This window comes from Fistularia commersonii, chromosome 21 (genome assembly GCF_037954325.1).
Source record: "Fistularia commersonii isolate RoL2024-O1a breed Wild chromosome 21, RoL_Fcom_v1.0, whole genome shotgun sequence".
Classification (NCBI taxonomy): Eukaryota; Metazoa; Chordata; class Actinopteri; order Syngnathiformes; family Fistulariidae; genus Fistularia; species Fistularia commersonii.
The window spans coordinates 6,602,317-6,746,495 of NC_141304.1; the positions used below are offsets into that span (position 1 = coordinate 6,602,317).

At 40.0% G+C, this 144,179-nt stretch overlaps 1 protein-coding gene across 2 annotated transcripts; it reads right to left on the minus strand.

Annotated features, from left to right (window-relative positions):
* Nucleotides 1–5,295: 5,295 nt before the first annotated feature.
* pdzrn3b (PDZ domain containing RING finger 3b) lies at nt 5,296–109,148 on the minus strand. 2 transcript variants are annotated; one of them, XM_086168112.1, is made up of 10 exons: nt 108,373–109,148; nt 100,096–100,182; nt 94,645–94,752; nt 12,958–13,211; nt 10,989–11,076; nt 9,093–9,191; nt 8,779–8,841; nt 8,530–8,631; nt 8,283–8,399; nt 5,296–7,659 (listed from the first exon to the last, which is right to left on the minus strand). In XM_086168112.1, the coding sequence occupies exons 1-10, from the start codon at nt 109,084–109,086 to the stop codon at nt 6,157–6,159; spliced, it is 3,135 nt and encodes a 1,044-aa protein (XP_086024238.1). In that variant the 5' UTR covers nt 109,087–109,148; the 3' UTR covers nt 5,296–6,156. The 2 variants fall into 2 exon arrangements, with proteins under 2 accessions (XP_086024238.1, XP_086024239.1); XM_086168113.1 differs by lacking the exon at nt 100,096–100,182 and having other exon boundaries at nt 108,373–109,147.
* Between the last annotated feature and the right edge of the window lie 35,031 nt (nt 109,149–144,179).

Here is a 144,179-nt window from a genome sequence, read left to right on the forward strand (position 1 = left end):
ATGCACGTTCTGCGATGTTAAAAAAAACCTGTGCGCGCAATCTTGCACACACGTATTTATAAGTAGACACACACACATCCATTCTGTCAGATAAAAAAATGAAAATATTTTTTTTAAGAGTAAACTTTGATGTGTACAATTAGATTTGTGCCGTTTGTACACACCACTGGATTGATGGATCAAAGTAAAAATGAGAAAAAGAAATACCGGGATTATTCCTTATTCCCAGTTATATATATTTCTATATATGTAACTGTGAATATATATAATATATATATTATTTACTAACTTCTTTCCATTGAATTGTTAAGCAACGACTTTATCTTTATCTTTTTAGTCTATTTCTTTCACTATGACTGTGAGAGTCTGGCACTGCAGACACCACTGACCTCCAAATGTGCAGAATGACTGACAAGACAAGATTCAGACAACTTGTCAATCATAAAAATTGCTCCTGAAGTTTTTTTCACGTGGCGCTGACACTGGGACACATCAGTGTTATTGTTGTTTTCACGGTATTTTTTACAGACAGAAGAATGACAAAAACACGTCTGGCTTTTTGTCCATGCTTCATCATCTGATCATCTGCAGGTAAACATGTACCAGTTTTCCAACAGCCATTTATCTTGCGATTAATCAGTACAGCTTTTTTTTTTTTTAAATTCACTCTCATCACAGCACTATATTTAGCTTCTTTTTGATAATGTTTCGCCCGTCTTTACTGGTTGACAAGAATCTCATGGCGAACATGATGATTTGTGGATCAAAAAAAAAAGAGTGACAAAATGGCAGAGAAATTGTCATGTTAAAAAAAAAATGAATGCAATCCCCTGTGGATCAGAGCACGTGTCAGTGTCTTCATGTTGCAGAGCATGAGGAGATGAAGATACATACAAGACAAGAAACATACAAGTCCTTTCCATATCTTTGCAGAGCCGTGTATAAGCACTTGCCCCAATTTTGTCTGTTGCTTACTCTGACATTAGTTTGGTTTATTTCTTTTAAATACACAAGCATGGAAAACTGTAGTGTCCTTTCATATCTATACTGGTGTGGAATTAGCCATTTGTAAACCATGATTAAGTTAAGAAATTGTAATATGCATTAATGATCATCTTCACCTTCAAAATTGCGATTATCCCAATAGAGATATCTTCAGTTTAGGCAGAGACGGACATATTTCCGAATTCTCATGGGAGCGGTATAGACAAACACAAAAACACAAATCGAGGGTTCAAGGTCAAATCAAGGTCACAAACATGAATATCAATTAAATCGAGTCTTTCAATTCATCTTCAACATATGTAAATCACTACTTCAGCTGAGCACCAATGATATATTGCCTTGAGCAAAGAAAGCTATGTTTCTTAAATAGATTCACTTTCATAGTAAACCTCAGGAGAAACATCTTAAATTGGATTTATGTGGTATGTACTTCATTGTTTGCTTAACTTGGCTACAACCGTTGTTTTATAGTAAATATCATACTACAGCGGAGCAAATCTCTTGACCTCTTCAGAAATCAGAGGGTAAAATGCTCCAAGGATGTCGCAGCTTTGTATCTGGAGCTCCTCTTTTAGATTGATGTGCTGACGAATTGGAGAATGTCGATATGAGTTTCAGCATTTCTTTTTGTTTATCCAGCATTTTGATTTCTTATGCAGTCTCCATAACTGCCAACCTGCTAGACTGATGTGGTGCCTCAGTGGTTTACCAACCCAAATGGAAATGAAACCACGGGTGTATTCTAATGTAGGTCAGGCACAGGCGGGTTTCTGTTATTTACCGTACTTTATATGTCAGAAGCAATTGATATAAAAGGAGAGTCTGACCAGATCTGAGCATTAAAATCCTGAAAGGAGGATTTTTTTTGTAGGGCTGTTGTTTTCCGCTGCATTAGTTTTATCTGTTTGAGGGTATATAGAGGATATTGTCCAAGCTTGTTGAGCAGGTACTCGCCTTTCGGTCTCCAGGGTGAAACAACATTGGAGCTCACAGGCAGCAGAGGAGCTGTCGCCTTATCGCTTAATGGATGAGAACACTGGAATGTTGGCCTGTTCTCCTCAATGACATTTAAACTGATGAGCCCTTCTCTCCAGCCCAAACACCGGACTGTCAAAGCAATGGTGAACAAATGCTTTTATCGTCTAGATGATAAAAATACCAGAGAAGACAAAAGACAATGTGCGATCGACCAATCTTCAGGCGTTCTACGGGTTGGGGACGTCCAAGAATTGATCTGGAGATTCTTTTTTTGTTTGCCTCGCATGCCGTATTGTTATCCTCCATTAAAAGAGTGTGTACAGAGGCATGTAGCAAGACATAAATCACAAGGCGTGAGCTCAGTCAGGCTTAAGGAGCAGTGATCAATTCTATCCTGCCTGACATAGAGGAAGAGGCTAAACTCCAAGCTCCTGCACCTTTCATTAACATAATCATCACAGATCTGACCTGAAAAAAGACCTCGAAAGTGAAGGTGGTGAGTGAATTGAAGATGTAAAGCATGGAATAAGCTTTGTAAATAACCTCTCATTGCATTTTAAATTGGCGCGAAAAGGTGGGCTTAATGTCGGGGCTCTATAAGGAGAACACGGGACAGAGAATTTACATTAAAAAATAGGAATGAGTCCAGCATACAGAGTGCTCAAAACATATGAAGTTGGTTTTGTAGCTCCTCATTAATATGAAAGATTAAAAAAAAATCAATCAAAAAAAAAACATTGATTAAATTAAAATTGAGATGATTGAACAAAAAAGATTAAAAATGGAAGAAGTCTGCCTGATAAGACGGGATTTGGGGAGGTAATATATAATGGGCTTGGTTCGATAAAATAATATCAAGGAGAAGTCAGATGTTCTGGCTGAATTTGGAACAAGTGATTTCTACGATCTTCACGTGTCTGGGTTCAGCTTTTATATGTGGATCTTTCATTTTATTCCTCCATAACAAGAAAGGTTTCATAATGTTCCTGTTTGTACATTTTGAGGATCTTTGGGTTTGGTTCTTGGACCTTTGATTATCTCCACCCATTTGTGCCGCTTTTAATTTTAATTTATTATTACATTTTCCCACACAATTATAAATACATTATTTTCTCCATGATAGCAGTATTACAGTGATCTATGTGGTGTTCATGAAAGTTTTGTAAGTTCTGAATCACATTTCTTGAGAAATTTCAAATTGGACTTGGAGATTTAATTATATCTGAGTGCTGAAGTGCCCACTAAAGCCGTCCTTGCAAACCTGCTCAATGCAGTCTGAATTGTGGGGATTTATTATGTGTGTAGGACCTATGAAACATGAGGTGGAATACTGGATCGAACCAGTGTGTAGCAGAGTATGAAGCAACATTTGCTTCTGGTTAACCCATTCAAGTCCAATCTTACAAAAAAAAACAACTTTAGAGACGATATATACTATATATATACAGGACTGTCTCAGAAAATTAGAATATTGTGATAAAGTTCTTTATCTTCTGTAAGGAATTAAAAAAACAAAAAATTCTTACTCATGATACTCTAAATTTTTGAGACAGGATTTTTGAGTTTTCTTAAGATGTAAGCCATAATCAGCAATATTAACATAATAAAAGGCTTGCAATATTTCAGTTGATTTGTGATGAATCCAGAATGTATGACATTTTTGTTTTTGTGATTGCATTACAGAAGATAAAGAACTTTATCACAATATTCAAATTTTCCGAGACAGTCCTGTACACATACACACACACACACACACACACACACACACACACACTTTTCATTGGAAGGCATCAGCAAATACTGAGTTGCGTTTGTCCTTGTAAATGAGGCGCGGAGAATCATAAGGGGCAGAGAGGACAAGGTCCTCCCAACAGATGGCAGGAGTAAGGAGTCAGATAAGTAAACCATTAGTCCAATGGGGAGATATCACCATGTGGAGGAGCTTGATGGCAGTTACTCAGACAATTTGCCTACAACATGAAACAACATAGTCTTTTTATCAGATTTTAGTTAGGAGCTGATGGGCTACTTTGTTTGGCTGAAGAAGAGCAACTAAAGATGATGGAAGGATGCCATCGCTGCAAAAGCCGTGCGAAGAGAAAGACGGAAGATATGAATCTTTGTTGTTGGCCTTCTGCTGTGTTAGATCGAGACGGCAGAAATCCCCGCTGATTGCTTTGTTTTATCCTAATGCCAGCCTGACATACTGTGCTGTGCTCTACTTGGACTCCCATCCTTCTGGGTGCCAACTATCTTAATGAATATCAATTGGCAACTATTGGTAACAAAAACAGCCTGTTTCTATGATTTCATGATGCTCATCTGATTCTTGCACCATCAGTCCTGAGCTATAAACAGATGGCTGATATATTGATAGAAGTCAAGACGTACAAAAGGTTACTGCATGTCCAAATAAGAGCTGGAAATCCAAGCAGTAACAATTAACTGTTTTAGCTCAACTGAAGTCTTTTTTTCTGATGGGTCAGGCGTGTGTGACTTTACTTTTCCATGCATTGCCTGATGAGGAAAAGTATTTCACTTTGTGGCCAAACAATGCTCTATTATGGTCAATGGTCAGGACTTGTTTTCCAATCAAATCCGAAGTCAGGGTTCCAAAAAACAATCGATTTAATGCCAAATGAATGATTGGCGGCTGATGAATTTAGTGGCCCTGACTTATAAGGCAAATATGATGTCTGATTAAATCTTCATTACCACTTTACATGGATCACTCTCAACTCAATTTTTTTTTACAGTCACCTGTCTGGAACCACGGCTACAAAAAACTCACTTGGGGAGAAAATGTCAACCCCTTATCTGAGAGATGTGAAAGTCACCTTTTTAGTTGGCTCACAACTATATTGGATTAAAAAAATGTGGTCTACATTTTGAGCTGCATGTTAATATGGCAGAGCAACATGTTGTTGCTGCCCCAAATCGTCAAAAATAGATTCTTAAAAACCTCCAAACAAACAAACAAACAAAAAAAACAATATAACCCCCCCCCTAGCCAGTCATCTAAACTGTAAAAGCAAAAGAAAAACAGGAAACAAACTGTAACCCATAGTCAGATTTCTTAACGTTCCAGTCTTTTACTACACTATGATCAACCAACATGCTGAAGAGAAATATAAAAGTGAACTTAGATGAAAATATAAGCGGCATCATTCAGGTCACTATTTGCATGCTGAGACTTGGAACCACCTGTGTAAGTTTTATCCTGACTGCCTTTTAACTTACTTAATTTTGATCAAGCTTGGTACGTAGGTTTCCGACAAAATGAACAAAAAAAGATCCAAATAGGAGAATTCATCATATATAAAACAATAATTTATTATTTCTCTCATTTTACAAGACATCAAATTGTGTGGCTAACTAAGGATTTAACAGGTTGTTATTTTGTCCAATACATGAAGCCCTAACAAAGCAAAAGCAACTACAAAGTGTGCATAAACAAACAGACATTTAGATGTCGATAATATGAGAAACGTATTTCTTGAAACATACGTAGGAGTACGAGGATCTCATGTCAGTACGATGTCTACATTATGAAAGAGATGGTATATCGCTGATGGTAATAACTTGCAAAATCAGCACTGTTAGAGAGAAGTTAAAACTAAAAAGTGGATGTGTTAAAAACTGAATTCTTGAATTTACATGTCTCATTGTGAAAAGGATTATGTTCTCTACCTTGCAGGAAAACGGCAGTATTTAATTTCCTCAAAAGCAGAATATGCAAAACAGTAAAATACTGATAAGGGATATATAGTACAAACAAAATAACGCAAATAGTGTAAATGCTGACTGTTTATGTATGGCACATGATCCTTACAAACGTCCACAGTATCTGACAAAAAGTCACATATTGAGTTCCCAAAATTGTTCAATAGAGCAAGCACCAAGATAGAAAAAGTTACTGAAGGATTTTGCTAAAATTTGCCGAAAAATAGTTTGCACAGTCATATCCATGTCAAGAGCCATGTCAAAACATCATTTTAAGGGATCTTGTCTTTACCACTGTGGCGGAACGGAGTTCGGAAAGGCTTTCATATTTCATATATACAAAAATGTTGCCACATTGAACGAGGCAGGAATCTTTACCCAATCTGGTAGTGTCCTATGTACACTCCATTACCCTTGAGTGTCCTTCTCAAACTGGTCTGCCACTTCAACTTAGACTGTGGTCACAGATAAGAGCGAGTTGTAAACTCTTGTGCCGTCTGGTGACTTGGTACCATGGGTCAGCAGTTCTTGGATGGTCATCCAGTTGTCAAATATTTTCTTATTCCTCTTTTTCATCATCTTTTTGTGGCTGAGTTCGATGATGTTGGGTTCTTTTTTGTCCTCAAGGCCAACCTGCTCCCTCAGACAGTCGGCTCTGCTCTGCTTCATGAACTCTCTGCGTTGCCTCTGTTCCTTGGACCGGACGGCGTGCTGCTTCCTCTCTTCCTTGCTCCAGTATCGCCCCATCTTCAGCTCGCTGATGGCGTCATCATCGGTGGTCATACCACTTCGCTCCTCATGGATGCGCAGAGCGCGCTCCCTGAGCAACTTGTCTCGCACTGGCCGCTTGGTGATGTAGCGGGTTCCATCACTGCGGATCTTCACTTTCCACTCCATCTTTGGCTCCAGGTCACTGGGAGTAATGGGGTCCCTGCACATGCTGACCAGACTCATCTGGCTTTGGGCATACTCGACGGCGGACTTCTGCTGGATCAACTGCATGTAGCTCTGGTAGTGCTGCGCGTGAGCAGGGATGTGGGCATGCTTGTAAGGAGAGTGGGGGAAGCTCCTTCCCGTCTTGCCGGACTCTGCCGGTTTCCTTTCCTTGCTCTCCACCTGCAGGCCATCTGAATCCTTGGAGAAGCCCCTGCCCCGTGCCGGGCCACAAGCCTCCTGCACGGGGGACAGGAGAGGTTTAAGAATTCTGCCGTTGGAGCTACTTGCCCCTGTTGGACCCTGATGCTCGGTTCCGCGACGAAGCGAGTTGTCCGGGGACAGCTCCAGGGTGAGAGGTGTGCTGCGGCAGCTCTCCCCAGTGTTGTAGGCACTAGAGCTGTCCTTGTCTGACTTTTCTGGCATTTCCGTGATGTCTGAGAGTTCATGGCGACGCGCATCGATGCTCGTGTTGTAGTTGCGGAAACCGCTGTTGTGCAACATCCAGGATTCACGGCACTGCTCCCGTAACTGCTGCATCTTGTGAGCACGGACGATGTTCAGGCATTCCAGCTCGATGGTGCGAAGCTCCTCATTGAGCATCTCCAGCTCTTTATCTACACCTTCCTGGTCCTGACCTTCTGCTCCGCCACCCTGACAGTACAAACCCTGTATTCCACTGTTCCTCATCTGGCACTTCAGCTCCAGGAGTTCTCTAAAGCGCTCGCACTCATCGGCTGGGATGCCCAGGAACTCTGCATCTGCGTAGTCGGCTGAAATGAACGACTCGCCGCTGAACGGTAGATCAGTACTGCCGAGGGTGTCCTGGCTGTAGGTCAGCTTTCTACAGCTGCTCAGAGTGTTGGACGCTGTGGTATGGTCATCGGCTAGGTTCTCCTGCTCCGAACTCTCGTCGTTTCGTACACTCTCATCAGTGCGGCCGACCCCACTGTCCTTCTCATGGTGGTTGGACAGGAGGGTGGCTGTGTCTGTGGTGCCTCCATCCTCTTCATGCTTCTTCTGTAAAAAGAGAAGACATGTGACTCAGGAATACTGTTGCATCTGAGATGAGATCTCTTTACTGAATTTTATGAGAGTCATTACACTATACTGTCATAATGTACAAATATGTCAAAAATTAAGAACAATGTTTTTTTTTTTTTTGCTACAAATCTAATATCATTTACTTTTCTTGGTTATGGATCTGTGCACATTTTTCTTTTTTCATGTTCTATCTGAAAGATTTAAAATCCTGATGCAATAAAGCATGGAGAGAGTTTTTTTTTAATATTTTGTTTGCTTAAGCATATTTGGAAAACGTTCAACGTCGAAACTCAAGGGAGTTAAGATGATTGTATTTCTAAAAAGAATGTAAAAATATTCTTGTGGAATAAAAAAAAATACGCTTTACTCAACAAACACGCACCTTTCCACATTATGATTTTTTTCTCTAAATGGAAGCCAGTGAGTAACACAACCAAACAGCTGCTCTCACAGTAGAACTGGCTCATGGAAATTAATCTACAGATGAACATATGTGTGAAGCCCTGATTAATTGTGCTATTTTCCTCTTCATACTGTGAGACTGTGTGTGTGTGTGTGTGTGTGTGTGTTTGTGTGTCAGCATGGGAGTGCTTCAGTACCTGCTGCAGCATGCTTGCAGTGAACTGCATGGCCTGATGGTGCTGCTGCTCCAGCATGTCCATGTGGAGGTCATCCAGGAAGTCGTTCCTATCATCATCCATCCAGCCCTCATCCAGCTGAGACGCGGTGAGGAACAGGAGACGTCTCATTAGATACAAATATGTAAACCCTTACTTTATGGGCAACTTTCAAGGTTCCTAAAATACAAATGATGTTTAATCTTTACTGAGTTCACATCCTGATTACCTGAATCTCTGGTCTGGCCACCAGCAAAGAGATATTCTGGTTCCCCTCACTGGTGAGCAACACGACTGCATCCTCACGATTTTGAATTTCAACACCATTGATCTAGGGGATACAAAAAAATAGAATTAAACTATATTTGATCCTATACATCTATGTGTGTGTGTTTTTTTTTTCTCAAAGCCTTCACAGATCAGTGGTAGCAAAGAGATACTTTGATAACTAGAAATTCACAACAAACAGGGACGTTACCTGGATGATTTTGTCTCCTTCTCTGATTCGACCATCTTTAGCAGCGATGCTATTTGGATCAATCTAGAGCAAATAAAAGAGTAAGATAGGAGGGCATTCAATTTTAAAAAATTTTACACTTTGAGTTACTCTTTTTTTTTGGTTCAAACAATTATTTCTGGTAAATAGTCAATATATTTAAATTATACAATTATTTACATTACAAAATTATTACCGATCAGCAAACAAAGTAATGCAGAAAGGAGGTGTTTGAAATTAAGGACAAGTTAAGAGAAAACTAAGAACTAAATGAAATAAAAAACAAAAAAATATACCTCGCTGATGTAGATCCCTGCCTCATCCTCATCATCGGTCCTGTAACAAATAGTCAGACCTAGCTTGTCTTGGATGTTGGCTCGGTACAAGTCCACCTCCTGATAAGACACAAAAAAATAAATAACACAAACAAAGCCTTTTTTTTTTTTTAGCCCCGATAAGCTACATTTTTTTTTTTTTAATTTCTGTTACTGTGTTTCTGGGTGGACTTAATTTATTGACTAAGAAATGGGATCACACAGTGACAGTGATCCATCAGTCATTGTAATGAATGTTTTGGCTGGATGTTGAAAAGCCACTGGCTTTGGGAGAGGACGGTGACAGAATGAGGGATGAAGCAGTGGACTGAAGGTGGACAAAGTCACATTTTTCACTTGTCAACACCTGTAATCTCAAAGACACAGATAGTGATAGGAGCTTCGCTGTTCTTGGAGGCCAGGACATGTTCCTGCGAGGGTTAAATCCCCCTGAACTAGGTCAGGCCTGAAAGATGAAGGCCATTTTCAAGAAAAAAGGTTTGACATTTCAGGAAAGACAATTATGCAGTATACATGCTAACATCACTTTCCTCTTGGGAAAACGAGTCACTTCACTGAAGATTACGGGGGAAAAAAATTGGTGCACGTTGGCTGCTGATGGCAGGGTAAACCATGCAGCGGCTACTAAATTTGAAAGCAGCAGCTTTATCAAATAGAAGCTATGATCTGCACATATTGATCAAAGAATAAGGTTTCTTTACCTTTGCATTTCTGTAACTATTTTGCGAAAGGCCAAAAGAAAATGTAATGCTTGAACTGTTTGCAAATAAGCTATATCATATATCTTAATTGCATTTATATATTGGGGCAGAGTGGCTCAGAAGTAACTGAAAGTCGCTGGTTCGATTCCCGAGTCAGAGAGTTTTGTTGAGCAAGACAGTGAAACCCTAACTGCTACCTGGGCTGGCCACTGCTCATGGTTCATCCATGATGGTTTAAACTACAGAGAATAATTTTCCATGATGGATAAATAAATAAAATAAGGGATGGACCTAAATCATAACATCATCAGCAAATTGTAACAGCAACTGGTCAGGTTACTGGAGAAGTGCGCATTACAGATCATTTTAAGAGAGGGCAAATACAAAAAGCTGTTTCTTGTATATTGTAGTAGTGACAGTGGTAGCAGTTAACTGTCCAAAAACACAGATGTAACCAGTGAAACCAAAACATGAAGGTATTAGTGGCTTTGTGCTAAATCAGAAAAAGAAACGTGCTCACTGACAATAACAAGACTTTGTTACAGGGTGTTAAATGTGACCAATCGTTACACAAACACATCAACTCCTTTGGGTCAGTTTGTCTGTTCACATCTGCCGTTAGATGAACTGAACTTCACCTCTGCGCTCCTGTCCCAATGAATGTTATTAATTTCAAAGTGGGGTTTCACAGCAGAAGGGGTCAGGGTTGTTAGAGGTCACAGAAGAACGACAAAGGCTCGAGGCTCGTGGATCACGCAGCAAAATTACGGCCTCTTCCGCACATTGTTAACATTCATCATCACGCTCATCACTGTGAATCTATTATTTTTGCTATCTAATTATTGACCGGGCCTCCCTCTGCAGCATTGTAGCCGAGGGAGACTTATTAGGCCTTGTCACCGATAACTAATGATGTCACCATTGCGCATCTGCTGGAATAAACCGGCAACTGGATTCCTGTCTGGCCTACATATTGGTGTCTGAATGAGGGAGAGTGCCCCATCAATAACTTTGATATATTGGGAGTTGCGGTTGCTTGTGATATTGCTGGCTGGAGACACAAAGGCGAGCTCTGGTCTGCTGATGGGACAAAAATACATTTGCTGTCCGGATGTAGATCTTCATTGAGAAAAAAAGGTATAGAGATGATATTTACCTCATATTCCAGCTCCTCTCGCTCTATGTCCTGTTGGATTCCTTCCAGGAAGTCATTAGGGTCAAAGTATGCATGTCCAGAAGGATGCCTGAGAGGATGCAAGAAATACTGATAATGGGTGGCATGCTAATTTAACATAAACATTAAAGAGGGGGGAAAAGACACACGTTATGTGATTCCTGTTTTGCCCAAGAGTATGAAAAATCTAATGAGCAAAGAGGAAATAATAAGAAAATGTTGAAATCAGATACACTGTAGTTCCGCCCAGAGGCTAATTACAAATTAACATGCTGTGTTATTAATTTGACTCAAAAATCAATTATACAAAACACAATTATTCATTAAAGGGCAACTGCTGCTGACACAGAGAGCGAAAATAGCCAGACTCTCCGAGCTTCGGGGCTTAAGACACAAAGACACAGCAGACTCAATTTGGGAATATGCAAATACAGACGAACAGAACCATCATTTTAATGTGGCCATTGGCCCCAGAGGAAGCTGTCAGCAGACAGGGACGCGTTCCCTTCAATTTCTACTTAAATCCAGTGTGGTCTGCAGAAGAAGATAATGTCTCGCTCGCTTAATTAACCGCTAGTTGGAAAGGTCTGATTGTATAAAAGTTTAGTGACCTTTAAAAACCCACTGCGTTCTGCTATTAAAGTCTGTGAGGCAGGTACAAAAATAAGCTCGCGATTTGTGACCGCGCCAATCATAAAACAAAATAACGGGTTTTAGAATCAGTTCAACGTCTTTCCCTTAATTACAGTTTTTGTGCCTGGGAGCTAAGCTAAACTTCTCCAGACATTTGGGTTGATAACTCCACTTCAACAACCAAATAGAAAAAAAGCACTTTGAATGCCGTCCGCTCACAAACTCTATATAATACTTCTGCTAGAAATAAAAACAATATATCGAGAAAAGACTCATTACATGCTCGGTGTGGACTGAACGAGGCAATGAGCCAGCTGAGACACCTTTTGAACTCTGGGTTATTGCTCACATACTGCGATGGATGTTGCCTCACCCTACCCTCTTAAGGTTAGTAGTCTCGTCTTCTAACACTGTGATATAAATTATATGTTTGTGTTTAAAATATGGCTAATGATGCACTTTAAATAAACCCTTTAGATTTAACACTTACATTTTTTTTCTGACATATGACCTGCTCAGCCAGCCAAGCGAGTATCTGCGCTCAGAAATAGACCAGAGCTTAAAACCTGTCATCTTCCTTGAAGGTTTGCCAGTTCTGCAGATTTTTTTATCTCAGTTCATAAAAAGCTGCATAAATTGGTAGTAGAGTAGAGCAGTTACAAATATGTCAATCATCAATTTTGAATTTCTTCTTAAAGAGAGATATTATTTTCACAACCTGTTAATAATTAAGCTTGAAGGTTGAGGTGAGGTTTCACTGAACTGAAACTTGTAATATTTTGCCCAGAGCATTTTATTCTAGACAGAGGATTATATTTCACTCGGGTGCCGACCACTCTGCAAACTCAGGAATAAATGTTCGCAAAACTTTCCAAATAAGTTATTTTGTGGAATCAGTCGAATGAAGGATTTGTTATTTTTATTTTGCTACAACTTAAAGGGGTGATGGGAATTTGTTGAAAGCCAAGGGTTAAAAAAGAATTATCTTATGAAAATATTCTGCCATCATTATGATTTAGTTAATGCAGGTTTTCTCAGATGCCAATCAATACAACTCACAAATTTACATGTTCGTCGATTGCCTGCGGTGCGTTTGCGAACCAATTTTATCGACCATGTAAAGCACAGCACGAGGGCAGGTGATCCGCAGTTGCAATCCCTGAAGGGAACAGCCGGAAAGAAATAAAGAAAAAGCGCAGCCAGACGGAAACGCGCATGCGCAGATCGTCATTTTCCGGTCATTTCATGCACATTCTCACGCTCATGCAAAATTTGGCAACTATAAAATAACACGGACGGTGAACAAGTTAGTACTCACTCCTCTGGGAGCAGATACTCCTCTAGTTCTGTCAGGGGGGTTGACGGAGTTGTCAGCTGGGTAAGAGGCATGATGTGTTGGAGGGTGATTTCGGTCTGGGTGCTGGTATCCGAGACCTGCGTGTCAGCGGTGGGGATGAACAGTTTGGGGTGGGGCGCTCTGCGCAGGACTTGAACCATTATTGGTTCTTTGGCAGTCCGGAAGGCTTCCACCGCCTGGTCATGGGTGGCCTTGGAGAGGTCCTTACCATTGACCTGAAATAGAAGATAAATGTTGCTTCTTTTAATTAAGAACAGCTCACACGGGGGGAGAAGATATACAATGTTTTTTTTTTCCCATTTATTATTGCGATTGTAAAAATAATGAAGATTCTGTCCGACTGATGTGATCATTATCTTGGATGATTAAAGCTTCACGTGAGACACTGGGCGCGCACAAACACAGCGACGATATTCGTTTTGAGAAATGGGCCATTACTGTCTAAGCTTGTTTTACAGGGTCAGAGTTGGACCGACTGGAATGAGTCCTTAATTAGGTAGACTCTTTCTTTAATTAATGAAGGTCCTCAACAGAGGCTGCATGGAGGAGCCCTCATTTAGTTAAGTAATTTCTCAGCAGAGGATAAATCTGACCTCCCGCCTGAGACAGTAGAGCGGGAGCCATGTGTTAACCTGCGATGATTAATGTGAGCAAAAGGCTGCGTTGTGTTGCAGAGATGAGGCTAATTAAGTTGAGCTGGGGCCCACTTAGGAACCTTTGCGCGTCGGTGAAAGATGAGTGCGGCACTTGGAAACCCCGGCTCCGAGAACAACATGTCATCGGATCCGATGAGACTTAAGATTAAATAATGAAGACTTATGTCTGCATGCTGAAGTGCGATGGTGAAATGTTGGGCTGAGTGCACCGATGAAATGCTCTTGTTCTGACAGAAATGCCATCAGATGTCGCATTCGTACCGTCCTTTTCTTGTTTCACACCGAGAAGGTGTTTTAGTTCAATCGCTGCGTTATGTATTTATGAGTTCTACAAGTGATAAGAGATTTGACAGGACCTCAACCCTGTCTCATTTAAGACTCAATGAGATTTAACAACACTGGCAAAAAGGGAATCCTGGATCTATCAAGCTGTGCTTGTTAGCCACACAAAGTCAGTGTCACCCCAGAATGTCATTCAAGAGAGCAACCCATAATACTGCAATCAGAGCTGTCGGGGTGCAATGATAAGGACGCTTTAAACCAGGAAGGGTTTCTGATAAAAAGATAAGATCATCATGATTTTTCCAAGGACATCAGCAGGATATTCAGCATAAAACCATTTATATTTAAAGTATTTTCCACAGGCGTTCTTAATGTCACAAGTACATTTTAGTGATTTACAGGCATCATAATAATATATAAATAGGTCAGTGTTACACTTCCACAACTTTACTTTACAGGTTTATGCCTTGAGGCTCCTGCAACTGTATGTGTGAAGTGTCACATTTCATATTAGCCACACAGCTTCATTTGATTTTCCTACCAGCTGTTGTATAAAAATCAAATTAAATGAACCTGCACGGGCACAGAGCACCCTGTGCAGGTTTATTTCAACCATGATACAACAGGTAGTTGTGAAGTGTGACACGGCTCTGGTTTTGTCTGTTTTTTTTCTACAGCTGTTTGCATAAGCTGTGAAAGGGCCTATGCTGTTGTTTAATTAAGGATAAAGGGGCATTTCATAGAGAGTTGTAAAAACGGGTCAACATTTCCCCAATGACCAAACTATGCAAAAGGGGATATATTGTCCAGCTTTTGACACGCCACAGAAAACATGCGTGCTCACGGAATGAGTCTGCTTTGCAGCAATGTTAAGCAGAATTGCTCGTCATTAGGCTTGTTATAATAACTTAAACATCCCCCGGCATTTCACCTTCATGCTTCATAACCACACTGTAAAATAGCATCAATCTAACGTGGAAATGGAACAATGACAATAAAAATAAGGATCTCCCCTTGAGCAAAACTCTGAAAAGGAGAACACATTTTTCCATCAAGAATATAGAAATTAAAGGCCCCAAAGTTGTTTTTTGTGTGTGTGTTTGCTTTAAGAAAAATGACAAAGACAGCTGGAATAGGAAGGAACTTTGTGGGGGAATCAGCTTAGTCTATATACTTGCTCATAAACCAGCATGGTCTAATGCTAAACCTGTAGCATAATTGGATCATCTCAGTGGACTTAAATTTCCACTTCCACGACACCAAACCTTGCCAAAAAAAGCGAAGAGACCTGTGTTTTTTTTAGTGAATAAATAGAAACCAAGGAACCTGAGTTCTCATGTGACCAAAAAGAAACATAAATGTAACCAAATCAAAGATTGCTTGAGATTCAAGAGCAGCCAACCGTTACAGCCATGAGTATGAGCTGAATCACAAAAAGAGGATCTCATAACACAAAGTAAAAATTGAAGTCACTCTTAAATATCTGCTACTGATATCAGTAAAGTTCCTTCCTTAAATCACACTAGACCTCTTCCTCAATCCCATTAGTTTCCCACAGCTGGCCCTGATGTTGCACATCAGCTGAGGAATACAAGCGCCTTTGTGCTTTCTCTTCCCTGCATGCCGACTCCAACAGTCAAACCTGGTTGCCAGGAATCCCGGGGCTGCTTGAAGGCAATGAACCAGAGACAAAGCCTTTAGCCCCGTTCTTCTGTTGAACCCGGAGCATTCTGCCTCAGTGCGCTCAATGGGGGGAATCTCCTCCCAGCTGTGGAGGGGGTCCCGCAGCCTCCATTCACTATTCTCACCTCTGACACGGAGCAGCCCTTTGCGGCGCACTGGGAAAAAACACACATCACTGTCCCGACACACTGCGCACCGCTTCTTCATCTCCGCTGGGCTCAATCGCCATGCTGTTAAACTCCTTGTTGATGTTTGTTGGTTTGAAAATAGCCAAAAATGTTATTTACATCAGGCTACTAACCAGGTTTAAACAGCCAATAAATGTACATTTAACACGTCCATAACACTAAGGAATGACTATGTTGGCAAAAACTTCAGATTCTGTTCAAGTTGGCATAACAAACTATGATTGCCATGCAGGAATGACTCTGCCAACCTCCTAGAGGCCTTTTTTTTTAAAAATGAAATCCATTTTAATGGCAAGAGGCAGCAAAGCCCCACTTAAAGGAATACTAATAAGGTCTAAATCACATGTCTGGCATGCTCGTGTCCACTGAGGAATTCACTGAGCTGTGACATGTACCCCTGTGCAGATTTTGGTCCATACTGAGTCAGGATTCACTAATCCTCAACTTCCCATGAGATACAGCTGCCAGTCTCAGTCTTGAGCAGCCCTCACTTATTTTGATAACATTAGTGTTCAGCAGGTATCCTACTCTGCCATGAACATTGTTCCACCCTCTGGATATGAATTAAGCACTGAGACATGAGACACTGATATGGGAGTGAACGTGTGTGTGTGTGTGTGTGTGTGTGTGTGTGTGTGTCTGTGTGTCTGTGTGTGTGTGTGTATTCACTGACTGTTAACCTGCTGCCAAAGATGATTATTTGCCAGTCAAAGAGCTCAGACTCTTATGTTATGATCCTTAGATTTTGACAGATGGAGTGAGGCTTCCTCGGGCTTTCATTTATCCATTATTTAATCAGATAGTCTCACTGAATTTGAGCTTTGTTATTTATGAAAACCCTGACAATAAACATCTGAAATAAAATACTGCAGGGAATATGAAATGTCATTGTTGTTAAAGTAACCCTAAGTTACAGCGATGCTATTTTTTTTTTTTCTATTTGTTTCATCATTTGCAGTGCTCTGGGTTGTGGGATACTTCTAATCTCATTTGCTTTTATGTATGTCAAACTAACTAACCTTTAATAAATAGGTTTTAAAATGTAATATCAACTAAAATTATTTTTTATCATGCTAATATCCTATATCCTATAAAAGATAAGTCCAAGCTTGCACCGTGGTCTAAGACATACATTTTTATGTACACAGACCCAAACAATGCTGGTGTTTATGTTATTAGAGCGTTTGAATATATTAAGTATATAGTGTATTCATAAAAAAGACAAGAAACCTGTTCAAAAATTACCATCTGCTCTACTAAGCAAGCTGCTCTGTCAGTCGGCCAGAATAATACATTGTTTATAAGCATGTATTATGTTAAAAAATGTCACATTTGTCAAAAAAAAAAAAAAAAAGCAGATACAAAGCTCACCTCAGCCAGTGTTAGTAACGCACCACATGACCCGAATATAATCTATTCAACGACATCATGCCCTACTCATTATCATACAGAAAAAGATTAGTCTGGGTATTAATTCTAAACAATTCAGTGACTGTGTGGTATAACATCATGCTTTAATATAGGCATCGAATTGCGGCATAATCCCTTAATAAAGAGTTTCTGTTTCTGTCCCTCTGGGACATGCAATGAGGTGAGCAGAGTGACAACTCTGCCAGGGAAGTGGGCAGAGAAAAACCCTGGGAACTCCATCCTACAGACAAGCATTTTAAACAACCTTGAAAGTTGTAGTGCTTCCCTTTTCTTTATGGTTCGGTAAACTTCTTAGAGCAATTCTTCAAAGTCTCTACTTCGGAACTAAGAGGAGCGCTGACATGATAGAGAGCATGAAGGCTTTCAGGCTTATCTTAGGGGGGCCTATATACTGTTTGAGTGGCAGCTTCAATGTGGGTCATTCGGTTTGAAAACACAGCTAATCCCTCTTTTATTTCACTTTTAACCATATTTATAAGAAGAAAGGACAAAATTCAAGGGCTACCCAATGATTTTTCCATGCGCGTGTGGATGCACATGGTTTTGAGTGTGCCTCTAAATATGCATGCATTCTTCTTTTAACTGGCTTGAGAGAAAATGTTCATGTTGTGGGTCTTTTTTTTTCCCCCCACACTGAACAAACTTGCTTAGGATTACAGAACAGACAGTTAGAACAGTTAATGTTGCCAAAAAAAGAGACATCACATTTTTGCTATCATTTAATCCGTTTTAGGCGTGAAATATTGCAACCACCACAGATAATTGCGTAAGAAACAAAAAAAGCTCTTGTTCCTGACCCCCAATGACCCCCAAGTTTACAGTCTGAAGAAAACATCACTTTGTCGATCAGTTAAGGAAACCTGTAATATTACTTTGTTGCAAAAAAACCTGCTAATACCTTCAGCTTAATGGTGATAAAAATTGGTATTCATACAAAAAACTCAAAACAACACACAGCCAAAACACGATCTCTGAAACTAGTTACTCATATCCCACCAGAAACGCGTTGCAGTATCTGTTCCTGGAATGTCCCTTTCCCTGCCTAATTCTACAAATACGCATGTGTAAATTTTCAGGACAATTCTCTTTCTGCACTACATGCTTCCTACATCAATTTCCCCTAAATGGGGGTGCGATTCACAAGTCAGGGATAAAGCATTGGGTATAAAACCAAAGAGCAAAATGCCTGTCCACTATTCATGAGTGCAGATCTTCCTCGGTAAGGATTCATTAAGGACAGCAGTTTGTCAGGTCAAGCAAAAGATCCTAGAAAGATTGTGTGATTTAACTGAACAACAAAGAAAACAGAGTCCTAAGAATGTAGTTCCTAAACAAACCTGTTAGTCAACCAGATCGCAAATATAGATACTTTTAGAGTAGGACATGATTATGATGGAAGTAGTGGCAGGAAAAAAAAAACAAATATTGCGAGAACCGAGAGTTGATAAAACTTACTCTAACACTGGAGCGAATCTGGGGTTTGGCTTTTGAGGAGAATATGAGGGTGAAAAAAAAAGACACAGAGAGGGAGTCGGTGCAGTTGAATTGCATTTTTTTTTCATAAAGTAGCATCTAAAAGTAGGATTGGCTCTAGAGATTTAGGGATCGGTAGCATAACTCTCTCAGCTGCGGTGTAGATGTGGAAGGTGGAAGAGAGTAATATCTGCAAGCAGACTGATGTTATGCCTCATTAGCACCGTTATCTCACTGCTCTACTGCCTCAGCTTTCCCTCGCAAACCAGGCGTTAGCAACTACACACACACACACGCGCGCACACACACACACGCACATGAGCACCTTCCCCACCTGATGAGTTACAGCACATTTGACTCTGCAAGGTTTGCATACTATAGGAGAGCAAATGGGGTTACACAGATACACCTAAAGACACAAATATGCAAAATAACAACAACCTCTATACATCTTGTCTTTACAGAGGGAATCATGGTTCTCTCAACCTAGCAAGCATGGTCAATTCACTTTAAACCACAACTTTAATTCAATGCCTACATGAAATGGTTCACCATTTGGCAACAGTTGCATACCAAGACAGTTATTTCAGAGAAAGTCAGAACTGCAAATACACTGGTCGCAGGACATAAAAACTGTGTAACCAGTTGAATTTGTATGTTTGTAAGCGCTACTACTTTTATGGTTCACCCAAACCAATGCAACGCAGCTAAACAGAATGACATCATAAGTGCCCGGGTTACGTTCTAACCTTGGACAGATCTGTCTTAAGCATTCTTTAAGTGTCTTGCCTCACCTCTTAATAGTTATGTTGCTTGTTATATGACATACAGCCTGCTGGGATAGGCTTTTATTCAGTCTGATTAAACATGTTATCAAGAATCATTTATATTTCCAATATGTTTGAGTTACTAAACAACCCACAAGGCAAACACATAATTTTGATTTATCAGGAGGGTGTAATTTTGCACGTAGCACTTACAGTTTGCATGTACACTAATATTGGAATCTACAAAACTGTAATTAAGGATACTGTGTAAATAGACTGCCATGAGATGGATGAATAGTTGTTTGATCTAAACAAGAGTCCTAAATTGGTGAGAAATGAAATATATATTCATCAATAGACTTGTAGATAATATTTATTATTACAGATATGTTGAATAAATGCTTTTCAGTGGGCTGTGTGGGTAAGTATTTCTTTTCTAGGATGTGCCAATTCATACCAATTGGTAAAAATTATTATATCATTAATAATCATTTCTGTGCTGGAAAAGGTCTACTAAATAAAGGAAGGTGGATGTGGTTCAAAATTAATTGAAATGATAAGATGTAGCACGGGCACAATAATGTTAAATGTGAAAACAGGATAAAAAAAGATATTGAAAGTTTGTGACTCAGTAACACATTCCAACACACCTTTGCATTCATTAGCTCGAGTGAAAGTGACCTACATTTCGGAAATTTCTCATGTTGAGCACGTCATCTGCAAATAAGAATATCTTGTGCAGTGACGCCCAATGAATCTAATGTATTTGTTAATTAGTTTTGGTTAAAACCAAGAAAAAATCCTACGTGATACACTTGTAATTTATCAAACATGATGATTACTGACATAACAGTAAGCCTACATAAATCATCCGCGATGACTCATCCTTCCATAGGAATTTTACAGCTCTGTTACTCATTTAAGAGAACTAGTGGTTGCTCAGACTTCGATGTAATTTAATTTAGAACGTAGATATTTGTGACACCATTTAAGAGCGGCGAACCTTTTTCTTTAATTTTTGTCAATGAATTACGATCATCCCCATTATGTTTGATGGGGATGTGAAGATTTATGGACTCACACGGTGCCATTTACCCTCCCAAGACATGCTAGATACATCATATTTTCAGTTACGTTCATTTGTCAGTGCTGGAACTACGATTCTTCCGTCATTTGTTTCAGACCGACAATAAACACACGGGGACCGGCGTGGGCTCCCCCGTGGCAGCCGGCCACCTGCTGCAGTGTTTAACAGATGTGACGGCGCACGGGGGCCGATCTTTGTCGTTATTAAAAACACACAGTGTCAGCTCCAGTAGCTGCTCTCGGGATTGGCGATCCTCTGCTTTATCTCAACGCAACATCTCTGTCGAGCCTCATTACAAGGCTGAACTGAGCCGCATCAAAAGACGAGTATCCTGTTTTCTAGTTACTGGTTTGATAACAGCTGCCTGCGGCAAGCGGGCGGACGACTGACAGCGTGAGGAACTGTCTGGCACAAACGTCTATCTCGCTTTTCTGTGTCCGTCTGGTTCTCAAGACGCCAAACTGAGACCATCTGTTGCAGTTACAACTTGGCTTCTCGAGTCCGACGTGACATCTTTATTAACCCTCAATCGAACGTACGAATAATTAGACGGCGGCACACGTGAAACTTCGAAAAAGGAAACATTCCTGAGCGCTCATTTGGAAATGTCAGTTTGGCAAATCAAAAAATTCTTGCTAAAGAAGACTTGGGATGATAAATAGAGGAAGAAGGGTAGAATGAGACCAAAGAGAGCTAAAGGCTCAGCAGACAAACAATAGTTTGAATCAGCTGCATGTGGATCAGAGCCTCTACAGTCTACTTGTGCTTCAGTTCCAATTAAGCTCTGGTTCTTGGAAGAACCGCAGCATGGGGCCGCAGCCATTACGAAGTGCTTCTGGAGAGATTAAGAGCCCGAGGACTGTCAAACAGAGTTTTCAAGGCCGATACCTGAGAGTCCCTGACTGAAGCAGCTGAATTTACGTCTCCACATGGTGCTTACCTTCAGCTTTGAAGAACGGATCGAGGGGTCGCGGCTGTCAGAGGGGTCAAGTTTAAAAAGGAACACTGCGGTTGATGCAGCTAGAGCTTTTAATTACCATAAAGAAAAAGAAAAAAAAAAAAACACAGCTTTAACACTGTTTTGGCAGTGTTTGATATATATCTTAGCAATGTGTCATCTCAGGGATGTACACACAACATTCCGGGTAAATTCCACTCGAGTGATTATTCGTACAAGATTATTTGCTGCCAGACTGGGAAAATGCCTCTAGGTAAAAATGAAAGAGATACAGTTTGCTTGCTTACAAAAAAAAAAAAAAAACAACAACGAACAAACTGTTAAGCCACATTTTTCATGCTTCTAACATGGGAATTAGCACTAAGGTGTTTAATGAACTGGAAAGATTTCAAGTGTTCATGGATTATTAGGTCCACTGGGAGATGACAGGGAGAGCGCTGTGCTGTGTGCGGTGCCAGGCTCACTGATCAAGCGAATCTGTGAGTATTATCAGCAAGGAAGAATAAAACTTTCGAGAATATCCCCAGAGACACGAGCTTAGCGAGCTTACAAAGCGCATCAGCACAATTAAAACTGAAATGCACAACATAACAATGGTTTCAGATGTGAATTACAAGGTTTTTTTTTTCTTAATCATAGTGACTTGTTTTGTTTGTTTACTAATAATTATTAAATTGTAACAAGTGCTACCATTGTGTTGGTTTTATTGTCTACCTAAAAGCTCATACCATATTCCAAAAAAAGGATAATAACTGGTAGCTTGGCCCTTACAAACCTTGGGGGGGGGGGGCTCTGATTCTTGAATAAAAATGTGTTTCTTGGAAATGTAAATACCTACAAAAAACTTTTTGTCTTATTATTTTTAAACTTTGAAAGTCAAATCTCAAGCGTTCTCACAGCATGGGGTGGAACTCAAGTCTTACAAATTTTGTTCCACTTTTGAAACGGTAACAGGGCAGAATGAGGAGAAATTCTTCAATAGCTTCTGAAACTCGCAACAGAATGGTTAATACTAGCCTTCTGCCATGATGAAATACAGCTCAAATGTCATTGTCCTTTCAGAGAAAACCATAAATGTCTCAAGTGACAACTCCGCTGTCAGCCGGGGCAGCTGACAGGCTTATCTGAAGGCAGCAAAATGACAAACATAAATGATTTTAAACCCGGTGGTTGATGGATTGATTGACAAGCATCACGACGGCGGCGTGATACTGAGCATCTAATGGCGAGCCCATCTGGGATAATTGAGATGGAAGCGGCGGCAGAACAAAGGAAGTGACAGGTCCTTTTCATTCACCCTATTTTTGCTGTTATTAGCGGTAAGTTGGGAGTGGAGGCGTGGCGGGGCTCTTGACCCTTAAATTAGCACAAATAAACCATTTATTAAAGTATTGCCATCTATCCATCCCTACTTGGGGATAAGCCAAAAGCTTTTTTTTTCTTCCTCTGAGCAGACCTGATCAAATCCTTACTATCCACAGTCACAGTGGCTGGGTATTTCCCGGTACGTACGCCTGATGGAAAGGGCGGTTTTTCAGGAAGAATAATGATCTGCAGAGATCATTTATTTAAACCGACCACTAAACACCCAACACCCTGTGTAAAAAATGGTTATGTAATTTGGTGAGATGGAAGGATGATACTTGGTCTGGGTCCATTAAGGATGAAAAGAAAGAGACAAGAAACAGATTTGAGAGAAACCAGTCCCCAAATACATGAAATAGAGTCGGTCAGAGTCGTACAGTCTGTTGTCAAGGCAGGCCAATGTTTTTGCTCATTAAACCAATCTGGCACTTGAAACCAAACACTTTCAGATGACTAAACCAGCACTCGGTGCACGTCGTCTCAATTAAAGTTGACTGAGAGTACACGACAGAACAAAGCAGGACAGCGTGCTATAGGCTGTCAGTAACTGAGCAAACAATGAATCAGTGTTTTAATACTGTAAGAAAAACTAACTGGTTGAACCCTTAATAATGACAAATGTGTAATGTCCCTTTTTACGGCTGGAAATCTATACAGACTTGTGCTGAAAAAAGCTAGTTCCCCTGAGGGTAAATAGGATTTAGATTAAAAAGTGGGAAAGGAGTTTGAGGAAATACATGACTTTAAAATGAGAATTACAAAATATCTAAATAGATCAGTTTTAAGATGAGCATCCGTATACAAAATATTTGACTTATTTCACCAATGAAGCCACTTCTAAACTATGTTAAGATGCAAATTTCCTTTCAAATATCCCAGTTTGAATGTATTGATCACCACAAAAAGTCAAATTCAAAAGGCGAAAATAGTGCAAAGCACTCTTTCCATGCAAAGTTGTTGTGTTTATCCCTCGGTTTGCCTTTTGGAAAAAACTGAGTTATTTAATATAAAATCAGAAAATGATGACAGCAGACCTACCAACTGAGAGGTCAAGATACAAATTCATTTTCTAGAGTAGATCTTCTCGCAACTAAATGACTTCAACATGATAAAGCAACAAAACAATCGATGAAATAAAGATTGTAAAGACAGTTTAAGAGCTCTCACGTTAAAACATTCTCTGTATGTTAATGCTGCATCTGCACACCCGAGGCGGTTTCTTAGGTGGAAAAAAAAAATGTGCAAAACAAGCATTCAAGTGTTAAATATAAACTTTTGCTGAAAGTCAAACAGGGGTTACAGCCAAAAAGCTCAGAGTCAGCATTCAGTTGACAATGGGGAGGTGGGCAGGGATCGGCACACACTAGCAGACACATTGAGAGAGCTGTCACCTCTTCATCACCCCCTCCTTTAAGCAAAGCGCGCCACCTCTCACTGACCCCAGCAACCATAGTTCAAGCTGCTCAGCTGCAGAAGCTCCAGCCAGCAAAAAAACTCCACTTCATTCTACTCCCACTCAGTCGGTAACCCCTTGAAAAAGTTGCGAAACACCAGAAATACCAAAATGGACCCTTGCCAAAACAGTGAAAAGTTAAATGAAACAAGAAGCCGGAAAAGTCTTCCCGAGGCTCGAAGAAGTTTGCTCACGGTACCTGGCAGACTTCATAGAGTAGTTTATATTGCTCCTCGGGCTTCTGCAGGCTACTGAGGCTGCATCCCATGGTGGAGGAGGTCACACCATGCAGCCTCCTCCCCCCCACCAGCCACTCAGGCGGTTGGAGAGACAAAGACAAAGCAGATATTTCCTTTCACTTCCTCTCTCAAAACTGACTCCCCTATCCGCTCCGTGTCTTCCCTCCGCAGCCACACGACCACTGGCTGGCAGGCTTTACTCCCCCCAGCTGTGTCTCACTGCTCAGCCCTGTCTCTCGTGCACCTCTCCCACCTCCTCGCCTCACGTGCTCCCTCACTCTGAGTTGCGCTCCAGCCCTCTGATGAGGTACTGGAGGCCGTTACTGGAGCTTGGCTATATACAGCCCCTCATGTTTATTAATCAACCGCTCATTGAATATTCATGAAGGGGGTATCGCATGAGTGACGTTTACCAGAGTTTAATATCCAACTGTTTAAGATGCCAGCTTCAATAGGAAGAGACAGATAGTTTTCAGTTTGTTTTTTTTTATTTTACCACACACGTGTGTTTCCTGCAAGATGCATCTATATTATTTTTGTTTGCCTTTTATTTAAAATGTAATCCCATTTTTATATGCAGTCATGCAACATCTTTTGCAGCACCAACTTTATTGAAAATATCATTTGTATGCTCAACAGCAATTGGTACGGCATATATACATAAAATTGGCTAGGTTGGAAAGGGGGGCGAATTTGGTTTAACAGACTCTTTTCAAAGCAGACATGTTGATTTGTCACAGCGTACAAGTATGTATAATAATATTAATGGATGTTCCATCGCATTCATTTTCCCACTAAAGCACGTCAAAGAATGAGTCTGTAAAATATCAGAGCGCTGGCAAATGCCTTACCTCAATCCGAATTAATCATCATCAATTTCCATGGGTGTAATATTACACAAAATATAATTTACCTCAGTCAAGGATGAGAAATCTGAAATTGCTGAATTTGCTGTTTAAATTACTTTTAAAGAGCTTATACTATATAAAGGAGTTATTAATTTCAACATGTGTTGAAAGTTTTTGACAACTGAGTTTATGAGAACCCGTTGATAGAAAAGGTCTTAAGGTGTCTGGTAATGCTATAATCACTTGAATTCTTAGCACCAGGGTTTTTAAAATGCAGAGCTGGGTTTAGCACAAAACATGGATTTTTCTTTTTTTTTTTGTTTCCAGTACAAGAAGGGCAAGACTATAATAAAAATTGATATTTAATAGGTCCAGTGATAACACTTTCTAAACTGTCACATCTGTATCATTTTCATTCGTAATTGCATCAGGTTAAAAACAAATACCGGTAAGCTAAAATGGGTCTATACAGCTTAACTTTTGCTCTGTAGCAGCAGCTTGATTACATTTATTCATTTTTTTTTTAAACCTGATGGATTTTTGTCATGTGACATGGCAAGAAAGTTGACTTTCTTCTGACAAAAATTATGTGCATATTCATATTCAAATCCACATGAAGACCTTTTAAAGGTAAATCATTAAAAACGAGGTGAACAGCCTCTGGAATGAGGCCTTTTTTACCTGTTTGTGTGCATAAAATGAAAGACCGCTAATTATTCAACTACAACTGGGAACATCCATCCTACCACATCGCGATGAATTGTTATGGTTCGCAACCATTATTTAAAGTCATGTCAACACAGGCGTGACCATTGTTTTTCTGGGATGTGTTTCCGTGTGCATGAGGTAACGATAATCCATCATGTCAGTGATATGTTTCAAACACATACTGGGCTAAATTTTGATTCTCAGTGTGTAAATCCTTCCCATCCCCCGGCTGGATTTGGACTTTGTGAACTCTGGTAACTAATCCAGCATTAAGAAACACATTCTTTCCTCGTGTACTGCATTTCCTATCAAAGCACACAGGCCCAAAGCCAGGGAAAACAAATAATCCAGATAAATATTGTCGCTAGCCCTCTCCAGTGCAGCGGAGCATCGAATGCATTTGGTGACACACTGTTCTCTTCATGGTGCCCGCTGCCCTGAGTGAGGAACACTGCTATGGTCTCATAAGCTGGCCCTGGCATCCATCCTGCTGGTAGTTCTGCAGCAATGTTACCAAAAATTAACAAATGCAGTCTTTACTTGAGGTTTATTTTACATGGACCCTTTAGATTTCTTCGGTGTCACACTTTTTCTGACGTCCTTGCAGACCGCAGTATTTCACCATATGATGTCTTTGGTCGGTCCTTTATGATGAGATCCATCCAATCACTCGGGAGATAGAGAGGATTGCTTTATTTAGTCCAAAGCCATATACCTGTATGGATTTCATGACGGCGAGGGGTGGGGGAGGGTTTCCGTGAGAGATCCCTGCCTGCCGGTGATAGCGGTATTTCCCTCAGACAGATGTGTCCACTGATCCCTATCTATTAGGAGTTCCACAGCACCAGTGATTCTCAGAGACAACCGCAATATTAGACAGGCTTTAAGCCTTCCTGCCAAATGTCAGGCAGAATTAATGCAAATGTGTTCCTTCAAAGGCTGAGAATAACTGAATCTAAAAAAAAAGAATATTGAGGAAAAACCAGACTGATAGAATGGAGCACAATGGAAGATGTTATTTCCTCAAATATTATATATCAATAACAAAACAAAATCAAGATGCAAGATGTGAGGAGAACTGTCAACATTTCAACTCTGCAGAAACCGATTTGAATAGTTCTGCCGAACTTAGTCGAGTCAGGGAGACTATTGTACATAAAAATACTACGGAAATTCCGTTAATGAGATTTCAAGTTTCCATTTAATCCTTTGTTCGCATTCTTTCCTACAGCAATCAACCGAAAGCTGCCTTCCAATAAATTCTCCTTTTTTTCCCACAGCCAAAAGGCTAATGGAAGATCTGAAAAAGGGTATCTGCAGATCTTCAAATCATACATTAAATGCGGAAGCAAAGCTGACAAAAAGTTGCCTGGGGCAAACCGAAGGTATCTGTGTGAACTTGACAATCATTCTTAATTACTGCAGTCTTAGGTTGTCTGGGTGCTGGACTAAAACTTTCATCCAGCGCGCCATGAAAACCAATTCTACGCTCACATTAGCCATACTGTTGTGCCTGGGGCTTGGATCAGTGGAGAGTTGTAGCTGGCGCTCTTGCCCGGCTAATCTTTCTTTCACAGTGAGATTATCCCATTCACAAAGTCAAAGCGGAGACAGCACTCTGATAGGAACAACTGCGTTGAAGGTTATTGCGGCTGCTGCGAAAAAATATGCGAATTAATGAATATTCAGCAGCAGTAAAATGCACTGAGAGAAAAGTCAACTGAAGACCTATTAAGCTGTTAACTGACGGTGAAATCTCTGCACACTGCCTGTCACCGTGCGCAGAGATTGAATTTCGTCTAGCCTGATCCAATTTCTGGCCCTTTCTAGCGTCAAAATCTCCTTTCCTGTGGTGCGGATTGATCTGCAGGCTCGGGAGAGACATATGCAATTCAGCTTTTATTCATTACTGGTCTAGACACATTATCGGAGGTTCCTATCTCAGCAGGAGTGAGACCAAACAATAATCATGTCATGCCATTTTTTATAACATCAGAATTTGTGGATTTTTTAATGATGACAAGGGTGCTTGAGGTCACCACATCACCCCCCAATTAGCCATGTGTTTTCGGGGGTCCTGTGGATTTGATCTATGCTTGACTGGATCATTCATATTCATCGCTGGTGTGTCAGCATCCCACTGGGCCTGGTTTTACAGTTATAGCTTTAACTGCGGCCATGGGATCAGGTGGCAAGCGCTGTCGAGCGGCCCGTCTCTGTGAGGTTTTATAATTCTTTAAACTGCAGTCTTGCCTAGGTCTCAGCTGCTTTATGTGATGCATATAACTTGACTTGGAAAATTACTTTTGCACTTCCAGCTAGAGCTCCTGAGGCCCGAGATTGAACTCGAGGAACTGAATGTACAAGCGCTTCCACAATAATGTAAGACCGGATGCTTACAGTTTGGCCCTTTTTTTATTCTCACTGTATTTGTAAGGCAACAGCCTGAGCACTTTACACGACAGTTACACTCAGTTCTACCGTGTCAAGTTTGGTAGCATCGCTATATGCTCAGCAGATGCCTGGTTGTCACTTTTATAAGCTGTCAAATATCATTTAGAAACTGTCACTAACTTACATTGATCACATCGGTTACTCTGATTCAGTGTTGACTGACTTCGCTAGACCAGTGGAGGGCAAAGCGGTTGGCACTTCCGTTTCACAGCAAGAATGTTCCTGGATCGATTCCAGGGGGCAAGAGGGGGTCTTTTCTGTACGTCTGGACATGCTACTCATCCCCCCAGGAGTCTTCCTGCTTCCTCTCAAAAAAGAAAACACATTAAGTGGATATTTGGCGATTTTTGGCGACCATTTCTATAGGAGTGAATATGGGAGGGGATACTTGTATGTCTATTGTGGCGCTGTGTTCAACTATCAGTTAGCCTGAGGTTTTCCCTGAATCTCAGCCAATGAGAGCTGGGATCATGAATGAGGATGGACAATGAACGAATGAAAGATGAGTAGCCCGACAATGATACAAAAACTACGGAAAATGTACTTAAGCTTAAAAATATTCAGGTTGGAATTACACTTTGATCATCATGTGATTTTTCACGACTTTCTTTTCTGATGAATCATTGTAGAGTAATAGTATTTGAAGTTAGGAGAAAATTAAATTGCATGTTTTATACACACACACACACACACGCACGCACACACACACATACAAACTTTGCCCTCAGCTTGCATGATGGTATCACTGGACATCTATGGAATTAACATTGCCTGACCTCAATATTTCAGACTGCTCTGTAAAAAAAAAAAAAAAGCCAAGCTACTTATCACACCGTTGAAGTGATCAGAGAGAAAGATAAGGTTTTAATAAAAGTGGACTTAACAGGATGTGGATATGAAGTCTGCAGAAGGTGACAACGTGGCAACGTGAGGAAACTGGACACTGATGGCTGGGAGTGATACAACAAGGAAAGAGAAAGATGGCCTCACGCAACTAATGCACTGACCAGATGGCAGGATGAGGGGGTGAAAGATGAGGAAAGATAAAGTCATGGGAAAACTAAATTGGCTATATATTGAAAATCCATAAGGACAATGCACTTACGTGGCTGGTTTGTTATATTGAGTGCCATTGCCTTCAATATTTGCAGATGCTGTTTCTATATTCCTTTACATCATGTTTCTTGTGGTCGGAGTAAGAATAGTATTTTCTAATCTTCAATCCTGTGAGTGCATATAAGGTAAACTGTCTTCCTGACTTCAATAATTGGCTGTAGATACTCTCCAACATCAACAATGCAGTCTGCACGCATAAATAGAAGTGCAGAACCATTTCTTGGAAGTTTATTGTGACAACATTTTCTTCCAGCAAATAACTTTTAAAAATGACTGTAGGTAGGACTTTTTGCCAAATTCAAAACATGCTAAAACATGTCCACAAAGTAAGAATTTTCTTAAGCAACAGCCTGCACATCTACTTGATGGTTGAAGCGGTGGACCCTCACAGACACGGATTAGAGGGCGACCACAAAGTTGCTTTTGGACAAAGCTTAGTCTCCCTCCATTTGGCTTGAGCTCCCGTATTGGCTCTGTAATCTTTGAAGGATATGAGATGAAAAGAGTCCTACAATGCTTTCTGTGTTAATGAAGATACCAGAATCGGAAAGGGGAAACTGAGAGTGAGAACTAACACTGGAGACATTTAACGAATGAAGTTGTGAAGTGCACACAAACGCACATGTGCACGCACGCACGCATGCACGCACAGGAAACAGGACCCACATCGGAGGGAAGAAAGCAAACACAGAAAACAAAATGTTTGGAGGACTGAAACGAGTTTCCAGTTTCTCTGAACTGTAAGAACGAGCAAGAATGTGTTATGTATGTGTGTGTGTGAGTGTGTGTATGTGTGTGAGTGTGTGTATATCCACCCCTCAAACACTGGGCTGTGCATAATTTATCAGACAGCTGTCAGCTTTGTACTCCTATTTACTCTGTGAGCCACATCCCGTGCCAACAGGGACCCCAGCCAGCAGCAGTGACAGCCACAGAAACAGTTTAATTGGAGACTCAAACAACTAATAATGCCATCACTATCATTTAGTATAATTATTTAAGCATAAGGGGATGTTTAACCAAAACAGATTTGCTACGATCCAGTGGATACTGTCCATTTATAGAAAAAAAAATGATGTAAAAATTATAACGCTGTACACTTATAGGTTACTCTCATTTTGGTAATAAGAGATACAAATGAGGTGCTCTGATTTTTAGCCAAGATTTCTGAAGACTGTGTTCAATATCAACAGCAAATGGTAAAATTCACATTTTTCTTTCTGGGATTGAATAACATTAGAGGACGACGCAGTCTCGAAGGTGGTTTGTGCAAATATTATGCCAAAAAGGCACAAATCAGTTTTTGTGTGTTCACTAGGGTGGGACTTCTGTCATGTTGCCAAATAGTGGCAAGATCCAACAGTTTTCCAAAGAGCAATTTGTCAGGTTCTTTATATCGTAAAATTGTTCGGCAGTGACCGTAGAAGACAGCTGTCTGTTTCTCTAAACAAGCCAGTATCTTGGCAAAGACAGGTTGGATTTATGTGTAAATTAATTGGTTTTCTAGTGGACAGACAATCTTTTCTAGAAAATCTCCTGGGCTTTGTCCCTGGATAGCTGCACTGAAACACTACCAAAAACATTTGCATTTTTCGTGTTAAACACTGTGATTGTACCAGTCCAATAAACGAATAACCCTATAACAATGCCTCTAAATTGATTGCAAGGTATAAAAAAGTAGTATTTGGTTACATCGCAAAATCACACAATTTTCTTGAAAGAGGTTTTAGGCAGTTGTCAACACTGTTAAGTGTATTACCATTATGCGTATGTGTATTATCCACATTTTTTGGCCGCTTCCCTATTATATTATCATAGCCAGTGTTACATTATTCAACTCTATGCTGAAGTATTCTGTTGTGCACTTTCTGCTCTAAATTGTTGTCAACAAATAGTTTTGTTTTCACTTCATGATACACAGACAAAATCAAAGGAAGCCTATTGGCCTGATAACTGCCTTGCAACCTGTCTGGCAGACGTGGCGTGGAGAACAGATCAGTTCCATAGTCATGATCATACAGGAAACCATAGGAATTTAATATTGGCATTGACAGCGACTTCCTCCCCTAACTTGTAATCGTGCCATATCATTGGGTGATCAATGGCACAATAGCAGTGCACCAGAAATAACCTAATGAAATGCAGCCATCGTTAATGATATTGTTTCTAGCTGTTTTTTTTTTTTTTTTTTTTTTTGACAAATCCAAATGTCTTTCATGACACAGAAAGTTAAATCCAAATATGGAATTTAGTTTGTAGCACATTGGATAGATTTAATCAGTTCTTCCGTATCCCAGTGATATTAACGGTCTTGAACCGCTATAAATGTGAAACAAGTTGCTAGTTCGTTACTTTAATTTGTGGAGTGCAGTACCATGGGTATCACACACACACACACACACACACACACACACACACACACACACACACACACACACACACACACACACACACACACACACACACACACACACACACACACACACACACACACACACACACACACACACAAGGTTCATGCACTTCACTTAATATATAACACTGGTTGGGGTCATCAAACTTTTCTGATATTGTAGTATTTCTAGATTTCATTCAGTTAAGCTGGTCTGGCACATCAGTGTTCAATAGCTTGAATACTGGAAATGTAACTTAAATCTAATGGCTTTAAAAATTCAAACACTCCTCGAAGCATTTCAAAATCAATTTTGTGAAAAAAGGACAGACATCAATCAGTTTGAGTCAGGAGCTTTAGGAAGTGAGTTATGGCCATTGGTCTATGTTTAGTTTTCACTCCCATTACGTTACAGTGCTCTAGCAAATGAAAAGCTCTGACAGAGAGCTGAGGTCACTGAGAGGTAAATTACTGACCTGTTAACTGACATCACTTGAATGTCTCAATAGCCACAGAGAGCACGGTCAAAATGCTCAAAGTCAGCTGTGATAAATGATCCTGCTGCTCTGGAAAGAGAAATATTATTTCTACACACACGAGCGCCCATCTGTAGTACCTACTCCAAAGAAATTGGATGAAAGTGCTGGCGATGCTAAAGGATGTCTTGACCAGTCAGTAAATCTCTTCACTATGTGACCCTCGGCCTATTAGTCGGGCTGAGGCAGTGACCTCAGAGGTCTAATGGGCAGCAAAGACTGATTTTCAGCCTCACAGTTGTTTGTGCTGAGCCAGTGAACAATTTCAAAGTGGGATGTCCACTGCTCTGCTGAGAGGTAAGACTCACTTGGATGCCAGTAGACATATATTGAGGATCCACTTGCTTCTTTTTATGTGAGTCAATAAACTTTAAACATTCAAAAAATGTTAGAGCATTCACCAATTCACAGCACGGTGCGTTCCCATGGCAGAAATGGCAGTGAGAATTGACTTCCTATCTCAGAGACGAGGCAGTGAGACGTACCGAACACAGCACACCTAGATCATTCAGCAAAATGCTGCTGTTTTTGGCCAAAAACCCAAAAAAACCCAAGAACCCCCCCGAAAATGACAGGTCATGTGATTCCGGTTTGATGGTTGAAGACCCTTAAGAATAGCTTAACTAAAAAAAACAAATTTCTCTGTCATCTACAGTTTGAAATTTAAAACCTATTTGACCAACCCCTTAATCAATAATCATATTATTTAATCAATTGGCCCTTGTGTTTATCCTGTCCTTGCTGGCACTTTTGTTGGAGATTGAGGGATTATGTGATGAAAGATTGAACTGCGCTAAGTTACAGCTGCAGATTTTGAAAAGGCATTCTTATTAGCTGGATTGCCACACATGAACGGTGCAAATAAAGGGTTTACAGTTTGTAGATATTAGAAAATGCCAAAGCAAAAGCAGCTCTTTTTGTCAGAAATGAGAAAAGCATGTTACCCATTCATGTAATTGATCCAAAGGCACTAGGATCTGAACATCGAGTTTTGCTTGGATTTGCACAACACATTACACAACCGGTCATAAGCACACTCTAATGAATTACATTTGCCAATGGACTCTGCTGAAATGCTTCCCTAGACACATCTGCTCCAGACAATACGAACCAGGTTTACTCAATGAAAATGCAATCAGCATTTCCAAGAACATTTAAGTTCATGAAATGCCTGAAATGAATGGAATATATGTACAGCATACATAACACTTAGTGGTTCTGTGAGAAATGGAAGGATTAGAAAACAGCCAGCGACAATTATGTACAATTTGGAGGTGAATTTATGAAACATTCAAACAACAATAAGAACCTGCCCAGTATACTATTAGAATCTGTACGGAACAACACAGTGAACCATAGTGAAGCATTTTTTGTGGGCACATTCTTAAAAAGAAGATGCATTGTATTCTACAATAGTTGCCCAACAAGAAAATACTATTGCCAATAAAAGGACCTGCCTGAAAACATTTCCTTTCTCTTTTTGCCCATGGGCTCGTTATGCTGTCTATAAAATGGGGGTTAGTCAAACCTAACTCCACCCAAACTGTAGTTTTCTCTTATGACATAGTAAATTATATGACCGAAAGTGTTCGCTCACCCATCCAAATAATCAGAATCAGGTGTTCCAATCACTTCGATCGCCACATGTGTATAAAATCAAGCACCGAGGCGTGCAGACTGTTTTTCCAAACATTTGTGAAAGAATGGGTTGCTCTCAGGAGCTCAGTGTGGAACTGTGATAGGATGCCGCCTGTGCAACAGAACCAGTCGTGAAATTTCCTCACTCCTAAATATTCCACAGTCAGCTGTATTGCAAGACCATGGAAGTGGTCTTGTAATAGCGGGATCAGCGAATGCGTAGTGTTGCATAGCGTGAAGAGGTCGCCAACCTTCTGCAGAGTCAATCGCTACAGACCGCCAAACTTCATCTGGCCTTAAGATTAGCTCAAGAACAGTGCGCAGAGAGCTTCATAGAATGGGTTTCCGTGGCCGAGCAGCTGCATTTAAGCCACACATCACCGGGTGCAATACAAGGCGTAGGATGCAGTGGTGTAAAGCACGCCGCCATTGGACTTTAGAGCAGTGGAGATGCGTTCTCTGAAATGACGAATCGCGCTTCTCCATCCGGCAATCTGATGGTCGAGTCTAGGCTTGGCGGTTGCCAGGAGATCGTTACTTGTCTGACTGCATTGTGCCAAGTGCGAAGTATGGTGGAGGGGGAATTATGGTATGGGGTTGTTTTTCAGGAGCTGGGCTTGGCCCCTTAGTTTCAGTGAAAGGAACTCTGAGAGCTTCAGCATACCAAGACATTTTGGACAATTCCATGCTCCCAACTTTGTGGGAACAGTTTTGTGTTGGCCCTTTCCTTTACCAGTGCACAAAGCAGGGTCCATAAAGACATGGATGACAGAGTCTGGTGTGGATGAACTTGACTTACTTAAACAGTCCTGACCTCAACCCGATAGAACACCTTTGGGATAAAATAGAGCAGAGACTCAGACCAAGACCTCGTGGTTCAACATCAGTGTGTGACCTCACAAAAAGAATGGTCAAAAGTTCCCATAAACACACTCCTGAACCTCGGACAGCGTTCCCAGAAGAGTTGACGCTATTATAGCTGCAAAGGGCGGACAGACGTCCTATTGAACCCTATGGATTAGGAGTGGGATATCACTTAAGTTCATATGCCAGTCAAGGCAGGTGAGCGAATACTTTTGGCCATATAGTGTGTGTATGGCTAGAGCTCAGTTTTCACTTGCACATATTTGGAAGGAGTGTGTTTGAGTAAAAACAAATCCATCCCCATCCAACATCAATTCACCCACTTTCTATTCCCCTCCAAATGTAATCACCAAAATGTAAAAGCAAGCTTTTAAGGGATCCTAGCCTATCATTTTCAACCCGTGCTGACTTCATATGTATTGAAGTATCAATGAAAATAACGCCTCTATGGAGCACAATGCTGTATTTACACTAAGAGGAGCTGGTCCATTAAGCTCCAAAAACATCTTTTCAAAAGCTCTTCAAGTAGAGAGAAAAAAAAAACAAAAAACAAAAGAGGAACAGACAAAGGGGAACGGTAGATGGACAGAGCTGGGGGTTGAGATGTGGAGGAAAGGTGGGAGGGACAGCAGGAGAGAGGAGGTTGTAGTTTAATGAGGAGACAGTGATTTTGGGAGTGAGCAGGGGGATGGTTTGATCTTTGACCTCTCAGATCCCTTGGTGCATGTGACAGGCCAGGGTTTAGACAGGGGATTAAGGTAATCAAGGGTAGTAATGAGAACAGAGCTCACATTCATGAGCCCGACACTCCCTGAAAGCAACAATTATCCACCTCACCCACCTTATATATGTACCTTGACATTACCTCTGCTTGTGGTTCATTTCTGAATGATAGAAGTGGGCCACTGCAGGCTAATGCTGTGAGAAATAGTAAAATGTTAAAAAAACAAACCCTTTTGTATGTTTTTGGTTTGCGGGAGGAAACTGGAGAAGATGGAGGAAACCCACGCCGACACAAGGAGAACCGTCCTGTCAGAATCAAATCACCACGCTGCCCTATTCTCTCATCTTATCAAACATTTTCTTTCTTCTTTTTTTAAGATTACAGTCAGCACATAAGTTAATTCTTCAATATTTGATTTCTGAGGTTCAAACAAATGTAACTTGAAAGTCTTATCACTTCATCCCGCAGACTTTGGTCATTGGGCTCAAAAGTTCACCGAATTGCATTCATAAGGTGTGCTGTTTACGATATGCAGATGGAGAGACACTTAAAAACCATCCTGTTTCCGTCCACAGCTGTTTTAGGGGCATGAACACTGTACGTGTTCAATGTAAAGGTTTTTATAATCCATTTAATCAGTACAGAAGAGACAGGTGTTCTAGCAGTTTCCCTGACAGGCCAAGAGTGAGGCAGAACCCAAAAAAGGCTTTGCTCTGTCTTGTGCCGACTGCCGGAACATGACTTCATTTCAAGGTTGGCATGATCTCTTCAACTGCTCCAAAATCCTGGATCTGGTCTCAACACCTACAAAGGGAACATTTAAGTCCTCATAATGAAGATGCCACATGCTGATATCATCTTTCACTGGCTCCATTTGAACCAATGCTCCTCTGGGATGGAGTCATGCTCAATGGCGCACATCCCTGCCTTTTTTTTTTTTTTTTTCCCAAATCAGACGTTTTCAATTACTCGGGGAGTGCTCAGAACCAACTTATGGCGTAATTCAATAGGACACACAGAAGCAAGTCCAGCGGGTGGGGTAACCCGCCATTGTTCTGAGACAGCTGAGTGACAGGGGTGAGTTAAGAGCGTCAGAGCACATAGGGGTTACTTTGTACTTGTCAGTCAAACTGTGACAGAGACAGCCTGCCGAGGGGGCTGGCAGAACGCCTCAAGAAGCAAGTAAGGTGAGAGGTCCTTGACCACAGGGCAGCTCCACACCAGCAGGGTGTTCCTACCATATGCCTTAAAGACACAATAATACCAATAAGCATTGAGCAGCTGGCTGCTACAACATGACAGCTGAGTGCTTAGAAACAGCCGCGCAACAGCGAACCGCCTGCACAACGGGACTTAAACAAGTGAAAGTCAAGTCTTCCTGCCGAAGAAAATGAATATCAAATCTATTAATCTACAGTATATCATCATTTTCAAGTAATTATGAGGATTTGGCTCCCATCTTTGCTTTTTATAATGAGAAATCTGCATGAACCAATGACAATTTGTCAGGAAAACCTTATTACAGTGTGACATATTAAGTGCTTAGTGTATGCCATACTGAGATTGTGCTCATTACCACACCGAGGGACTATAATTTACAAGGGGAAATGTCTGGATGGCTGGAGATTATTACAAAAAAGCAATCCATTCAAGAGCTTTATGTTTTTGTTTCTGACTGGAGGACCGACGGTGTGACAAATTGACCATGCCATCCCTAACATCCGTCAAAGTACAGATAACAAAATGTTCCAGTTCTTAGTACCAAATCTTATACTGAAGATATTGACGTTCTAGGGTTCCTCCAGTTTTGTGACCATAGATTAGGAACATTTTCCATCAGAAGCGTGGTGTGTGAATTGCATTAACCCCAATTAACAACTTTGTGAGGTAGAACACTGAGAAAAATGTCTCGTACACAATCAATACCCAGCCTTGAGACAATTTCTACTGTTTTTTGAAAATGTAAAAGAAAGAAAATAGAAAAACAAACAAACAAAATGCTTTACAATCGCAGATGTATATGAACAGTGATAAAATATCTAGCTTACCCTTGACGATCCCTTTCACAGAAAGCTCATGATGCAACGGAGAGCAAAGAAAGTTGCAATAAACCTGTTCTGGGGACCGATCTTCCGAGCTGTGACGATACCTCTCCTGTCTGAATGTTTTAAGATTGTCCTTGCTTCACTGCTGTTCTCAAGCCAAGGAGATGATTGTATATTTCAGCCTGTATGTGACTTCTCGCAAATTGAAATAAAAAAAAAAAAGGAAGAAATCTACGAAATACGTTTAGTATAATAAAGAACAATTTAAATTTGTTAACTGTTGGTGAAGCCTGTGGTTTATGTATTATTCAGTTTCTTATTTGCATATACTATAGCATTGAATTGGAGCCTGTTCCCAGACAAAGTCACGCTTCCTCTTCCACAGACGTTCCCACCCCATGGTCTTTTCAGCTCCATCAATCTCTGTCAAACCTTCGCACGACTCTCAGACACACACACACACACACACCGCTCTTTCCTCAGTCCACCTTAAACGACTTCCTTATCTACTGCTCTCAGTTAACGGACAATCATTCAGATTGCTTCTAAGCCAGTGGAAGTCACTGAGCAAAAAAGATCAATTTTGCTGGCGAGCAGAGGTAAGGGGGTATTATATGCCCATCGCTGCGGTCTGTGCTGCCGACTGGAGAGACTGGCCGGAAAAAAAGCAGATCACGGAGGCCGTTGAATAAATCTCAAAACATTGAGGATAGACACCGACTGTATAAGCTAATTGAACGATAGAAAATTGAAATGGATAAACAGCGGCTGATTTAAGGTTGGTTATTGCAACGGCCAAAAAGATTGTGCTTATACAGGCAAAGGAGCCGATCATGATAAATAAAACATCGTCGGTCGATGCATTAAGTCAATATACGACACTTTTATCAGCACGTTACTGTTCTAATTAAGCAGAGCAACTGTCATCTCAATGTAATTTCAAACATGTTTTTATGTTTATTTGCCTCGTAATTTTTACGATCATGATAGGCTGGAATCTTATTTTGCGAAACAGACAAAAAAACATACAAAAAGTATGTGAACATTTAATGAGAAATAGATTATGTAGCATTGGAACAGTGCAGATACTCATTGATTCAGATTCTGTGATTTTTAGCAAATATTAGTTGTTTTCTCATAGTATTTATAAAGTTAAAGCAGTGTGACAGACTGATCAGTGCTCATTGTGAACAGGTAGGCTGTCTATTGAATTAATATTGTTTCCACATCTTTTGTTTTCATGGAAAGAAATGCCCAGACAACCTTCCCAACATCATGGATACTTTGCAGAAAAAAAAAAAAACAATTTTAATCAAATCTGTGTGAGCTTCTTTTGAAAGATGGTAATGTTGATTCAGTGGAAGAAGAAAAGCAAGGATATCACATATTTATCATTTTAAAAAAACATGTAAATAAACATGTTCATAAAGAGAATATATTATATTATATTAGTAGATAAAAATCACAGTATGAAAGGTTTGGTCACATAAACAAGAATAAACCTCGAATGCCTTGCATTTCAGCCGGTGGAGTGAAATGCCTGTCAGGGAGGAGATGTGGATATTCAAGGACAGTAACAAAGGCATTAAGGCACACACCTGGCAGGACCGCAGTCGCCAAGGAAACCCAATTTATTTCTGATCATCACTATGGCAACCCGTATCCCAAAAGTGAGGGCTCAGTCCTCGGCAAGGTGTCCCATTGTTCAAAATATGTCTTCTGTGATAAAAAGGTATCTACTAGAATGCCTTCAACAGAAGATAGGTAGATTAATAAATAATATTTTCCAGACTTCTGGTCTACTATGACATGAAGTCACGCTTTACATTTAACTGCTTAATAATCTCAAATAAACCATTTCAATCACAGAGGAGAGAATTTAGTTGCGAAAATGTAACACAAAAGAACTGCCGGCTTATTCTGATCTGTTTGTCTTCGAAAACTAATTGGCTGCTCGATCTAACCTGGTCTACATGGGTGTGCATGTCCAGAGCTCAAAAGCTCTGGCGGCTGCTGAACCAGATCAGCACCACACAGTCATGTTATGCAACCTGAGCCAGGCAGAGAATAGTATTTACTTCATTCAGCTGATCGTAATGCTGGTTTTGATGTGTAATGAGAACAAGGGTTTCAGGTGAACGGGAGCTTTTGTTCTCGTCTTTTGAGCTTGTTGTGGTCACAAGATTATTGGTTCAGATGGGAGTTAGGGGGGGGGCTATAAAATAGCAGAGTTACAGATATGTATGTGTGTGTGTGTGACTTGCTTGTAGTGGGTGGGTATTACATTCATGCCTGGGTAGACTGCCCTGACGGGCTGATCGGCAAGCAACGGGGCAAAGATTAACTCCCGATTACATCACAAATCTACCCCAAGCTGTTGTCTTTTGCCAGTACATGCAGCAGAGATTTGGATTGTAAAATACATCCGTGATGGCACACGCAGTCAAACAAATACACGCATGCATTCACTGGCATGAACCTCTGGTCAAATTCCAAAACAGAAGGAAAACAACAAAACAGCTCGCCTGTACAAAACAATAAAAGTTCAGCCGTCTTCTGGCAATCCAGACTAAACAATTTAATCTGCTTCATATTCCGTTAATAATTTATCTCAGCTGACGGGACAATTACACTATTTCATTTAATCAGACACTGGAGAAGACTATGGATATTAACAAGTAAAAAAAAAATAAAGAAAGCAACATCAACTGTCATAGTATTTCATTTCAAGGGCGACATCACCTCCAAAGTACACATCTTACTTGCACAATGCAACATTTATGAAACTGCAACAGTGGCTCTGAAAAGCAGGGAAATATTAAGAAGCTCTGCCGCAATTACAAACCTTTTTTTTTTTTTTTAAGGATCATTACTAAACCAGAATTGAGCTTTTAGAACAAAGAACCATTGCTACGTATCGGGTTCATGATCAACTTGAATCGGAAAAAAAAACAAACACAAAGATTATAGAACAAAACTCCTGCAATATTGCCTTACTCTTGTCACATCAGTCTCGAAAAAAACAAAGCCCTCATTTTGAACCTTTACGAAAATACATTGCTTTGGATTTTCAAAACAGTTATGGTTATTTGCTATGCCAGGAGGACCGTGCTATGTGTGAATGAAAAGAAAAACTCAATGTGACAAATTTGACCGCTATCATGCTGAGCTCTTGCAACAAATATAGCAGCCCAACTTTATGACAATTCAAATCTTTTACTTGGTAGTTTTATTTCGTGCAAATTTTCATGCACTTTCACTACTTAGCCTGATATTGAATTCTGGTCACAGCCTTCATCCATCCATATATAATTGTCAGTGTGCTGCGCGACTGGGAATTGAAATTTTCTAGGATATATAGGAACATCGGACTTGAGGTTACTTAGCCAGAAAGAGAAATAATTTGCAGTTTGGTAGATGAGCGATCTTAAAAGATCTGTTTTGGAAATCTGCACTACACTTAACCGTCTTGACTCTTCGAACAGCTCCTCCTTCCAGCTTCAAATCGCTGTCAGTTCAGTGGAACCGAAAACTCCCATAATCCTTATGTGACTGACGATGAGGTGCAGACGACGCTGAAATAAACATTCAGACAACATCTAAATTGTGGATTTCCCTTTACACACAACAGAAAATACATCCATCTCATAAGAGAAAAAAATGTTTTGATGTGAAATCATCTAAAAAGCAGCTTGTCCATGAAGTACTTACTGCTGTTGTTTGTATGGCACACTAAATATATATTCATTTGTGCCTCTGAAAGAAGGCAGCAATAGGCGTTTGTTACTTTGCCGGAGAAAGGAGTGCAGGATCAAATAAGGCCACAAGGAAAGGAGTTCTTTTCTTTTATAAATTAGGTGCATGGAAATGTCTGAAGAGCCATGTCGCCACCTACTGGTGATATTTGAAAGCCGTGGAGGGTCGACCGTAGCAGCTGCAGCAGCAACGTCCTAAAATGTATGCATGTTTTGAATATTTCGATGTTAATAAGCAGAAAGAACAAGCGACAGGGTGTTTGCGCATGGCAGCCTGATCTAAAGAAAAAGACTGAAGATGAAAAAAGGGAAAACGGATATGACGTATCAGTAAGGGGTGGGTTGTGGGGCGGGGGGAGGGGGGTGCAAATGGCTTCATAGCAAACAAAAGTTTGTAGAAACAACTTCAATGAGTGGACGACCCCCATCAGGCTGTCCTGTGGGAACAAAAAAAAAAAACCTCCTCGCTGATGTTTACCTGCTAGATTCTGCAGCAGCACATCAATCTCAATGTGAACCCCACATAACACGTGCCCCATATCTTTGGGCATCTTACCATCCCTTTCTTCACCCCTCTGATTCTCTCAAGTGTTTGCGCTTGGATATTTCAGGAGCCCAGCTGGTTATGTCTACATGTGGGAGGAGAGGAGAGAGAGAAAATAGGGAGAGGAGCTTAGAGAGATGGAGCCGTGGCTCCAGTCTAGCATGACTCAGTCTGGGAGCATCCGTGCCCCTGGGGAAAAACACACAAAACATGATCTTAAAACACACTGTCCCTCCCTCTGCTCGGTCCTCTATAATCAGTCTGTTCAGATGCTCACTTTCCCCTTTTAAACAAGCATTTCAGTGTCTTTTGGCCCATCTGCTCGGAGCTGTAAAAGCAACAATGATAGGAGGTTGACTAAACAAAAAGCAAAAACATTTGCACAATGCATTTGAGTTTCCCTGCAAATAAATGGCGAGCAAGATAAAACTGATATGGGGGGCCTCTTTTTCTTAAGCGATGGCCCCTGTGTGCAGTTGTACCCCAAAGGCTCAGCTGCTATGTATGTTGAAAAATGCAACGCCCAGGAGGGAGCACACATTGGACATCGCAACAGTGGCCAGAACATTTACAGCACAGGAGGAATGCTCCACCTGTTTAAACAGCCAGAGCTATCCGAAGGAAATGAAAACTTCCATCTCTGCCGAGCTGTGCAGATCCTGCTCACCAATCCCTTCACTTCCTCACCGGCTCACACACTATCTTCTGTTTCAACAGCTGGATTGGGGACCAACTTGACCTGCCAATTTTTTTTTTTATTTTTTTTTTTCACATTGAGGCGTTCACAGATTTGAGAGACAGAAAAAAAAAGTTTCTTAAAACTTGACTTTTCGATGTGTTCTGCGGGTTGCCCGACATACATCCATAAAAGTAAGGTTATGAAAAGTTTCTTAAAAATGGGTTAAGTTACCTTTGCATAGCCGTTAATCTGAATCAGGTCATCTTCAGAGAGATGCAATTTGTCATACGCAGCTAAAATGAACTGATTGAACATCTGAGGCCTCAGGAAGGTCAAACCCAACACAGAGTGGCACGAGTAGGAAGCAGTGAGAACGGAGAAGTGAAATGTGACCAACCTTGACTATTGCTGAGGTCGCTGATCACACAGAGACATCAAATAAGTCTAGTGATCAATGAGCGCTCTCACTCTCAAAGTTAATCTCTCTCTGTGTTTGAACTGATGTTACGATAACATTTGTCTTATTCGACTAAAATGATTTAGTGAGTGCCGCTGACCGCTTCGAAATACTCCAAAAAAGAAGTGGGGAGTGATTTACATTTTTAACATATGTGGTTTTATTGAAAAAGATTTCTCTTGCTGGACTTTACCCTGAAGCAAATGCATACCAGACTGATGATATTAACCTTGCGTTGCTTGGCTGTCTTCGGCTACTCTGAGCTTATCAGCAAAGAGTGGTGGCAGGACACTAACCGGGAATAAACACGACATGAGATGTGCCAATTGCCACGGAGAAAGTTACAGGAGTGGCGACCAACACAATGACTGAGAGTCGATGAGCAGATTTGTAAGCAAGTGCCATCTGCGCTTTTGTTTTTATAAGTGATCACTCTATTGTCGTGGTCTTTCTGTTAACTCTCAGACCCTCTCATCTGATAAGTCATGCTAGAAAGAGAAGAAAGAGAGTTCCTGTTAATGTATTCTTTCACCTCTTCACTTCACCACATGGTTGAAGAGCCTCAAACCTTTGGTGACGGTGAGAGACGGAGTGTGAACGATCACAGCTCTGTCTGCTTCCTGCCTTGTTCGTCAGTGAAGAAACCGCTTTTTTTTTTTTTTTTTTTTTTTCCTCACCTTCCACCGGAGCCGGGGAATTACACATTTCAGAGGAGCCATAAATCAGTCCTTGTTGGTTAAATGCTTCTGTGTCAGACATAAAACACACGCACGACAGGTGTATCAAAGTGAGTCAGCCAATGGAAGGGATTGAATGTATCTGTGTACGGTTGTCAAACTGAAAAGCCACAAAAACAGCTAATGATGTCCTCATTTTACCGAGATACATGCCTTTTTAAAAATTATGCTTTAAGTGAAGCGGTACTGGGCTTGTAGTGCGACACCGTGCCCAGCAGGGGCTGCTGCATCCCTCCACTGCTAAGTTGTAAACACCAGGACACGGCCAGCTGGAGAGCAGGCAAGAGTGATCTCAAAACTGATCCTCTCTTTAGACACAGAACCAAGCCTGCAGGAATCATACAGTCCTAGTGACTGACCTGTTTTTATTCTTTTTAATTTTTCATATGACAGTTCTCGTCACGTAGAAAAAAAAGAAACGTGAACCGCACATACACATTTTGTCTTTGCCATTGGTGCCTCAAACGCTGACTACAAGGTGAATCGACTTAGTTTTCTGAATGGAAAACAAGAAATAAATCCACCAAAACAATAGAATGCCAACCTGCTTCTGAATAAAAAAAAAAAAAAATAAGGCATGCTTTTAAGGTCTCACGGGAAGAGGAAAATAAAGGAAAGGGATGAGAAAGGTAAACCCTGTGAAACACTAAATTATTCTGCATGTGATGGTGACAAATGTATCTCTTACAGCAAGGGTCAAAGAGAATATAGGAGAGGGTGGTGAGAATGCGAGAGGGCGCGGAGAATACGAGAGAGAGCGAGAGGGTACTGGAATGTTTGCAGCAACAGCGTAGAGCTCATGGTTGACTTGGCCCATCATGTGTTCACTCCTCCAGCAGGCAGACCGGAAGCACCTGGGTCGAAGGGCCGGCGAATGGCAAGACCCCCCTTGGGCCCCAGCCACCGTAACACATCGGTACAACTAAAAGGATCATGTACAAGATTTGTAGCTCTTCGCAGCCGTCCCCCGGCTACCCCTGTGTAAACAAACATACCTCCTCAGAATGCGGCAGTGACACGGAGGCCCTTTTCTTTCTTGTTCAATCCTCGGGCGCAGAAAACATCGAAGAAGACAGTGTGCGGTAGAACTATTGGCTTCGAGAGCTGCCTCTTTACACTAAAACCTTCAACCAATTAAATGGTTTTCCCACAGCCGGGGCTGGATATCCAAGCTAAAAGGAAAAAGAAAAAACCCGGTCGAGAGCGAAGCGACCGACGACGGTTCGATGAGGTTTCGGGCGGAGCGCGAGCAGCTGGGTGGAAGTCTGCGTGAGCCGGGGCCCGCCGGGCGCCGGGTTGTGTCGGGGTGCATTCGGTGACCGTGTGGCTGCTCCTGCTGGGCTCGGCGGGGGATGAGTGTCTGGCCACAGCAGCCAGATGCAAGCGGCCCAATGTAAACAGCTCATTGTGGCGGTGAAGCCGAGGAGCTGCTGTAATTATGGTGTTGGTGAATAGAGAATTAGAGAAAGTGGAGAAAAGGCAGAAGACGAGGAGGAGGGGGAGAAGGAGGGAAAACAGGGAGGCAATGAAGCAAAGGGTTAGGGTCGGGGGCACGGATCCAACGCTCACATTGATCTTTATCATTCGCAGACTCCCAGGGAAAGAATTACATGGAGAACGGGCCGGAGGCAGGAAGTGAAGTTCACACCGTTGGTGCACTCTGAAGCCAAACACTTCTTGTTATGTTCTCTGTTCCAGAGGCCCTTGGCAAATCAACTCTATTGCTGTTGAGAGCCAGAGCTCTGAAAATGAAGTTACTGAAAATTTATTTTCTTGCTACAATGGACTGCTACACTGGGAAATAAAACACAAAATGTTCTACTTCTCTCATATGCCGGTGACCTGACATGCCTCAAAGAAGGCTCCGTGTGGGTTTACAGTTTATACATCTTCCTATTCCCCAAGCTAAGTGGAGGAAAATATCCCTTGAAGGAAATGGAAATGTAGCCATTTATAGTGATGAATTGTCAGCTGGACCTGAAAACTAAAATGACTTTTGCACTTATACTGTTCAAAGTTTTTTTTGTTTGTCCTTCTTGTTATATCAGAGAGGCCAAAAACAAACCCTAAAGTGCTGGCCAATTAGAGTCTTTTTTTTTTTGCAACATGCAAACCTTGATCTGAAGTGAAAAACAAGTGCGAGCAGTAGGGGGGATGTTATACTTTGACAAGAGCCTAATCAGAGGGAAAAAGGGAAAAAAAAAAAAAACATCGATGGTGGGTTACTCTTTGACTTTTATAAACAAGTTGCAACTCCTGTGTGAATGATACACAAGCCATTTTGTCAAACATTTCTCTGAAATCCTGAGTGTGAGCGACAGGTTAGAAAAGAAAAAAAGACAGAAATACAGCTTTCTCTTCCTGTGAGTCCTCTCCATACAGATGGGGCCGAGCTGACTCAGGTTTTGGCCTATTTTTGCCATGGATTTCATACACCGATGACTTTATATGTTTACCGATGTCATTTAGAGCAGGACAGTGGCAGTGAGCACTCCGACTCATCCTCTGATCCCTGCCAGGCCTTCCTGCAAACCCAGCTCTGATTAACAAATTAACAAGCTTGTGAACTTATCCGGGCTTTAGGTTGGGTTTCAGGCGTACACGACCCAACTGTTAAGGATTAAGTCTCCTTTATAGACAGATTACACAGCATTTAACCCTCGTGGCAGAAAAAAAAAAACAGAAAAAGAGCGCTTTGGGGGGGGGGAGGGGAGCCGAAAAGGAGAGGGGCATCAGATGTGCCCTCACAGATTAGCGAAATCTCCCGATAATGAAAGAAATGTGTTAACCCGTGTTCCCTTTGAAGTCCCACCAGGACAAGAAAATAAAAGGCATTCCCCCCCCAAAAAAAGGAGGCCCCAGAGGGTCAAGATCCACACACAGCTTGCAAAGGTCGGCACTGATAAGGAGGAATGGGATTAGACCCATCCAGCCTTGTTTCTGTCACTTTCCCTCACACCACACACCCCCATGCTACCTGCCTGCCGTTGCACCCGCTACTCAAATTACAAGTCTCATATGAGAGCACAAGGTCCTGCCAAAGGTGAGGAAGGGATGCATTCGTATAACTTTACGGAGGTTACCAGTTCCAGAAGGTCAGATTTTTGGGGAGAAGCTAAAAATTAAGAGGGAGGAAACATGTAATGGAACCCGGTACAAAGTCTGAGTTGGTCTGGAAGTTGTTTTTTTTTTTTTTATCCCAGTAAAGTAAAGCACAGTGGGGAACACTGAGTATAAAGAAAAGGCCAGGAAAACATTCTCCAGCAACACATTTTAACATTTGGAATCAAACCTAGATTTATCTTTGCTTAAACACAGACGACCTGATGTGATTCGTTAAGTTTAACTCAAGGCAGGAAGGAAGACTCTGTAGAAAGCGATTGAATATAATTCCCTGCAAAAAAAAAAAAAAAAAGGAACTAAAGAACTGCCTCATGGGTTGAAACGCTCATCGGGATCTCAGTTTGGGCTCGTCCTCGTGGCTCGGGACGTTTCCAGATGGACGCGTTCGACATTGTTCTTACAAGCTGTGTGACGCATGCCGCGCATTCAATATTATATTTATATCCTTGCGGGACCTCTACGTTAATCAACCTCGCCGGAAAAACCTAACTTCAGCTAATACTTCTATTTCAAATGCACAGCCTCAAATATTAAGTTAGTGATGTCAGTAAAGTGTCACATCCGTTTACTCTTTATTTGTAGAATATTTCATTATTTCAAAAGTTTAAGACCGTTGGGCAATCAAGGAAAGGGCAGTTGCATTTGCCCCAGTTTTCCAGGCAATGTGACACATTCTGACCCAAACACAGTGAGTATATTTACAGTTGTAGCAGACTGGAGCCATAGTTGGGAAAGATTTATGGGAGTGTTTACAATGTCCTCATTTGCGTTTAGAAGAGGAACATCCAAATAAATGTTAACAGAAGCAAATTCCACTTGGGCTGATAATGGTAAGAAAAAGGAAGAAAAGAAAGAAAGAAAGAAAAAAAAAAGCTTTGGACATCTTTGCTCAAGACGTCCTCCTGTCCTCTTGTTGCAAGGACAGCGGAGCTGCACTCAGCTGACCCGCTTCACGTAATGAGCAAAAAGTTTTTCAATCTTGAGTTGTACGCAGTATGAGTACCTATTTCCAAAGAGGGGCTAAAGGGGCATTTGCTTTCAGAGCTTTTATTGTTTGAAATTCTTCATAGTTGTCCAATTTCATTTGTCATCTTGAAACTTGGTTCGGCGTGCCGTTTTGGGTTTGCTCCAGAAATCATGCTTGATTATTTTTATTGAGCGATCACGGCGTTATTTTTCGATCACTATTCGCTGAATGGTTCCTCTGTATCTATCTTTTTCTTGTTTTACTGCATAAAACAAGTTGCTTTTAAAGGCATTTTGTCTTCCTAATTACAAACACACAATTTGAAAAAGGCAGATAAAAAAAATGAATATTTCATAAAGCAAAATATAAATTAATTTTTATGATGATTAAACATTAAATTTTATACTTCTCTGTTAAATCACTGAACCTTAAAATTGTATAATTAATTTCTGTATCAGGCCCCAGTAGCATGTAAACAACTTAGCTTAAATTATTGCTAAATTTCTTCAATTTTAAGCCGCATTTAGACCATTTAAACCTTGTGGTCCTCATGAAGAAAGACAAAAATTAAATAGATAAAACCCTCTCAGAGGAATGCTCACCCGATCACCTGAGGTGAAGTATTCAATGACCGAACTTTGCCCCGAGGCTGTTTATAAATTGTAATAGAAGAGAATATGTATCGAGCACACAAACATCCCTCTAGCTGTGTTGCAATGCAATGAGGTTAAATTAAAGGTGAGGTACACCGTCTGACATGCTTGTTGTGAAAACTCGGGATCTCACAGTTACAACAGTCTGGCTCATCTCCGAGATAAATATCAGTGACCCTACATTCATCTCCAAAACACTTTCACTGGTTATGCATCACTGATTCTTGAAGCTGGCTCTGGCAGTTGCGAGGAGTAAAGTGGCATTTGAGCCAGAACTGTCAGCGCGCTGCCAGCCGGTAACGACTTGCTGTCATTTCATACTGATGCCCCACTGGAGAGAAGGGGGGGGGGGGTTAGGAGAGAGTAATCAATGGCAAATCTCCGAAAGAATACAATGATCAGGAAGACGTGGGGTTAATGAAGAGGATACGCTTATTCACCGAGACGGCACGGAAAGAGACGGAGGGCTCCCAGCCAGTTTATCACTGCTGGAGTAGATGAAACACAATCAGATGGGCAGATGGCACCAAGTGTTTGGAGATGTGTGTGTGTGTGTGTGTGTGGGGGGGGGGGCAGTAGAAGGGGTAAGATAAGGCTCATTATCACCTCTCTTTGCATCACATAGTACATCAATCACACTTTCCATCACTCCGATCCTTGCTTCTCATCTGAGAATAATAAGTTGTAGCCCACCCATCGCCCCCCCGCATGGCATATCTGCATTAGTGAACAACACAGTGAGCAACATTGAACTCTAAACCAATTTCTGTGTTAATTTTACTCCTGCCAACAAGAAATGCAAATTAAATAATACACCTAATTTGCAATCCCGGATTTGGAATGCCAATTTGACATATAAAAAGTGGTTTTGGAAGGCTGGTCCTTTTATTTGTTTTACTGGAAAATATCCTTCCACGGCTCAAACGACTGCTATGTATCCTGTTAACCGATTACACCGGGATCTTGTTAACCACCAGAATAATGCGCACAAAACAGGACAGGGTTTTTCATTCCTGGGAGGAAATAGCCTGTGCATTTTACAAGCTGCCCAAATCATATTTTATCATGGCTGCTGGAGCCATGTGTAACCTCATGCTCAACCTATCCACGGTGCATTTTCATTTGCAGCCCATTCTACACGAAACCACATGGCACGACTTAAGAATATGCAGCGCAAATTCGGTTTAGATGACCGTTTCTGTTGATCTTCTGCAAAGAAAAAAAAAAAGGTCATTGCTTTTAGCCAATGTGAGCACAACTGTTTATAAATACTGAGGGCTACCTCAAGCCCTGCTCAGTTGTAAACCCTAAATTCAATTGAGAGTTCTTAGCAGCCAAGCAAGGCTGAATGTGATCCCTAACTGAGGTCACGACTGCAAAGTTTTGTGTAAAGGAGAATATGATTCTAGCAGCACAACTATCAACATTTAAGGATGTGTGGTCTGGCCAAAACGAACCAAGGTTTGGAAAGGAAACGAGGTCGATGCGAGAGTGCGCAACATGCTCCGTTCCTCAAATCCCAGTCAACGGGTTGGCTTGCCCCCGTGCAGTAGTGAGTTCAAATGTTCTTTTCAAACCGTGGAACCGAAATACACCCTAGACGTGGTCTCTAGGTTACGGAGTGGTTTCTTCTAAGAAAGGCAAACCTAATAGCAGGCTCGGTGATGATGTCAGCCGTTACGGGCAATACAAATATCATATTTGGTCGCGAAGGGCTTTCAAAAGCGGTGACATCAGAGGTCAAAATGCTGAATATCGAGCTCTTGTTCCTCCGCTCAGCACCTTTGTCTAAAAAAAAAAAAAAATGTAGTTGAGACAGACCAGTAATTTTTGCCTCTGCTCTTGAGGTTATGTATACATGGCACCACCGGGCTTTACCTTCCCGACTGTGGTACACCACTATGCCAGAATTTGCATCTTGACCAGCCATGTTACTCTGCAGTCCTGAGTGCACAATGATAGTCTAGTCAAAACTCATATGTTAAATTAAAGAGAGAATATGGCAACCTTGAATTGTGTGGGAGCCCTCATGGCATCCATGTAAAATGGTAATACTGGACTACAACTCACCAGCGTCCGGACAGGGACAACCAGCTCATGCCTTGTTTTAAATGGAACGGAAAACAAAATCATTTCTCCTTCTGTCAAACAGAGCACCAAAAATCTTTTGAGAGAAAAAGACAATCAATTCTTTATATTGACAAACATCGCCCTTATCCCTTGTGAAATGAGAATGAAAGTGAGGGCGTGTTCTTTGTGGTTTTTCTACCACAAAACCAGCTGTTCTCTAAACCATTTTGGATGTCTGTGCTCCCTCTGGAAACACACCAAACCTGCAGTATTTAAATTCCGCTAGGCCTAAATTTTTTATCCCAGGTTCACAACGAGTAGCTCATATAAAATTGGTTCCAGCTTCAGCTTTTGGCACCGGAGAGGATAGAAGGTGAACGAAGCCTTAGTTTTGTTATTTTAAATGTCTCCTGAAGTGAATTTACCTCTAGAGAAATGTCTGAAGCTCTCTTAAAAAAGAGGAGGGGCCTTGCCAAACTTGACAAGTAGCTATAAGAGGGGAAAAAAAAGGGATCTTTTCGACATCTTTATCCACTGCACTTCCTTAATGAAAGTGTTTAGCTCCTTTTTTTTTTTCCAGGATTAGGGTTATTTGAAGATAAATCATCTGGCCTCACTCGTGATCCCACCTTCAGCGGAACTACTCAAGTTAAAACCCTATTTGTAGATATTCAAGCTAAAATAGACGAACAATGCTTCCACTACTTACTTCCTAACTACAGAAACTCTATCTTTGTCTATCCTTTAGACTTTAAGCAAACGTAATAAAAAGTATCAAATGTAATGTTTATTTCTTGGTAAATCTGGCATTTGAAAATGGATTGAGTGTTCAGAACCCATTAAACTTTACTAGCGAACCTTTTGCTTTTGGACATAAAATATCAAGCTTTCATCATTTTATCCCAATGAATATCTCTGTAATATTCTGTCTAAATCAGTCTATGGGTTGGTGCAAACCCAAAAATAACAGTTTTAGGACCGGTGTTCTGCAAAGTTATGCTCCCATTTATAGGGTTATGGTTCTGTGCAAGTTTTAGGCAACTCAGTGACAAGATTACATTACATTTTGGCTTTTATTTCCTGGAGGTAAAAATGGAACTATGACGTTTCACGGGGATGGGCTGAAAAAAAAATGCAAATTTGACCCGCACCCTTGGTGATGGAGGGATCGAAATTAATTTTACCAAGGCCTAAAACAAAATAGTAATGTTCCACTGTTTTTGGAAATAATATCAGTGAACGATTTCTGGTCTGAACAAGTTGTGCAGAAGTGGCTACAGACGCCGTGCCCTTTTCCTTATCCTGTGGATTGTGACAAACCTGACTATTACTCCATGACACCGTCGTACCCCAGATCCCATTTCATCATACACTCCCAAAATCACATACTAATACACACACAGCCAATGAAAACCTCACAACGAATGTTAACCTCTGAAAATAATCTGGGAAACATTTTTAAAGCCTAAAACCGGAGATCAATATGTCATTTTTCAACTAAAGCTGTCACTTAGTGTTCCAGTTTATCGTCTTTTGTAACACCAACTTTAGAAGAGCTTTTCTCAAGGCAGAACGGCCACAGAGAGGATATAGTCCCTCGCATGTGTCCTGCATTTAAGACGAGAGTCACATACGTATATTCCGGGTCTGTCATGACTAGGAATTTATTTGCGAGACAACTAAGAATATCACAGTGGAAGAGAGACCCTTCCAGGGGACACATTAGTACTGTCATGGGACCCAGGGCTCGGAGCATGATTCATTAAAACACCCTTAATTGCTGCAATAAATGTACAGCTATGAAACGCAAGAATTATGGCCCAACCTTCATGTGGTAGAAATAACCACATATATTACCTGTTAAGAAATATGATGGATTTTTAAGAGAAATTTGTCACTTTTTTTTAAAGCACTGTGATGACACGAATTCATCGATTTGTTATCCGGGTCTAAGCAGGACATATTACATGACTCTTTGTTGTGTCGATCATAATATATGTCAAATCATGTTTGTGGTGTTTCATTCTGAATTGTTAGTATATTATCTTGTTTTTTTGTTTGTAGAGCACCTTGATTTTTATTTTCATTATCTTCAAGTGTGGGGTGCGGTGCTGGAAAAAGAGGCAGAAGAGCTCAGAAGGACAGATATCGCAGTTCATGATTCCTCAAAGTGTATTTCTTTTTATTTCCGCTCTGCTCACATCTTTATCTTCCTGCTTTTGCTCACGGCCCATAATTACGGATTAAAGCGAACGTCACTCGCCTGTTTACCTCTGCACTATAAACTTGTGATAATCACACACTCCTGACTGGAAGCGACTCTTTACCACTAGCTTAAGGATTATGCAAAGGAGCCAGTCAAAAGAGGTTAAGTCTCTGTTATAGCATAGCCAATACTTGCCTGCTAGCACAAAATTGCCACCGGTAAATGATTCCTTTTGTGGCTCGTCCACAAAAGAAGACGAAGGTATGGACTTCTGCTTTTAATCAGCAGGCAGGTTTGACTGATGCGTGGCATTATTAGTGTGACACAGATTAAGGAATGAAGAAATAGGAGCTCCCAGGTTACAATTCACACACTATCTTCTAACACTCTGCAATTCAAGAGACTGTCAAAACAACACGTAACCTTGGGATATCACAAAACAACCGCACACGTTAGTTCGCACACACACAAGAGCAAAAAGTTGTTGAGGTGGTAGGGAAGGATAGATAACCATAAATAGTGCTGTATGACTTACATGGCAGATCTCAAAAGGGGTTTTAGCACTCGTAATGTCTCTTACCTGCAAGACAAAAAAAATGGAGAAAGACAAGAAAGCAGGATGTTAAGTTTATTACAAAGACATTTTGAAAAGGGGGAGCACAGGGGGTCATGCCACTTGTCAGCTCTCTGGTCAAGGTTCAGCCTCCTCTCCCTGAGAATCACACGACAGATAGATGTCCATATTTGGCCAAGTGGGCGCTTCTAAAGATGGGCTCTGTTTAAGAAAACAGTGCCTGGTCTCAGCTGGTTGGGCTGAGACAGCTTTAACTCTTCTTTATAACAACACAATTCTGTGTGGCGTGAGTGCGCGCACACACACACACACACACATGCACACAGACACACACACATAAGTATATTACCTCATCATTTTTATTTAGCTGCCAAGTCTGGCCTTGCATTTATAAGGCTTTGCATCAAAAATGGACACACAAACTAAAAAATGTAAAGGAACTCTGTTCAGTTAATTGGTTAGACTTGAATCACAATTAGAATAACAACATGTTAAAAAATGTACGAACTACAAAACCTGCACTGCCAACCAAAAAACTGTCCTATTTATTTGGAGATTCTCTGTTCCCACAAACACAAAATTATCCTAATTCTTTTTGTCTGGTGCCTTTTTCCTCCCTTTAATGTGCAATATACAAAGGCAAATAGTGGCATTAATGGTTACACAAAGTCATCTTGTGGTGAACTAGTTACAGTTGCCAATTTTTTAAAGTGTATACAGTGATCCCTCACTATAACGTGGTTTACTTTTCACGGTTTCGCTACTTCACGGATTTGCATCGTGCATTGTGTTCTGCATTCTGATTGGCTAAAAAGTCACTCCGCTTCTTCTCTCCCTGTGCGTCAATAACATTGCAGTTTAATATGTACGCGTACGTAAAACAGCTTACCAAATTTACATTACGTACGTGCAAATTCTCTTGCAATTTTGAGTTTCTCTAAAACCCATAATGTTGACAAAACGCTCTGGAGCGACAAAAGCACCTTGCAGGGCCCAAAAGGCAGCAGAAGATGCTATCTATCGCAGATAAAGTTAAACTTCTGGACATGCTAAGGGAAGGTAAAAGCTATGCGGCTGTAGGTCGGCATTACGGAATTAATGAATCTTCCGTTCGTTCCATAAAGAAGAAAGAAAAAAACATAAGGACGACAGCAGCAATGTATAATAGAGTATTTAATTGTATAATGATTGTAAAAAGAAAATAAAGGTTTCTATTTCACGGATTTTGCCTATCACGGGTTCTTTTTGGAACGTAACCCCCCGGAAAAACAAGGGTATACTGTATAACATCCTCATGGTTTATGATGGATTTTGATATGTAAGGAATAATAATAATAATTACAAGGAAAATTATGTAAAAGATTTTTTTTTGGTCCGATAGCTCATTCTGCTTCCAATATAATGTACGGCCTAGAAATTATCGCCACTGAGTAAGCAAAAAAAAAAAAAAAAAAAAAAAAAACAAATAGAAACCTAACCAAAGTAAATGCAAATCAAAGCAGTAACTGGCTTCAAATACAGCAGGCGTACAATTGAGAGAGGCAGGGGGAGGAGGGCTGGGGGCAGGCAGGGGGAGTGTAGGCTTCCTCTTAATTCGCTGTCTAATTACTCGTCCCCGGCTCACCCGAGGTCAAAGACCCTGAAGGTCCCACTCTAATCCGTCTTGTCGGCCCACTTCAAACAGCCTTGATTACAGAGAGGGGAAGAATGAATAGAGAGCAAGAGAAGGGAATAGAAAGACAGAGGGATGAAAGGGAGGAAGGATACAATGCAAAAGAGGAGGGAGGTAGTCGGGACCAGAACGGAAACATATCTTGTCCGTCTATGAAGCGATCGGGCTCGTTGGGTCTGTTCGGCTCCGGGGCGGATGTTTCCTAACCGTCTCAATCCTGGAGGGCACGAGCCATGTGTGCGCCAATATGAGGATACAACAGCGCATACGCACAAATCCCCTTTTCCATTCTCACATAAAAGTCAAGCTAATACTCAGTGCAGCAATAAAACCGAGGAGACAAATGCAGCATAATGGTGGTACTGTTTCTTCAAACGCTTGCAGATTTCTTGAACTGTTTCCAGTCCCCCGAAGAGACCGTCCAATCTATTGTACAATTTGAGCAGCTAAAGCTTTCAGAGACCAGCAACACGTTCCAGAACAATAGACAACTATTATAATAATCCCCGACAAATCGATCCAGAACACTCTGCCTATCAATTTACCAAAACAAGATGAAATTAATCTCCTTATTACAAAGAAATCATTCGGATTTTTTTTGCGCTTCTCTTGTCATGGCTGAATCTTGGATTGTCTCTCTTTGTCTTCTTTGTCTTTTCAGGCAGGGTGCCTGTTACTGCTGTTGCTTCATATCTTATTTACTGTGATTCCAAACAAGCCGGTTGAAAGAGTGAGACACATTATTTCCTGTGTGTCTGAGGAGTTTTAATAGAAAACACCCTCCCAGGTGTTTGTAGCACGAAACGAAAACAGCTGTTGTTCAAATTAATTCAACATTGTTTTAGATCCACGGCGGAGAGATTTGACACGTTCGTCGGAAATTGTCGGGAAACATCACTTGAAAACGACAGCTTTCAAAATCCCCCCAAAACTATGCTGACAAGCCCAAAAGGTGAGTCACGACAGTGACCGTGAGACGGATACAAACAGGTTTTCATCCAATTATAGAATACCTGGAGGCTGAAAGCACACATCTTAGACGGTAATGTATAATATTTTTAAAGCGGGAGTTGAAAAGACAAAGGTAAAGAACAAAATATATGAGGTGAGAGAAAGCAGAGGAGTGGGAGGATGGGCTAAAAAGGCCTGGGGCTTTGTCTCTCTCTCTCTTTCTGTGTATGACCACCCCACCCCTGTGCCCGTGTGTTTCATACCGTGGATAATAAGTGGCTGGAATGAGGCGGTCCGCTTGCTAGACTTGTCTGTCCACAGCTTTAAATTTAGGCCGGATCAGATGTGATGCCTTGTCCCTCGCCCTAATAGCCCACCGACAAGTTACTCGTGGAAACCATTGCAGACCATTTAATCATTTTTACTCACCTCTCCGTGAAGAGGCGACCGCCATACAATATTAAACTTGAGTCTATACTGTACAGCGCGGAAAAAAAAAAAAAAAAAAACTCAGGATGGATTCAAGAAGCCCTTTCATTCACGCCACGCTGCAGTAACACAGCTTCTACTGTGGAGCACAGAAACCTGTCTTCTTCCCCACAGCTGATGACTATGTTTCAGAGTGTTTGGGATGTTTAACTTCAGTGTCTCATTTCCAAGTAATTATGGCTTTAAATTGCAAGCATACTTCCCACCTACAAATCTGAAATCTCGACACATTGTATACATTATACACATACATTTTCAGAGCCCCAGCTGAATGTTTTCACTGGCCGCTCACCCTTGCGTTCACTTCGAAAACTTGATCATAAAGTATTGACAGATGACAATGAGCAATTGTCTCAATCTACGGTTTTAAAACATCGGTTCGAGCAAATTATAATCGGGAAATGTCTGATCGGATCGTCTGATGTGGAAAGTCCGACCGGCATTCAGATCAGAAAATAACACATAATTATGGACGGGCTCATTCAGGTCTTTGAGGAACACATTTTTTTTTTTTCCATCAAAGAATACGGGCCAGAGAGTATCTGCTTACAGGCCATTACTCACTTCCATGTCTTGCCGGCTTGTTATCCACATTGTGCTATCTCTTCTGTAATTGTGCCTTATTATGCAGCCCTGATAAGGGAAAGATGAAACAAGGACACCGCCTCCCAAGTAAACAGATGGTTGTTTTTTTGCTATGTCTTCACAGTTCTCTCTTGGTGTCTAATGTGTCTGCATATGTGTGTGTGGGTGTGTGTGTGTTATGTTGAAGGGGGGATATAAACCTCTGAAAAAAAGACCTTCTCACCAAGCGGCGGCACAACAACTGAAGAGAACAGACAGCGTGGAGTCTGCGCAGCTGTTTCTCCGTGGCCGCAGAGAGGAGCTTCTGACTGAATGTGAATGTGAGCAAGGGCTTTAATTTGGCCTCGGATGGAACGACACACCGGGGTTTGGAGCGGGGTGGGGGTGGGGGGGTGGGGGGTTATACTGCCTCATCCAAACGATCGCATCACGACCCTCCCGCCTCTCACCCCTCCACCCCGCTTTGGCCCACACATCACACGCCTCTAATTACCAGCCATGGGAAAGCTGGGAACATAACAACATTTTACAACACACAGGAACAACAACATTGTGATGTGCAAAGATCAAGCTGTAACGTCCGCCGGGGCTGAAATCAAATTAGGGGGTGTAGACAAAAAAAGACATGCGGAGATAAAAAAGAGGAGGGTCAGTGGTTGCATAATGAGTCGTGGGGTGGGATCGGGGGAGGGGGCCGCGGTCAATGTATGTCAGCTACGGTACAAGGCAGGTCTTTGTATTTGAACAGCTGTAATTTGTGCGATAACTCCATCGGGGTGGGAAAGGTGGTGTGTCTCCACTCCTATTTTTACCCCAACAGCCCTATCCTTCCTCTGTGTGTAGCACACTAGCACCTCAGTGGAAAACATTGCATGAGAAATAGGAGGAATCCAAGCGTGGGGCTGTTTTTCGATTCACTAACTCACGTAGCCTTTGCCACCGGCATATGGGTTTCATCTACGCTCTGCTGTAGGTAGAAGGAGGAGGACAGATGGAGTCGGAGTTAATAGTCAGAGATAACTTCGATCAATTACTTTGATTCTGGCTGCAGAGCTCTTGTGGGAAGGTGTTCATTCATACCGTCATGCACTTGTAACAGTTTGCGATTTTGCGTAAAAAAAAAAAAAGGTAGTCTAATGAGCGTGCGTCATTGTGCTGCTCGTGTTTGCACAATCAAACAGAATAGACTTACAAACAGCAAACCGATTCAGTGGCAAATCTATCGGTATCACAAGCAAACAGATGTTTCATCACAAGAGCTCGAATGACTCAGTTACCCTGTTAAGAAACTTGATTTTGTTTGTTTCTTAAAATTTCTTCATCCTTATTTTGAAAACTAAATTCGAGCACATAATACAGTTTACTTTGACTTTGCAGAGAAGGGAATCTTGGGTAAAAAATGTTATCGAATAGTCTAATAATATTTATTCAAACTCAAATACAATTGTGGTATTATTATGTTTCACTGGGAGGGATCCATCCATCCATCTTCTTCGGCTTGTTGCTGCTGGAGCAACACATATAGACAGACAACTATTCACTGGGGGCAATTTTTTCCAATTAACCTGCATGTTTTCGGACAGTGGAAGGAAAGTGGAGAACATGCAAAGTCCACACAGAAAGGTTCCCTGGTCGGAATACAACCGGGGCCCTTCGTGCTGTGAGGCTGAAGCGCTTACCACAGCCGCATCGCTATGGTTACCTTCATTTTTAATGCTGATCTGTCTTTGGAACTAAACAGGAAGAAAAACTTTGGTGTGTATATATACTGTATATATATATATATATATATATAAAAGTGTTGGGATTTCCAAAAGAAACGTTGGATTTGCAGCTTTAAAAAAAAAAAAAAAATCAACATAATGGAAATAATAACACATTTTAAATATGCAATGTCTATTGCAAGGCTCATGGGGGTTCTGGCAGTCATCACGGTCTACCGTCCCAGCTGTCCCAATTCAAAGGGCTTCACGTGTAGTGTAATGACAGGCGCTGTGTTACAAGCAACCGATACCGCTCACTGCAGCAGAGGGAGAAAAAATTAAGTCTCTCTCCAACCCCGTCTCCAAACAGGGTCACAAGACCTACGATAAGGTGGGGAATACAAAAAAATCAGGCAGACACGAAGAGAATCCAAACACATTTTCACAATAGATACACAACCCTCCTTCCCCACTGTTGGAACACAGCATCTTTTTAACAGACACCCATGGGTTTGGTTGAAATGCCCCAGACTATGGCACTGGTACAGGGGCCAAAGGCATGTAAACACCAGATGACAATGAGCAGACTGACCAGATTGTACGTTTTTCTGTCATTCAAGCTGTGTGCGCTACCCCGTTCCCACAAGCTGCAGAGCTTCTCTTGCAAACAATGCACTTATTTTGCATCACTCACGCTGTCGAGTTCGGCTCGCTCGGGCAAAGCTGGGGGGGACAGTAAAGCACCAGGCTGGATGAAGTGGAGGGAAATATTTTGTTCGTGAACTCAGAGGAATGCTGCTCCGTTCAACGCGGGCGAGCCCTTCTGGTCTTTCGGCATTAGAAAAAAAAAAAAAAAATTACTGTAAAAGTTATCTCAAAAACACAACGTGTCAGTCAGCTGCAGACATAAATATTATCTTAAAAGCTTTGTGAGGTATTTGTTTGGCCCAATTTCAAATTACATCTGGAGATGTTTAAATGTCATTAAAATATGTACTGGCTGAACAGGCTGGGCTCAAATTACAGCCCCAAAATGGTTGGAGAAAAATGCAAAGTCTAGCATCTCAGCTCATCACGACCTTTTCTGAATTTTATCTGTCAAATATTACGATGCGGTAGTGTAAAAGCGGTTAAGAGGGAATGTAGATAAAGGTCTTGTTTTTCTTGTCAATTTCTGAACACGAGAGCAGCGGTGTGGTGGGAGAGTGAAGGAAAGGAGAAAGGTGGTGATGGTGGGGAATGGAAATGGTCAGGAGCCTCAGTTCTGAGTGAGCGTCTGTGTGCAGCTCCCGCCAAGAAAAACAAGGCCTCAGTGTCGCTGGGATCTGATTTCAGCATGCAGGCAAAGCAGGAAACTGGTTCCTCTGAGAGGAAGATGGGGGGTTGTTACAATTCAATCCCTCCCTGAGAAAGGAGAGCATAAGACAGAACAACCATCCTTTCCCCTCTCCTAACCCATCCAGCCACAATGGCTAAACACAGGTTTTTTTACTCTCGCCGAACGTCATCGGCCGCACTCGTGCAAGCAACACTTTCCCAGTATAAGCAGACCGGGGCACGAGTCCCCAATGCGGATCGCTGTGCCACAAAGAGGTCACATCAGTTCAGAGCTAGTATCGGCATCTGGATCAAAACACCACTGGTGGAGAGCCAGAGGGATACTAGGCCACTCAGCACATGTGCAAGGAATTAGCGCTGGCTACGTAGCGTATGGAGTCTTACAAAGCCTTTGTTACTTAGCCTCCATATAACATGCCACTCAGCATGTGTACGGCAATCCTGACTGCATTTGTCGTTGCCTTCGATTTACCGCTTATTGGCCACTTCACAATGACAGAAAGTTTTAGTGCGTTCGCATCGTCCGTATAACTTGAAGCTGTACATACGGGGACAAAGGAAATGGGTATTATGGGAAATAGTGCACTGTTACCTCAGAGTGTAGCAGGTTTGTTGATACTTTTGTAGGCTTAAAGCTACGTATGCATATGAGAGGGTAGATAAGAGATGTCTATGTTAGATGTTTATGTTAAAGGTTAGTAATACGAAACATTAAATTACACTTTTCTAACGGAAACATATTACACGTCTTTCCAACAATAAAGAAAAAGATGGTGATATTTTCTCTTTTCTTTTAAAAGATAAAAACACACTGCAACAACCATGAACAAGTAATTTCAGCATAACAGTAGTAAAATTAGATATTGTATTTCATCATAAAACATTGGCTACTGATATAGTTATGCTGAATATACTATACCACTGCCTTTATAAAAACAATACAATACGTTAACAAAATAATGCGCACGAATGAAATAACGATAATAAAGGAGCGACAGGGATGGTCCAGTATTGCAATAGTACACTATCAGGGCATGCTGGCATACATTTGACAGCTTATGTGGTTTCAATTTTAACATCTGATATTAAATTTTATAGTGATTAATCTTTAAGCCACAACTTTATTAAGAAAAAAAGAATATGTGAGCAAAAGCGTACGCTGTCAACTTATATTCCCCCCGTGCAGTGTTACTTAAAATCGAGATCTTTTTCCCCTCCGAGACATATCACTCATCTCAACTGCTCACCACTGACAAACACTATTTTAGTTTGGGTTTTTCTCCCACCTCAACTTGGGCAAGGAAGCACCACGGCGTGCCTGCAGCAAGACAAATTTTAGGAGAAAAAACAAATCAAGTCCTTCTCTGAAAACCTTACTTTAATTTGAGTAATATAAACACTGGAAAAAATTTTGACTTAAATCCGGAACAGTGCGTCTATCAAAGACTAAGCAATGAAGTAGACATGTTTAATCGGAGTCAGCGCTCAGTGCCAGGGAGACCCTTTCATCTCTTCCACTGTAGAAGTTTGATACTCAGCTATTAACATGGAGTATATTTTGGATTGCTATCAAAGCTAAACTATCAAAGACAAATCTTTTCATCGCTTAACAAGATGACCAACTGGCAATTTGTCATACGTCTGGGCATTAGATCCCCCCAAAAAAAGACACTGATAAAAGAATGTGCTGGACTGAAGATATTTTCTGGGCTAGACAGCTTTAGGAGGTGGAGCCCGGCCAGCAAACACAGAGTCACGCTGCTTTCAGCCAAGCTTTAATACCCCGATCTCCACCCACCCCTGCCCACCAATACCTTGCCCCTCCTCCCTCCGGACAACCCCAAGGTGGAAGTAATGACGCCAGATGTGAACGATCACCCTGATGAAGAGCAGGGTCTGTGCTGTTGCCTGACGCACAGCTGTGGCGGCAGCTGTGCACTGCTGTCAGGCCAGAGAAGCAAAGGGCATTAGAGTGGAGGCGAATAAAGGAGCCCCCCCCCTCACATACATACACACACACACACACACACACACACACACACACACACACACACAAAAAATCAGGATAGACGGAGAAAAAAAAAAAGGATCGATGCACTGTCCCAAAATGATCGCCTGGGATCAAAGCGTCAACATTATTCATCCTTTTCACTAATATCACTTTAAACTTACTGAGAACTTTTTCAAACCTTCCCCTCCTTTTTTTTTTCCTCTCCTCCTCCCCTCCATCTACATTCTCTGTCTCTCTGCTCAACACATCGGCCAGATATCCTGTTCTGTCAGAAGCTTTAGCCCAAATCCGGCCATCATGAAGAGTTATGCTGTTGTAGCAAGCTGAAGATTTTGAGGATATAATACAAATCAAACCTAGAGGGACCGAAGGGGAAAACCACTTGTTTAAAATGAGTTTATGGATATCTTGTACCATGAGATGACTGGGTTTGCGTGCATACAAGTGATTTGATGTGAATCAGATTAACAAAACTAAAATACGTTTTTTAATAATGAAATTATGTAAGCATGGTAAGGATTTCTCCTTACATTCAAAAAACCTGAGGACACCATCTAATCATTTCCCCTATTCCAAGTCTAGTGCTGTACATTTAATGGATTTTGCACGTTTCAAATAAGACAGAAAATGGATATCTATAGTCTCATTAGAACAATATCACCTGACTCGGAGAAGTGTTTGAAATAGGTTTTGACTGGCCAAAAATCTGTCTCAAATCTGTGACCCATTTGAGATGAACGTTCTTCTATAAAAGCTGATTTTAACTACCGAAAACCATTTGCAGTTTGCTCCTGCGTTTAGTTGAGCTTTAAAATTGAAAGTAGAACAGGCTTGCTTATTTTGTCTCCTGTGTTTATTTTCCCCATGCCTTTGTCCATCAGTCTTGCCTTCTGTTCTGCCTCAGAGTTCAGCTGTCATGAGAACAATCTGACCCAATTAAAATATAGCAGTCGGATGACAGAGGCACTAGTTGCAAAACATTTGGATTGTTTTTGTTACATTGGATACTCAGAGATTTAAAATACGTGTTCCATTTCCTTTTGGGCTGCACTACTTGTGACCTGGATAGAACCATTTAAAATGACTCTAACCCTTATCCAAAAGAAAAAGGCAGCTTGGCTTGAACTTTGCAGGGTTTAACATTTGTTCTTGACAAATTCCCAAAATTATACATACATTGATATTTGTATGGCAATCACAGCGGAGCACAGTGCAGCTTTTCTCAAACACAATGATCTTTGGAGTCTGTCCTTGGTCAATGAGAGATATCTTCCTGAAAAGCTATTTGCTAGAGAAAACATTGATGCCAACCACACAATATAAATAAATATTAGTCTGTTACAAATCACCAGTGCAGGACAAAATAAGGTAGAAGGCAGAGCGATCGTCTCTGAGACCGAACATTCCTGGTTTGACTCCCGGCTCTTTGTAGTGTTTCGAAGTGTTGTTGAGCAAGAGACTGAACACCTAGCCTAGCTGCTCCCCTGGTGCTGATGGACGGCAGCCAACTGCTTTTGGTTCATCCATGATGGGGAAAATGCAGAGAATGAATTTCCCATGAGGGATTAATAAACTGTAAGTTAATAAAGAAAGTATCTCCCAAAGTTCCTGCCAATTTTCCAACTTTGTCTAATCTAATCTTTCCAGAACGGTACAATTACAGTGCGATTGTTTATATGATATAATCCGCTGCAGCTTTATCAAGAAATAGAGCTGATGATGAGTAAGCAGTTATTTCTTCATATCCATGTTTTGAGGGTTTGCCTTCCCTTTCACAGTGACAAGCATTGACCAATTTAAGTTTTCTTTGTGGAATTTGAAAGGGAACTGAAGCAATACAGCAGTTGTAGAGTTCTGTTCTTTTACTGTATTTTGGCATGTGTTTTTGGCTTACAGTCAGTGATTTTTTTCTCACTTTGTAAAAACGTTCACAAACATTACATTTCCGACTTCCAAAATTTGATTGTAATTGGCTCGGACATTCTTGAACTATATTGAGAGCCATGAGTTGTGATATCACAGTGTTTCTGATCTATTATCCTTAACCAGCTAAATGTGTTTAATGGATGCTTATGTGAAACTTTAAGGATATCCTTTCAGGCATTCCTGGGAATGTGCACCGACAGAAATAGAATGGATAATCTGCAAACACACTGCCTTCTGTTATAGCCTTATGGCCGGTGTAGAAGGCACAAAATATAGTAGTTATTTGACACTTGATACATGCGAGCTATATTTTTTGAGACAGAGGAATTCCAACATGTCTATAAAACTCAAGCATTACATAAATTTACCTTTACATAGCAATCACACTAGAAAAAAAAAAACAAATAACAAAAAACAAACAAACAAAATTAAGTCAAATAACAAAACCCCTATATTTTAGCATTATCATAGTGTATTCTATGAAACTGATTAGGTGCAGCAGCTATAAATAAATAAATAAAATGAATAAATCAGTGTGTAATGGGCCATATCTGCAAGGCAATTATAGTGATTGTCAAGTCAAAGCTTTAATCCTAGTAAGGTCATTATAAGTGCTAAAACAACCTCATTAAAGCAGAGCTCTTCCTACATCTTTTTTAATTCAGGCATGTAAATGATTAGTTTAATGAAGATCGTCATTTTTTTTCTCCACAGAAATGCAACATACATCTTTCTTACAATGGTTTCAAGAAAAAAAAACATGTTTTTGCCCAAATCAACCGAAAGGTGAGCTCAATCTTGACAATCTTGATAAGAGCCTTTAACTCAATTAACCCTGTGATATAGCTGCTTCTTTCTCTTCTATGACCTAATTATATTATATATATATATATTACCGTGGGCATGCATGAGTAGGGAGACAGGTTTTAAACAAAAAAGGCTTCTTGAAGGTGAAAAGAAACCACTTTTCTTGACCAAAACTGGCCTACATTCACACATAGCTCCAACAGCTAAAGGGTGATTCAAAACGAACAGAAGGCTAAGAGAGCGCTAAATGTTGTATCCAGAAATTGGATTCTTGACAGAGACATTTTTCAACATTTCTCCAAAAAAGAGCTGATGCAGCTTTGGGCCACTCATACAACAGGCGCTCTGTTGTGCGCTTGGCGAGCTGCTGGCCACCACTGGGCCCCACTGGATGAATGTGGACCTTCAAGAGCAAACCACACAAACACATACACACTTATATACACACAGGAAGGCATGAAGGTAAGCAGAGAGAGACACACACACACACACACACACACACACACACACACACACACACACACACACACACAGTGGGAAAACAGAGTAGACATACAAAATACAGCTACAGCCTTTATAATTAAAAACTGATGTTACGGGATACATGCCGCTCACAGTTCTCAGATAAACAAACCGAGAAGATAGTAGGAGAGCTGCTTCGGAGAGAGCAATATCATGTTTTCCAATTGTTCACTTAAAGCAGAAAATAGTGGAAAAGCTAAGGTACAGTCCTCTCACACTTAATGCTGTGAAAAGAGGGAGCCCATGTTGAAAGGATACAAATGACGTAATCAAGGATAAACATACAGCTAGGCGGTTGAGAAGAGGGTTTATACATATACTCTACGGAGCAAACAGCATGCCACTGTTTAAGGAGGCAAAGTGCTCAGAATATCTCCTGCTTGCTTACCATGCAAATAGGATGGTCTGCATACATCTAAAGGCACAGGCTATTAATATCAACTGTTTATGAGGCATCACTTGGTTACATGTGTTTTTTCATTGCGTTGGTTAACTCTCTTGTTAGATTCATAAATCCACTTGATAGCACACAAGGATGGAAATTAACTAACAGCTGCATGCTCATCAATGCTATTTGTTTCTGCCAATGTTGATGACTCCAATGCTTTATTCTGGCAATAAAAGATATCGGTTTCACTCGCGAAAAAGATATCGGTTTCACTCGTCACAAATTAAAGGGTGATATGTCGCTCCTCTTGGGAGCCGAGGTATCAATGTGTGCGGGAGAGCAGACCGAGAAACAGCACACTGTTAATACAAGGACCAGGAGGTCACCAAAGTCTGAAGATGACAAATACATACCCAAGCAAAGATCAAGTGTGGTGTCAAAACATGCAAGACTGATGGTGATGTAGCAGCATGCACCGAGAACAGGATGACACCTGTTCATATAGGGGCACCCAATACAGACTTTTTTTTTAACCTCAAAGGCTCAAAGTAAATCCCGAGGTCATAAATATCCTGTTCGGCGAAGCATTTAGGGTCTGCATGTTAAACTCCTAGTCATCATGTGAACGAACCATTACTGGCCATAATGATGTAACCATCAGAAGAAGATGGATTATGAGAATATGAAACAATGGTATCTGCTTTAAGCTTCCTAGTGTATCAATCTTTTTTTTTCTCACAAAAAGACACAATACAAATTAGCGATATTGTCTTACAACAGCGGTTAATAGGAATGTGGTTAATTCCTGATTGTATTCCTTTAGCTAGAAATACTGTAAAATATTTATTGTCAAATTGTATTCCGTAACTGCGTAGCATTGTCCCAAGCCAAAAACTAGGATTTGCTACCATTTTTCTTAAAAGTCAGTAATTATTTAGAGATTCGTTTGTGGAACCCGAGGCCAGAAAAAAGCGGGTTGCCCCTTGTGAACTCCATTAGTTCTGATGTTAATTAATTTTGTTTACTTGTTTGTTTAACTAAGCAAGTGATGCTAAATGCTTTGAGGCTTTAACTGCTTTGTACCTACTTGGAAGTTTGTGATGTAGCATGTGCCTCCTGAAAATGAATATAATATATATTAAATAATATATAATATATATTATATTAAATATATCAAATATGAATTAATTCCAAAAAAAGTCATCTATAATTGATTAGCCAGGGATTTGTATGAATAAATGTTATTGTTGCAATCCTCATTTACTCTCCATATAATACTTTGAATGTTGTACATAATCATTTTTTAGGTAAAGTATGGCATTTGGTATTTCCTAAACAAGATGTGGAGGAGGAAAAGAATGAATCAGATATTATCACATTCTAATTCTTGCAGGATTACATGATTGGTGTTGAGGTTATACAGAATTACATCCCTTTTTGCCTCCACCTTTGAAAAGCCCCCCCAAAAATATGCAGGAATCTCTAAAGTCACATTACCTTCCATGTTAAAACTTTGCCAGGAAAAAAACTCATCCCTTGAATTAAGATGTGTGTGACCAGATTAGTTTTAAAATTGAAGCTTCAATCTTACTTAATTTACCATAAAAGATAAACAAGTTAGACTACTTGTCAAACAAGGATATAGTAACAAAAATTATTTGAAAGGAAATCATGTAAAAAAAAAAAAAAAAAAAAAAAAAGATTGAGGTCAAGACGAGATCCACAAAACATAAGTCTCCACGTTAATGTTCTATTCCAACAATGTGCCCACGCAGGGCAGGGAGATAATCACACATGCACGAATACACATCATCTGCTTCTTCACTCTGGCCTGAGTCAGACCAGGGGGAATGAGCTCAGCTCCAGCTGGATGCTGTGGCGAGCTTGAACTCAGCCACTCTCTTGGGCCGGAGCAGCTAAGCACAGCTCTCCGTTGCCAAGTTTAACATGGCTGCACCGAACGCACCAACTGAATCTGAAACACTAAATCAGCAACACTCCTGAGAAGATGCAGTATTTCATTTACATGTTGTTTCCGGCCAGACGGGTTCAGCGAGGGAAGAGAAGCTGCACGCTGTCTGCTAATGAAATTAGAAAGTCTCATCTGTGTGGAAGTGAACACAGCATACAGTACCACAGACCTCGGCGAGCTGCCCGGGCTCTGACTGGGCTGACTTTAAGCAGATTTATGGTCTCTGGTGGGGAAAGATGGGGATTTTGGGTTCAGACCTAAATCATGACTAAAACTACGAGGAACTAATTAGGGGAGCAGCCAAAGGGCGGTCAGGGGACTGTGTGGTTTTCAGGTCCAGCGCCCCTGAGCATTGTGCTAGATTCAACAAACCTAGCAGCGTGTTAAAATCCGCGTTGAGCTTTGGAAATCAATTGCTGCGTCACCTCTGAGTCAGAAATTCTAGTGCTGGTCGAAGTCCCCCACCATCCAAGAGGAAATATGTTTCTCCGTTTGTTCCCACAGTTGGATATCTGATCTTCGTTGCACCAAATGATGTATGTGCACATTCTGACACTAGATCTTAAATTTTCTCATAGCTCATTTAAAAGCGATTCCAAAGGGGGACATACAAGCATGATTTCTGACATATTTTTTTGGCATATCCTGATCCAGTACTCCATAGGCATAAGCATGATATAGAAACCTGAAGCCTCCATGTCACAACACATTGAGAATGGATTGAAAGTTAAGCAGGAGACATCCTGTATCAAGCACTTCAAATTCAACTGTGAACTATAAGTTAGACAAAGACAAAGCTCCGGCACATCGCAACTTTATGGATCTGTCATATATCCATCCATATAAATAATGCGGGGACCTGTTCCAGATAACATTTCTTTAAGACATACATCATAATTCCATATTTATTTCACATAAAACTGCAGGTCTGGCAAAATTGCATCAACTGATTTTCAAGCAACGTCTCATTGAATGATCCAAAGATATCTGGAGGCATTTTTTACTGATCGGAAAAACAGAGACGCATTTTGTTTGATTTTGGGGGAAACTATCAAATCCCATGATTTACATCTACATCATCATCTTAGAATTTAAATACTTTCTTTTTGGAGCAAAAGTTCTGGGAAATTGTGCTTATATTTCACAGGAGGGTGCCTCGATTTGGATTTCACGCCTCAAAAAAAAAACCTATCATGGTCTTATCCTCAGGATATAATTCGATATATTTTTTGCTATTCATAACTACAGGCATTGTCTTGACTGATACTTGCATATTTTATGGACGGTACCAAAATTGTGGATACACTTTTAAAATAATTGTAAAGAACGAGAGTTGGTGGCATTTAAATGGCAGCTTTAATGTGGTCATTATGAGATTCGCCTGCACAAACCGGGATGGCCTCATGTCTTTATAAGAGTAATATAGTACGCCATAATATGCACCTTAATGTGTTGAGGGTACTTTTAGGTAGCCATCAGGGCAGCCTAAAGGAGACAGAGAACAAACACACAGCTCAGAGTAACCGGTTTTTAGTGGTTTTGTCAAATGCGTAATGTTCCCTGGGACCGATCTCTCTATTATGACTTTAGCACTGCTTTCCTACACGGAGGATTTGAAAAGTTTCCTTTTTCTTCTTATTGCACTGAAGCCGAACCAAAATGAAAATTGTAGCGATGGCAGCCATAATACAAGATCGGGTGGCTGGAAAAGCGGCAAACTTTATTCACGCCAGAAATCAAGAATTAAAGATACTTGATTGCATCTCCAGTGCGACGAAGACTCATCATAAGGTTTCCTTCCAGAACCACACCCACACATAAACTAGACTACGTGTGTTGGTAATTTGCAAGCAGTTGATGTTGATTAGCTGGGTTGTGTGACCTCAGCTGACATACACACATACACACAATTAAGCCCTGTGGCGTTTGGCTATCTGGCTTGACAACACCTTACGAGTAGTTATAGGAAAAAAACAGCGAGGCTTTACTGCAGAGCCAGTTTCTCACACTCACTCACTTTATAGATTGTTGATATTGTTTAATAAACCAGTTTTAATATAGAGTATTTTGCAGCCCCTCTACCGAGACCGCAGATGATGTGGACGACTTGATGTGCAAGAACACTCAGCAGGTTTCCATAACTCTATTAATCTGTTGTTATCTCCATATGAGCAAAATATGAACTCATGACTGTTAAATACTTCTGAGGTAACTTTGTTTTTCGTAGATATACTGTTGCTGCAAGAGCGGAGTAACTCTATCAGTCAGGTGGAGTCATGATGTGAAACAAGAACAATGTGTTTATATGACCTGGTTCTGTTGCTTCACTCCCTTTTGTGCTAATAACTCAAAGACATCTGCTCTTATTTTATTCTTAAACAGTTGTCTGTATTGAATGAATAATGGCAGACAGATCTCTTACAACACACTATAGCAGTTTTACCACCAAGTGTATTCTGTGCCACTATGTGCATTTTCTACATGGCAACTGAAACCAAGAGGATATTTTTAATCATTTTTTATGAGGATCGAAAACTTAATTATCATCAACAGAATGTAATAAAAATGAAAAAAAAAAAAAAAAACAACAGATCATTAAGAGGGTTCATATGGGAAAGATTAATATGAAATGTGACGACTAAGAGTGGACTGCTTACTGCTTACAGCTGTTTAGAGAGGAGAATGTAAAAAACAATAATGAAAACGTGAAGTGAATTGACCTTTAATTGTCCCATGGTGGGGAAATTTCAAGAAAAACGACGAGAACAGGAGAACGGGGAAGAAGCGGGAAAAAAACGACACCCCCAAACTAGGCTCCTGTTGCTAAATTACATGGTTTATATGCCAAATAACTGCTATATTAATTGTATTAATGAAACTACTAAGTTCTGTTCCCTAAACTGTTGCAGCATCACATGCAACCAGAACTGGATATTTGCATTCGACATTATTTTACATAGGTATTAATGTAACGTCTAGAAACTTGAAAACATGTAGACTTTTATGAGCTCCTGTTCTATATGATAGACTTTGTTTTTACTTCAGTTATCTGATCGAGCTGTTTACACTTCTGTTCTTGTAGGCCACAGATAATCCTGGAGGAGTGCATCGATCTGTGTTATCCAGTCAAGCATGCAGCTAAAGCAGTCCATACTGTATTTGATAGCACTAAAAAAACAGATCATATCCAGATCTGATTGGCGAGTCAAGTCCAAACACATTTTCGACAAGCCAGTTTCTCCTTTCTTCCAAATGACTCCATCACTATGACGAGAAATACACGGCTCAGTGCTCACTTGGTTTGTGCGGCAGACGAGGGAAAGTTCAAGTATGGAGGTAAATTAGGAGAAAATATAAAGGAAGCCTTCAGATGAGAAGTCAATATAACGGCGACTGGATTGTTTCTTATCCCGCCCAACATGGGCAACAGTGAGCAGAACCACAGAAACCAGCAAAAGCTGATCTACACCAGTGCAAACGGGAACTGCCTCAACATTCAAGACAGGGTCGGAGTCGTGGTATTACTATGGAAACTAGCATTATGACGATGACCAAATCCTTAAGCCAGTGTCCTGTGTGGGAAGCCTGAGGCAAACAATGGAGACCAATATGAAATTGAGCTCATAGTCCGCATGAGACTTCTAAACCATCATGTGTCAAAAATATTATGAAAAGCCTTGGTGTAAAAGCTTATTGTTTAAATCCCATTAACTGATAATACATGATTAATTGGTTGTCATGTAGTCTTCTCTCGAACCCTCACCCCACTCCCGGTCTGAAATATAACCTTGAAGTAGTAGCAACCAAACATTTCACATCGTAAATTTTCTCAACTTCACAGATCTAAAACTAAATCTGGCTCTTTCCGAGTTGAAAATATTCAAACACATATGGACACAAACCACACATAGAGATTTAATTGCTGGCAGATATGCATACAGATAAAGGCTGTCAGAATAAAATGGAGCCAGTCTTGTGGACACTTTATGAAAACCACTTTGACATTAAATCAACACACCATGAGAGGATGGAGGACTTTTGGTTTGCCAACTCTTTGAGAGACACCTTCAAAAGTGGCTTTTAAAGTAAAGGTTAAATTTAGCTTTGGGTTCAGTAGTTGCAATTGAAAATGTCTACATTGTACTGACGAATAATTCATACTCAGACATTCAACAGATTTTATTTTTACCAAAATGAAGTCATTTTACTGTATGCCCTGATGTCTTCAGAACAAAAGCAACATTTTTCAATAAGGTTATTTATTTTTAAAATAATAAGATGTGTCATTAAATGATATTGTGGCACTCTTAATGTATCAGTGAAAATAATCCAAATTTAGAATCTAGTTTAATTGAAAAGAAAATGAATATGTATATACATATATGTAGAGAGAGAGAGAGAGAGAGAGAGAGAGAGAGAGAGAGATACTTTTAAACACTTCTTCAGCTAAAAGTACCGTAAAGCAGTGGCTTCCATTCTCTGTCCACATCTAAACTAACTAACAACTGAATTTTTAAGGGAAAAAGACAAAAAAAACAACAAAGATAAAAATACAGTGTCACACATAGAAATTGTAGAGATTCACATATTCACCTAAAGGAATACAGATAGATGGGCAATGTAAACATTATTTTCATTATATTATGCAATAATATCTAAAAAACATCAGATTCAGCCCTGTTATCACAGGTAATATGCACAGGGTTTATAACACTGCTATTAGCATATAATTCCCATTTAATCTGTGTCACGGCACTGGAATATAAATCAACATAATGGTAGCAGGCTAGTGCAAACTGCCAATTGGCATGTGAGAGTTAGCTTTCACCCTTCATCGCTACAGACCCCCCCGCCCAATCTCACACACACACACACACACACACGCATACACACGCACACACACACACCCCATCGCCCCCTCGAGATATGCTCTGATGGAGAGATAAGTTGAAGGTCATCCAAAGAGAACAGAGGCAGGAATGCGCGGAATTACACTCTTGTTCTTTGGACAAAAAGCATATCGGGGGCTTGCATGTGTCATATGTGTGAGTGTCATCACTGTGGCAAACATGAGCTGGAGACAAATGATTTGATGTGAGCGAGCACAGAGGGTGACGCACACTCAGCAACTAGTTCATGATCTGAGCTTTCATTAATCTCCTGTATTTACGCTGAAACTTATGAAACTTAACTGTGAGAAAACGGCTAAAATTGCATATTACGATTCACAAATGATTCATATTTAACTACGTAATTTGTGCAGCTGCGGTCAAATAATTTTTAAAACTTCCATAAAAAGCTATGAAAAACAAGCATGAAGCAACACTAGCAAATGATATTTGTATTGAAAAATGGGACGAAGAACTGATAATAGATCTTTTGTAACAGCTTAAACCCTGTTTAAGCTGTGCCAAGAATTTAAATTTCTCACATCATGATATAACCAAGACTGCTGACATGAAATCCGTGAAATATGATCACATTAAAGCTTATCAGATTTGAAAACTGATGTTTAGAACAAAATTGCAATTTTTCTCCAGAATGTCCATTAGACTCCGCTTCATCTGTCTTGCAAGAGTTCCAAATGATACATCAAGTATATAAACATTGTGATAACTGAGAAGACTTAATAATCTTGCTGAAGACTTAATATCAAAATGGCGCCAGGACATTAAAACTGTTGTTCAATATTAAAGCTGATATCCAGAAGTCCCTTTTCCAATAATTCATATTTTTGCTTTGCGCTGGAAAGTTACCTCATAAAATCTGAACTTAGATGAAACTATTATTTTCTATGTCCAATGATGTTTGTGGTTACTCTTGAACAAGCAAGGCTTTGATTGGCAGTTGGCAGTAAGAAAGAATTGTTTATACATCAGTATCATTTATCGCTTTTCATTTACACAAAAAACACTGTTGTTACACTTTGACAGTTTTTTTTTTTTTTTTTTTTACACCTGGCAGCCATCTCATACATTTTTGACAGCCGAGAATAAATTATGTAAAAGCTGCTTACAGAAAAGCCTGTTTAATGCTAATATTGTGAGAATTTCTCGACTGGCCTCCTCTGGTAGGTCTCTGGGTCTCTCTTCACTTTGGTGGTCCTTGTGTGGCCAGCCTTTTGCAACACTTGCAATGGACCACACATTCAGCTCAGAGGGAGTGAAAAGTCAAAGTGAGCATTTGGCCAAAGACCGAAGCAGAATGGATGTGCTTGAAGAAGCAGAATCGGAAGGTCCTGCCCCTCAGCGCAATACGGCAGAGATGTTTGAAATAAGCAGCAGGGAATGTAAGATCCTGTTTAAATCTCTCTGCTACTTTCTGCGGTCTCGTAGTTTTCCTTCCTCCGATATTGTTTTCTGTGTTCCAGATTAAAAACTATATAGGAAACCATAAGGAGGTCAGAAAAAGGGAAAGGCTGCTAAATCATTTTGTCATAAGTTTAGCCTCTGCCCCAAACAATTAGGAAACGAGCTGCAGGTCCCGAAATTATTCACGCAAACATGAGAAATAATCCTGGGCGCAGATTATGAGCTATTGTTTTTGCAAGCCACAACACTTCCGAAGATCTTAACATTGAAATGGCACCAGTCACACAAAATCCTTTCATCTGTTTCCTCGCAGAGCCGCTGACATTTTCGAACTGGATGAACAGACATTTAGTGGGATTTGCAAGCCCAATTAAAAAATAAAGTCAACTTTTGTTCATCTGTGTGACATATGTCTAAACAGGGTGTGCAGATTAACTGGAGAGGCCATTGCAGCCACGTACAAGACAAGAAGTGTCTACTATTTCATACCATAGGAGCAGATTGTATTGCAGCTTCTTTTTTATTGAAAGCATTTTTAAGAAAAGCTTTCTCAAGCCTTCATTGCCTCACATACACCACCTTCTGCTTTGTCCTCTTTCATTTTACAGTACAAAGCTCCTTTCAGTGCTTCAGCACCGTCTTTTCACAAACTTAATAGGCAGGTGATTTCACTTTCTAATCACTTGCTTTAGGGGAACATACCGAAAGAAAATTAAATCAGTTTTTAAAATGGCTAAATAGATTAAAAAAGGCGCTCCTGTTTTACCGCACATTCTGCCAGCATTTGCCGACAACAAAGTGAGTAGTTAGGATATACATTTTTTTTAAGCCTAAAAGTTAAGAAAGAGCTTTCACAGATATTTCAAGAGCACAACATGAGTTTGATTGCAGGACTTCACGATTCTCCAAACTAGTCCTCAACAATTGCCGTGTCCCAGAAAATCAACCAAAATTACGCTCTTGCTCACGCGCAAATTCTTTCGCCAACGGGAATCAGTGCCTGCATTGTACAGGATTTCTCTTCCTACAAGCAGGTTTCAGTCTGCAATTGTTTTTTTTTTTTTTTTGCAAAAAGCAGCACTGGAAGACTTCGGACTGCAGACACAAACAAAGAATCGTTTGCCAACTGTTTTCAGATAACTCTAATTTGGGTTCGTGACTGCAACTTCTGATGGACAGTGAGTTAAAAAGGGAGTAAATGATGCTGATGTTGGTGATAATCTGATAAAATAAAGTCAAAAAGTTAGGAGAATTTTCTGTTTGCCTCCTCTTGACAAAAAATTGTTTGCTGTTTTGCTGTCCTTGTTTGACTTCTTTCACTTACAGACTCCACCGCCAATTCAATGTTTATTCCCCTGGAAAAGTCAAGTGACAGTCAGTCAGAGAGGGACAGTCTGCACACGCGCAGCTCATCAATGCCAAATGGCAGTCCAATAGTTACCTGGCGTGTCAGGCAGGATTTACATGGATTGGGAGAAGCACCAGAGGATCGATGGACAAGAAGAGTAATTTCTACCCTTACAGCACCATCTCTATCACGGTGCCAATCTGCGGCACAAAGGTATGCCGATTAATACTAATGGTCATCTTTGCTCTGTGATCAACTGAAATATCTGATCCAGCAAACCTGAGGGGTCATGACATACAAAATCAAGATAATCACTCTAAGGATGATATCACAAGAGGACACAAAGAAACATTAAATAATATTTAGCTATGAATGTAGCTGAATGGGCATTTTAATACATTATATTTGGGATTTGTCCCTTCTCAAACCTTTTTGAATTGGCAATGCATTCATCTGACGGACTGACCCCCCCTTAGTACTTGGTTTATTTCTAACATCATTCTTTATTTGATGGTCTGAGGCTGGTCGTCTTATTCTCATGATCACAAAATTAGCCAAAAAATGTGAGAGATTTTTTTTTAATCCCATATATATATATATATATATATATATATATGTATTTTATTTTATTTTTTTTAAATATTGGTTAAGCAACATTTCAGCAATCTTTTTAAAGGTGTGAACTAATATTTTCTTGCCTATATCTTGTTTTTTAAAATCCATACTTAATGAAACTTGATACATGAAATCACTATTATTTGGGTTTAAATGTTTGGGAGCCCCCCGCACGAGTGTATTTTAAAATGGAGGCATTACTTTTATTATTTCATTTGGTGTTAAAGTTACACAATACATTGTTTGTGACACAGAAAATGAAATAAACTTGTGTTCTTTTTCATTCAAGGTACCTCTCTACACTACTAATGAGATTTGTAGTTTCTTGATCACTCTCTCATGACAAATCCACTGCCTCATTCCTCATTCCTCAGAGATCTCACTACTTCTGAAAGACACAGTGTTTTGCAATTTCCAGATTAAGAATTGGAATGAACAGCAACAAGGCCAGATATTTTCAAGACGATATAAAAAGCTCGGTTGAGAGAGGAGGCTAATTGACAGAAGTAAATCATTTGTGTGTGAGTGTTCCCTCCGTTTGTTCCAGCTGGATAATTCTTACTCTTGTGATGATGGGAGGGCGGTTAGACACTCTGTCGACTTTGACTCCGTGAGCGGGACAAGCAGCTCAGTCAGCTGTGAAAGGCCATGTGGTGATTTCCTCAGGAGACACAACAATGGAGCAATCAGGGTGACAAGATGAGCGAGGTGATGCAAAGATTATGGCAATAAAAATAAGATGTGGCATAAAAAAAAAAAAAAAAAATCCCTCTAGTACGTGCAATTTTTCCTCTCCACACCAACGAAAAAACAAACAAGACTATAAATGTGAAAGTAAACCAAAAACGTACATCTACTGGTATACAATAACGACATTGATAATCGTGCCCTTTTCACGGCACAGTCAGATCAAAAGCGAAAATCTCCTCTGCTTTAAAGATGACTTTTAATTTCAATATTTAAACACTGCTATTTACTCTCGGGACACAAGTTGATCATAAAAATAATCAAAAAACAAAAGATGCAAAATGAACAGCACGTCCCATCAACCATATCTGAAATACCCCTATTAGATTGATGGAGTTTGCATTGTTAAACCAAACACGCTGTTGCACGCAATTAAAATGTTGCAAGAAGTGATTCCCCATGAGTAGGAGTGTTGACAAAGCTCGGTGGCTAACCGCATCTGCATGACTGCTGCAAACAGCTTACACTGTGCCCCGATTTAACTGCAATAAATAGAATACAAAAAACAATGCAAAGCTAACAATGATGTGGATTTGTACAAAATATGAATCTTGTCTTTGCCGGTTTGTGTTCATGATGAAAGACAAACTTTAAATTGTTTGCCTTCTCAACAGAAGTTAAATTGAAGCAGTGCTAGAAACACCACATTTAATGAGTTTTTACACATTAAATGCAAACTTCATCATGATTTCATCATTTCCAATTATATTTAAATGCAATTAATAGCTTCTTTTAGTTGATGAGTGTCACACTAATAATGATTTTCTTTCGAAATATATTCAGCTTATATTCAGGTTTTTATTTTTTTTTTGCATTACCAATCGCTGTTGAATTTGAGTAGATAGAATTAATGTTTGTCTTTTGACATCATGAGCTGGATAAGACTGGTGACAACTGATATGGATTGACTTCAAGTGCAAAAAGACTTGGTGTGATAATCAGATTATTTTAAGTATTTTTTAGACTGCATACCATGTCTGTTAATATAAGACTCAAATGTCTTAACTTGGTTTCACTGTGTAATTCTGATTCATAGTTAGGCCAAGATTACAATAATCCTATTCTTGTCACACTGCAGAAGGATGAAATTAATTTTTCCCTGAAGTCCAGACTTAATCTTTAGCTCCAAACATTCCATATTTGGACACACAGTAAAGCATCAAAACCACAGAGTTGCATTTTTTCCCCAACAAGTCATACTTGATTAATCAGAGGTTTGGGGAAAGAGAATAAATGTGCGCTCAAGATGAGAAGAAGAACATCTGAGAAAACAGTGAAGGAGACACTAACGGCTGGAAGATAATTAGTGTGACAATTGTCAGGAGCAACGGCTGGTCATTTCAGAATAATGACCAAGACAGAATTCTTGTGAAAAAAAAAAAAAAAAACACAAATAAAAAAATTAAGAAAAAAAAAAACAACAGCCTGCCTGGAGAGTTATTTCTTTACTCTCATCACAGAGAGAATGGAGCCTCCAGTCTGGCCCCCTAGAGTTTCAGCATCATGTAATTTAATTCATGGGCAACAAAAACAAACCCAAACAAGGCTCAAATAGAATGAAGACACAAAACCGCAGCGTTTTTTTTTTGTTTATAAATGAACGACAATTGTGTGTTTTTACCTCCAGACAAATGAGTACAGTTAGGTTTGAGAGAACTCTCCAAAGGTTTCTAATAGCAGTTCAATCAATTTAGCTCCCCCGACCTTTTCATTTTTTAGTATGCTCTGATTTTAACAAAGACATAAATATTATTTTTATGTTTTGTTTTCCACAATACTCAGCCAGTCTTAAATATGTCACGATTATATAAACGGATCGCTACAGTTATAGCGGGACAAAAAAAAAAAAAAAAAAAGAGAACAAAGGTGCATTTTCACCATAAACTCACTCTACTTAACGCTACGTGAGATGAGGCAGTGCGTGATCTGGATGAATAAATTGATTTAGCAACATTTCATGGCCAAACATAGATGCGGTGCTGATTCCTCAACCACCCCCAACCACACTTTCCTGTACCGGCCTTCATTCTTCCTTACACTGAGAGGAATTCCACTACTGTCACTGCTAGGTGTCAGAATGAAGTGAAGTCTCTGGCAGCTGGATAGATAAACCACGGGGGAGATATGCAAAAGCCTTGGCCCTGGTGTATGAGGCGCTGCTGAATTCCCTGCTGAGCACGCAGTCTGACATCCGACCACCCCCGGCCTGGTGCGAGGCTTCTGTGAGTTAAATCAGAGGAAGATCACGGATAAAAGAAGTGTATGTTCCGAACTCTGTCGGCCTGGCCCTAATGCAAAAGCTTACATAAATATTGACTATATTTTTGAGGGCTATGTAAATTGTTCAGGAGTAGAAAAGGCGCGGAGATAGACTCCTTTGAGCTTTGAACATGTTTGGAAGTGTTGACTTTCATTACTTGATGAATCAGCTCAGAAGAAAAGCTATCATGTGGAACAGTGTTTGCCTTTCTGAATGGATGTGTAAAACGCAAGTTGGGACCACGGTCTTTAATGTAATCAGGGGACCGAGATGGTTCGCTTTTTTAGCGTATTCCAATGGACAGTGATCGATGAAAACGGTATTTGTAAAGACAGATGCAGTTTCGAGGAACCTACGAAAGGTTGCCTCAAGTACGGACGTGTTATTTGTCAAAAAAAATGGCCTCATGATTCTGACAAATGATGTTGTAAAAATATGCTTAAATATGGATATAGCCGAGCCTGCGTGCAGTTCATTTTTTAACCTTGAACCCGAGAACTTTGTAGTTTAGGTGGGGAAAAAGTATATTATCGCCCCAATCCACTACTTTGCTCAGTCGAGTTTTCAACAAAGCTTGCAAAGCACAGCACATTTGGTTCAGATCAGCAAGGTCATGACCCCACAGAGGGTTTATTTGGACCTTTGCACCAAAATAATCACAGGGCTCTGACTCCGCTGTGACAGACATTAACAGTCTGGAACCACTTCTCTTTCTAACCATACCTGAAATGTGAACTTTAGGGAATGGACATTGCCTCTCCGGTGTTTGAATTGCAGGAGTTCTGGAAATGGAAATGCCTCCTGCAGAAAGTGAAATTCCTTTCTGAGACATTGTGTTAATATTACATGCTCTACGGCTGCAGTATATATCCAGGAGCAAGTCAGCTTCTTGAAGGTAAGGGGCGGGAAGGAGGTCCACAGGAGGCAGAGCATTCATTTTCTTTACTCTGCACCTCCATGGAAAGCAAACCTATTAGATACGGTTCACAGTAGGTTAAAAACGTGGAAAAAAAACATTGAAAAAAGTTACTACAACCAAAAAAAAAAAAAAAAGGTTTGGGGATGCAGGCAAATCATGGAAAGCGGAGAGAAATCTATGGTCGCAGATCTGGTAGCTGCAACAGATGTAGCGCTGGGCAACTGTCCAAGCTTTGCCGTTGGAGGCTGACCGAGCAACAGCGCTACAGATGATACTCTGCTAAAACTGTGAAAATCAGATAAAGGCCGTATTTTGATTTGGTTGCTGGATATAAATTCAAAAGATTTTAGTCACGAGGCACAGAGCCATCTCTCTAACGTGTTTAAATCTTTGGAAAATCACCAAGAAGACACAGCAGCAAAGTGTAATTAAACTAATAATCAAGAAGAGTGTTTGTTGTTAGAGATGTAATTATTTCTTTAACAGGTAAAAATGGATGTCTGTTTTCTTTAGAACATAAGCACAAAATAAAGGGCCTTGTGTTAGATCCAATGTGTGTGGGAGCCAAGCCCTCGCAGTCAGCATGCCTTTGCTGAGAGACAGCAGCTGTTGGCCTGATATAGCATGGCAAGAGAGTAAAGAGGCCACAGTGTAAAAGCCAGCCTTATTGTTTCTCAGGCTGTCTCTCTTAGCCAGGTGTATACTTTTTTTAAGTATAACAATGTATTAAAACACACTTTTTACCATTCCTCTAGATGTGAAAAGAGGTCATCTTTTGGTAAAATAATGGCGTAATGTCAAAAATCCACAACGGGACTTCGAAGCCGGGTGGTTTCTCCCTTTTTTGCAGCTCAATTCTGCTTTATCTTCATCAGTCCTGCCTCAGGTGGCTGGATTCCTGAGCTCCTGAGCTCTCATATTTTCCATGTTGTTTTATGTTCTCTTATCACCACAAGCGTGTCCAGGCAGAATAGGGCTAGATGATACCGTATGATATGAAAAGAAAAGAGAAAAAGATATCTGGTGTAAATCTAGGTCATGTCTCAAAGATGCTGGTGACCTTGCGCTTTACAAAGCCTGACAAAGGGGGGAATCAAGAATTCAAGATAGGAGGGAAAAAGTCCTCTCCAGAGTAAATTAGCATGCATTTCTCTACAAAAGGAGGCAAATTATATCTCCCATTGTACTAGAAAATGATTTTCACTGGTCTCTGTCCTTCTTAGTCCAAGGATATTAAGCTTAAACACAGACAGGCGTTTAATCTTTGTTTTGCCAGGTACATAATTGCCTTTCAGTTTTATGCTCCCAAAAGAGAAAATGAAAATAGATTCTTTTCAGCTCTTTGGACTCACCAGTGCATATATAAACTGAAGATCCAAGCACTCTGCAAGAGAAAAAGCTGTCTGCTTCACCTCCCAATAATTTTCCGTCTTCCCACTTGGCGCTCGTTCCATTTATTTTCAGGGTATACGGTCTCAGAGGGGTGTGTGGAAACTACAGTGACAAAAGGCTTAATTTCCTTGTATTTAAAAGCATGCCCAAGGCAGCCGGGCTTATAGTGTTATGAGCACTAAAAGCCTATTGTCCGGCTTGGAAAGGCATGACGTTAGAGACATTAGATGTTAAATTACACTTTTTCTTTTCCTGGCCTGCTTCAACTCTGCGCTTTGAGGCTTCTGTTTTCATAAGATGGCAATGAGAGAAATATTCTCTTTCAAGTGAGCTGGGAACTCTTACTCTGGGGGATATCCTTTACCACCTGCACATATCAATCACCCATTTGGCCAGGCACACCACTAAAATATGGAGGGGAAAAAAGAGGAAACATTTGCTTGGATCTCACTCCAAGTTGCAGACAAAATGGCTGCCATAGTGCTTTTTCTGGCACGCTTCTCTGGACGGTTTCAGACGAGAAATAACACCGTGCATCGCGTATGATCCCAACACAGCCTTACAGCTCTGGTACAGGTGCACCGAGGACGCATTGAGATCTAAACACTCAGACGACATTCTGAGGTAGTCCGGGCATGTCGCCACATTCCTTAACAGTGGGAACACAAATGAGTCCTGGTCCAGCTTGGCATGTACCTACTCACATGCAAACATCATCGCTGCTGTAATTAACACGTTTAAATTTGAAAGAAGCCCCTTGGGGTCAGCTGGGGAAGGATGTCTATGACCTGTATTGTAGTCTTACGAATCCATTTTCATGGATGAAGAGCAATATTCTCGGATCATCTGGAGTCAACTGCCAATTTGCCACTCTGAGCAACAGTGCTCAGAGAGATCATGCAGGTCTCAATAAGGCCTCTTATTAAACACAACATATTCTTGCAGTTGTTCCATTCAAAGACCTCCTGCGTTAGAAGCGAGTACATGTACTGTCACCTTGACATTGGTCTTGGCACAAAGTCCCGCACGCTCAGCCGGTGGTCCCTGGCTTCTACTGAATCTGCTTATATTATACTCTATCTAAGCAATATCGTACGTCACAATCTAAAAGAATTTGTGTACAACGGATTTCACCCGTATTCAACAAGGTGTGCTGGAATCAGAGAAACAAGTTATTAAACATGTGCTCTCAATAATAGAGTAGACAGAAGTGCAAGCTCACGCTGAGATTCCAATACCTTACTCAACAGGTATTCACAGATGTCCACTGAGTCATGTGACTCAAACTTCTGGGTGATTTTCTTGAAGCTATGTCTTTGGTGATGGGTGGTTTTGGTGATTACTCAAGAGTTGCAGAACATGCAACAGAAACCTGAGAGGAACTTGATGTGGAATGGTGAGATGGAAATTGTCTTTTTTTGTCTTTTTTTTTTTTTTTCAACAAAAAAGGAAAGAATGGAGCATGAGCAGACTCCTTCCACCAAAAGATTAACTTCCACAATGAGAATGTGTTGAGGTGGCGCCTGTAGACCTCGATCTCTATCTCTCCAGCTATTTCCTCCTCCTTCCCCTTGCTGTCACTGTCTTGCTTTCTCCTTGTCCCTGAAAAGCTTGCTCAATGAGCCAGCTCCAACCGTTCCTCCAGGCTGTTTTTCAAAAGAGAAGAGGAAATCTTGAATGAGACAGAGAGGTAACACTTGAAAAGGAGCATCTCTCTCTCTGGGGAACAAAAAAAAAAAAAAGAAAGCAAGCCCCAGCAGAGCAGTATAACACAATGTTTTCTATTTGCACACATTTGCATGAGAAAAGGTGACGCAGCAGCCACAAGTTCCACAAGTCTGGTGAATGGAAGAGACTACCACACCTCCAGGGAGTCTTAGGAGAATAGAATTGGTGGCTTAATGAAAGTTTACTTCATCAGCAAGATTATTCATTACAAACCAGACTAAAATATATCTATGGGAAAAAAAAGAAAAAACGATTTGATGAATGGCATTACGTGCACCTTTGCATAATGGAAAGAGTCCACCTACTGGCTTGTGATAGCACTTCAACAATTATTAACAGTTTGCATAAGTACCTCTTAGAGAGGAGATGCTCAGCAGATAGAGAGATAGTATATTTATACGGTGATATTCCAGAAAAGGTTTATCACTGTGCTCAAGTTGCTCAAATATTGTTAACATCTGTTATATAGAAGGGGGACAATCGTGAGCAGTGATGTCAGCCCTGTGTGTTTTGCATCAGCGGATTTCTAATGGGGAAATATAAAATGAAACCCAACATATGCTGGCAGCAGTATCAGCAATGGTCACAGCACTGCAACATTCGGCCTGATAAGCTTTACTTCAGGGTGGCATCAGACTTACGTTGAAGTTCAGACTGGTAGGTTTTGGCGTAAAGGTACAGGACATGTCAAATGAGCAAACCTAGAAGACATGGAATTCAGCAAACATCTAAATGATGGATACTGAGTTTTGTTTCATGGGTATATAAAGAACCTGAAACTTCCGGTTTGTTGTTAATGTTTGATGCTCATTTTCCCAAGAACATAAAGTACCAAAATATAGCAACTTGTTTAATATATGAATGTCAGACCATTGAATATTGTTTATTTCTCAGTTTCGATGTTTTGTTTCTTCTTTACCTCTAAGAGTGAAGTATATTTTCTGTTTTGGGAATTTCACAGCTAAACAAGCATAAGCACCATTTTGGGAATTGTGGCTCTTTGGCACCGCAGTGACAAATTTCTTTTAACTCAACAACATGACTTTTCCGTTATCTCTTTTAGTAACCCCTTATCCATTACGATTCGGGTTGTATCTACTTAAATTTGGCATTAAAAGCTTTTATATTTGATATTCTTACACTGACCCAACACTATGTTTAGGTTGTCCAGCTCAGTAAAAAACATAAAAAAAGTGAAAAAAAAAGACAATGTGAATGGCAGATTGGGATTTTTTTTTTTGTCTTGCCCCTGATGCTATTGTTTGGGTAAAAAAGGGATAAAGGTCAGTGACAAACTGGTATTGAAGTGATACAGATCTGCGGGAAAAGGAGATATTCTGCTTAATTATCTCTCCAAGGAACTACTGTAACGATTCTATACAAGAGAAAACACACTGGCAGTTTGACTGATGAGGAAAAAGTACATTGAATGCGCTGAAGGGCCAAGGTTGGATAAATCATTATCAGACAACAGCTAGCTCCTAAGAAACAAATCCAGGGTGTAAAAGTTTCAATAAGCAAGGATCGTCTCTGACACAGCAGCCTTTCAGCTCATGTAGGCCTCGTCTGTGGTGTTTCCAACAGATTGGCAGATGTCAGCTTTTTTTGGACGCTTCCGCACACTAGTCAGCAAGTTGGATTGGCAGTGCAAGTCATTGGCGAAAGAAATCACCATGAATGGTTGAGAAAGTGACACGTGTTTACCTTAAATGTGTAGTCGATGGTCTTGTAGTTTTCATCTTTGATTGATGAATTCGGATAACTGCCATCTGCTGGTTTGAAAAATGATTTCCTTCTCCCATTGGCGCAAAAGTAGAAGTCTTTGGTATGTGTTCAAGAATAACAATTTGGTTGAGACATGACGTGAGATACCGCTTCACTGAAAAGAATTCTAAAAAGACTGAGGTTCTCCCACTTACCATCATGTTGATTTGAAAAGCACTGATTGCAATTTTCTCGAACAATTACAACTCCTGATTGTGACCTGCCGATTTCCATATTGGAAGTCTGAGGTATTTCTGAATGCATAAACAAACATAAGGCTATTTTTTTAATTCATGGACAAGGGTTCCAGTTCCTTTAACTAGTATGGAACATTACAGGTTACAAATTAAAAATGCATGACATTAATATATATCTAAATTTTGCACTTCATAAACTATGCTGGACTCAAAAAGAAACAGGTCCAAACTGATAAAAATGTACCAAATGCCATTCATTAACATCATATTTAGATTACTTAAATTAATGTTAAAAGCTAATTTTATACATTGATTTTCTCTGAAGGTTTTCTTTTTAAAGCAGCCTCACATACCTATTCTCTCTTTTTCTCTCTCTCTCTCACACACACACACACACACACACACACACACACACACACACACACACACACACACACACACACACACACACACACACACACACACACACACACACACACACACACACACACACACACATACAATTCTTTTGCAGCTAATTTTTCACAATAGCCAGTTTGCAATTTGAGCAATTGCAATCTAATTTGGAGAACTTCAACACATAAAGTGAGTATCTTTTGGGCGCACGTCTACTTTCAGTGTCACTGCAGATAAAACCATCATTGTGGTCTCATTCTGTCTCCATTTTTACAACCAGACTGATATCCGCTTTTGTGGAAACATATAAAATAGGCTCTAATTAAAGTGAGGAAATTAGATTTATTTCAAATATAACAATAAATACGCCATTGAATTATGGTGTATTCTCTAGTTAATCTCCTTTACTACTACCTATTCCTTGCAAAATAATGAATCATAGCTACAGCAATGCTCCATTAAAACAGCTCTAATTGAAATAAACCACCTTAATTTCCGATTAATGTTAAAGCCCCTTCTGTCTGTAACCACATTTACGTTGTGAAAAATAACAGAAAGAAAACTGTGTTTAGTCTTTGTGTGCCGCAGAATGAGTGATGAGTCAAGAAAGCCATCATTTGTCTCACGCCATTGCAACAGAAAGCCAGCAAGAAAGATTTAAAACTTTTTAATGCTTAGTTTTAAATTGTGGCTACCGCATATTGGAATAAATAGTGCGAAAACTGCCAGCAACCATTACACTAGGGGAACCTATTTCTGTTTTTTTTCCGTTACAAATCTCATCTTGACATTGTCTGGAATATTAAGAAAGCTGCATTGACATGCTGTTCTATTTTTGGTGCACTTCTATTCAGAAGATGTGTTTATGAAGAGACTGCCACAGGGCTTTAACACTAATTAAAATGTTCAGTGGAACATACTAAATGTTGATGAGAATTGAGTAATCAGAGTTTAAAAATGTCTGCAGTAAGTAGTAACTTGCCATAAAAATGAAGCGAACATTTAAAAATCACCTCACTGGTAAATGTAACTGGTAAATTGCTGGATGTTTTTGGATAATTATCAGTTCAGGTCATTTTCAAGGAAAAGAAGCTTTTAGCACTTGAGTTGTCAATATTTTCCAGTTCTTTACTTTCCCTTGAAAATAATCACACGGAGGCCATTATGTTAGGGCTCGGAAAATTGACAGAAAGTCATTTCGAAAGTAATAAAATAAACTGATGTTAATGGAAATAATAATCACCTGCAGCCAAAATGACAAGTCAATTAAATGCTTGCTATAATTGCTTTGGAAAATTAATTTCATAATTCATTTCATAATACAAAGGAGTGATGCAATGTGATTTGATGCGATGTGATAATCTTTTCTCAGAACGAGCGTGAATTCGTTAATTCCACAGTTTTTGTCAAAACATCCTCCCAGGGAAAACAACTTTCAACTTTTAGGAATCCGAACAGATGGGAGCATGCTTGAATCAAGTCTGCTAAGCTCATCTCAGCCCTGACAGAGGACAGACAGAGCAAGACAGAGTGTGAGAGAGAGAGAGAGAGGTGATCATTTCAGAGAGAGGAGACCTGGAAGGAAACGATGGGCCATTACCGCACAATTAAGGGTCTGTTAATCAGCGTATTAGGGTTTAATTGAGGGTAGTTAATTAGGAGTCGGTGGGCAGTCTGTGTTTGGAGGTCAGGATCAGACATGAGAAGCAGCTTGCAGAGCAACCCGAGCCAATTGTTGCTATTCCATTTGTGCAATGCCGGTGATTGATTGGCAGGAAAATTACCCTTAATTGCACCTACCTATTTCTGCTCCCTTTAAAACTTTTAAGAGTCATAAATTAACCCACAACCTCCCGCAAAAAAAAAAAAAAAAAAAAAAAAAAAAAAAGCAGCAAGCCCAGACTTCGCTGAAGTCGAGCACAACAACAGTACGCCCAGACTGTGTGACTCCACGAAAAAAAAAAAAAAAAAAAAAGAAATCAAGCCCGGCCCGCCTGTGGACGCGAGCTACTGAGTGGAAAATACAATGTTGTGTGTGTGCCGAGGGCCCAGAGACAAAAGCTCTCTTCTGGCTGGAGCACGGCATAAGCTCACCTCACACCATCTCTAGACTGAGACGACTCCACATCTTAAATCCCCCCCCCACCCGCCATACGATGCAGTGGAAAACAAAGATGTGCTTGTCCTCACTCCTTAAAACCAGCTCTGCTTAGGGCAGCAGCTAACACCAGAAGCTGATTACGGACTCTTTAAAGTTAGATTTGATTTAAAGTCCTGCCCCTGCCTCCGCTGGAGCACGGGGTACAGGAATGTGATGTGGATCACTTGGCCTGTTTAGCCTGGGTAGGATTCATCCTGTTTAGGGCCAGACTGGTGCAACAAAGCAGGGCCACATTCAGCCCGGCCATCTAGTGAATAAACACACCGCCTGCGTCGGGGCAAAAATCCAATAAAGGGACTGACAAAGACCCGCTTCTTGCCGGAAAATGCCACACAACATGTGATCCCCCAAGGGGGAATAGCTTCAATATGCCTCCTCATTCTCTAGGTCCGAAATGCCCAGCGAAGGAACCGGCACATGTCCTGCTGTGGATGCAATGTGCTGTGACGTGTGGTTACACAATTATCTTGTACCGATGCTGATATTTTCTTTCCATGAGGACTGGCGGCATGCTGAATACAACTTTTACAAGCACGCTGTCACATTCAATGACTTTCCATGTATTCAGTGGTGTGGCCAAAAAGTTATACATTTCAGCAAAAGTGTTAAAAATTCCTTAAAAAACGTCAACGGTGATATTACCGACTCACTTATTGCATCAATCATAATAGAACTAAATGTCCTCTATGGATTGGAGGAACAACAATTGGAATTTATAAAGGGGAAAAAATGATGCAGTGAATTTGGAGAATTTTGTTTCCAACTTCTTTTCAAACTATCCTGTTATTTCTGCCCTTGGATGTGTCTTGGATGGTGGCCCCGACTATCCCAGGCAATAGAGAAATTAAAGCTCATCAACCAGTATAGCTCAAACCGTTTCAATTCACATTTCTGTCTGTCATTGTTGCTAAGTGCCTGCTGGCTGAATTTTAAGCCCGGTGACTCAATACTTAACTAACTGCGGGGAGGTTTGAAGTGTTTAGTGGCTCACTGTGGGATACCTCGCAACTCATAGAGCAAGAGACATGTAATAAGCTGCAACTTGATAGCTTTAAAGTATTCGACTTCTTTATTTTGAATACAAACATGAGAAAAAAAAAAAAAAAGAGAGAAATTGCTTTTTCTTAAAGGTTTGGTCGTTGGCAACATGTAGTCGTTATTTGTCAAACAATTAATATGCAGAACAGGTGAGTCAAACCATGCTAAAAGCTAAATGTGAGGGTTGTCGGTTGCCAAATCACACTGTCAAAATCACTTAGAAAGCCTTAGTGCATCTAGAAATGCTTAAATTTGATGACTGGCTTTTGTTCACTGAATTCCATATTCATTTCCTAGATCTAATCATGCAAAATACATGAACAGGTTACCCAACAGGTTAAATGAGCTGCCAGCTTATTCAGCTCACATCAACAAAACAACAGCAAAAGTGCCATCATAATCATACCTGTTTACAACAAGGCATTATTATTTATAAAGCACTTTTACACAGAGATGCGGGTTTAAATTGCTGAACAGACAAGTTCAAGTCAAAACAGTACCATTTATAAAGAAAGCTACATAGCTGCTGAATAAAAACAGCAAGTACAAATGCGAAGATGAATTTATTATCAACACAGTCCCACAACCTATTTGGGGCAGGTCATGGTGGAAGCAGACTGAGTAGGTCAACAAAGGGGTCCCTGTCCCCAGTGACACACTTCATCTCTTCCTTGGGGACCCGAAAGGTGTTCACCAGCCAGACGGGATATAATATCCTTTTTGCATGTTCTGGGTCAACCACAGAGCTTCCTAATGGGGTGGGGGAGCTGTTTCTTTGGAACAGCCCCAATGTATGTATGAGCAATAAATAAAGACATGAGCAATAACTAACAGTTACAATTTTAATGATTAAGTAATAGTGAACAACTCCTGCTCGATCTTGAGAGTTTTTATGCAAACATAATACATGGACAGTTAATTTTTATCCAGCAAGCTGAAAGAGTTATAAATGTTGTTTTGTTTAATTGTTTTGGCTCAAAAATCTTTACTCCAATTCATATGAAATTCCAGTTTATATCCATATAAATATTGTCGGAATGGAATGCATTCCCGTTGGCTGTTCCTGCTCCTGTGCTCAAAAAGCGAACCCTCAATCTTGTTCTCCATATTAGAAGTGGCATCTCCGAGTGTCAGTTTATTTTAGAAGTAGTTGTTGCTGCTCACCCTCTAAGACCAAAGAATGTTTGCTAAGGATTTACAAGGCGACATTTACAGCAGCAGCCCAAGCGTCTCCATTCCCTCCCTATTTTCACACTCAGAAGCCAAACAGAAAACATTCATTCCAACCCTGTGAGACCGAGAATGGTCATTCTGAGATTGGGGACATTCTGTATTGTCCCAATCCCCATGTTTTACAGGAAAACACATTTTCAGTTGATATTCTAGGAAAAAAAATTGAAGGACTACATTTATACAACTCCTTACAATATATAACAATTAGTTTAAACATTGCAAACAAATCTTATTCGTTAAACGTAATCACACCCCTTTGTTGCCCAAACCCCTCCTAGAAAAAAAAAAAAAAAAAAAAAAAAAAAAAAAATCAAATTCCGTGAGCAGATCCTGACCAGAGTGCTATGGTTTTTCAGCTTACAGAGGGGTCTAGTGTAAGCAAACACAGCTCAAGGTTTTATGAGAAAAAATGTCTGGCTGAACAAGGAGGCATTCATGTTCTGATTCATACCAGCCTGTAGCTCAGCTAGAGGACAACCATCTGCTATCACACTCCCCCGCTAAGAGCCTGTTATAGAAGGAAGAGCCGCGGATCATCATGTACATGCTACATCCATATAGACTTACTGGAACTAACACCTCTGGGGCAGGAAGAGAAACCAGCTCCGTGGCAGTTGACGGTGCTGTCTTCTCTGCCTCCCGAGCTGAACGCACTATTCACTGCTGAATGTAACGTGATTGTCACTTCACAAACCAGATCCCTTAGCGGATTCACGCTATGCCTGGTAAGAGGTTGTCAGAATTATCAAGTTAATAGTTTTATGATGTTGACTGAATGTTTTGGCCAAACACTTTGATGGCAGATAACAAAGGTAGACAGTAAAGCTTCAGAACGTGTAACCGTTGCAGTTATCATTCTTTTCAGTCAAAAGGTAATATTTGCCAGTGTATAAAGTACATATATACTCTGGCAAATGTCAGAAATCAAAAAATATGACTAGATGGATCATGAAGCCTATTAGTTCTGCTTGACTAATCTTGGGTTGAGCCCAAGGTTTATTGTACTGCACAAAGAAGTGTGAGCGAAAGAGTTTAGTTCACAGACGGGTAAAAAAAACTGATTATATCAGATACATTTCCTCTGAATTGGAAAATAAAAAAAGGAAATTAGCAAGGCCCTTAGTTTGATTTCAAAAAAATTGCATTATAATTTTGAAATGAATTTTGAGTTGCATATGTCAGTATAGTTCTTTTAACTCTATGGACAGTTTTGGGACTGTGAGCCCCTTAGCCGCACCTTGTTGTTCCAGGTGCTGAAGGAGAATTTGATAGTTGACTATCATCGGATCCATCTGTGACATATTCCAGGTCCAATTCCCCTTCTAGAGAGAACTGCGGGTACCTTAGAGAATTATTCTAATTCCTGGATGGAAAATAATTGATAGCCACGCATCAGGTTTTAGTTTACTGATGAGGTCATTGCTTAGAAAAGATGTTCTCTCCAAGCCTTTTGTGTGCTGTTATCCTTTACTTGTCCAAGAAAGGGTCTGGACGCAACACTTTCAAAACATTTATTGTGATGCCACCAGATGTCCAACAATGAGGTAGGAAATATGTTCATCTCCATTAAGCAAGTCAAAAGAGATAGCAGAGATAGCCAAATAAAAGAATAAAAAAAATGTTATTTCCTGTAAGACATGAAGCGAACCAAACAAAATCAGTTCAAGGCAGAACGTGGCACAGCCTTAACAATCTATCGTAATGGTACCTAATAAATGCAGGGCAAAAAAATGTGAAGACATACAAAAGGACCCCAAACAAGATAATTAAAAAAAGATAAAAATGAGTTAAAACCAATAGGCCCTGTCATTTAATTTCAAACTTACAGAATATTGCGGCAATTTAATTTTTCAAAGCAATATTTTCGTCTTTTTTTTTCCAAAAAAAGGACGAATCTCAAACGGAATTGCATAGATCGTTCAACAGATACTGGTAGATGAAATCAAAGATTCAATTGAACCAAAAACCAGGCAAATTTAATACCTATATAATCTGAAATGTTTAAAAAAAGCCATTTCTAGTCATCCTGTCTAGGTCTTACGGAGTTTTTATGCTTGTTATGATTTGATCTAGAAATTGATGAGCTGAATAGATAATCAAAGGATGAATATGACTGAGTTACAGCTTCAGATTACATATAAATCTGCTTTGATTATAACAAGCAGCCCAATCAACCACTCTTAAAAGAAATTGCAGAAGGGTTCTTGGAAAGCCACTCTCATTAATTATCTCCTATATGCATATGATATGAAAACGCGAGAAGCACAACACGTTGTGAAGTAAAGGCAACCTGAAAAGCAGCTTTTTCAATATCAGTATCCATATGGGATGCAAAATAAAATAAAGCAGCAAACAGTAGGTTTCAACCCACAATTTGAAAATGTTCAAAACATGAAACAATCTCAGCTCGGATTCAATTTCTTTGATCCACCACCTTAAACAAGAGTCCAAGAGCCCTTTCACCCCAAGGTAACCATTTGACCCACAAACATATTGTCGTGATGTTGCATTTGTTATTGTGGCCTGAAATACCATGACATGGAATTTTTTGGCTCAAGCCAGTCAACAAAGACTCTTTGGAATATGAACCACCACTAATATCCGATTTCTCCTCTGATGAAAAGCACTAAATTAGAACAACAACTACGAACAGACATTTTTACATTTTGTTTTGTTGAATATTTTGTGTGTCGTAATCCATCACCTCTTTAATAGAAAAGAGTCACATAGCAAGGGGTTTTGTCACTTCCTTAGGCTTTTGGAGAGATTTTGTAACCTTACCTGCAATGGGTCAAAAATAAGACAAAAAGAAGTATATCATAATGCCAAAGAAAAATCTGTGAAGTCTTGTTTTCTGAAGATGATAAATGGTAAAAGGCAACCTCAGCACTAATCTTTACACAAGATATCTCCTCTTGGAACCAAATCCAGCAACATCTGGCCTATTAAAACAATTCCCCTGCCATCTTGTTTTCACAAACATCCAGGCAAACACGTGCAAGCTTTTAAAGGCAGACACAGCACACGAATACAAAACCGACCTGAGTTCCTCTCCTATATGCTTGAGTGACATATGAGCTGATCTCTATCTGTGCATCAGCGAGTGGCCCATTTGGAGTCTCTCTCTTGGTTCAGGGTCACTGTCCCAACCTGTTTCAACCTGGCCATTTCTTGAAAGATCTGGAAATACCTGATTGTGTCACTTGAGAAGATTAGAACTGAGGACTAACATGTCATGTTGTCATTGTCCTACTCGCCATCGCCATACTCGCAAACATAATATTTAGAGCCGCAGTGCGAGGCTTGTTGCAATTTTTTGTTTTTATAGCAGTTAGAATTCACGTGCAAGAATGACAGGATAGAGTGATTAACCAAGACCAGATGTCCTCTTGTCTTGTAAACACTTTCCGCAAACATTTCTGTAAGCAATAAGCTGGTCAAAATGCTGGTGGGTAATTTCACCGAGGTTTGACAATGAAGCCTGCGACAAACCATATATTTCATCTTGTGGCAAGCCGTAATCCACACTTGTAATCCACATAAACCTCTCTTCTCAATGCAGCCATTGTGTGAGATTCTGGCTGACAACGGTTCTATAAAAGCAACCTTTGTGATGTTGAGTTTTTAACGCATCCCTCAAGTTGACCCCGGGGTGAGATGGCCTTTCCACACAAGATTGTGTTTAAAGGCCGGAGGAGGATGCTACATGGCAGCTCTGTCATAGGGGATTTGTCAGCCAGGAAGCAAACACAAGGCTCTTTCTCATCCAGTAAAAGCAAAAAGAGACAACATCAATTCAGGCTCATCTTGGTCTGTATGCTGCAAAGTCCTAAACAAAACATTAAACTGAGTGGTGATTGGTGGCAATGTTCCCTCTAATTTTTCATACGTCTGGGAATACAGACAACCTCGCTGAGCGCATTGAGGACCACTGTGAGCAACATTAGATGTGCACGCTGTGGCAATACATCAGTATCACACCTGGGATCATAGCTTCCATTTAGTCCATATTTTTCCATCAGAAAACTAGCTTACTACTTTAGCTTCGCTGCATGTTTTTCAGAGCAAACCTTTCTCACTCGAAAAAGAAAAAAAATCTCACCCAGTTTCACCGCTTGTTCTTCTATTTGCGCTTACTCCGACAGCCATTCCAACTTAAAAGAACCGCATTTCTTCTTTACTTTGGTTTGGCGAGTGGACATATCACATTCGCCACCCGCTCGTTTCACCACGATAAGGGGTTAGCATGTTAGCATTAGCGTCACTTAACTCCGCCACCCTGTTATGGTGGGCATGTATGTTGAAACTCAAACCTTTGATGGGATTCATCTACAACAGCTCAAATAAAATTACCATTCAATGCATCCTCTCCCATTGTGATTATTTTTTGTAAGGCTGATAGCAGCTGTCACATAGTCCTTCTCATGTGCCATGCATCAACCTTAGTTTTTCTCCACCTTTACACAAAGAGCTTGGTAGCACGATTAAGACGTGGCTACATACCTCTGTTATTCTGTCGTTGATTTGAAGGCCATCCTCCTTGTCTGCTGGACCTTTCTCAACAATCTTTGATACAAAGATCCCTTCATTTGAAGTGCTGTCCTTGTCATCCTGCAGAGAAAATTGCAGTTATTAACCAAAGAATGATGTTAGCGAAGGGAAATACTGACTCAGTCACCTTGTTAGTGTGACAATAACAAACTCAGTCCCTTGGAATTCACTCACACAAAAAGGGATGGAAAGGATGTTTTGGCAACACTGCTTCATTCATCGACAACACATTTAATTGACCTCCTTTTTAAGATCTATATTCTCTCAATTTAATACAAAACAACTTTTTTTTTTTCCTGTCAACAATGGTCCTGCTAGAAATGAATCCACATTTGTTTCCAGACAGCACTGGTGAATTTATAACTTTTTGTGTGCTATTACAACTCATGTAGGGACTCATATAGGATGGATGAGTGAAGCCTGGATGTTCACTGTTCATACTAATGACAGACTAACACAGACCAATCCCCTTTTCGTTGCAAAGAGTACATTTTTACACACACACACGCACGCACGCACACACGCACGCACACACACACACACACACACACACACACAAACACACGGTAATTGATAATGTCGCTTTGGAGCTGACACCATCTTTTTCCTCTTCTTGCACTGTAACATATTCTTCCTATTTGGCTGTTTCAGATGCTGGAATAAATCAGTCACGCTGCTGATTTTAAATAAACTATACAGCATACAGTAGTTTGTTTGAAATTGGTTTTTCAGAGTCCTGTGGAAGAGGTCTGGAAGCCAATAAACTCAAGAACAGGCTTTGCTAAGTTTTCTGGGAGCATCCATCTGCTATTAGTGCTGCCATATTGATATTTTTTCTGTTTAGCAAGAACGTGGGGTAGGTACATCTCGTTTATTCACTACATTGTTATTTAAAATGGACCTACAACCAAATAATTGTCATAAGACTACTTACATGGGGATATTTTAAAAGGGCATCTCTCCAGTTTGGCATCTCCCACACTCTAACTTGTTGTCATGTCATAAATTTCGTCAAATCAGTGAAAGAGTTACACTAAAACTTGTTTTTTGCACAAGTGAATATGATTTTTTTTTTAAGAATACAAAAAGTGAATGAATTCACAATAAATTAATACCAGATACCAATGGGGGTAAATCTAAACAGATATCCTGTAATTTGGAGAACCTGACCTTTGAAAGCTGACATTGAACATGGACTTTCAAGTGTACTTCGGACACTACACTGGCCTCGAGGGTTTAACCTGGATTGAAAAAGGGCGAATAAGTTGACATTTGAATGGACATCAGGCAGTCGACATTGGAAAACTACCAATCTCAAAGATCTGTTGAGATTTCTCTTTGAATCCTCTTTGAAACCACATGGAAAAACTCACAATGAGCTATGCAACACAATTTAATGGGATACTTGAAGGAACTACTAAAGTCAACTGCCAACGCTCATTAATAATTTCGGATCCACTTCATTTATTTCTCAAGCATGGTATACGATATTCACACTGTAACGTATGACTGCAAAATCAACTGCTTTGCCCTCCAACTATCCGCTCTTTAGATTTGTGGACGAGACCTTCTCGAGACCACAAAATCAGGCAACTGATTGCTCTTACAACTCATGCCAAGATAACGGCCACATGAAATGCATGTGTCAAAGAGTGCATGGACATTAGCTATTTCCATTTTAATGAATAGCTGAGTGGGGACTGTTGAGGTTTGTATAGAAAGCAGAAGCCAAGTTGTACTGGTGTTCTTTCATGAGTTTGATACATGCCTATGTCATAAAACTAGGAAAGGTTGCAAAAGTACAAGACTGTGGACTCAAAATCCTACTTTTCATGTGTGTAAGTCTTTTTATAGTTTCCTGCTTTAAAACATTTTACTGTGATTATGTATGTTGCAACAGCTAAGTGCGTCACTGTAACAGTGGAAAACCTGTTAAGCCTTTAGCAACCTCAAGAAGCAATACAGTGAACATGAATTCAGCAAGAGCTGTGCAAAAGACAGAGAGGCTCCGAGTTACAGAGGGAGTTCCAACCATTGTCAAAACAATTCAAACCTTTCAATCACAAGAGAAGGTGGCATCAATAAAGAATAACTTCAGCCTCAAGGCAGAAAACAGTGGCTGTGAAAAGTGCAGACCTCTATGTTTACTTCACCACCAATATCCCCTCAATTAGAGAGAAAACAACCGCGGTGTAGCCATACTCCCGGACTTAACTCCCATAAAACTAAGTATAGTTTTTTTTTTTTTAAATCAGTGCTAAATCACACCAACACTTGTGTATATATATATATATATATTCACACACACACACATACATACACACATACAAAAATACATGCCCCAAAATACATGCATTAAATGTCCAAAAGTATTCGCTCACCTGCCTTGACGCGCATATGAACTCAAGTGACATCCCATTCCTAATCCATAGGCTTCAATATAATGTCAGCCCACCTTTTGCAGCAATAACAGCTTCAACTCTTCTGGGAAGGCTGTCCACAAGGTTCAGGAGTGTGTTTATGGTAACTCTTTACTATTCTTCCAGAAGCACATTTCTGAGGTCACACACTGATGTTTAATGAGAAGGCCTGATTCCACTCTAATTCATCCCAAAGGTGTTCTATCGCATTGAGGTCAGGACTCTGTTCAGGTGAGTCAAGTTCATCCACACCAGACTCTGTCATCCATGTCTTTATGGACCTTGCTTTGTGCACTGGTGCACAGTCATGTTGGAAAAGGAAGGGGCCAGCTCCAAACTTTTCCCATAAAGTTGGAAGCATGGAATTGTCCAAAATGTCTTGGTATGCTGAAGCTTTCAGAGTTCCTTTTTCTAAGGGGCCAAGCCCAGCTCCCGAAAACAACACCAAAATCCCCCCTCCACCAAACTTTACACTTTGAAAATTGCAGTCAGACAAGTACCGTTCTCCTGGCAACCGCCAAGCCCAGAGTCGTCCATCAGATTGGCCAATAGAGAATCACGATTCGTCACTCCGGAGATCGCATCCACTGCTCTAGAGTCCAGTGGCGGCGTGTTTTACACCACTGCATCCGGCGCTTTGCATTGCGCTTGGTGATGTGTCGCTTGGATGCAGCTGCTCAGCCATGGAAACCCATTCTATGAAGCTCTCTGGGCACTGTTCTTTAGCTAATCTGAAGGCCACATGGAGCTTGGAGGTCTGTAGTGAGTGACTCTGCAGGAAGTTGGCGACCCCTTCGCATTATGCGCCTCAGCATCCGCTGACCCCACTCTCATTGCCAAACACTTCCGTGTTCTTACAATACAGCTGCTGACTGGAATATTTAGAATCAAGGTGGCACAGGTAGCATCCTATCACATTCACCAACGTTTGTAAAAATAGTCTGCATGCCTAGCTCCTGGCCATGGAAGGGATTGGAACACCTGACTTTGATTATTTGGATGGCTGAGTGAATACTTTTGGCCATAGAGTGTGTGTGTATAGTTTACATATATACACATACATATACATATATATCAAAAGGAGGGGGCCAGCTCCAAACTGTTCCCACAAAGTTGGGAGCATGGAATCGTGCAAAATGTCTTGGTATGCTGAAGCTTTCAGAGTTCACCTGTACATGCCCCTTGCTCAGAGTATGTAAAGGTATTTTTTTTTATAAAAATAGAAATAAATAGACAAGTTATTTACGTAGTTTGTAGTTATATACACGACGGGGAATGGTATGAAGGGTGATATGAATGTGACAGTTTAAAATGACGCTTAGTGCACGGTATTCTCTCGATGGGGGGGGAGGATGGAGTGGTTCTCAGCAGGGTGGCATTGTATTAGCGCGTGGCTAAACAGGTAGGGGTCCAGGTGTGGTAGCTTGCAAAGGGAGGCGGCTTTCGGGAGGGAGATTGCTTTTACAGCTCTTGTGTAGGAGCTGTTTTTCAGCCGAGATGTTTGGGTATCGATTGTCCTGTGCCGCTTTCCTGATGGGAGCGGCACAAACATGCTGTTGCCCGGGTGGGAGGGATCCATTGCAATGCTCTTAGCCTTCTTCTGCATCAAGGCATTATAGATCCAGAGGAAGGCAGCCCACAATGCCCTGTGCCATTCTCACCACCCGGACCGGCTCCTTTCTGTCTCGTGCCGTGCAGCCACCATACCACACCGTAGCGCTGAGATAGAGGATGCTTTCTACTGTCGACCTGTAGATGATGAGCAGCTGAGAGGAGAGCCCAGCTCGCTTCGGCTTCCTAAGGAAGAAGATTTGTTGCTAGGCTTTCTTTACCAGGTGTGGGATTTTAAAGCCCCAGGTCAGGTTGGATGAACTGTGGATGCCCAGGGAGTTGAAGCTGTCAACACACTCCACTGTATCCCCATTTATGTGGAGAGGAGTGTGTGCCGTTCTCCTGGACCTTCGGTAATCCGAAATTCATGAGGTTGTTATGTGACCACCATTGAGTTTGATGCTGGATCTCTTCCCTGTCGTGGGTCTCATCACTGTCTGATATGAGACTCACCACGGTGGTGCCATCTGCAAACTTGATGATGCTGTTGTTTATGGGGTGGAAGGCAAAACAGTCGTGTGTGAAGAGTACCGGGCTGAGTACGCAGCCCTGCAGCGTGCCAATGTTCAGGATCCGAGAGGAAGATGCGGAGTTCCCCAACCTGAGGCCAGGTGGTGAGGAAGTCATAAATCCACAAACACAGGGAGGCAGGCAGACCTAGGTTGCAGAGCTTCAGGGCCAACTTGTCAGGGAGGACGGTGTTGAAGGCTGAGCTGAAGCCCATGAAGATATATACATACATACATATGGGGGCGGCGTGGCGCAGGAGGTAAAGCTATCGTCTTTGGAACCAAACATTCCTGGGTCTATGCCCGGCTCCTCCTAGTGTGTCGAAGTGTTGTTGAGCAAGACACCTGGCACAGGTGGACAGCAGCCTACTGCTCATGGTTCATCCATGATGGGTTAATTTCAGAGAACAAATAGGCAAGAGGCAGGGTACACCCTGGACGGGTCGCCAGTCAATCACACAGGCACATTAAGACACAAACAACCATTCACCCTTTCAGTTGCACATCTGGGCAATTTTTCCAATTAACCTGTTGCACGTCTTTGGACTGTAGGAGGAAACCAATGTAGAAAGGTCCCCAGTCGGACTCAAACCAGGGTCCTTCATGATATCGGGGGTGAAGAGCTAACCATTATGCCGCCATACCCCCCCACCACAAGCACGCACCAAAATGTAATAATTTGGTCTATCTGTTCATGGACTGCAGACAACAAAACACTTGCATGATTTCCCGAGTTGGGTCATTGGATATAGGGAGAAGCTTGTTGTGCTTCAAGTATGTGCTAATTTTTCTGGGGTTGACATATGACACCTGGCTGACCACTGGGAGTGAGGAACCTCTGACACACGCAGCGTTCAACCTACCAAGCATGGCCTTCCTCCTATGATGTTAAAACCCAGAGATCCCCCCTCACGAAGAAGGATGACTGTCACACTTTTAGTCTCGCCTTCCTACAGACAGACAGAGGAGAGACGTGAGCAAGAGGTTATTGGTGAAAAAAGTATAGAAAATAATTTAAAGAGTGGAAAAATGGGGAAAAAAAAAAAACAACTTGCATGAGGAATTTTTGCAATTCAACTCAGATGGGCAAGTTTAATCGAAACTTTCTTTTTCTCCGAACTAAAGCTACGAAAACTAGTTTTTAACAGATAAATGAATTTAGAAACAAGATTGAAAACCTGGTATCATTTATATCGTATAAAAATATATAACTTTAATAAATGTATATCTCTGAGGTGGGGCACCATACCTGCCTCCCAACTAACAGCTAACTTATGTAAATTAATTACACCAACAGGCTCCTTACTAAGTGGCATCAGGACATTCAGAACTTGGAGAAACCATTCGAGTCAGCTCTTAAACTGCTCTTTTAAGAGCAGCTCAAGGGAAAGTTACAAGGGAACATAATTTCAGTTGCAACTGCAGCAGGCTGTGGCATAGAGGGACTATATATATACAGCAGATATTATTGGCATGTACAGCGTCTTGACTGCCATATAGGCTAAAAGACCATCATGTGCATGTCAGCCCACTCAGGAATGTGCGCTCCTGCATCTTGTCACGGCACCATTAGCGACACATACTTTCAAATCACACGGAATACAGCCGTTACTGTCAACAAGGGGACAGTTGGATATTAAGTGAAACTCAGTTGCCAATTTTAAAGGCAGTACTTTCACATTTAGTCTGCAAGACATTACAGAGAACATTTCTGAGTTTTTTTTTGTCACATCTGCAAATACTCTGGCACAGATCAGAACCCTACATTGAAAGGGTCTTTTCATAAGGTTCCAACCTGAACAAAGCAGAGATGCAAAATATATTCACGCAAATGGGAGCAATGCACATACAAAGGTTTAACCTGAGTTTATGGAGGAGGAGCCCAGTGCTTTTTTTCTGGAGGAAAGAAAGACCAACAGTGAGATGTTACTGCTCAGTGGAGACTTGGTAGGCACGCTGGTGAACACCAGTCACTCTTTCCTAGCCTGTCTTCCACCACATAGCTTCCACTCTGTCTGTCTGCCTTGCAACAAAATCAAATTATAGTTTTTGAAGCACTAAAAGAGCGGAGGTTAAACAAACTCAGGGCCAGTCTTCCGAAGGAAGAAACTTGCTAACCTTGTCTTCCACAATGCATGACGGAAGCTGGATGAGGTAGCTTCTAATCCTTATCATTCAATACTACATATACATTTTAACACTCACTTCTGTGCGCCTTATATTAACTGTGCATTATGCAATTGGCACCCAAGCCTTGTAGAGAACTAATGGGCTACAGTACTGTTAAATTACCCCATAGATCCACGCTTTAAAATTAAACCATGACTAACCTAATCAGATTGAGTCTCAGATTAGTCAGATCAAACCTGACGGATGCTCAGTTTCTTTCATGTCTTGTGATTGCGACGGATACATTCCCTTGCATCACTTACAAATACGTACAAATACGTCTGCCATTAACACTAAGAGGAGTAAAAATCACGACCCTGACCTCATGCTGAAAGGAAAGAGTGGCAGTTGCAGTTCATCATCAGCATTTGAGCAACTGCTTTTGTATCGCATTGTTTTATTGCACATGCCAATGTTTAAAAGTAGGACTATTATTGGATTCAGATATTCCACGTGTCCAGGGCATAGCGGTCTGCTCTGCATTGGCTGTCTGGCTATTAAAAGAAGATGCTAAACTTTCCATTTGACTGTGGAGGCCTTGTTGAAGTGAAATGAAAGTACATTGGTGTATCATGAGTTTGATATCATAATTATGCCCTGAATATTCCCCACTTACAGCCTTATATTTATTTTGTGTTTTTTTTTAAATCAGTCCATTTTCACCTCAGGATGTGAGACATTCATATCCATCAGTGCAGGACAATCTTCTCGTCCCCTCAATCAACACCAATGTGGTCACTCTGCTTTCTTTTCTCATTTTAGTTGTTGGAAAATAAAAAAAATACTACTAATATGAGGTGATCGGAATTCAAAGTTAGGAGCACTTATCTAACTGTTTAGTTTGGAATACTGACAAGAGCTAATATTGACATTGCGCTGTGCTTCAATGTTGTTTAGTTTTTGTCAAAAGATGGGAGTTCAGGCCGGGTAAAAGATAGATTTGAAGGTCAAACCGGTTTTAATTTTGTCACTGTGACAGTCCAATTGTTCTGACATAAACATAAACATCTAGTTTGAAGCTGGTTGTTATATACTTTGTTACCCTGAGAAGCAGAACGTAAAATCCTGTTCAGAAGATCCGCCTGTTCTGGCAGATAACATCACTTTGGCTAGTTTGCACACGGAGTAATCCTTGAGTCTTAATGGTCCAAGTATTTTGCTGTCATTACTTGCGTACTTTGCTTTTCCTTAACACACCTGCACAGATGTTATCTATCTACACTGCAAGTTGTATTTTTCCGGATTCATTTTGTTATTGTACATCTACAGTTCTCTTGGTCAATCCAAAAAGTTAATAAACCCTCAAACCTGAACATTGAAGTAGAAAAAGTGAAGGTTTGACTTTCTTAAGAGAATAACTATATGTACGACATTATTAGGCAACTATTAGTGTGCAGAATTATTATGCAACTTAATGAAAAACATTTATTTTCACCAGTTAGAGTGAGACCAATAAACAAATTTGGAATTCACAAATTAACATTTCTGAGAGAGTGTTCAAAATAGACACCATTCTTTTCGATAAGTCACAAGCCTTCCATTCACTGAGTCAGTCAGTTTCTTGATCTAGTCAGAATCAACTTTATGTTCAGCCACAACCACAGCCTCCTGACAAGCGTTGTCTTGCATAAAAATCAAAGTCTTCTCAAAAGATGCAGACTTTTTCCTTTACCACTGCTTGAAGAAAGTGTCTTCAAAAAATTGGCAGTAGGTCTGAGAGTTGATTCGGACTCCATTTTCAACTCGAAAAGGTCCAACGAGCTCATCTTTAATAATACCTGCCCATACCAGTACCTCACCTCCACCTTGCTGGCATTTGAGTTGAAGTGGAGCTCTGTGTCTGTTACTGATCCAACCACAGGACCATCCATCTGGTCCGTCAAGAGTCTCTCTCAACTCATCAGTCCACAAAAACTTTGAAAAATCTGTCTTCAGATATTTCTTGGCCCATTCTTGACGTTTCAACTTATGTGTCTTGTTCAGAGGTGGTCAGGTTTCAGCCTCTTACCTCGGCCAAGTCTCTGAGAACTGAACACATCGTATAGAACTGTCTCAGAAAAGTAGAATATTGTGAAAAATGTCCTTATTCTTTATTTCTGTCATGCAATTAAAAAAACAAAAATGACTTTTTCATGATATTCTAATATTTTGAGATAGGATTTATGAGTTTTCTTAAGATGTAAGCCATAATCAGAAATATTAAAATAATAAAAGGCTTGCAGTATTTCAGTTGTTTTGTGATGAAACCAGAATGTAAGACATTTTTGTTTTTGTATTTGCATTACAGAAGAACTTTATCACAATATTCTAATTTTCTGCGACAGTCCTGTACTTCTTCACGCTCCATGCAGGTTGGAGTTGTGGAATATGGGAAGCACTGGAGGATGATGGGCTCCTGGTAGCTTCATGTTTGATTCTTCTCAAATCTTTGGTTGTTAATTTGTGTATTTTCTTCTTGACACGGTTTTTACGACCCTGTTGACTATTTGCAACAAAATGTTTGATGGTTCTGTGATCAACCCCCAATATCTTAGATATTTCAAGAGTGCTGCATCCCTCTTACAGACTTTTTACAATTTTTGACTTATCAGAGTCAGTTAAATCTCTTTTTTGGCCCATTTTCCCTGAAGAGAAGAATCTGCCTAATAATTATACACACCTTGATATAATGTGTTGCTCTCCTTAGGCCACACCGTCCTTCGTTACACAAATACACATCACCTGAGATGCATTAAATCCAATCAGCATTCAGGTTTATACAGCTTGGAGTTGGACATTATGGATTAATGATGATATTGTCAAAATAATCACTTGCCTGATAATTGTGCACACAGAATGTATATAACTAACTGTATAAAATAAAAAGAGGGAGAGCGAATATTATGACTAGGAAGCATTGACGCGTAAAAGAAAAAAAAAAAGTACATAATGAGAAGATGACTGGTGAGATAGATCTGAAAACTCTACCAACATTGAATTTCATTTCAAAAAAAGGAAGCCGGTCTCTGACAAAGTTTTATCCACAACTGTGCGAGTCGCCCGCCCACTTCCCGCGGCTAAATCCGACTTTTGAAGCTGTGTTTCATTCTACCAAGCTCTCCTACCAAACAATGCCGTTCACTAAACTCAATGAGAGCATCTTACGAGAGAAACAACCCTTTCCGACATCACCTCATCCACCAATGCTGTAAATATTGCTTCTTCTTTTCCCATGCTTCTCTTTATCTTCCTCTTATGGATGACTTCCAGAACCAGTCCTGTTTCTTTCATGTGTGTTCAAAACCCTGCCAGAACAGCAGACTTTGTTAAATCTGTTTACATTAGTGGACCTACAAAGGGAATGATGAGCTGAACGTATATCTTTGTAAAAAGACGGAGACTATAATAACCAGCTGTGCTAACAGGCCCAGCAAGCTCCTTTATACCAACACGAACAATTTCACCATTTCCCTCCACTGGAGCTTTTGATGTGGAACCTGTCTACTGGAATACATATCACCAGGAACTGAGCCCATAACCAAACCTCCAACTGTTTTTTTTTTTTAAGTTGACAAGTCATTATGAGACCGTAACAAGATGTGCAGGTGTGTTTCTGTGAAAGAAATCTGAGGGAAGATGCAAGGGTAGAAATCCGACATTCGCGATTAATTCCACATGCATTCACATTTCTTTGTGTAACATTCAGCAATGAATGTCCAGCTCATCAAAAGGATGATTCCTTTTCCAAACGTTATCATGGTAACAAAATGTACATAAAACTTACCATTATTTGATTATTTTGACCATCATTTTAAACAAAAGCAGAACCAAGATGATACTTTCAATATTTCACCTCACTAAAACTTCAGAGAATGTCATAAATCCACGTTTGTTCAGATTTCAATGGTAACGGTATATTTAAAACACTTGAAACAGCGGCAGTCACAGAACTGGAACCTTGTGGTATCCTGAAAACACCTGACTGGAACCTTCAACAGGTCAAGAAATGAACTTAAAAAAGGAGACGGTACCGGAACTTCGTCAAAAGGTTTAGTCATTCACAAGGAAAAAAGGGAAACAAACCATGTGCAATGAGCAGTTAAGAGGTATTCTGAAATATTACAAAGAACTTATCAATAGTCCATAATGAATCATACATTTTCAGCCAATTCTCGATACCAAAAGAGCAAGGACGAACACAAACACCGGCTTAAGTAATTCAACTCCTTAGGCTATATTAAAACTGGATTAAAAATTGGCATGTTTGTATAAAGCAGCTCACGGCATGGGCTGTGTACCACGTAAAAAATAGTAAACACAGTATTTTACTGCATCCACAAATGCAGGTGAAGATTCTGTAAAGCGAAGTGTGTCCCAATGTGACGACACCACCGAGAGACACTGGCAATGCTTTGGGCCCAAACCCATCTTGGACGGACTAAGACAGAATGAAAAAAATGAACTCTCGTCCGATGAATACACACTACAGATTGTTTGTCTAAATCGGGGCCGCCATGACCTCGGGCCTTAAAAAGGAAAAGGACCACCCAGATTGTCGCGAGCGCAAAGTTCAAGAACCGGCGTCTATGATAGTATGAGGGTTTGAATTACATGATCAAGCAACGGAGATGTTGGATGGTCAAGCAAGTGATATAAGACATAAAAAAGAAAGTCCAAAGAATTCTACAATGGCAAAGGTTGTTCTCTCCTCCCAACATGCACTACTTACATTTTCACATTTAAAAAAAATGGCAATAAAACACACTGATGGGCAAAGCTCTGATCCACACTTCTTTCGACAACATTTTACAAGAATCAAAAGAATTCTGATTTGGTAGTATATTCCCAGAAATGACTAAGTTTGAAAATTAGATAAGTTTAGTTTTTACGATACTGGATTACACACAAGTTAAAAAGAACCCGTAAGCAATAAAATTAAATGAATTCTGCCCAACACCATAATACAATGACTGTACTATTACAGTAAGCTAAAGCCCCTTCATACAGCAATAGGAAGCCAGAATACTCAAATAACGCTTGTGCCTCTGCGCTTATATTAATGTTTATACAGAGCCAGAATGGTGGAGAAGAATTTTTCTCTTCTGGGCTGGCGAGAGGTGGTTGCTGCCACATTTCAAGCGGACAGATAAAATGGCAGAATAGCTTATTTCAACGACTGACGCTGTTGGGTTTGCATTCACAAGTGGCATCGTGGGAAAGTTTTGTAACTCTGAATATTACCATCTGACTTGAAACAAAGTGATGAACAAACAAGCACATTTTTTTAACCTCTTCAATGACTTACACTGCTCAGAAAAACACTAATGTGTGCATCTCTTGTTAGAGGTGTCGCACTCATGCTCCGCCTCCTGCAAGATCTGCCCAAAATCACTTCAAATGACACAATCTGTGGATCAAGATTCAATGTTCCAACATTAATCTTCATTACAATTAATGGATGTTTATTCTTTTACGTTAACTGTTTTCTTACAGCCTTTATTTTCCATTACTCATTTCCATTGCTTAACCCAACGTGAAGTCCCGGTGTCAGTCAGGGCTATTTGTTTAGGTAGAAACTATTCAAACCGAAGATTATTTATGTTATAGCCAATGAGGAAATAGACAAGCAAACCTAGTTGGGAGGGAACGATGAACACGTGAATGTAAATAAGGGGAAACGAATAAGCATATTAGGCAAACTGTTGGGATTCCAAATATGGTTAGAATAAATTTCCAGTTAAATGCCCCGCCCTGCTCATGACCCATTTTTGACTTTTCTGTTTGTCATCCAGTCAGCAGTTAACAGAAGAAAAGGTTTATTTGAAAGGAAAAAAAGAAGCAGCTCTTCTATGACCCACATTAACATTAAAAAAAAAAAAAAAACACAATTAAAAATTTAATATATCCCTTAGTGCAGCTACATTCTAGCTCAGTGATAAAAATAAATAGCTCAGTGTTAAAAAATAAAAAGGAACAAATTACACTTGTAGGATAAATAGTAAACTGAAATAAAACCTTTCAGATGATAGGATACCAAAATTGGATAATCAAGTTCTGTGTAATCAGTAAACTATCTGTACCACTATGGGGAAATAAAGTGAGATTATATTGCCAATAACTAAATGTTCCCTTTTCTGATAGTGAATCTAGTTGTTTTTTTTTAGTTTAATTGTGTTTTTTTACCCCGTGCACGACACAGTGCACTATCCCAGCTAATTAAGCGACCGATGAACTTTCCAATCCTTTATAATGTTGATAATTGACCGTCACAGCAGGGAAATCCACGGACATTTTAACCTTAAAACACACTTGTTCTTTCACCAGTGGGTGGCAGAACTTTTTTTTTCTTGCTTTTCCCTTCAACAGGGGCCCCATTAGCCCACATTTGTAAACATTATAAACTGCAGGCTTTAATTTAGCTGAGAATCATTGGACGCAATATGTTGGGCGGAAAGAAATAAAAAAGGGCCTACTGTACTCGGACAAACGGTTGGGCGTTCGTTATTGTGCCACTCTTCATTTGTTATGATTTACTGAGGGGGGGGAAGTGAATCTACATTTGACAGACAGGCTCAAAAAGCATGTTGTGCAGGCAGGGCAATATAACTGGGAACCTGGCTCTTGTTGTGTACCAAACTGCAGTAAATATTTGCCCCCCACCCCCTTTGGCTGCCAGCTGGCCGGGGACACAGCTGACATCACTCTCAAAGCTGAAGGAAACTAAACTTCTGAGCACGAAGCAGCTTTCAAGACTCATGGGGAGAGAAGAGAGTTAAAAAGAAAAGAAAAAAAGGCAACGTTTTTGGTGTGGTAGTTTTTTTCAAATAAGAAAAACAAAAAGGTGACGTGGTCCCAAAGTTCAAGGAAACATATTAGGAGATATATTTGAGGTATATGTTAGTGTGATTTTTTTTTCTTCTGAGATTAGTTTGGGGAGCATTAGAAAGGGGATAAGTGTCCAAAAGATTTTTTTTTTTTTTTTTTTTTTTTACCTTGCAGGAGAAAGCCACGGTTTGAGTGAGAGAGTCGATTCTTTCACTGTATTCGGTGAACTTCTTCTGATATTTAAGCGCGGTCATCTGCAGCTCGCTGTGCACGGCGGAGAGTTGCGCCAGGAGAGACTTCTCCCTCTGGTTGGATTTGATAGTCTGCTTCTTGATCTCCCGATCCAAACAGATGACTTTGTAATGCAGCGCGTTGTTGTGCGCCTTCAAGGCTCTTACGCAGCAGTGGCTGTTCAACTTCTGCTCCTTGTAGGTGAGCGTCAAGCCGCAACCGCTTTCGCAAATCCCCACCGGCCTGAAGTCGCACGTCTCCCGCACATGAGCATCCATATCCCTCAGGTTGAGCACTTCTGTGCATCCTCGATTCCTGCACTTCGCCGGGGAGAAGTCGCACATCCCGGCGTGCTCGGCGAGATGCTGCAGCTTCACCACCGCGTCGCAACCCCGCGCGTAATTGTCACATTTGATCTCCAGCTTTAGGATGAGGTTTTTCAGAGGCAGGACGTGGTTCAGCTCTTTGGTGGAGATCCGCTGACATTTGACGGGGCAGCTGCTCTGCTGGACGACCCAGGGAAGCACGCAGCCCGAGCAGAAGACGTGGCCGCACGGAGTCGTCAGCGGATCCTCCAGGACTTTATTGCACAAGTTGCATTTGAAATCCGGGTCCACGGTCCCGTTAAAACGGTCCAGCTCGAATCCCATGGCTTTCAAAGTCGACAAACCAAACTTTTTGGGCTCCCCACCCCCGCAGATCTCAGTCCGAGCAGTGGGGCGTCTTCAGCTGGTCATTGGTGGAGCGAGCGAACACACACACACACACACACACGCACACATACACACACCGACTCCTGGCGCTCCTCTCTGTCTAAACTCTACTAATTGACCGAGACTTTTTGGTGCCTTCAAGTATGCCTCGTAAAGTCCTCGTTCAAACTTAGTAAACTTTCTCAGACGTCACTTGATTGTTTGTTTGTGTTTTTTTTTTTTTTTTTTTTTGCACATCCAAAAGCTCGACGCATCTCGTGTTTTTTTTTTTTTCTTTTTAAATTTTTTTTTTATTTTATTCTATTTTTTCTTGCTTTTTTAAGAATTTAAATAAGCCCCGAACCGTGTCTTAATTTCAACCCCACCCCCTAAAAATAATAAAAAAAGAAAAGTTTAGACAGACTTCAAAAATACTTTTTATATACATATTTAAAGAAGCCCTCCATCATCAGGATATATTCGGGTACTGCTTGATGTATTACTTTCGACTTGTAAAACTGTGAAATAAAATCGGAACATTTAGATGTAGTGTGTTTTTCAATATGTCAGCGTTAAAGTGCTTCTAATGATACGCTATAAACCTTAAAAAAAACATTTAATTCGTACTGCCTTCATGTTTGATGATATCGTTCACGTCGCTTCCTGCACTAAAAGTCAGAATCCTTACAGTCAGTGAAGGCAACGATGCAGAGGAATTCTGTACCGTAACAATTTTATGAGTTGCGCACTTTGCTTTGAAACTGGGGAAGTATAGTTTTCTCCTGAAAAAAAAAAAAAAAAAAAAAAAAAGGAAATTCTTTTTTTTTCTTTTTCTTAATAACAGAAAAAGCACTTCTTCTGGGTGCCATTACATGTCCCAGATTAATATCGCTGACATTAATGTGTAACTTTATATATGAAAGTTAGTATTTCGGCACGCATGGACATTTTGAAAGGGTCATAAAACATTTTGACATCACCGACAACCATAAAATCCCAAATTCCAGCACTTATATATTACACGAAGTGACGTGACAGTTAGATATTTACAACACCGACTGAGGGTTCAGGCATGTACGGACACTTGTGAAAACAAGCAACTTTAGAATGACACTTCTTGGTGCCATCAAACACAAAATATGTTCAAGCTGCGAGGAGAAAACATGGGAAACAAAGTTAATAATCATCATGAAAATCATCTTTGTTTCATCACAGCGCAGGACGTAGAAAATGCTTAGATTTGCCAGTTTTGATACTTTGAATGATTGCAATCCCGGCAGGAGGCCCAGCAGCGGTGGATGCGCTTGAACTGTCACGCAGCGGTCAGGCTGGATGCGCTCGGTCGGGAAAAGTCCGTTTTCGGAAAAAACGCACACCCTCGACGGGTCCCGACCCGAACCACCTTCATTAAATACCCGTTCCGACCGGTCGCCTCGTCTTTCGGAAATCCAGTTTTATGCAATGCCATGCTCAATAAAACATTTCCATATGTGCATTATCCAGAACTAAAAACAAAGGCTTATCAAAGACTTCATGGACAGAGTGTGACAGAGAGAGTTTGAGCCGGCGGGTAATCCTACACTGATGTTATGGGATGTCAAAGACGAAGTGGGAGGAAAAGTCTCACATCAAAGGGTCTTGCAAGTTACATATGGCCTCTTACATACTTTGGGTATGATTGCCTTTTTCTCTCAGCAGGTACACTTTAGGATATGGTTTGAATTTTTCAAGTGACCTTTGTATATGATATGTCCTGACATACTTCAACAGATGGACGAGGATGAATGCATGAAAAGTGGAAAACTAGACCGCTGTTCCATGTTAACACCTGCTTCCACGGTCAGTTCTCATAGGGCAATTGGATTTTTCTCATGCTGACACAAATCAGCCTGCATTCAGCCATATACTAAATTATTTCACAGTTCAGCGCAAAGGTTGCAATCATATTGGGTTCTGGGAAGGGCTGCTTTAGTGTGACAGTAGGCCTATAGAATTACCAGAAACCTTCCGGTACACTCAGCTTCTCCACCCCAAGGCCAAAGTGCCACCTGTGATATATTATTTCACAAACAACATACCCATCTATGTCTGTTTGCTGTTGGGAGTCTGTTGTTTAATGGGCCTCTGGAAAAAAATGAAAAAAATAAATAGATAAAAATGGAGAACTAGTTACTTTTTGAATCAATTGCGATAGAATCGAACAAACAAGCAGATGGTAAAGTGTATGATATTGTTTGTTTTGACTGTGTAGGAGTCCGAGCAACTGATACTGTTACTCTGTATGTTTGCATTAATTTAAAATCTTTCCCATGAAAGGTGGTGGAATGGCAGCTTTACTTGTCGGGTCAAAACCAAAGACATCGCTATGCCATCAACTTCAAACCCGGACTGATCGGGTTCAGAGACGTGACGAAAAGAGTTTCTTGGATGATTCTTAATCAAAGCCTTGGTTGCATATTATGTATAGGAGAAGTATAACCGCTCTTGTTTTTGTTTAAAAGCCAGTATCCCCCCCCACCTGTTTGATTTCTCCGCATGGATAAAAGCAATCTTTTACAAACTAGTATACTTGTTTTTCTGTGAAAATATGGTTGTTATGCAGACAAGGAAACATCCAACATTCTCTCTGCTGGCGGGGTCAATAGATAATGCCTGAATTATCATTTTTGGCTGAAATACTCTTGAAAGATGCAACTGCCTAAAGCCAATTCCTGTAAGCCAACAAAAGAGGGGGAACTGGAAATACCAGTCGTCCTTATCTGTACTAAAGTTGAGAAAAAAAAAAAAATTAACTGGACCTCGAAGCTTCAGCAATTACCATTTTAGATTGAATATTAAACCTTGTGTTCGAATATCATATTTAACAACACATTGTTGATAAATGTGAGTGTTGTTTTTTTTTTTTTCGAGACAAATCATCTGCATTTTCTAAATATGTCATATGATGACTGCAACATAGAGTGAGACATATGATCTTTTTTCACAGCTTAACTCCAGTTGAAGACTTTACTGCAGAGAAACAGATCACTGTTTCAACATGTGCATTATGTTTTTTTTTTTTTATGTGTGGCTTTGGAGTCGGGCCATTTAATAATCATCACCACTCTTCTTTTGATACATCGAAAACATGAGGGCCATGAGGGAAACTGCACAGATGAATTATTGCTCTTCAGGATGCCTTTTCATGTCACGCCGAAGCATGATGTACTTACAGACACAATATACTATCTATCTCTCTGCTGCGGTTTCCACCGTGCCTGACACTCCTTCAGGATTTAACAATATTGTGAGCAATGAGCCTCCACCCTGAGTGATTTATGCACCAATAGACAAGATTGTTTTTCTTACACATATTGGTGACTTATTGTGCCTTTCATGGTGGCCGTGGAGCCTGATCTTTCAGTAAATAAGTAACTTTATAGGCTCCTTGGAATAGTCTCACAGCGTCCTTATAGGCAGGTATGTAAGCACCGGTCTTGTCCACTCAGGGAATGGCAAATAATATACACTTATGTAGCACTTGAATCTTTGCAGTTCCGAAGCGCTTTACGCTGGATCACGTTCTCGAGCGCGCTCACACACAGAGCTGCCGAGGAAGATACAAACCAGGTAATCGGGAGAAGTTGAGAACCCAATAACAGCCAAGGCCCTGTCGCTTCGAAATGACAGGAAGCAGCAGCCGGAGCATCCCAACATCCATGCAGGCATTAACATGTGAATGTGTAAATGGTCAACATTGTTGTCGATGTTTTACACCCACGACACGCCAAACAGATCGCTAACAGATTTTTCTACATCGCTTAACCAAACTCAACCAGTAATTCGAGAGATGGAAATTGATACGCTGTCAGGGATGCCACCAAAGATTTTTATCACAGTCTGCATTACGAGAAAAAGAGAAATGTCAGTCAATCCTCTCCTGGCTTGCAGAATATTCCCATACTATTTGAACTCACACAAAGTGTGACAACAAATCTGACCCAAATCTGCAATCATGTACTGTAGATGATTAAATGTTCTTGCCAGGGATGGGACATAAGCTTCCTCCAGGGCACAGGAAAATATATAATTATCTTCATTGAAAGCCATTTAAAAGGTTTTAATTTGCTACTATTACAATAAACATTATGGGAAATCATGGCCTTGAAACTCTTGGGTTCCAGTTTGTGCATGAGTTATTGGATCGGTTTGTTTTTAAATGGAACATGGAAGGTTTGATTAATATGTTTTTTATGCCTCATTTGGATCTGAGCAATTTTATGCGGTTTATGTGTAACAGCACTTGTAATGTGATTTTGCTAATGGCGTGAAAACATGAAAAAAATAATGAAAAAGGGAAAACAGAAAGAACAACAACTCCACAGAATATAATGTATCTGATGGTGAAACTGTGCAAAAAAAATCCAAAATAAAATGAAACACAGCAAAACAAGATACAAAATATTCTTCATGGTTCCCAGTTTTTATAGAAATCAATTTTCTATGAATTTTAAAATATAAATTTACTTTAGCAACAGTCGTCGATTGAAGCACGACATTAATATTCTCCTTGCTGTGAAGAGCTGTGTTTGTGTGGGATCATCCTTTAGCCTGCGGCTATCTACATTATGTCGACCGCAAAACAAACAATCGACAGACAGAAAGACAAACAAAAAACATTTGCAAACTGTCAGACTGAAGAGCAATAGGAAACTTACAAAACATAAAGTATTGAAACTCTGTGTATGAACTGTCCATGACTTTATGGGATTTCTTTTAAGCATAAATTTGAGTTTGCAGATGCACAGTAATTTTGCATTTTCTTCAATTTTTCGTATACATAATGGCTCAGAAAAATAGCAAATTTTAGTTTCTTTTGTCTGTAAATATCCCCAAAAAAATGTACTTAATTTCACTTAATTCACTTAATTTTGTTGTCATGAAAACAAGTGATTATAACATGATTAAAAAAAAAAGATTCATTCATTATCCATACCACTTACTCTGCCCCTAGGGTTGTGGGGGTTAGAGCCATCCCAGCCGTCATTGTGCAAGAGGCAGGGTTCACCGTGTTATGTAATATTATATTAAATTTAAGTTGATGATAATACCTTATTTATATATCATTTATTCGCTTGAACTTGTTTGGACTTTTCATTGCAGTCAAAGACTAACTGATACTCGGTGGAGGTTCTCAGAACTGAAGAAGCTTTTGGATGAGAAGTGAAACGTCTTCAATGGAGGAAAATCAAGTCCAGTTTCGAGTAGAAGATTTTGACAAAGAACTGACTGATAGTCTTATCTCTATTTCTAAATTTTGTTTTATTATCCATTTAATTATTGAGAATTTATACAACTGGCTACTTTTCTAATATATAATTTGGGATAATACCGAAGTATTCTAGTGCCCATGCATAATTTGAAATCGTCTTATTACACATGAAAGCGCGGTGACTCAGCGGTGTCCAGTGTTGTTAAAGAGTAAATTTTAAATGTACATTCACAGATAAATGAGCTCATTCATCAATAAACAAGCCTCTCTGTTGCGCAACGGAAGAGAAAGATAAGGAGAGACTTTTGAGAACAAAGCAGCATATTGTTCAATGAAATCTCAAGGTTTTAACACCAGTAATTCTTGAACTTTCAAGCACCCATGCGTTAAATTACCATATTTATCTTATTGTGATGCATCTTGCAGTCTACTTCAGCAATTTCATCGGACAGCGCTGCAGATATTTAAATCTGTGTGAATTCAAACACGAGCTTGTTTGCATTTGGTGTGTAAAGCATAGCAATGTACGCTCGCTACCTGAAATTTTTGACCGACAGTGATCTGCTGCGTACTTCGTATAAAAGCCCCGAGCACTTCTCAGATGGACATAATGCATTGGTTACAGAGGTTTCCGAGGCACAAGTGTGTAATATTAGAAACAGATGAGTTACACTGCAAGTGGGGTTGGGTCGGAGGGGTACTGGAGAATCTCCAATCAAAAGTTCCTGTGAAGCACCGCTGATTTTTCTGGAAGCTCTGCTCCCACTGGGTTCATAAATAACATTCGGAGCGCATACTGTGCATCTTATCTCCGCGGCTTGCAGAAAAGGACAAGAGAAGGGAAGAAAAAGAAAAGAAAAAAAAAAAAGAGTGAAAAGATAGGACATGAGATGAAAGTAAGAGAGAAGAACAGGCAAGGACAGGAAAACAATTAAAAAGAAGAGCGGTTTGATGAAAGGGAAATAATGCAAAATAAAATAACCCATTTGGCTGAGTCACAGTTCAATCTTTTCTGGACGTACATCTGGACTAAGTAAGAAATGATCTTCCCACAGGCTCACCTTCGGAAAATTCATCACAGCTTTTAAAAGACAAGTTTGATCACCTTCTCTGGTGTGTGTACTTTTACCACATGTATGTTTTTACATACTTTCATCATTACCTCAGGGTGATCTGAACATAGCTCAAATTTGGCGTTTTTGGATGAACAATCTAATAGTTTGGGATTTTTGGCTCAAAATGCCAGAAACAGGTGACATTTGAGAGTCATGAACAAAGATTCTGGTGGTTGAAACCTGAAAAGACCAAAGTCTGAGACATTGACCTCCTTTTTCATTAAACTTTCATGAATATTGTGTGCATGCACAGAGGGGTTTGCTATTCTCTGCAGTACAAACATCAGCCAAAGATCCTTCACTCAGGACAAGAGCAATGTCAAATTAAAATGTCTGTGGATTTTATGGAGCAAAAAGAAAGAGATCAAGAAGATATAAAAAAAAACATTCGATTGCTGACACACTGAGCGTTCCAGACGCTGTGTGGCCTTTCTTTTTAACACCCAAGGCGTACGTTCGCCATCTGTTTTCCTTCCATTATGTGTGTGACAGTCAGAACGACGTATAATTTGTCATCCTCTCATGTCCACAAGGATGCAAAGCCTCCACTACAAATGTCCAGATGTTGCTCAAAAAGAAAAAAAAAATCAACCTAATGTGTAGCATTACGGGCAGAATCTTGTATGACTCAGAACAAAACCAGGCAGGGAGTGACATTAGGGTGTTCCATATTTGTTTTTTCAAAACACATCCATCATGCAGTTGCTCAAAAGGAGGCCTTTGTCACTCAGGACTAACATTTTTAGACCCATTTAGATCTAATTTCTGCCAACAAATGAGCTGCCATGAACACATCAGCCTCCAGAGGACACTAGTAAGGCTTTTATTCTCAACTGGCAACACCAGGGAACAATTCGTCACATTTCTAGATGTATGTTTATACTTTGGGGCTCCGCTGGAGCAGATTATTATCATAAAGGTTTAAAGTAAATCAAAAAAAAAAGTGTTTATTTCGATCCAATCATCGGAAACAATGTGTTTCGGGAGTTCGATCGCGAAATCTTGTCGGTTTAGCGATGATGTGTGACATCACGGTAGCTGTTCTTACTTGAGTCTCGCACCTGAAGAAGAGTGACAGCAGATACAGATAAAAAGCCGCCATGCTGAAAGCTTTTTGATAATAAACGGCGACCATGAGGCAGCAAGCTGTGACAACGGTGTTGACAGTTCATCCAACAGGCATATTTCACACGAGCACCATCCTACAAACTGCTCACGCACGGCTGATCAGCATGCGCCTGATACGTGCACGACTTGATACCTTTAATTCCTGGAAAAGAATTTAAGGAGCGATTATTAACCGAGAACAAACGTACCAATGTTCGGAGGAAATCTTTGATAAAATAATCGGTAATTAAAACAGAGTTCCTGCGCATCGGTAAATGCCGTTACAAGCAGATTAAAGGGTTAAAGATCAGAGTCGGATATTTATCAATCTGTTTCGGTGACCTGGAAAGGTTTTTTCCGTCATTTTTTTCAAAGAAGCCGCATCCAGATTTGAAGTCTAATGACAAAGGAAAGGAGGAAGTCACCGTTCTAGACACGGAGCCTCCGGGCGAGCTGTTCAGAGGCCACTATGCCTCCATTTGTGTCACATCATATTCCCTTTGAATCATGTTGATCTGAATGCAATTTTAATGCGTCCTCCGACATGGAGAAGTCTATCCACATTTCTATGTAAACATTTCATTAGACTTCTTTTGTTTGGATAAAGCAATGACTTCAGAACGGCTGTTAGCTTTTATTTGTTCCTAAATATCAAATCTCTCCGAGCGATAAAAACCCTTATCCTCTTCTGTTTTACCTCAACCACAGTTCAGAGCGGCCAGCGAGAGATAAACACCCAGAGCAGCTCGCCTCCTAGATGCAGTGTCCTTTTTTTGCTCTAAAAATAGCTCCTGAGTCTCAAGAGAGCACTAATTCACCAGTTATTTTCAAGATATGTCACTTTATTTTATTGAAGCGATTCACGAGAATAATAAACACCATAATGACCGATTAATTCAATTCATTTTTGAGACGTTATCCTCCCACATGTCTGAAATCTTGAAATAAATGGCTCGCCAGTATTTGGAAATTTCAATGTAACTCATGGACATCCAAGCTTTTATGTATTTTATAAAGACGTAATAGATGAATGTCCACTGCAAAGCTTGTTCAGCCTTTGACACTGTGTCTTAAATTGTCGGCATACTCAAAATTAAATGCAATTAAAAAAGAAAAAAAAAAAAAAATCAAGAAATTACATTTACACTTAACATGCAAAACTGAGTTTTTCTTTCACACTGATGAATCTTCGGTTGAAACAAAAGGCGGTCAGTGCCAAAGTTAGCTTTTAGATGCCGAATGTGAAAACGCACATCTCGCAAGCGTGAACGCACCCACCTTTCCTCGGAATGATTAAAAACCGTGCATGCGTAAAGTCTCCTGTAAGTTTCTCAAAAACACTTCCAGAAAAAAGTGATAAGCGTGAGTAGCAAATAATGAAAATAAGTGCCAAGAATAATGAGCTGTCACTGTCATTATGTTGTATGTGTTCGGAGAGAAAAACAAACAGCCTGATTGGTGCAAATGGCGACTCCGAATGAGGGGGGTCTCAGCGAGGGATAACTCAATATACACGGAAACGAGGCAATGGTCTGTGCAAGTAACATTCGCAGCTAATCGGAAACAAGTCCCTTCTAATTAGCCATTGCCAAAATAACAGACTGAGGTCATTGCTTTTCCTCATGGGAACAGTGTTCTGGATTTGACTTGAATTCAGCACTTGCTGAACGGATGTGTTTTTAAGCGCAAGTGTCATAAATGCGACGAAAATATTTGCAGTTGAAGCCTCTGTCAATTTCTATCATTTTGACGATATGTCATGAATCATTTATCAAGTAAATCACAATCTCAGGATGATTGTTTATTGAAAATAAGTATTTTGAATATTTTGAAAGGTATTTATTTTGCTGTGTGCTAATGTGCGCGGTCCATATCAACTCTTGAACCCAATGGATCCAAAGTCAGATTTTTCAAAAAACAAATATGCTTTCCTCTCCTTCAAAATGAATTGGATTATCATCTTATAATTTTTTGAATTCCTAATGAATATCTCACATTAGACTTTAAAGTTTCTCCCGTTCTTAATACACTCCGGTTGCTATCTCCCTTTCCCGTAGTACTGTGTTAATCCCCTAAAAAGCACATATGGAAAAAAAAAAACAAAAACAACATCCTTTGCAGCAATGCATTATTTTACAAGTGTTTTCTGCCATGCAAGAGCACGTGGCATTATGAGGAATTATTACCTTTAATTACTATTTTCCCAAGGAGTACTCCGTCTTGCAACCAAAAGACTCCACATGATTGCAGGGCTACTTCAACCTTACCCCCTGTCCCACTGAGATGCCTGAGAGGCAAATACCTCAACTCTATTTGGTCCAAAGAAGTCTTTACCTGCCAAAGCTGCTGCAGCTCTACCTGGCTAGATCAGATGAGAATGGAGATAGCATCTCCTCCTACAGTCTTTTGAGCAGTGTGAAAACAAACATCTCCACTCCACAGCTGAAGAAAACCTTCCTGTAAACACTGTCCAAATAGGAAGAAGGGAAGGAAGAAAGGAAGAAAAGCTGGCTATGTTTTATTTGGCTGTTGTCGATGCTGGTTGCTCTGCTGTTGATCATACTGCAGATGGGCCCCAAATAACATGCGGCAACGAAAGTTTAAAAATATTGACTGCAAAAATATGTTAATTCTTTTGTGGGGCAACATGAATGCCCTATTTGGTATTTATTTCTGCCCTACTTGTAACATGCAAATGAATGCAATGCTTGAATAATTTGAAAATATACAAGGATGTTAACATTCAGTCTGTGCTGGTTTGAACACATTGTTCCTGCACTGGCCATGATGCCGTTATCTGTACAAAGTGTGCAGAGAGGAATAAATGTTGAAAAGTAATTTACCAACAGAAAAATGACAAATATGTGAAGGTGATAAAAATATACAATTTCTACAGACAAAGAAAAAAATAGACTGTAAAAATTTACATATACTGCAGGATATGAATATTACATATTTTGAAGGATTATAGAAAAGTAAAACAAAAATATTGAAAAGAACTTTTGGCCAATGTTCAAATTACAAATTACAAGACAAGCGTTGTGCAAACTGTGAAACGTATTTGAAAAGTTTATGCCTCTCCATGTATTCTACTCATTTGTAAAGCAAGATCTACGCAATTTAATGTCACAAAGGAGAAAATGTAATTCCGGGGTCTGCAACAGCTGTAATAGGAGACACCTTTCTCAAACTTTGGGGTCCTTGACACGTTCTCTTGACACTGGAGCTATCCCTACAATAATTACAGTTTGAAAATAGAAAAGATAAAAAAAAAAGAAAAACAACTTACATTGCAGAACTAATTCAAACTGATTCAAAGTCATTAGGTTGGACCTTCACACAGGGAAAATTAAATTTTGTATATACCGCAGAACTTGTGTGCTGTTGTACCAGGAACACATGCAACTGCTTAAATTTATTACCATCATTGTAGCCTTGGAACAGCCTGAGGCATTTGAAGAGCACTCTGTAGAGTTTAATTTTTTTGAGATGCATGAAGTGACCCTTTGCAGAATTGTTAAGTCTTTTTTATTCTATTTTTTTATTTCACCACAGTAACAAAACTTAAAAAAAAAAAAAAAAAAACTGTCAGTAAGTTATAAAGTATCTTGATTTTTTTTTTCCACTACGGAGGAAAAAGAAACCTTACTTTTGTTTGCGCGAGCTCTTTCTGCTTACCCCGCTGATCAACGCACAACACAACCTCAGGTTGTATAGTTTCGTGAGACCGCGACTGCTGGGAACTGAACATGTCCAAATGGCACACAATGTGAAACATTATGCCTGTAGTCAGTTTTAATAATAGAATATTGTTGCATCCTGGCCAGCTTCTGCGATGTGATTGGCCAAGGGATGATGTATGCAAATGAGGCAAGGACTAATTGGATGTGGGATGTAAACCAAGGGACTATTCTAAATGTTCAACGTGGGTTTGCTATTTGCTCAGGGTTGTTCAGTTACATCTTTGTTAAAATCGTGTTCTCTAGTGCCGTGGGTGAAGCAGAGGAACATTTGACCAGGGTTCAGCTGTTGTTTTGTGTTTGGTGTTCAAAAGACAAGGTTGACTGGGCAATATTTCTGCCTTTTCTTTCATCTACAGATCGGTATCTATGAAATGCTGGTAGGATTTATCGAACGTTTCCTTGATCAGAAATCGTTAGCTTCATCAAATTCATTGGCAACTCATTGAAGCCCCCACAATATTTCATTTGTTAAGATAGAAAGAACAAAAAGTCTTTGGTTGAGATGAGTAAACCAGCGGTTAAATATATGCATAAATGCAGTCATGTTAGGACTCCAGCCTTGAATGACTAAGCGCTGGGTGATGCAAAGCTATGTGTGGGAGCTAAAAAAAATGAAAACAAAAACAGATGATTTACTTGAGGTCATTCAAATATTTGGTCATAGTTCATTGATCTGAATGGGTTTATTGTGAATAGAATATGAAGAGGACTTGAATACCCACCTTCTTAAAAGTAGAGGTTTGTTGGTACCAACTCACAAAATTCTTAGTTCAATACATCGACCCAGGTCAAAAAGAGCAAAGTCTTGAAGCAAGATACATGTTTTTGCTGCCAAAAGCATCCCTGTCTTTCATACTGGATGAGATATTTGAGGATTATTGACCAATAACTTTTCAGAACTAGAAAGGCCGGCAGGTATTTCCTCAAGAGTACGCATGGGAAAACAGCACGCGAGTGGGATTCGTGGGGGAGATAAAGTCAAGGAACCCGAAGTAGCACTTGGCCAAAACAGGTACAAATTGTGTCAATGATTTTCATTTTGTGGGAAGAAATAAATAGTATAAAATGAAGAGTAAATTAAAAAAAAGTGTGAATTGCTCATTTCTAATCTCTCACTTCCAACACCAGCTACTCGCTGTAAATTTTTTTTTTTAAATGAGAGAATTTGTGCAGTGTCAATGAAAGACAATGCTGATCATTTGGCACCAACGAGGTGTTTCTGGAGAGGAAACACAACTTACAAACATAGGTTATAAACCTTACAGATTTTACTCAACTCACTTGTTTTCTATGAGTCATTTATTATCAGCAGTACAAGGTTGGTTCGAATAAGCTGAGGTTTTGTGTTGTCTTTTCTGCTGGCACTGCACCTTCATACATGTGCCTACTTTTTATGCTTTGAAAAACCACAGCGCTGACAAAGATTCTTCTAACTGGCAGTTATAATGCTCGATATAAAAGCAGAGACAGTGTGTTGCAAACTAATATCACCGGAAAGTTAGAATACTAAACACAGTTCAAGCTCTAAACACTGACTAACAAATGAGACGCCATCTGAGATCATTAGTACATTTTCAGAATGTCAGCTACTGGGATGCTCATCAAAAAAAACAGACTTTAAAAGTGTACGTGGCACAGAATCAATAATACTTTAGTGTCTGCGAGACACCTTTTAAACAAACCTGAATGGTTTCATTTTCCAAATCAAAAGTATGCACATAAAGGGCTAATGAGCTAGATAATGATCACACTTGAAAACAGCCCCCACTCAAAAACTGTTTTGCATTTTCCATGCTTGAAATTAAAGTTCCATCTGACTTCTTTATTTTAATCTAAAAGATATTATCTACAAATTCATATTCATGGGTCTTGGGTGGTTGGTTTATTTGAGTTAGGTGTTTTATGTGCACTTTGGTTGATAGTATGTCAGATCCTTGATGGAGCATCTCAAAGATGTGTCATGACAGCTCAGGATGTTTGTACTGGTCCTTGAGAGCTGTCTTTCTGGCTGCACTGCTGCCCTTCAGGTCAAATGCTGATTTTACAGCCGGTCCAAATCAGCGATCTTCAAGGGAGCCTAAATAAACCATTGTGTTATAAGCCTTTCATGCCACATGTAATAAAGCTCTGAGCCTGCATACACTGTGCTTGCACCAGATGGGGCTTAGATGAGTTGCATATCTTGCCACTTTTATCTGGATGTTGTCCAGCGTAGCTTCAAGTTAACCCCTGATGTCATACCTCTCAAAATTTGTGGCTAGGCAAGCAATTTGGTTATGAAAAAATAAGTCAATGCATTTCCTCACAGTAGCACAATCAAATGAAAATAAAATAATGACCTCGACAGGAAACAAGATTGTACTCACAATTCTACTTATCTTAAAGGCCACCCGTCTTGAAGTAGCGTAAATGAGAGCAATCACCTTTTTTTTCAAATCATACTGCTGCACAAATTATGTTTCTGGTGTTATGATTGTGAAATAAACGGCAATAACCATGTTGCGTTTAAGGTTGCAGCTTTTTCGTTTCCCATGTTCTGGAGGGAATTCACAAGTTTGCCTTGTTTGAATCGTCTTATTTTCTTCTCCACAGCTCCGGTTAGCCATACAGTACAGAGTGAGGGAAAACTCCCACCAGCCCCGCTATACCAAAAAGACTGACGCAAAAACTAACGTCAACGTTAGCTGAACAGTCGCGAAAAACTAAAACAAGTCCCAAACTTTGTCATAAAGTGCCATACATTATGCAAATACAAATATAACATGTATGTATATGTACAACATATGTAAACTAGAGTGTAAACTCAAATAAAACTAATGAGATCACCTATCTCAACAAACCATTATCGTTGGGAGGTCGGACTGGAGAACTAGTACGCGAACAAGCAGGGGCATAAACAGGCAGGGGGGACGCAGGGCAGGAACAGGCGTGGCGGGGGAGCGAGGGGGGAACTGGTTTACACCGATGAGGGAAGGGATGGGCGGCTCGGCGGAAGTGAAAACATACACCGACGAGGTAAAAAGCCCGGTTGAGATGGGCGTCCAGGTGAGAGTCGGCGGCGTACACCGACAAGGGAAAAGAGGGAATGGGGAGGGATGGCGTTTTGGATGGAAAGTGCATCAATGTTAACCTTCTCCAGGCAGATGTTGCAGATTTGCGACAGCCAAATATCAGATTTTTCCTGCAACTACAACTTAATTTGAGCCTGAGAGGGTTAAGACGGCACGGGAGGCGGAGGGAAATTTGCAAATGACCAGGCAACCAGCGAGATTCCGGCTTTTCAGCCTTTACTGATAGCCGGTTAGTGAGCTGTGCAATCTGCGGCAGGTGTGCACTCACCGAGCGTACGCCTTCTGTGAGTCCAACTGGGAAGGCGCTCTAGTCTGACCATAAAGCTCTGCAATGCTTTCGAAAAGCCAAATAGTTAAAAGGTGGCCCACTTATAGCCTGTGCAGATCAGGGTGCATGTATTAAAAAAAAAAAAAAATCATCAACCTTGAAATATGTATTTTTGCAAAAAACAGAAAAACGCTTATTCATTGAAATGGGCTCTAAAAAGAGATACAATTACAAAAATGAATGTCCAGAATTTAATCTTCTTTTCCCATTACAAGGTTGTAATACTCATATTAAAAGAAAGAAAAAGCAATTACTTTTCATTTCACATTGTGACCTGCTGGACACGGGATCTTACATTTCAATACAAAGGACATTTTCAATGTTTAAACACTGGGGACTTCCAACATCACGAATCTGTCTCATATTCTAGTTTTATGAGTGTACATAGACAATCTGAATATTCCTTTGTGAATATAAAAACAACCTTGTCGTGTTACGTTAGCAATATGCTGTTCCACTCAATAAAATCTGAAGCATAGGAACAAGAAGAAAAAAAAAGGTGCGTTTGACTACCTTCTTGTGCACCATTCTCTTTTCACATTTGGCTGAAAGGGACATTATTGTCTAAAATAACTCATCTCTTACCACCAATTTACAACTTATGATAAAACAAAAGCATCGAGTCAACATTTTGAATTTTGCTCAACACAATTGTCAGCATAATTTTGCATTGTAATAATGACTAATAGCATAGTATAGTGTATGCTGATTGTGATTAATATAAATCAGTACACTGATGAGAATAGGTACTAAAGTTTGATCATTGATTTATGAACATGTTATCGAGGAAAAAAAATGAAATAATTTAAAGCTAGATTGTAGAACTATTTCTCTTCTTTCATTCTTTCAATTCACGTGCATGGATATTGATTGACTAAATAAAGTAACCATTATCATACAGAAAATATCAAATATATCATCACTCTCCACCAAACTGATATAGGATGTTCTCTAGAAACATCAGAATGTCAGTCTCTTTCTCTTGGTTCCCCTTTACCCTTCTTCTCTTTTGGTCTTTCCCGGTTTAAACTCAAATCAAATCTGTCCATGGAGTGATGAGGAACCCTTTTTCCATCAAGGGGCTTTTTAATTTTTTTATAACAACCCCTAAGAAACATACTAAGCTATTGAACTCATATAAGACTGGCCACAAGTCCCACTGCAGTAAAATCTTAATATTTGTAATAATAATAGTCATGATTTATATGAACGTTAATATCTTACAGATACGTATTAATATTACAATGTGGTTGGCAATTTATTAAGTAGAAAGAAAAAGCTGAAAAGCCAATGTTAAAATAGTCTGTGAGATCATTCAGGGCAATATTGACACTTATGATTGATATGTGATCCAAATACTAGGATCTCATTCAACATGAAGTGCAGTGATTGCACATTTACAAGTAGATTGGAGTTTACGAGTATATAAATAAGTCAGTGAGCGAGAAAAAGAAATTGCTTGAGAAGCAAATTTTATAACCCTCTAAGGCACTGGGACTAGGAGTACAGCCAACCTGCAGGGCAGTATTAACTCGCAGGATTTCTGACAGAAACCTTTGTCTTAAAGAAAATGAGCCATTGATAGGCTCTTTTCTAACATACTTGCTTTAGTCCTCTTTTAAAACTGCTCAGAGTTTGAAATTGTTGGTGAAAAACAGTTGGATTTACTGATCTTACTTCATATAGTGTGAGCGCATTATGAGCGAACAAGGATTAGCGCATTTGTCTTCTGGCTTATTTTTTAAACAATTCATGTTTGCAGGCGTATAAGAAAGTGAAGGCCTCACAATACATGGAATCCGACAGTAATTTCACATCTAGTGTGAAATAAACAATGATAAGAAGGAATTATGCAGATCTTCAAGTATTTTGTATATATTTTGCTTGGTTTTGCAACAAAATTAGTACTATTAAAATCATATATCAAACAACTGCATCCACACCAAGACACAATGCACTTATAAAAAAAAAAAAATCTATAGAAACTAAGGAAACCCTCTTGTTCCTAGAGGCGGTACAAATACTCACCAAGAATTGTGACAAATCCCTTGGTGGCATTTAGTTCAGAGAAGTAATAAACAAGTTTGCTGTTTTGTAATTCTCGGTGTAAACAGACACATCCTCCCACGAATGTTACCACAGCATGTGAGTCTCAAATATGCAACCTTAAAAACACTTAGGCTTCATAGGGGTGTTAAAATACTGTAAGTTTGTCGACTTAGTAGCAAACAAGTAAACAACTGTTAAATCTGTTCAGTAAAATCTTATATCTTGGATACAATAATTGCAATAATATTCATAATAGAATTGATAAAATAATTTCAGCATGAGACAAATTCACATAAAAAAGCTGTAAAAGAGCAAAATACTGTATCATACACTTATCATGCAGGGATATTATTACCAAGAGCAAAGCTAATAATTTTCAACACCGATTGAAGTACATCATGGTTGAAACTTACTGCATGTGTTAAAAGTAGCATTGCAGCTTTAAATTGTCTCATTATTAGCTCAATGAAACCTGCTTGTAATATGTCATGTTTTCTGTTTAAGCAGTTTTACTAAAATGCTAATCTAGTGGATGCAAGTCAATCCAGTCACAAATTAGATGATTTTCCTGTGGCATCAGTATTACACAATAAGATGATGCACACTTTTTCTATTGAGGGATGTAGAATCTTATTCATAGTTAACTGGCTTTTGTAGATGGGGCCTGGAGGGAAAAAAGAAGATGTGGATGAGACAGAACAAATCAAACACCTCCATCACGTCAGTTATATTCATCAATATGAATTAAGACCATTTCACAGATGTCAGCATGAGAAAAAAAAAATAAAATCTTTACGCAATAATTTGAAGTTTATTTCATAAGACAGGGTAATGTGAGGAAAGAAGAAGAGCAAGGGGAAGAAATCAGGATTCTTACAAAGCTCTTCTTTGACATAGATGCTGCAATTACAGATGCAGAAGCTTGGTTTAATGTGTCTGCTGAAACCATGTCAGGTTTAAACCACAGAAGACCAGTAAGAATGATGTGGAGTCTCCACAGGCACGGCTTCATCATTATTCCGCCGAAATGGCACCAGCAGCAACTGAATATAACCCTAATGTCCAGTGTTGCTTAGTAATGGACAATCAACTGCCCATAACATTGAGAGACGGCTCCAATTTCAACAAGATGCTCTAGGATAAAAAAAAAAAAAAATCTCCCAATCAACAAAGCAGCTAAAGAATAAGCAAACTTTAGCAAAACTTAACGCGAGCGTCGGAAAGGTCAGACATTTTTAACCGGTATATGCGCCCGCAAAAAAACCTTCCAGAAGCTGACTTCAAACCTCTACCCATGGTTTACCAAACAAGCGAAAGCCCAAAACCGAAAGAGTTTGTAACCCGTCCAACCTCACAAGTGTCGCTTGATCTTTGTAACTGAAATTTAAGCAATGCCCCGTGTGAAACCCCGGGGTTCACAATAGATTGGTTGAAAATTTCCTTGGCAAATAGGCTAAAAAACAACACGCAGATGAGGTGAATGAATATGTGTGTTACTGAAGGAGCGGTGGATGATAGGCTCCCAGGGACCTCTGTGGCATGACATATGTGTTCCATTACTGTTCATTTTCAAACATTTCTCCAGAACTTGTGGCTTCACAGTCTGCTTGAAAAGGATTAAGCCCTCCTGAAATTGATTTATTTCTGCACCCTAACTGTTTATTAAATATAATTGGCCATCAAAGTTGTCACTGAGAGGAGGGGTTAAAGGGAGTTGCTGCATGTACAGCATAAAGGGAGCTTTCTTTGACAAAAATGATTTATCACAAGAATGTCTTATTTAGAGGCTGAACTGGGAGGTAGAAATTACGCTGTGTTTCAGCCACTAATACTATAGTTGGTGGTTGCAGGATAAATTAAAGCTCAAGTTAAAATGAATATGATATGAGGCTCATATGAGTTAAGGACACCTATAATTACACTGCTTAAATATTCAATACGGATATTTCCATAGTATCTCACTTTGTTGCAGTTCAATTTGAGGAGAAATTCACTAACGTTTGCCAAAATCTTTCCCCTCTCTAGTCTAGGTGGTCAAATGGAGAGAGGATTTTTTTTCTTGACTGGAGAGTGGAATAGAAACCTGACTCACTAACATCAACCATATCAGCACTCAAAGCGTGTCACAGCTTTGGTGGTCTGATCACCATTATCTTTGTCTTAAACAGACATATATCTGGTGTCTTTTAAAGGCCATTCGGATTCCAGACACCCCACGAAAGGCCAGGTTGTCTTGTTTTCATTCACTGCTTTGTAACTTGACAGTTTAAAGGCATCTTCATTTCTCTCAAAGGAAAAATGTCAAAAGCCATTCAACGCTTAATGCTGTATATGTCCCTATCATGTGACAGTGTGCTGTTACTCCTCCAGTATGTGAATGGAAATTACTATTATTGAGTACATACTGCTTCTGGTGGAGTTCCCAATTATACATATATATATACATATATATACATAAATATACACATATACATAATATATATATATATATACACACATATACATATACATATACATGTATATATATATGTGTGTGTGTTGTTTTCCCGTGGTATCCTGACATGCTTTCTTCTTACACTACTGTGACTATTACTATTCAGTAAAACATTTTCAGATCTTGACCAAATATATCTATCTATATACACACACACACATATATATATATATATATATATATGTTTATATAGATAGATATATGTGTGTGTATGTATATGTATATATATATACACACACACACACACACATATATATATATATATAGATATATATATATATGCGTGTGTGTGTGTGTGTGTGTGTGTGTGTGTGTGTGTGTGTGTGTATATATATGTATATATTGTTCTTCCTTGGTACCCTGACATGTTTTCATCTTACACTACTATGACTATTACTATTCAGTAAAACATTTTCAGATCTTGACCAAACTTGAAAACCCCTCCCATAGAACCTGTTTTGTTTATGGGAAGTTAAAGAGACAATGTTAATATGACATTAATGTTGACTGAAATTCTTTCAGTGAGCCCTTCAGACTGGCTCCATTAGTGTCTTTACTCACTCAATGAGTTATCACTGTAGGTCTTAATCATATTATATGTGGACATTATGGGAAGTTCCTTCAGAGTAATTTTGGACTTTTTCATCTGCCTACGATCCAGGGTCTTCCTGACCACGCCAGGAAGGGACTGATCCTGCTGGTGATGTTTAGATTAAGTTCCTTGACCCTTTACTCTTGTGAACCATTTGACCACATAATGATTTAGAAGTCTTGAGTTGAAAAGCCTCGTGCCATTACCAAAAGGACTGAACAGGACCCAAATTCAACCCAATTATGTTTGAGTGAGTAGCCAACATGATAAGGCAGCTATTACTTCGTCTTTTGTGAGGCCCTATCTATTAATTGAAGTGAGTCGATCAGATGAAAATGAAGGCTTTTAAAGGCTTCGGTCTATTAACATCACCTCCACTATATCACAGTTAAGGTCACTTAAATGCTTGTGCCATGTCCGACTGATGAACAAACAGGTTGTAGAAAAACAGCACTATTTCTGTAACTTAGGTGCCTTCAGGATGAAGCATTGGTGTTAAACTGAATGACTTTAACTTTTTGTTTGTAATGTCATGTTAGCACTTAACATAGCCATTGTCCCCTTTGTTCAGTATTGATATCTTCAAGTGCAGAAACAAAGTCTCAGTTAAATAATTGTTTATATCAGAGTGTAGAGAGCAAGCTTGGCAACTACAAACTTTTCAAGGCTAATAGATACTGCTTAATGCCTTTTACCATTTCGGGGATCTAACAATCAAACAGTCCTTATTCCTTTTGCCGTAGCAAACCATACAGGGTACTCATTTTATTTGTGCTGTGCATCTGTGGACCAAAGAACTTAATTGACAAAGAAAAGCACAGTTTTTCATTCTTTGAATTGGCAAGTGCTGAAACTGTCATTAGCCTGGTAGGATTTGTTTAATATAGGTAACAGAGGGACTAGAAAATCACAAATCTCAGTGATGGAGGTGATTATTTTATTGCTTTGGGACTGATAGAGGGATAAATTTGTTACTTGCTGAATTTAGCAACTTTTTAAAGCATTGCCTTGTAAACATTTTTCAACAAGGTTAACATTTTTTCCAACTACTATCCTTTCATTCCACATTTGATTGCTTCTCTCTTTTCCCACTCATCAAAGTTGAACCCTCTTTGTTCAATATTCAGGGAAAAAGATTTTCGTATGCCTTTGAGAGAACGGTCACCTCTTTGTTCTTTGCTATATTAAGGACACATAAGTTGGACAGGGTATCCTTTAGATCACATTAAGGCTGATCTGATGTGGTCCAAATGAGCTGTTACCCCTTTAGAAATTGCCCATGAAAGTCACATTCGACTTCAGAGAAAGAAGAACACCATTAGGACTATAAAATTTATTAACAGCAGGGGAGAATCGGTGAATCTATCCTTATCCATCATCGTTATGCCCTTTACCGCCTGGCTTTTTTTGGGGGGGCGGAAGCATCCTGTCGTTGACACGGTAGCAATCTGAAACTGTAATGATCTGTGTCATTGATGAAAGTTCCCATCATAACTGAGCTGCAAGCGATCTCTCAGAACATTGACTCTCAATCATCTCCAACATCTGGAACAGCTATACATAAACACTGAACTGAGGGAGGTTAAGGTTTGGTGCCACCATCGCAAGGAATCCAAAGACGACCGAAAGAGAGAGATGACGGGTTAACTTATGAGTTTACGAGATGGAATGTAAATAGGACTGACGGATGAGCCGAGGGAAGTCTGGTTGAAAGCTCCAGGGCTCCCGCTTACAAGGCCAGATTATGTGGAAATCGGATCTCTGCAGCGGGAAGGGCATTCTTCTGCCCTTGCTGTGTTCTTCCAGTGTATCAAAGTCACATCTAAGTCTTTCCCTGTTGGTTTTATTTCCTACAGTTTTGACCCGTGCCCTCACGCACTGCTGGGCTTGTTGACAATACATATGTGATGTCCAAACACAGAATTCCTTTTTTTTTTGCCAATCTCCGTTGGGAACCTCACCCAGCTGTCATGGGACGGACTGGCTGGGGAACAAATTGAAATGTTTGATCGGGCAAATATTTGGGTTCGAGTCCAAGATGTGAACATGTAACAACAACAACAACAAATAACAAACAACAAATGACTCAATAATAATTATTGCTGTGATTTTATATATTGAAGCAGACAAAGCAAAGCGTTAAGCAAATCAAAGAAATGCAGAGGTGGGGAATATCTTGGGAAGTATTGGTGGAGTGAAAAATAAAACAAAGGAAAACAGCAAGATGAGACATTGTTTCCATAAATTTACATTTATGTAAATTGAAGACGCCCTCCGCTAAGCAATGATTATGTTCTTGCAACAGTTGAATGTTTGGGCTTCTTTGAATAGAATTTTGATTTGCAAAGTCGGCAGGGTTGTGTTGTATCATTTTTTAAATTTTTTGTTGATTATAAAATTTCCTAACAAACTTTGTTTGGGATCGATACAAAGACCGATATTCAGCATTCAAATGAATCGTGTGGATGCCACTCAAGGCCTTCAGATAGGGACGTGGCCCAATTAATGACATATAGACAATTTTTAATCATTTAATGCATGTTCCCACTTTTAACAGTACCAAAAGGGATGATTTCATTGCCAAATTTCAGTGAGCAAAATTCAATGTAAATTGTTGATTCAAATCTGCAATGAAAAGCATGTTTTGGTGTAAGTATAGACTAAAATATTTGACCAAAATTGTACTTCATATATGGCAATAAATCAGCGTTTTTTTTATTATCCTGCTCCTTTTCCTTCAGCAAGCCAAAGTGTTTGGCGTTACTGCTGGATGAAATACCCAGAACTTTGGTGGTCTGAAAGCAAACATGGTGCTTGAATGATGAAGGCTTTCGGGTGATGAATGTTTGATTTTCCCTTTAGCATCACCAGTTGTTTTTAATCTGTTCACTAAAATACGTCAACACCTGGGAGATCGGTGAACACCCACTTCTGTATCAACATTCATGGTTCACAGATAACGTCTTTGCTGATCCAGTCCTTTCTCATTATGTCCCAACATAAGCTTTGTGGTTTGGTATGAAATGCTCAAACTGCAGCGTGATGAATTGCCATACAATTTTGAATGCACATTTAGATCACCCTCAAAAAGAGTTGTTATCATTGTCAAGTGCCCAATATTTATGTTTTTTACTGGTGTTACTAATCTCTCTCCCCGTGTGGCCCACGATGATTTTTTTTGTCTTCTTTAAATTTGATTTCTTTTTAAAGAAAGAAAGAAAGAAATGTATATATAACTGCATCCAATTGACCTTTTTTTTTGATTTACTCATGAACTGCCAAAACGGGTCATTATTTGTGTTGTTTTCTATTTATTATTTATTTGTTTGTTTATCTATCTGATGTTTTGTATACAACAGTGTGGATTTTTGTCGGGAAAGACCAAATTACTTGCCTGACTTGAATTTTCAGAGGCTCTTGGAATGCCTGTATCGACAGAAGTCACCAAATATTAAACTACATTGGTGTATCTCTTTAAAAAGTGCCACTACACCCTTTGAAAGGACTACACTCACCAGTGACCATTTTTTAAGGTTTGAGAGATCTGCTTAACCTCACTGCAAGAATTGTTTTCATTTCCCACAATTCAAACTTTGCATTTCAGCTGAAAGTAATAATTTCCTTTGCAGCATAACATGACAATATGAATATCCTGGAGCATGGATGATATGCTAAGGACAGGTTTTTCTTGTCTAAAGCAAATTTCCCATCTAGATCAGAATCATTTGACGGAATCATGTGAAACACAACACTCAAAATTAAACAATAAGCTTGAGACAAAAATTGCATTCTGAAAATCAATCTATTGATTTTTTTTTTTTTTTTTTTTTTTTTTTTGTGGCAACTCCCCATTATTACATGTTCTTATCACAGCAAGGTTTTGAGAAGAATTAAAAATTGCTCGGATTTCTGGGCCAGACATGTACATAGCTTATCTAGGCTGCAGCCTCTATGCAGCTATCCACACATAAATGCATGAGGGACAAAGGCACGTTGGCTCATGCAGCCGGAGAGCTCTCTATCTTGTTAGAGAAATCTGGGAAACAAGAAGCTGCGATTCAGGTCCTGACCTGTCTAATGAGGCAATTCTGCTCAGGACAGGTGTCGCTGATATGAATGATGAATAATGTTCGGTGTCACTGCCCTGTTTGATGGGTCTTGTCATAAAATGTGGGGAGATTTTCAGATGAGTTTCTGAAGGGGTGGCTGCAGACAGTGCAGGTCAAATGTTCAGAACAACATCTATGATAAATCTATAGCTGTGAGCCACATCAAATGTTTCCATGCTGATTATAAGTATATGAGTAAAGGCATTTTAACAATTTTCACACAGACTGATGAAATGCTGGCATTAGTAGTTGTTGTCCCATGATGAGAGCAAAAAGCTAAGAGTTGCAGCTTTATTTTCATTATTCAGGTTTTCAGTCAATGAAAGGAAAAAAAGAAGAAGAAAATCAAGATACCCAGATACCAAGAAGTAAATTTTGGTGGTGACAGCAACTGACTGGCAGGGGTAGTTATTTCCTCCCCAACAACACACTTTGTTGTACTTTCTTATGAAACCAGATGTGTTTGTTTCTTTGAAAAACACGGCTCCCACCTCAAAGGTTAATAGGGACGACCTTATTAATCATAATAACAGCCTTCTATTTGGCTTAAAAATCACAGTCACATGAAAAATGCCTTGAGGACAATATTTAGGTGTAACCTCACAAATGTGATTTTGATTTGGGTTTACAGATCACATATCATGTATAAATAGATACACAAAAATGTCCTTAACTGGCAGTTCTGCATTAGGTTATGGCTTTGTCCCTTGATAATCAATGATTGATTTAGTGGTCTTCATCTTGCCAATTTTAAATCCTCCCGACCTTGTCCCCTTCAATATACAAAACACACACTGTGTAGCTTAAATCATAACCAGTCTCTTGTGTCAGGAAAAAGGAAGTGATGAATATTGAAAACAGATGTTGTAGTTGTTTGAATCTGGAATTGAACTACAACCTCCGTGAGCATCTCAAAAGCCATAGTGACATGTATGTTGCAGCATTTATGTTGGTGAAAGTTTGTACACGCCTGCTAATGATCACGGTTCCGTACCTCATGTTAGTATTGTAATATTTATGACAATACTGTGCCAGAGTTTAGGGGCGGCACAGTGGTGGATTGGTTAGCTGCTTCAGCACAAAGGATCCTGGCTTGATTCCGACCAGGGGACCTTTTTGGATGTTACATCAAGAGAGCCAGTTTTTCTGGAATAAATCTATATTTGTTAAACTTCTTGATCAATCTCATTAAAATAGATTAACATCATGAATGTTCACAGTAACTCAACATCCCACAATTCCGCTTTACAGTGCACATTGGTGCTCCGATGCTATCCGGTTGTAGAACTAACTACATCTAACAATATGGATGACTCTACACAACATATTTGCCATCTGTTTTTGTTTTACGTCAGCACTTCCATCCATCTATCCATCTATGTATTTCTCCCTCAAAATCTGTTGAAAAACTATAAGATAATAAACTATACCATGTAAAATCATGAGCATCATTACCAAAACAAACAAATGAAAAAAACGCTCCACAGCTACTTGATTTTAAATATAGAAAAATAGCTACTTTGATTGCTTTTAATTATGTCCTTGATTTGAGCAAAACAACACACTATCAACACCCTGAAGGAGCAATCTTTTACAGATGTTCCCTAATGGCTTGTCCTTCTGCCTGAAAGTTTTTCATGCATGTTTTTTTTTTTTTTTTTTGCAAGAGAAAATAGAGCAGCTATTGCAAACTCTGCCAAGGATAGACTTGATGATGCCATTTCTTAATGGAAGTGTGCTTTTCTTTGATAACACATATACATTATTATATGTGAATCTTTATCTTTATCCTGGTCATAAAAATGCTTTGAGCCAGATTCTAGTACAGTACTTTTAGTACCTAAAAAACAAGACAAACTACAACAACAAAAAGATACAAAACAACAAATCTATATGCAATAACAAATACTGCACATACATGCGTGCATTCATACAAATACATAAACACACAAAAAAAATGACATGTATTTGTGTATATTTGTATGTGTCTGTTTCTGTGTGAGTGCTTTTAATTACATATGCTATGTCATACTTTGAAACATATTTATGTGCTGTTAACCAAGAACCATTTCATCAGAATGTAAACACACATGACCTCTAAGCTCTTGAAAAAATAATGACATGGAATATTTGATGGCCGTGTCATATTCATTTACTGATATTTTCACAAAAAATGTGTTGAACAGTATGAATAATAGATATTTATTTTTTGTAAAATTTATTCTAAATCCTTGTGACATGATTTAGAGATCACCCATGTTTAACATGATAAAAGAGGAAGATATTCTGGGGCAATATCATCAGCTCTCTCATTAGTTTAACACAATATGTTGCAGATAAAAAAATAGGAATAATCTTTGGAATTACAACAGCTGTGAGCTCCCATTTGCTTCCATTCAGATCTCCCCATTCTTTAAATCTTTTTTGCAAATAAATACAAAAAACAACAACAAAAATATTTTTGCCCTCTGCATATTCACTTCATTTTCTCCTTAAAATAGTGTCATAGAGACAAACTGGCAATAAATCATCCCACAAGTTACTGGATATTATTTAGTAACTAGATTATATTTCTAGAGATAGAAATGTTATATTGAATCACTTTTACAATGTTTCCACATGTAACCATTTAGATTAAAATTTGCATTCACTTTGGAAAATTCTGAGAGCCTACAATAACTTTTTTGTGGTCAACAAGGGAATCTTTGTACTTGCCTTTTAAAAACTGCTTGGATCCGAATCCCTTGGGATGTCATGCTAGGAATAAAGAACCTTTCCCTCTGTCGAAGGGCAGATGCTTAGGGTGTTGATGCTGCCAAGGCAGTTTTACCAGTGCACGGCGGTATAAACCAACTCTTTTGGTGTTAACAATGCTTTGAATCTGCTTCCTGTACCTCTTGGAACACCAGCCGTTTCTTATTTAATACCAACACTTCACTGCCATCTTGAAACCTCTAGTTACCGTCTTCATCAGACATCAAGTTGCTATTCAGTTACAAACTTACACTTAACACAAAAAAAAAATTAGAGAGGGATTTGTCAAAAGTCTGCAATCGACTTGCGACCGGTCCAGTTTTTACCCTGCTTCTCCCAATGACAGCTTGGACAGGCTTGAATGCAAACATAACATGTAAACTCTATTAGGAAACGCCTAAGCAAACAAAAAATCCTCTTATAAGGCAGAAAAACAGTAGCATTCTGAAAGCACAATTTTGAAATCCTATAATTGTATTCAGTCTTGGTTTGTAAAACAAATTAGCACTTAATTTTATTGAGAGGAAAGACTTTTTTTTTTTTTTTCAGAAGCCACACATTGATGCATGTCAGCTCTGGACTTATTTGTTTCTGCGGCTTCATCAAATTGTTATGATCCAGGCTGAATCAAGGATATCTTCTGCATTATGAAAGCAGGTTAAATATCAATGACTCTTTAATCTGATTTTTTTTTTTTGATCGGCAAAATACCACACAAACATAACACAGTGGCACTGATAGTCTCAATGAAATTTTGATTCCACATCAGTATACATAGCGTTTGGCATTATAGCAAGAACGCTCATGGTTATGATTCCAAAGTGCTATTTACCACAGATTGAGTGAAAGCTCTCTGTAGGTGAAGGAGCACCACCTTGCAAAGTTTTCATTATCTATTACTTACTTTATAAAATGGTTTGGCATTTGGTTGATTTACAGTGAGCCATCCAAAAAGAAGAAACTGAAATAGACTGGACTGGCACGTAGACCGTTGCAAGGACTCATGATTTACGGACAGAAAGTTCTTAATATTAACACAAGAACCAGCAAAGGATAAACTGTGCCTTTTAATTGTATGTAACTATTTTTTCCATTAACTATTAGAGCTCTACCAGTCTCTGACTTTTATTAAAGTGTGTCGGGTAGCATTTTAAAACGTCAAGCTGGATTTTAAAAATAGTTATACTTTAAGGCACCTGGGCTACACAAAAAATACACCCATTTGCAAGCAACATCTTTGACGCTTATGAAATGAAAAATCGTGTGTTGCTATGGCAATGCAAGCCTTTTGTTTGTGATCGAGCTGCTCCATAAACCATAAAAGTAATGCACTGATGGAAATCAGGAATTATATTTGCAAATTTTAAAGAATGCTGGACGGTGTCTTCTGAACTTTATTTGTCTGAGGCCTCCCGCTACATATGTGGAGGTATACCCTTTAAAAAAGGAGGAATAACGGTTAGCTGCAACATGATAGAACACGTGTGTGTGAATGAGAGGGACCCAAGTGGTGTCATGGAGTTATAGGGAGTAAAAGGTGGAGGAATTTAAATACAAAGGGTCAACAGTCCAGAGCAATGGAAATTGTGGAAAGAGGAAAAGAGACTTGTTCTATTAGGATGGAATGAGTGAAGAAGACTGCCATGGGTGACGTGAGATGCAAGAGGATCAGCCAAAATGAAAGGAAAAATGTACAAGACGGTGGTGAGACCAGTGATAATGTACAGTTTAGAGACAGAAGCATTGAGGAAGAGAAAGGAAGAAGAATTGGAGGTTATAAAAAGGAAGATGGTGAGGTTTTCTTTATGGGGTGATTAGGATGGAAATGATCAGGAATGAATCCATCGGAGGGACAGCACATTATTTGGAGATAAATTCAGAGGTCAGACTAAGATGGTTTGGGTTTGTGCAGAGGAGAGATGGTAAATATATTGGCTGAAGGATGCTGACATTGGAACTGGAGGAAGACTAAATAAGCGATCAATTGATGGGGGAAAAGGAGACATGAAGCTTGTTGGTGTGAGAGATGGTGTGAAAGAAGAAGGTTATTATTATGTTAATTTCAGTCACAAAATGTACTGATTTTTATTTCTGTTGTCTTGCCAACGGTCAACCACTGTTATTACTTTTAATTACCATTACTGGATTTAGGCAAAATGCTTTAATCACATTAATTTTTTCCCCTCACAACGCACAAAGGCATAAGGTTGCTTTTCAACTTTAAGCCATATGCTTTACCTTCTCTTTTATTACACCTTCTTTTTTATTTCATCAAAAGATAACCCTCAGCTGCTTTGATTTCAGTGCTAAATTGGCAGAAATATCGGCTTAAGAACATTTTAGAACACAAAATTCACTTACATGGATTCCAACAAAAATGTACTTTGGCGAGGTACCGAGACTTTGGGCAAAAATAATTTTTGATGACTCATTTTTGTATTTTATCTTATATATTTGTTCAGCTAGAAACACAGTACCATCTGTAGTGAATTATCCCCCTATCCCTAATTATCCCTTCTGCTCCAGTGCCAGCATAAATACACACAAGATTTCAGATTTTAAGCACCAATAATGAAAGTCACTTTATACTAATAATTAATGTCACTACTTTTTGATAATATTATGTGGGATATTGTTATCATTTCATGAAATAAGTTAATCGTCCTTGCTTTCTCAATGAAAAAGAGTTCCCTAAATTGTTCAGTTTACAAAAGACTTGAATATTTCTTACTAATTTAATCCTCAATTAATTTCATTTACTTTTCAATATTATTGTCACCTAACAAAGCTTTTAGTCGTTTTCAGTTGTTCACAGCCGGGTTTGAAGCTGCTGGGATGAAGATCATCACCTCCAAATCTGAGACCAGGTGCTCAACGGGAAACGGCAAACCATTCCGGGTTTGGGAAGAGGTCCTGCCCCAAGTTGGAGTCTTGTTCATGATTGAGGGAGGAACGGAGCGGGAGATTGATAGGCGGATCGGTGCGGCGTCTGCAGCGATGCGGACTCTGTGGCGGTCTGTCGTGGTGAAGAGGGAGCTGAGCCAGAATGCGAAGCTCTCAATTTACCAGTCGATCTATGTTCCTAAACTCTCCTAAGATGTGGGTAGTGGCTGAAGACCCAGGACACGCTGGAGAGACCATGTCTCTAGGCTGGCCTGGGAACGCCTTTAGGTCCCCCAGAAGACCCAGACCACACACAATTTGCTAAAAATATTATTAGATAGTACTATTAGATAGCACGTAAAATATGTAAATAAATGCTAATGGTTTCTATAGAAGACAAATCATCCTGGCAAATAAACTGCATCAAAAATGTTTTACTCCAAGATTACGGATGACTGATCTAGGCAAATCTGTCTTTTGTCTGTGCTTGAATAACAAACACAAACATGCAACATTTATGGGGATAAAATGCATCACCAGATTTTCTTTCTCTTCTTTATCTTCCTCCCATGTCATTCAAAGCTGTACGTTTTTCATAGAACTGCGTGAAAGTGTTTACAGACTCTCACACCTTCAAGCAAACAATACCCCTAAGCTAAATTCTGTCACAGATCACATATTGTCCAGGTTCCTTTGCCTGTTTGCATATGTGAGCTTTGGCTGAGTTATATAAAATTATGTGGAAATGGCATCTAATGTTGTTTGCACTGCGGTCCTTTTTCCCATTGTGACTAATACAGCAACAATGACTATGGTGACCTTAATGGGTGATACTGAACATGGCCCAAAAATGCCTCTTCAGTTTATTGTGACCCAAACTGCAGGTCACAACACTGATGTGGCGGAGGCAGCATAAGCAGAAAAAAAAAGCCTCAGAGTTGGTTTCCAAAAATTCCACTGTCCTTGACTTTGGGCACTCTGTCAGCATGGATTCATTCTGTCATGCTAACTTGACGTAAATCTCCAAAGAATGACTACGCTGCTGTTCTTTCTCAGATACCACCTGGCCTGTGTCCTAGCCGACATTCTAACCTCTGCTTAGAAGTGGACGAAAGCAGCTGTGTTTACTTCGCGTAGCACTTTATAAGAAAAAATGATAAATTGATAAAATGAAATGAAAGACATGCAACATTATTTGTGAGCTGAACATGCACATTACACTGGAATTATTTGTTGGGATTTTAAACAAGAGAGGCTTAATCAAAGAAGATTTGTGGATGTTTCTCCATATTGCCTGCATCCGGGTCAGTTCCAACATCTAACTCCATTCAAGTACGCTGAAGCGATCTCTGTGACTGGACAGAGTACAGACAGCTAAATTAGGCCCTGCAGATAGCAAGGGAGGGACTTTCCTCTCAGGGCAAGCGGGGAAATGAGAAGTCAGAGAATCAGATGGAGTAGATTAGTGGTCCAGAAGCCACTGCGACTAAGGGGAAAAATTGGCCTCTGATGATAATGAGTCTAACAGGGCATCCACAACACCCTCACCGCCGCTCCGGTTCCACATGATGTTGTAGCAATGATATTGACTAAGGCGGCTGCTAACCAAAAGTACAGGAATCATGCTGTCATTGCTACTGTCACTGAAAACATTTCCGTCCAAGACGCAAACAGCTCCAACTGGTCTTTGTCCATCATCAAGTCACAGGACAGACACCAGACAGGCATTTTCTACATAGCTTTGAGTTTCCTATCAGATGAAGGAGGGTGAGAGGAGAACAGGCACAATGAAAAGCCAAGCTTATCAGACAATGTGCTGTAAAGCCCTGGGAAAGCTCTCAAAATAACCAACCGCTGACCTAAAAGTCCTCCTGCCATTTGAGTCATCCCATGGCATAACCCAGAAGTCCACAAACCACTAAATTACATAGCTAATATTCCGTCTGCTACTGTTGAATGCAAATTTCTTGTAATTGAAAAATCAGCAAAATAGTGAGTCTTAGACAAGAAGGCACCAAATAATAAGAGCGTCATGACTCTATTAAATGTCAAAGTCATGTCAGTGTAGCATGGCAGCTGAGCAACAAAGTTTTACAGATGAAAAAAACAAGAAAACCAAAAAAAAAAAAAAAAAAACATCTGGATGAACCACATTACTTTGTTAACGTGCATTTTCTGCCCAGGTCTAGCCTTTATGTTGTTATTTAAAAGACTGTGTCAAAGCAACATGCATTGCACCAGTCAGAATGAGAGCCCCATAAATGCCAAACCACTGGAAGAGGAAATGTTATTATATACAGAATACAAATTATGGCTCAATAAAGATTAGGTAACAGCATGAACAAATTAAAGTACTGTGAAAACGGAAGGATTAAAGCAATTATACATTATCCATCTCTCTGACCTGGGTCTAGGCTGCAAAACAGAGAACAGGAAAGCAAAATACATGAAAGTGGAGGAGGGAAGACAGATTTTGAGGAATGCTGGAATCTCAAATGCACTCTTCCATTTCGGTGTCAGAAAATTGCAACGTGTCTGAACAGCCGTTGTAAGAATCATAAGAGGGGTTTGAAACATAGTTCCTGTCATGTTGCTGCAGGGCTGTTGTAAAAACGACAGAAGTGATACTTTAGAACATAATGAATAAAGGTCATGTGAGAAGATAATGTTTTTTTTTAAAATGGAGCATCCGCTTCATGTCTCACGCTGGAGTCAACAAATGCACTCTCAATCTTATCTAAGTAAAGTTTCTTGATGAGCTGCTTAGCAGATGATAAGGATGCTCCGCGGGATCTTGCCAGATACTTATTTCTTTAAATTAAAATCCGTTCCACATAGTTAAACAACCGACAGAAACTTTCCCAATAAGTACAGATAACAAAACAGCATTATCTTTTATTCACTTCCAATGTATCTATGTGCCTGTGTATGTGTGTAAATACATGTGGTTTTCTTTTTAAACCACATGTTTTTTTTGTTTTTTTTATATTGTTTCCTTATTTTGTGTCCTTGAGCATTAAATAAGGCACCTGAAATACATTGTAATATAATTATGATGAATGTTTATCATTTATCAGGCATTTATTTGATTGAACTCTCCTATACATGGAGGTTTTGATGATCGAGTCTATTTTTTTTTAACATTGTTTACATGGGTAGGGGTGGGGGTAGTTAAGGGTGGACTGAATGGTGGTAATTAGAAGCCTAATGGTGCTATCTATGGCAGCAATTAGCTGAAAATGGTTACATATGACCCTTAGTTGGAATATACTTTTGTTGTTACACGTTTCACTTGGCATCCGTCTTACACTCACTCATGCACTTAATCTTAATCATTTAATATGGACCCAAATGCTACTAAATATTCCAAGATAGAGGAAAATTATGATGTTGATTCAAAATCAATTTCATACATTTTATACTTTTACCTATTTGCACCCTTTTGGAAATGTGAGACTAGAACATCCCCTTGCACTGTTAACTATAATAGTCACACCTGAACGTCCCCCCCCAACCATTTTTTTTTCTATCTGTGCCGTCAGCCAGAACACAAACCTCTCAAAATGTTTCATGTCTGAGCTAAAGGATAACAGCAATGAAACACACACACATAAAAAGTCCTTCCTGAATCCTCATCTGAATCACTGGCACAGCAGGGGGCTCCAACTGGTTTTCATGTCTTGACCCTCTCAGACCGGAGCCTTTAAGCTCATGTGCATCCTTCAGAAGTTCAAGGGAAGAAAAAGTGAAAGGAAATCTGAACACATGACCCTCTTAAAGGCTACGCCTCAATTGGTCTTTTGTATTGGCTTTGCTTGACAGACACCAGGTGCAAAGGAAACATTCTTTGGTGGAGGAAACGCCATTAGAACATTTTGAAAAGATCTAAGATAGGTTTAAGACTAAAAACACTTTGCCATATGAGCAGGCTGAAGAAGAAGAACAGAGAATCATATCACTGCAACACAAGAATGATTTCTTAATATATTTTTATACTTCTTCATGAACCAAGTCGAATTGAGAACCATTATGACAACTGTTTTATTACATTTTCTGTTTATGTTGAACTGTTCCCTTGGTAATTAGATTCATTCATTCTGTATGTCAAAGTAGTATATTTTTAGTTAGGGTGACAAATGTTCATTCAATTTTGTTTTATAGTCCTCCCCGCGCCCACCCTCTACCCACCCATTATTTTAGATCTCACCGGGTTCAATCCAACTCAATCCACTCTCAAAACAGCTTTCAACAATCATCATTCATGGGATAGAATTCATCTTTCATTTTCACTGCATAAAAGGGAGGCAGTATCGATGCATACAGCAATGGTTCAGCCTGCTTCATTTTCCTTCATCACATAGATTATTTAGTGGCTGATCTGATGGTCCAAGCACTGAAAATTCTTAACAATCGTCTTGCTGCCTGTCCTACTGCCTGTCAAACTTCTCCTTCAAATGCAGAATATCCACCATTTCAACCAGGATAAATGTTAATACACCAATGAAATTTAAAGAGCTCTGATTGGACCAATGCTTGGCCAAAAACTGTGTTTTGGGTCGGTCAACTATCTCTGAAAAAAACAAATCAACAACATTTCTCATTTGAAAATCACAACATTTTGGGGGCTATTTTGTACAATTCAATGAGATGACAATTTCCCCTCCGTGAGCTGCCACCTTATCACGGTGGAAGGGTTTGCGCGTCCCAGCGATCCTGGGAACTATCTTGTTGGGGGCTTTAGGCCCCTGGAAGGGTCACTCAAGGCAAACAGGTTCCAGGTGAGGGACCTGACAAAGCGTGGTTCAGAAGACCCTCATGAAGAACTCAAACTTTGGACATGGTTTTCCCTTGCCCAGATGTAGGTCACTGGGTCCTCCATGGAGCCTTCCAATGAGGAAGCAGAGCCAGGGGATTCTGGAGCGGACACACCTATTACTGGGGCTGAAGTTGCTGAAGCAGTCAAAAAGTTCTTCAGCAGCAGAGCCTCGGAGGGTGGATTAAGTCCGCCCTGGGTTTCTCAAGGCTCTGGATACTGTAGGGCTGTCCTGGCTGACACGCCCCTGCCGCATTGCATGGATCTTGGGGACACTGTTGTTGGACTAGCAGACCGGGGTGGTGATCCACCTTGGTAAAAGCGGCCGTGATGGGGATCAGCTCCTCCAAATCCGAGACCATGGTGCTCAACCGGAAACGGGTGGAATGACTAATCCCTGTTGGGGAAGAGGTCCTGCCCCGAAAGGAGGAGTTCAAGTATCTTGGGGTCTTGTTTATGCGTGAGGGAAAGATGGAGCAGGAGATCGATAGCCAGATCGGTGTGGTGTCTGCAGTGATGCAGACTCTGTACCGGTCTGTTGTGGTGAAGATTTAGTTAAGACAGAATACAAAGCTCTCAATTGACCACTCGATCTATGCTACCACCCACACCTATGGTCATGAGCTGCGGGTATTGACGAGATAATGGATACAATAATAAAAATTAAACAAAGCCAACCAATAGTTGGCGTCAGTGCACACTCAAGACTGACTCAGCAAGCTTGATAATGTTTGTGGACAAC

What these genes read in the sequence shown, in the direction of transcription:
- pdzrn3b (XM_086168112.1), bottom strand. Translation starts at nt 109,086, where the DNA reads ATGGGATTCGAGCTGGACCGTTTTAACGGGACCGTGGACCCGGATTTC. An exon ending in CAGGGATCTACATCAGCGAG is followed by an intron (nt 8,842 to 9,092) that starts GTATATTTTTTT and finishes TATTTGCTCTAG; the next exon opens with ATTGATCCAAATAGCATCGC. An exon ending in CTGCAAGCATGCTGCAGCAG is followed by an intron (nt 7,660 to 8,282) that starts GTACTGAAGCAC and finishes CTCTTTTTACAG; the next exon opens with AAGAAGCATGAAGAGGATGG.